Below are 124,267 nucleotides of genomic sequence, written 5' to 3'. Positions count from 1 at the left end.
AAAAGCAGGACAAGAAAACAGTTAACAGGTAGCAGAAAGTGAGAGAATTACTATGTGGATCTTTACGAAGATAATTTGTAGCGTGCAATCCCAGGCAAGCTAGAATAGGTAAGGCATAAGCTACATCCATTTTGCAGTAATTTACTTGACTTCCCCTTCCCAAACGAATGGCGTCGGAAGCGCCAGGGTTGATTGATCGAAGGCGAAGCACATCGTCTCGCGCTCGCGATAGAATACGCCGTCAGTCTTGGTTACTAACGTACGGAAACTGATGACGATCCAGTTCTACGTACGGACGCGTCAGAATGGATTCAGGAAACGCGTACAACGAAGCCTCACGGTGCGATTTAGCTATTCCATCGCCGACTGCCACCTCTCGTCGCGCGGATCCCTCTCCCTTGCGGTCTGGTATCTATATTTCTCCAACTGCACGTTGTAATGAATGGAAGACGTCGGTATGGATGATGACGTACGGGGGTTTCGGGTCTCGGGTGAAACACTCAGGGTTCAACGTGTAGCTATGTATATCAGATATGTCGTTGAGGAATTGTCAACGACATCCCCGGTGATATCTCGTTGCCATATCCACCCATTCGCGTTATAACGATATATACGAACAAGGTCTCTTAGGATTTTCAAGTTTACAACCCTATTCTCACTTCATGAAAGAAAGAGTAGCGTTCACCAACTAATCCATTTCATAGTGTTTTTTCAGATGAGAAAGACCATAAAGGGATAGGCCATCAGCTACGTTTTATTGTCACTACAAGGTGATGCAAATAAATCAGGCGTTAAATCGATGCAAGAAAAATTTTATGTCAATATTAATTATTTTATAAATAAAATATTACATAAATCGATTTTTATTCTCTACCAAAATAAGTATTAAACCATTAATTATTAACGTATATGAACGTTTAAATTTTAGACTTGTGAAAAGATTTCTGAATATTATAATGCAAACTAATGTAATCTGGATATACGATTATTACATTTACACGCTTTATGATATTTGTCGATATATCAATTTTATACCAAAGTAATTTTATATAACTAAATCTGAATAAGTAAGCAATTGGTTAAATTAAATTTAATGAATTTAAATTTAATTTAAATCGATTAATGAACCGAGATCAATATTAATAATAATCCCGATTTTTATCCTTAATAATTTATTATGATGCTAATAAAATTATACAATATATTACTATTATTAATCTACAATCCAATATATTCTCACACACACGTTAACCTAAGAGCAGATTTATGGTTTGGGGCGTATTTTTGTATGCGAATATTCGTGCACCACGCTCGGTTAATACCGCTAGTCAACGGACATGTGCGCTTCTTTCTCACCGTAAGTACTTTCCCGTAGCAACTTCTCTTGTATACTCTTGTTATAATTTACGTCCTATTCAGGCACCTGCGCGCGCCTTCCCCGAAATTCCATCCTCATCCTTCCCCCATAAACTCATGCTACGAGTTCACTGTAAAGATTGCACGATGATATACCCAGATAATTAACATCATTTACGAAACTCTTAAAACCAAACTGTTAAGTAACTGCGTAAATAAACTTATGCTAGTGAAAAGAATATAGTCCTCTTCCCGAAACCGAGGGAAATTGAGCAAATCACTCATCAGACGCAAATTAGAACAAGCAAAGCATTTGTCAAATGTACATTACATTTAATTATTTTAATTTTTTTTCTTTAATGCAATGCTCGAAACGTTGATGAATTACAAATTGTTATTGCTTAAACCAAATACACTTTATAATAATAATACTAATAAAAGCTATATTTGTGATAATTGCTGAATAACTAAATTAATCAACAGAATGGAAAACGCTCATATACTTTTGTTTTACTGTAAATCTAAAGAAAGCCGTTTCGTCCTAAACTGAGGCTAGAAACCATGTCATAAGTTAATTTGATCGTCAAATATAATATTGATGCTGTAAGCATTAAAAAAAAATTGTTAAGAACTTATTGTGAAAAATATTGCCTCAGCCAGGGTACGAACCCGAAACTCCCTCATTCTGTGTCGAGCGCCTTGGGTGCTCCATAAAATATAGACACTCTACATATATATATATATATATATATATATATATATATATATATATATAAAACAATTATCAGAATGTCTCGTTTTAATCATTAATGCACACTTATAATTACAATCAAATACAGACAACGTACACGATACCAATACTCATGTGGGAATACCGTTTGCATAAGAAAATCGACGATGCGGCTTTACCAAAGTGCTCTTGGAGGCTATAGAGAATTTATGTCATACCATATCAGTTAGTCTGAGACATTCCGCGGCTTCGAAGCTCGGTGTAAATGCGTGCTGTTAACCACGTTCTACATCTTTAAGGCACCTCAGATCTGCCTCTAAGGCACCGTATATACGTTGGTGCGACGAAATTTCGCGGTCGTACTGACTTAATGTCCTCGAAAGTGGTTAATGGATAATTTAACGTCATTGCACAACCCACACAGATGTACGCGTTGAGGTAGCTACACGACGAATGACTCATATCTCACGTGTATCACGTCGATGCTTCCAGGATTATTCATGAAAGAGACATCAAATGAGATATAATTTTACCAGAGTATATGAAGTTTGACGATAGATATACATTCGTATATGCCGATGAATAGCAAAGAATTGTGTTACACGGCAACGTATTTATAAACTTTGTGTTTCTTTCATATCGTGAATTCTATCATAAATAATGCAAGTGCATTACAAAAATTATTGCATAGTATCGTATAAGGTATGAAGAAACAAAATCCATCGCGAAAGAAGCATTTTGAAGGAAATGACCCATTAACTGTAATGCCGCGGCAACTAATTCTTTGATGTAAGAGTAAAAGAGGGAAAGAATCACAAAAGCTGTTTGATATCAACTTTGTTGCTTTGTTCTTGTATATGAAGTATAAAATTTACTACCGCGGGGGATTCGTTAGAGAACAGCCTAGACCCTCCGGATATAACTAATTACGCGCACTCAGCGGTGTCGTCACAGTAGCTTTGTCAGGGGCGTTTTATCTCTACGCCGGAATTTTCACTGTCCAGAAAGTTCTTTGCCCACATATATTCTCGTTGATCTTATGAGAGATAGGATAACCACGTTGTGATCGTTTAGTTCGTTTTCGTTACACGTACGGTCCGTAATTAAAGCCAACACGTTGCAACGTGTCAATCGCGAAGTCGTTATTTTGTAAAAACGAGTTTAAGTTTGCCTAAATAAATTCTACAAGACATGCAAAGTATTTTGTCTTATATTGAAAATTACAACATAAAATAAATTTTATTTATTTATTATACTTAGATGTCAGATAATCGAAAGCGTTTATCTGGATTTGAATATCGTAAGAAAAGATTGGAGAACCAATTTTTTTCGAAGGGGTGTTTCACCCCTTCAAAGTGAAAGCAGAAATGAAAAATAGTTCCCTATTAGGAACGAACTGCTCTACTTGTAATACTTGAACTACATATAATTTTTCAGAATTTTCTGAATTTTCGGGTTCGATAACTTCCCTTGTCAGAAAAATTTCAAAAATAGAAATTCAAATTACAAAAAATTAAAAATAAATTACAAATATTTTTATGTAGACAATAGCAATTTTTTCATTATGTACATCATCAGACAGTATTGCTTTATTTTTACTTTTTATCACACATAGTGAATGAAAGTAATGTGATCATCATTTATGCTTTTTAAAAATTTCAACATAAAAAATTTAAACATCTATTATAGCCTCTGTATGAATTACTTAATGCGACGCCCAAAAGTAGATGTGTTTTGAAATATTATGAAGAGAAGAAAGAACTTTTAGAGGAACATACAAAAATAATAATTGACAGTACCGTTAACAATTTTTTACATAATGAAAAACATTATATTAGCCTAAATAAACAAATATGCAGAGGAAATTGCAGAATTGTTTCCGTCAGAAAAAAAGGTATTTAATAATATTATATAGTTAATATATATATATTAATATTTTAATATATATATTTAATATTTTAACATTTATATATTTGTAAGTCAAGGAATTTTTAACATTTTTCATGTTCGCTGAACGATTAGCTTCATTTTGCTTGGGTTGGTTTTGTTTAACGCACATGTACTTTGGAATGATAGAAAATGGAATGAAATTATAAACATCATTAAAACATGATTGGTAAAAGCCAAATTAAAAATTGAATAATTGTTTTTGTTCCTAAGAGGAATATTTTTCTACTTTGTGAATTTACTACTATATTAATATATATTAATATATATTAATATATATTATTATAATATATTAATATTAATAAAAGTTCCTTCAAGTACAGGTATATTTATGATAGCACTCAGCCTGTTGCAAAATGAGTTTTTTTGGGCATGAAACAGACGAAAGCAATTTATTAATAAAATGGAAGCAACTCACTTACCGAGAAGTATTTTAAAAGTGGTAGCAGCATTACCTCTCTATTTGTGTCCTGAACGAGGCAAATTATTTGTCTTGCCTTAAAACCTCTAATAAAGCCCATATTTGTCAATAAAGATGGTAAATCCTCATTAGTGCTGCAAATAAAAATATTATATTATATATTATACAATTCTTTAATAGATATTTTTACTTCACGAAAGAAATATTTAACTTACGGGATAGAATGTTCAGATATGCCATTTTTGATGAACGCTGCCGTCTTTCTGATAAAATTTCTATATCTTCAAAACTCTTTTTATTAACGTTACTTATATCTGTTTTTTTTCTGGTCTTGTCTATGGTCAACAGTACTGAAATGATATAATTCAATATTGAAATAAAAAATATTCAAGAATATTAAAAAAAAAACAGATAAATAAATTTACTCACCAGCCGATGAATCGATGAGGTTTTCCTCGTTCGCACAGACACACTCGCAACACGATTACAGATGCTAACGACGCGAGCCGCAACTACTTTGTACGCCAATTAATGACGTCGGCTCGGTTCGGCGATGCCTTCCGCGAGGAACTTTGCTCTCCGAGGAAAGAACACGAGAAACGCGACGAGATCGAGCGGAGACGGGGACAGACCGCGACACGACGACGCGACGAAAAACTCCGGCGATTTTGGCGTCAATTTCCCACAGACGGAAGACAAGAGGGGAAAGGGGCGCGAGGGACGCGATCACTTTGTACGTCGACTTAATGTCTTCGACTCGGCTCGGCATCCCCGGCGATGCCGTCCGCGGGCAAACTCGCTCTCCACCGACGAGAGGACACGAGGAACGCGACAAGAGGACGCGACGAGATCCTACCTCACGACACTGACGAAACAATGGCGACGACGCGACACTTCGTTGCGTATGCAACACACCGGTCGTCCCGCGACGACACTCCCGACGATTCCTCGCGTGTCGATAAGAAATACGAATAAAGTGCCCGATGGGAGACGAATTACGACACTAATACGTCCCGATGATCAACGTCGATCGCGAACTCGCCACGCCAAAGAACGCGCGACGCGGAAGGATTACTCCGATTACTGCGTATCGACCGGAAATGGGCACGGATCACGACTCGGCGCGAGCGCGGCCGACCACCACCGAGTCAGGGGGGAGTCGGCGCGCTTCGGTGGTGGTCGGCCGCGCTCGCGCCGAGTCATGATCCGTGCACGCTTCCAATCGATGGGCAGTTACCCTTCCGCGTCGCACGTTCCTTGGCGTTAAGGCGAGTCCGCGATTGACGTGATCACTCGCGAACGCCATCGGGACATATCGTGTCGTGATTCGTCACTCGTAAAGTACTTTATTCGTATTTCTTGTCGACACGCGAAGGATCGACGGGAATGTCGTTGCGTGATGACTGGCGTACAGTGGGCAATTTTCGCTCACTTTTTGGACAAAAATCTCGCCAGAGCTTAATTCTTCACGAAACTGAATGCATTTTTTTTTTAATACCAGTAAAGATTTATACTTTAGGCAGGAACTGCGAAAATTTAGTTGTCGTTAAACCTACATTAAAGAAAAATAATTCAATGCGAGTAAACGAATAAATTTGGCTATTCTTAAACGCGAATTTCTAGAGTTTTGAAAATTTATATATATATGTATTCTATATCTAGAACTACAATATGTGTTTTTTTCAGAATTTTCTGCACGCTAGTTTTTTCGAAAAAAATTTTTGAACAACAATACAAACAAATATAAAGGGCTCGTTAATGCTAAGCAAAAATAATACGATAAACAGGTCAATATATCGAGCCAAGACAAATTTTCCTAATGTATTATAATAAACACTGTGTTAAAAAAAACATTTTTTAACACAGTGTTATTAGTCGCGTTTATAATTATATAATGTTTATTTAATAAATTATAATACATTAAGAAAATTTGTCTTGGCTCGATATATTGATCTGTTTATTGTATTATTTTTAAATTTGTGAAATTTCAAAAAATTAAATTTTTTTAAATAAAACTACTTATTATATATTTGAATTTTTATATAATTTTGTAATTTTTACATCAGAATCGTAATCAACGACTTCAAAAATCTACAAATGACCTATGATTTTTATGTTTTATTTAAAAGAAAAATGTGCCTCTCAAAGAGTTAAGTGGTTTAAAGATTTACTCGCATTTGATTAATTTTTTTCAATGTAGGTTTAACGATAACTAAATTTCCGCAGTTCCTGCTTAAAGTATAAGGGCCATTCTACAATAGTCGCAAGTCGCCAGTTGCTTCTTATGACAATCAATGATCATCAAGTAAAGCTCCATACGTAAAGCTCAATGTTCATTGGCGATAGCAAAAGACAACTGACGACTTGCGATTATTGTAGAATGGCCCTTAGTCTTACAAGTATTAAAAAAAAAGAAATGCATTCAGTTCCATGAAAAATTGAGCTTTTGCAAGATTTTGTCCAAAAAGTGAGCGAAATTGCCCAATGTGCGGCGTACGCAACGAAGAGTGTCGCGTCGACTCATCTTTTTAGTGCATTGTGTCGCGGTCCGTCCTCATCTCCGGTCGATCTCGTCACGATTCTCGCGTCCTCTCGTCGGTCGAGAGGACGTGAATCCCTCCGCGGAAGACATCGCCGGGGATGTCGAACCGAGTCGACGACATAAATCCACGGACAAAGTGGTCGCGTCTCTCGCGTTCCCGCGCCCCTCTCCCCTCCCGTCTATGGTAAATTCGCGCCAAAATCGCGTGATATTTTTGTCGCGTCGTGTGGTGCAAGGTGACGGCCATGTTGTGACGTAGTAGTGCACAACAATCGCCCGCCTTCGCGTCGTGTCGCGGTCAGTCTTCGTCCGACGCACAGTTATCCCTCCGTATTACGTGTTTCTTGGCGATACGCCAGGTCGGGATCGACGTGAATGTCCGAATCTTCGGCTCCGAAACGCGTGCGGATTACCGAGATGCTTCGCGCGAGTGCATACGTCCCGTCGTCAGTTCATCCGGACGCATTATAATGAGTGAACGTACGCCGACCATCCTTCTCGCATCCGGCGTCTGGCGAACGCCAATAAAAAGTGATCGCGAGGTGAGATCGCGTCGCGTTCCTCGCGTTCTCGTCGAGAGCAAGTTTTCCCCGCGGAAGGCATCGCCGGGAACATTGAATCGAGCCGATGCCATTAATCGACGCGCAGAGTTCAGGATCGACAACGGGATCACCAGGAACATGAGTGTCGCGACTAGGTTAGGTTCCATTAGGCATACTATTCCCCGGCGATACGCGAATTCGAGATCGACGCTGGTGTTTTCGCGCGAGACCTCCGCTCCGAATCTTATCGGCTCCGAGATCACCGGGTGTGCGCAAGGTGCTTCGCGAGTGTCGAACGAAATCTGTGTTCCGTCGGATTGCTCGTTCGGACGACGCCTCGTAATGCAGCTGCAAGTGTACGCCGGCTGCTGTCGGAGGACTGTCCTTGAAGGATCTTCAACAGATCTTCAATTCAGTCGATGGCCTATCGACTGCGGTGAGTAAAAAATCATTTATGCTTTACTTGTTTATCGAGATTCCATGTGGCGATGTAAAAGATAGTTCAAAGCTGTCATATAAAATCTATATGTATAATGCTTATTTCATCACCAGAAAAATTTATCTATATCGTAGATTTTCTGATTGATGAAGTAAAGCGCAGATAAAAATAGTCTGTGATTTAATGATACAAAATATAAAAATTAATATTCTTACTCACACCTCTTACATCCGTGCTCCGTTGTAGCGGTGGTATAAGGGTTATTTCAATTGTGGCGCGCTTAAACCGCCGGCAATTACCGTTAAAATTACACGATACTTACCGGAGGCACCGAAATTCTGCATTGCGGCGGGGCTCCATTATTTCCAGGCGTTGCCGACTATAGAGTGAGAGTGTTAGTACGCGCTCATTGTGAGCCGAACATAATGCCAGCGACTCTTCAAAACCACCTGCGCGCAACTCGGTAGATTTGCTCAGGTGTGTGCCGGCTACGCCCGTGCATGTATTCATTCACAAAATGAAAAGAAATCGCGTGCGATTATTTATTTCGGTCATTTTTCCGGCTCGTGTTTCGCCGGTGTAAATGAAAATGTCTGTGTGCGTAGATAAAATTATTACCGAAACAAAAAAATTTATTTAAGGATGTATGTGTGACACTTTTTCAAGTGTTACGCAAAAAAAATCATCAGAACGCCTGTGGAATGGAGGGTAATCTATAAATTTGCTATAGCTTGGTCGACGAGACCGCAATTTTGGCCCGGACGACCATAATTAAACGAGCTAGGGAAACCTGGATAATTGATTAGGTATAGGTAGTCTGGAATCGACAATATTGTCGAATACCAGGACATAAATTAAACATACGTAGATATATGTATATAAACATACACTTTATTATGATAATTTATAATTGCTGTATTATTCACAATGAGTATGAGTAATAACGTATCGTAATTAGATATACAAACTGGTCTATCGAGTAGTAACCTAGACTAATCAAATTGCGGCTAATTATACACGGCCCCACGTTCAATTTCTGATACCGAATTTCTGCACTTTAGTGCCGTGAGTTTTTCTAATTTTGAATCTTTTAAATTTCCTTTCGTCTGTATTATGAAAACAGATTGATAATATTAAATATTTCACGAAACATTCCATTTGTTAATTCCATTTGTATGACGATAGACTAATTGGCTGTTGAATTTGTCGATCGGCCAAACGTCCTGACAAGAAAAAGATTGCTCCGATAAAAACAAAATATATCGTAATATATGTCCAATTATGTTCGCTAACATCTACATGGAAAATACGGGGCTCAATTCCTGCAGCTATATGAATTGCAAATTATTTTTAACCGTCGGATTTTCGACGTTTAATTACCGTTACGTAATATCACAAAATTGTCTTCACTAATATAGCAGAATAGACGTATCTGTCACGGGTAATGTAATTTTTATATATGCAACTACGCTATCTCGTGGAATTCATAATAAAATGCAGTGGCGCTAAATACTTATTTCCCGTTAAAATTGGAGAAATGCCTAAGGCTTAAACGTACGAAAAATAGAATACTCACTTCCATACCTTGTATTAAATGTATTAGCCTTCAAGTATTTTATTTCTTATCGTAGCTAATGAGCAACTCTCCTCCTATTTTAATAACTTTATCCGTTTGCTTCCTACCGCGAGGAAAAAGCTTTATCTTTCATCTCTTAATGATAGTATTATGCTTGTGCAACTCTGATTGACGCTGGCCGATTAACGTATAATTTCTATATCACGTTAAATTTTATTAACTAAATTCTTCTCCAATTTAATTGACTGTTAATATAAAGTAATACAATCGAAATTATATTTCTATCTACATAAAATTAAAAAATTTCAAATATGGTCCGTATTATATCTTTTGTGATTGACATTAAATATAAATGAAAACGATGAAATTTATATTAAGATATTATTTCATTTGATGTTTACATTACGTTGAAAATATTAGAATAAAGATATTTGAGCTGCGAATAACAAACAAGAATGTAGACAGAAAAATATAGTAACTGAAAATGTAACTTCATACATATGCATTACCATTTCCATATACCATTATAGTTTAGATCTTATTCTCGTTTCGTTGCATTTTTCCCACTATCCGCAGTGTTTTGCGAAGTACCACAGGCCGTTGTAACCGGATGGCCAAAATTTATTTACTCGAATTCGTTATAACGATATTACATGACAGTAGTTTTATAATAGAGAAGTTTAATAAGCATCGACAAAACTTTCGATGTAACATTTCTTTTCTGTATACAGGTATATACATTGGTCTTCTATTAAGTTTCGGCAAGGTTTTGCAAGTATTCATAAAGTATTCGTAAAATGCAATAAATAATTAAAATTCACATTTTATAATAATGTTAACCGCTTATATTTAATTATATTTGGTTAAACGTTATATGCTAAACTCGAAAAGGAATTGATTTAATTTTATAAACTATTTAATTAAATGTTCCCAGCAATATTTTATTTAACTTGTTGCCAATCTCAATATTATTTTTGATGGAATATTCATTAATTTTGATCTGAATATATAAACATTAATTTGAAATATATTATTTTTTATAATAAATATTTATAATGTTGAAAAAAAAGTAATATTGATTTTCTGACTACGGATATTAAAAGTCTTCTTTATGATATACTTGCAATAGAACATTGCCATACCAAGCTCATCGAAGAATGTATTTCTTTAAAATTATTTGTTTCTTCAATTTTCATACAAAAGCCATACCAAACGCCACAGATTAGCGGCACATTCATTACCCTAGTATTGGCACCGTGTATTTACGTGCGTAAAATTGCGTATCTACGAGAGAGGAACACAAAGTACGATCCGAGATAGAGTCCCGAAAGTATACCCATCGTATTCCCGTCTCTTCCACTGTGCTATTGTCATTATTATGAAAAAGATAAAATTCGACGCCCTGATTTTATTTTTCGTATATAGCTTTTATCTTTGGTATACAAACGATGAGAAAAGGTATATACATATATCTCAATCAATGTGTATACGTGTACATCTGTGTATGTGTGCATAGATTTATCAAAAATGAAAATTGTATGAATGTTTGTGAATTTAAGAGACTCTTTAATAAGACGATCGATTTATTTTTAATACGATATTTACTCATCAAGTATTTTTGAGACGACTAGTTTCGCTAAATTGCCCACCGAAATTTTTTTGTCAAAATATTTTTCACGAATGTGATCTTCAATTTTTATTATGATATTGTTTGTTGAAACACTTTATATTTCTGATATTACATGTACAATGATAGCTTTATCGCTTCATTGAAACGGACATTGTAAAAACGTTGAAAGCACACACGAGTTACACCAAATATTTATAGAACACGTTATACTACGTAACTGTATTATCAATTACAATTATCATTTTTCAAAAGTATAGGTAGATACACGCTTGAACGCACACGGCTTTATGTCATACCTGATTATGCGTTTAATCAATACGCGGGAAACTTGGTATAATTGTTTGCCGCACATAGTTAATCGCTCGAATCTCCCTTGGTCCTCTCTCGTTAAATATTCTTATGATGAATTTAAAAGTGGCAAAATAATTTTCAAGGAGTTTAATTCTAGTATTCAATTCTCACCATTAGCGCACATTGTCATTTGTCCTGACGTGAATGATTTCAGAACGTTTCATCCACGTTCGCGAAGCCAAAGATATATATCTACGGAGCAGGCATCTGTTTCTTTTTGCTTTTTTTTTTTCATTAGCGACTTTATTTTCGAAGAGATCGCGACTTGCATCGTCACTATCCGATCGACAGAATAAACAACAAGATGCCACGAAGAACGCGAGGACACATAAACGATAACGATATATGTATACCTTTTTTTTCCGTTTCGTTATCGTGATTGATTCGCGACAGGTCGGGCTTGCGGTCCCAGATAGCACATAAACACGGCATACGAAAAATATTCAGGCATTCCACTATAATAGGACTCTCTTTTTCGTCGCTGACGATCGTCGGACGAGGCTGCTGCTACGCGGTCGGAGTATCGCGTTCTCTCTTTCTCTCCATCTTTCACGGCCTATTTTCAGCTGGCGAATGAACCAGGAGGTAGACCCGTTCACCCCCGATCGGGGCGGACTAAAGCGTCTCCAGAAAATTCTGCACGAGCAGGGTGGGTGCGGTCACGCGCGCCTTCCCTTTTCTTGGCTGTCTGCAAGCGCGCACGTTACAACGCGGCGTCCGCTGCAGCTGTTCCGACTTGTTGCTGTCTTGTTCGAGTTGTACCGACACGCTGGCCACGCGTGGCCTCGAACATCCGTTCTCCTGCAACAAGACAATTGCCGATGCTCCAGCGAAATTTGCGATCTCCTCGTGATTTACGGTTTATCACGGCGTGGCGTACGAAACGGTAATTTTCCTGCGCGTGCTACCTCTCTCTCTCTCTCTTTCTCTCTCTCTCTCTCTCTCTCTCTCTCTCTACCGTTCGATTGTAACGAATACGAAATGCTCTCCGACGAACGTTATCGGTATACGAAATTAATACGTGATTATTAAACGATTATTACACGTGAGGATATGTAGTTGCAAAAGTTAAATAGTACACAGTAATGATATAGTGCGTTAATTAATACCGTCGCCTTTGAATAGCGCTGAGAATATTAATGCTGAATTAATGCAGTTTAAACCCAGAACTCTCTATAGTTGGGCTAAATGTAACTTCAGAATTATGTAGCTTTGGAAAATTTTACTTAATATGCACGTCATGCTTTCATTCATGGCTGACGTCACTTTTGCTCGTACACCTTACACAAATATTTCAAATTCTATCGTGCCGCTGTATATAGTACGATTTAGAGTTAATTTTGATTTATAATTTATATACGGTTAAATTTTAAAAATGTATACACATGTCCATTTTATGTCTCTTGTGACGTTATTAATTCGTTGAACAAAGAAGGAAAAAGGCTAAATTTTTTCTTTGCATGAAAATTATTTCTGTGAAGCTGATTCATAAATATGCTTCATAAATTTTATACCAAAAGGGTAGCTTTACGATTATTATCAGTGCACATAATATAATCACAAAAGCGACTTGATCCGGACAAAATGGTAAGAGGATAATGTGTGGCTAAATGTGCAAGTACTTAAATCTTTAATGAGTAGAACAAGTCGTGCTTGGAGAAACCAAGTTGAAATGAAACCAGAATGATGAAAGACAGAAGGCAAAGAGACTAAACGGAACTACATTCATTTAATTAGAATTATGGCTACAACGTGACCAAAGAATCTTAGTCCCAATGTAGAAACTAAAGAAACAGTAGAAGGAAAATCAGAATCGCACATCGTATCGTGCCAGTAATAACTTTTAAGATTATCCTTTGATAAACAGACGAAGGCTCACTGGACGAAGATAACAGATGGCAGTAAGAGAAACGGCGAACTAAATTCGCGAAACTTTGCGACTATACATGCGATGCTTGTATAGCTAAAACTACTAACCGATATGCAGAGATTCCGTTGATGTTGATGAGTCCTTTGACGAGATTCGCTTTGTAACTCCCACGCACGAATATACAAATCCCCACGATAGATGAAGCCTCCTCGTTTCGCTCGTAACATTAAATGCCATCTGAAACAAAGAGGAAAATAAAATTCCACATTGTTAGCATGTCATGTAATTTATATTTGTTTGTTTTTCTGGCCTGCATAAAATTATGTTGCATAGCGAGCTGTGCAATACTCTCATAAATAAAGCGTAAATTCTTTGCAAAAATCCGTCTCTTATATGCATGTATTATAGAAAATGATCAATAACTGTTGAAAGGAATAAAAATTTATTCTGTTTTTTAATCTCTTTTCTAAATTAAATCTCTCTCTCTCTCTTTCTCTCTCTCTGTCTCTGCACGTTTTGAATTCTTCAGTATCCGTTTTTGCGTTAATATAGTGCCAATGTCATTATTCAACATCCGTTCATACTCTCTATAAAATAAATTTATAAGTGACATTTTTTACGCGTTACTTGTGCTCTATGTTCCTCCATAATCTTCTCTCTCTCATGTCCGAGTATCGTATTTACGAGGCGTAAAAAAGAGGAAGTTGATAGACGAGAATGATACATATAGCTTTGCAATCTTATATCCAAGTCTATTTTGACTAAATCTATAGAGTTCTATCGTTTAGAGACGTCCTATCAATAGTTCTGATGATTAAATTAATAAAAAAAAAATTTTTTGTTACAAAACATACGTATATATGCGTATACGTCTGCGCACATGGATTTGGTGTAACTGGCATCTCAGATAGACAAAATTAATTAATTTAAAAAATTTAGAAAGTATTTTTCAACAACTATCTTGATGGAAAACTTGTATTTATAGGCCTAGACATGAGATGCTGGTCGAATATCGACAGTTCTATTTATTTTAACGCAGTTCCCATATAGATACGGACGCGTACAATAATTTTCTAAAAAGTTTCGGTGATATAATTAATTAAAACATTTTTTAAACAATTATTTTGCCCGAAAAACTTGAATTTTGAGAGCTAGACGTGAGATGCTGTTCAAATATCGACAGTTCTATTTATTTTAACGCAGTTCTCATAAAGTTCCGGACGCGTACAATAATTTTCTAAAAAGTTCCGGTGATATAAATAATTAAAACATTTTTTAAACATTTATTTTGCTCTCAAAATTTAAATTTTTCGGGTGAGACCGGGAGAGACGGGGAGAGACGGGGAGAGACCGGGAGAGACCAGGAGAGACCGGTAAAGACTGGGAGAGACTGGGAGAGACCGGGAGAGACGGGAAGAGACCGGGAGAGACAGCGTCTAGATTTCACGTCTAGCCCTCAAAATTTAAATTTTTCGGGCAAAATAATTGTTTAAAAAATGTTTTAATTATTTATATCACCGGAACTCTTTAGAAAATTATTGTACGCGTCCGTATCTATATGAGAACTGCGTTAAAAGAAATAGAACTGTCGATATTCGACCAGCATCTCATGTCTAGTTCTCAAAATTTAAGTTTTTCGGGCAAAATAATTGTTTAAAAAATGTTGTAATTGATTATATCACCGGAACTTTTTAGAAAATTATTGTACGCGTCCGGAACTATATGAGAACTGCGTTAAAATAAATAGAACTGTCGATATTTGAACAGCATCTCACGTCTAGACCTGTAAATACAAGTTTTCCATCAAGATAGTTGTTGAAAAATTTTCTAAATTTTTTAAATTAATTAATTTTGTCTATCTGAGATGCCAGTTACACCAAATCTACGTGCGCAGACGTATACGCATATATATGTATGTTTTGTAACAAAAAATTTTTTGTTACAAAACATTAATTAATTTAATTATAAGAACTATTGATAGGACGTCTTTAAACGATAGAACTCTATAAATTTAGTTTTCTCTGTGGTTGTATATTCGAAATACGGAGATGCTATTATGTGATTTGGAAGTTAGCATCTCATTTATAAAAATTTAATTAAAATACGTAATTCAACGGAACTATTGTTGAAACCTATCAAGAACTGTAGAACTATGCTGGATGCAAGTAATTTTGCAGTATTTTTATGAGATGCTAAACTTTGAGATGCTAACTTCACACACGTCTCAAGTTTAATCTTGATTATCTTTGTTTACAGAAAAAGAATAATGCATGAATTAGTTAAACTGCAACTTTTTGTGTTTGGATCGCTATCATCGATCAAAAGATTTTATTTTAAAGAACACATAAAATTTTTCCTTTTTTTTCTTTTTTTTTTAAAGCAAAACGTCCGTATTGTAAAAATTACAATTACGTTGTGAGCAGAAAAATGTAGCTTCAATGCGTCGTGCGTCATAGATATAATATCGCATAATTGTAACTCAATAGCTTTCCCTCGCGAGCGAATGAATCTTGTGATGTCAAAGTGAACGCTGTATTGTCCCGGCTGCACATTCAGTCACCCGAATAATCCTGATCGTTATCAAGGCCGTAACATTTACGCGGACGCAGTTAGAGCAGGTTCGAGGCATTGACAATACCAGCGTTTTCGTACCGGTTAATCGAACGCGTGCCTATGTATATCGAATAGCTTTACCCCTCATCCGGTATCAATGCCGGTATCGACCCGCGCCAGCGACAACGTTGACGTTCGGCTGGTCCGAACCGACTGTAATCGCAACGTGACTTAGCAATCTCACGTGTCTCCGAGCACATCGGGTCAGTTTGAAATCGCTCGTGATCGATCGTACGTCCTGCTGGGAGATAGTCATGTTGCTGCAACATGCAGCTGCGGCAACATGACCAATTCAGTCTAAATAATATCAAAATAGTTAAAAGGGGGTATCGAAAAAAATTCAAAGGACTACGGTATCAGTATTGGTTTTTTTTCAGCATTGAAATTTTTTGGTAAATCCATTTTTCGATGCTACAGATACATAACACTTTATGTTTCTTGATATAAGCAAAAATGAATTCCGCTGCGCAAATATTACTTACGATTTTGCCGAGGGATTTAAGGGATTAAAGTTTCGCAGAATTAAAGTTTTGCGGTGAGTATTGTTAAAGCCAACCGCGAGCCTTCTATCTCGGACGGACATTTGCGTGAAATAAACTCAACTGTGGTTGTAACGAAGTGGTAACGCGCGGCTACCACCGGTCATATCGGCCGTTCGGTGGTTCACCGATAGACCGGATGAAACACGGGGTTCCATGAATTATAAAATCGCTATTTACAGCGGAAGATAGAGTCCGTGTCGGCTGGGAGCGGTCTTTGCGCGAGCGCGAGTCGGGAACGCCGGTGTAATATCGTATCCTGTCTCCCGGAAAACGATAGCGGCGAAGGTGGATCTAAAATTATTGCAGCACATGTGCATTTCTTTCTCGCATCCGAACTGTTGTTACAAGTTGCGTGAAATCGCGCGACCACAAACTATTTGTCACGGCCATAACTACGCATCGTTGCGGTTCGCGACGGAATTGGCGGCACAGACCGTCGCTTTCAATGCGCGTTTTTTTTACCTCATGAGTGTTAGATTTAAATAAAAAGAAAATGGAATATTTGCGCGAATGAACGCGTTGCATTTCACTGGTCAGACGTACGAGAATACAGATAACGCGTCAGTAAATTCTCGATTTATATCAGTTCGTTAAGCACTTAACACGACAGCAACGACATTACCGCATCCGTGGTATTATCCTCCATACAGTGGCTTTCCTCTAAATTTATATATCTGATAGAGAAAAACGAATCCGAGGAAAAGAATAACTCGATGAATTTTTGTGTGCGTTTAGCCATTCGATTAACTTTCACGTGTTAATTTTTATTTTAGATGTTATTCCAGATGATTCGTTTGTGCGCTGGAACAATATCCATTTTGTTTCAGCAGGAGTTACAATTATGAGATAATTTTGTCATGCCCTATGAAAGTTTTACGATCTTTGGACGATAATGAATGGGCTAATAAATATTTATCTCGACGCGCACACCACGCTCTGATTTCCATATTATTTGAATCATAATTTAATTATAGGCAAATAAGTAAATTTAAACAACAAATGAGACTATATTTCAAAATTATTTTCGTACGAACTGTATACTTTCGATGCTCGCTGCACGTGACTCTGCATTTTGCAGTAATTTAGTCAAATGTTTTGGAAATTGGGCATTTGCATAATTCTTTAAATAAAATAGAAACGCATTGAACAAAAAACATTTATACCAAACGATTTCATGCGATGATCAAACGATTTTAGCTTATGGAGAAAATGCACTATGATTCCTAAAATCACAATAATTGGAGATATTTTCAGTAGTTGCTCTCTCCCTCTCCCTCCTCTCTATCTATCTATCTATTTCTCTCTCATTCTTTAGATTGATATGATTTTAATTGCTTTTGCTGCTATTAATTTGATTATAAAAAGCTATTGACTGTACATAAAACAAATGATTAATATATAATTGGGAGGTGTTGAATATATTCATTTTCATACATTTATTTACAAGTTACCGTCAAAATTTTTGCACGCGAACAAAATGCTCATGTCTCATCAAATTAACATAATGCATAGCGTTATAAATTTATTAGTTTTAAGAATAATTATATTTATACATATCGCAATATGCATAAATTTAAATACACATTTTTAGTAAATATACTTAAATATATCTCTTTTGTAAAAATGTTTTGTATCAACAAGTGAATATAAAACATCGAAAAAAATGATTGTAAACATTCGATCGATTCATTCTTCATATTTTCTATAATGTTCATCCTAAGCACGAACCCCATGGAACATAACTCCATTGTTAACGACAATGTAGTGGAAAGACCTTCGTCAATGGCTGAGAAAATTGCGTCCGCAGACTATTAGATTTTATCTCTGTAAGAAACTACGATCCACTTCCATGACTTATCGAACAAAGTAAAATATTTCATAAAAACCGTAATAACAAGTTTTTTCAACTTTAATGTTATTATAAATTATATGAAAATTATATAATTTTCATTACATTTTGTATTTTCTGTATCATACAAAATGAATCAATTTAATTTCTGTAAATATAAAGATATTTCACAGAATAATTATATATGTTTGCGATAATTTTATTAAATTAAAATGTAATAAAATATTGTGTTTTGTGTAAATGAAAAAAGCGTATGCGCGCTATCTCTGAAAATTCTAATATTTTATCATTCTAGAGATAAAATATTCGTGATTGAATATTTTTTATTATATGAATACTTCCATGTGATTATCTTTTTGAATATATTAGATTCCAAAGAGGGAGAGAGGAGGGGAGAGAGAGAGAGAGAGAGAGAGAGAGAGAGAGAGAGAGAGAGAGAGAGAGAGAGAGAGAGAGAGAGAGACAGCAACTTTCCTAAAATAGTATCGTAATATGTCACACGTTCAGTCGGTGGTTTCCTCGACAATGTCAATATCATATTGTACGCCCATAAAAGCAGACATGGACGAGATATTCGATATTGAGCTACGTGCCGATCGCGACACTTAATTACTTCAGATCGGAAACGGCGTGTCCCGGAGCGAGGCACAAATGAAACCGTGACCCAATCAACGAAAACCGCAGGCGATTTATGAGAAATTAATCCGACCATCGCGTACGGAATGGAAAGCGGAAATATTGGGAGTTCGCCTCGGCTTGGCTTTAAATAAATGAAACGTGAAGCACTCTCGCGCTATAAAAAGTTCGCGGCACGTTTCCCGTTTTGACGACAATGCGATTCGAAATAATATAATTAAACAAAGTCGCTACTGCGGTTTGCGGACATCGAATTGAACAATGCCTTTCAAACTCCGTCTCGCACGTTTATTGACGGACAAGAATATTCTGAATGATGTAATTCTCCTATAACCGCAGGTTTATAACAGTCCTGTTGAATGCATAATCGAATAACGAACTTGAATTCCGCGTTTCTTTTAATGCATATTTTATATTATTTATCACGAATAATACGTAAGTTATAACAAATACGAGTTAAAGTGTACGATGAATTGATTAATACGGTGCGATGAAATGTCACAAGTTTATGATAACCATATACGTATTTGCAAACAGAAATATATAGAACAGAGCTATATCGTCGGGGGTTTCTAAAAAACAAAGTAGACAAAAATTGTATAAGTATTAAATATAAATATAAATAATTATTTTATTCTCTTGTATGGAGAAATTGAAGATTTGCGTTTGTTTGATATTTACAAGTCTGTGAGCTAGCTTATTGTATAAAAATTTAAATAAATGTAACAAGTAGCAAAGCAATTATCTATATTATATTTTGTACATCTAGATCTCGTATACGAAATGGACAATCTAAAGTCTCTTTCTATTTCTCTTTAACCATCACAAATATAGTTTACGCCCTTTTCCCCACCAGTCCGTTACGGACTGCGGGGAGATTTATATTTGCATTTAAAATCTGAGCGATGCGCCACATCTGTCAAACGATGCATATTGAAATTTTGCGTGTGGTAGCAACATGGAGAGGGAGAGGGAAACAGAGAGAGAGAAAGAGTGAATGGTTCGCTGCTCAACCGCCTATCTGCCGGCGCCTCTTTCAGCGTTGTTTCTCCAAAATTTAACCCCCTTTCGCCCCCTTGCTTCTACATCCCCCGGGCCACGCCTACGTGCCTATCTCTGGCTCTGCAAAATTCGTATACGTTCGGACGACGATTTGTCGTCGCAGCTCTTCGTTGTTGGCGAGCACATCGACAGAGAGAGGGAGAGAGAGGGAGAGAGGGAGGGGGGAGAGAGAGAGAGAGAGAGAGAGAGAGAGAGAAAGGGGGGGAAACACCAACTACAAAAACAGTGCGAATCGTCGCTGGCAAATTTACCGTACGTGTTTTATAGGCGCTATTTGCACCCAGCGGGACGCGGGAGGATTACAGTGCGAGGGTGGAAAAATGGGCGACGGGGTGACGGCAGTCGCAGCGAAAACATGGTGACCAGCCGCTTGCGCGCCCGTTATCGTATAATCTACGTGTGTACGTAAATGTGCCGGGTACGTAAACGGCCGATAGCGAACTCGCCCGTTGAGACAGTCGATTGCATCAACTCGCGAGACGAATCTGTATCGAATCTGTTTTCATTTTTTTCCCCTTTTAAAAAAAAAAATTTTTTACTTTATTCTTCGATATTTCGCGCGAAGTACAAAAATCGTGTAGAATTTTTAATCTACCTACGCGGAAGGAAGATCGAGTCCGGAGAGATCGACGGAAAAAAATTGAATTCGTTCATTGATTGCGAATTGACGTGCGCGCTAACGTACCGAGTACTTGCCACGCGAATAAGCCCGCCGCTCGATTCGCGCAACGCTGCAAAGCCCATCTGAAATTGAAAGGATTTCCGCACTACGGAGCCACGTTTCGTCGCATGCACGGAATTCGTAACACACGAGAGGGTCCTGTGTTTGTACACGATCTCGGCGCTGGCACCGAGAAAATTACGAATTCGGTCATTACATTGCGCAACCCAAACTGCGGCGGTATTCTCCGGAATGTAGATTTGATGATATTTTAAGTAATCCGGGGAAATGGGTTTGATGCGACTCTTCCGCCCGTTTCAACATTTTTGCACGAATGATTGGACGCGTGGAGGAAAATAACACGTGATGCTATTCTCATAATAACCTATATACGGAATGCTTTTTTCGAGAAAGTTTCGACCATGGTTTCGTTCTGGTTTGTAATGACACCTTTACACGGTAATGTAAAAACACACACACACACAGAATGCAAATGCTCACCTTATGATGAGCTGGTGTACTCTGGACCACTGACCTCGCGACCTCAAAATCCTGAGCGAACCTATAAGCGACGGTTTGTGCGACGGAAAGATCTCCATCGCTTTGAAATAGTACCGGAGCGAGGGCAACCATTTGCCTGAAAGAGACAGAGCAGGTTTGCCGCGAGTGTAAATTTAGGGTTGCGATCATGCGAATCGCTTGGTAACGGGCAACTCCGACGAGATTGTTCTACTTTCACCGACAAGTAATAGTAGTGCTTCTCCTACTCGGGATTTGAAGGTCTTCCTGTACTCTGAGCTTATTTCATTTAGCAACTCACCGTTCTTGTATAACCAGTAAGCATACTCGGCGAGAGCGTCTGGGTTTCGTGGCTGAAGGTGAATTACGTGCCGCAGGAGCTCGCCTGTTGCAGGACCAGTAGCGATTCTCGCTAGGACTCTGAATGCCGGCGCGTATGCAGGATCCAGCAACACGCATTTTCTTAGCATCTCGATACACTGCTCAGTTCGATTCGTTCGTCTAAAAGCAATATTTTACGAATGTGAAGCAATATTTTACACAGACGTGTTCAAACGTTTAAAAAATGGCATACAATAGCACGAACTTTTAATATAGATTATTTGTTTTCCGTATAGAACCAAATGAATATGATATTTAAACAGCGTGTCACAATTACAATTTCTATTAACGTATTATAGATACATAAACGATAATTAGAAGATTTCAATAAACGTTATAAATGGGTAAAGTAACACAACATAATTGGAAGATTGTCGTTTATTATTTTAACTAGTAATGAGCAATTCGAGTATAATTAGCGTCAATTACAAATTCCATGCATATCATTTGAATGACATTACTTAATTACTCAATACCGAGATCGCATGCTCACTAACATCGTGGATATTTTTCTTGCTCGAGTTGCTTTATTGTTCGATGAAAATGCTACATATGTTTCAAAGTAGGATGATAGGCCGGTAAAGGCCTGACGTTGAAAAGACCAACGGACAAGGTACCGCGGTAAATTTGGCATTCCCCTACAAATTGAACAGCAATTTTGCGAACGCGTCCGGTTGAATTATAGTCGTGCGCTTTCATGTAATCGACTTTACGCCCGACAAAAGACTCGGTAATTGTCAGAGAATGGCGAAGCCAATAATGTCGATCGACAATGCCGTTTTTACTGTTTACGACCGTAGCTTGAGTAATGTTTTTTTACCAATATCGCTCTATCGACGTTTTCATCTCACAGAAATATTAATCAACGAAAGAGTATTTATGCAGATACGCATAAATCGTTTACATAGCATATATGACATCAACTGATTATTTCATAAATCAAGTTTCTACAAATTTGTCTTATATTATTACTATATCAGAATTTGCTAATCTCTAACGGTGATAACCCAATTTTGGATAGTGAGAAATATTTTATGCGTCACATGTGTGAATGTTTGAAAATAAAATTGTTGCAAAAAATAGATATGCTTGTGTGTGCAATAAAAATTATTGTAAAATACGTAATATGTATGTCCACACACATATTCCTTAATTACATTTATATTTCTTTTTGTATCTAATTTTTTTCAGTTTTTCTTTTCTAATTGATATGAGATCTATATTGAATATTGCCAGAGAAAATAATTGAAAATTATTCATGTGATGTTACATTAATGATATTTTTTAGAAACAAGAATAAAAAAATTAAATAAAATTCTAAATATTTTCAAAAGTAATAGCAAATTTTTACATATTTTTCATAAATAACATGAATAACATGAATACGGTATTCGTGATGATAACGCGCATCTCTGCAAGCAAAATGGAAACAGAAACAAAGGCGTGTGCCTCACGGTCCACACGCACACACAGTTACCTTATCTCAAAGAGAGTCACCTTATTATAGCGCACGTCGCATGTGCACCAATTTCTCATGTATACATTTGTATGCTATTACATATATTTGACTTTATTATATATTTAATTCAATACACAAATAAATGTATAAATGTATTATGTGAAATCAATTATATAACATATAAATATATAACGTTACACCAAAATTATAATTAAAACAAATTAAAGTAAAACATATCGTTGTTCCTCATTAACAATAGTATTATATTATACAAATACAAATTATACAAATAATATATTACACTAATATGCTTATGTAAGATTGGGGTGAAAAAATTGTTGCATTAAATAGTTGATTACTGAATTACTAAATTAAATGTTATAGAAGACAAATTAAATGTCTTTTTACTAAAAATCTGTTTTTGGTTTGTCTTATACATAACATTTTTTTAAAGGAAAGAGAAACCCTCAAAATAATAACTTTTTACGATTTCTATTATTACGTAAGATAAAGGATAAAGGAAGAGATAATAAAAGAAAGATATTATAAATCAAACATATATAAACATTTATCAAAGCAAATGAGAAATCAAATATTTAATTAATTGTATTGTATAAATATTTTATCGGATATGTGCATGTTTCAAATAAAATTCTTCGACAGAAAGAAGAAGAGAAATAAATGAGATCGCTTGTTTTCACGATTTACGTCCAATGAATTGAAAATTGTTGCATGCACGCATCGACTGGCCGCGTGTGTCCCACTTCTGTCCTTAATTAAATTTTAATTTATCAAGTAGGAAGACGTTAATTAAACTTTAATTTTAACCATGCCGCCGGAATTACACAGCCCATGCTAAATTTACCGTTGAAAACGCGGTCCGCGCTGGGTCGATAACCCGTTGATATAACGAACTAGGAGATAGGGTAATATTTTTATTACACAGGAGCGTATCAATGGTTCCTAATAATTAATAGATGATAATGCAATTCAATGAATTATACTAATGGCTAGGCCAATTGATTAATTATATTAATAATCAATAGCCTGCACTAAGCATAATCTGTTATGTACATCTTTCTCAGTGCAAAGGTATTTATCATTCACTGACCTGTACAATCGTCCGAGATTATAATGAGCATTTACGTGACCAGGATGAGCGTTAATAGCTGCTAGAAAATGATATTCAGCTTGGTCATCTATCGTGAGAGTTCCAAGATTATTGTGTGCACTAGCATACCCTGGCCAAAGCCTGAAACAAACAAAGTTATTCTTTTATATTATTTAATTATTTCTTGTCGATTACGTATTTTTACATATTTTATACATTGCATTTATCATTAATGCATCATATCATTAATGCTCAAAGTGTAATGTGATAAAAAGAATTATTTCTTGAAAATAATTTTATTTTAAAAATCCAACTGTACGGGCTAGATAATAGAACTCGTTTCGAACTTAAAATATAAAATTTTATTTGTCACGACACCAAGTGTTCGTCGGAAATCGCCTGGTACCGACTCCGAATTTGTTTTTCGACCTTCATCGAATATCGATCGTTTCGTTTCTTTCGGTCGACGCAAATATCGACCAGTGTCATCGACACCAACATTTTGTTCTTAATTTATTCAATCACATTATATATAACGATTATAATCATTATAATTGTTATTCACCCAATTTTAATATTACTAAAGATTTTTAAGACTGCCATACAAACCGGTGTGAAATTACTTAAATGAATCATAGATCGCGAACAATTGGAGAATCAAGAGGAAAGAATGGTAGGAAAGAAGAGTGAGTCGGATCAAAAAAAAAATAGAACGTGAAAGAAAACAAAAGGATAAATTGAACAGACCGCGCGGAGGCTCTACAAGCGAGATAATGGATCGGAATTACCCCTGGCCGAATCCATTAACCTTTGATGGCGTTCGTCATTCTAACGGAATAGTATTTCCGGCTACGAATAGTCACCGAATGCATTTTCAAAACGTTTGCTAGAAATGCTACCTAGAGGAATCGCTATTATTAATCAACATTTTTATTTAATAAGTGCAGTCACTTATTAGAGATTTCACTTAATCGATACATTTGGTAGAAATCAAATTTGAATTATAAATAATATTACAGTAACTTTAAGTAAAGTTACTGTGTTTTTAACTCTTTTAGTTATCTAAAATTGATTAAAAAATTAAAACATCTCTGCAGAGAAGTACTGCAGAGAAGCACATTTAAATATAATTTTTACTCTCAGATTTCGTTTTCAATATTTGTCACGAGAACATATAACTTTCGTTTCGAAATATTTTCATATATAAACACACATGTCGCAATCAAATGGTACTTTTGTAAGATATTCTAACAGTTAGACATTAAACGAAATTGGTTGAATCGGCTGTAGAAATTGAATGTGTTACATATTGTGCGACTTTGGCTCAACGTCAAAATGTAACTGTATCGGAAAATATTAGAAGAGGAAGATATCTACCAAGCAGGATCCAAGGCTGTATGTTTCATAGCGGTATAACGGCCCGGCAGGGGTTACTTCCGAGAGCTCAGTAAGGGACCGTCAAGGGCGAAGAAAAATACGGAGATAGGATTCGTGTAAGAGTTACACAGCGGAATGAGAAAAGCGGATAAAAGTCCAAGAGAAAATCCACCAACGTCAGTTCGATAACACGAAAAAAAAAAGATAACTCAGTCAATGTGTTACACACTTTATCCTTGGCAGAAGTCCATTTTCATATGTGCACTCGGATATGTAATTGTTCTAAACGAAACAATATAATTCTTTAAAATACGTGTGAAAAACATCGGGAAATTGCATTAAACATTATTTTATTTTTTTTTTTTTTAATTCATCCAGATGCAACGTCACGGTAAAATGGAAATTTTTCGTCGCGTGCTACGACGTTTTGGTTATAGGTATAGTTATCAAATTCTTTGGAATTCCTTCCACCGTCTCAAGATGCAGACACGCCTTGTACCGTGGCTTCTCTCTGCCTCCAGGAAAGAGGATTGCGTAGAAGGTATGCGTTGCTTCCGTCGAGGATAAGTCACAATCCATGAAAATACTAAGAGTGTGTCTGGGGAGTGAGAATACAAGGCAATGGAAGACGAGAAAGTCTAGCTGAGTAGTAGGAGGCTTGCGTGCCTTCGTCCAAGAAAATTCGGTTGAGGATCGCGACGGATTCAGAAGTTGCTAGAACTCGGTACGGCTCCGGGAAAAGCATTGTCCTGTCGAATACGACGAGAATTCTTTCGTGAAGAATTGACGGAAGTTGCCATTTAGCCAAAGTGAACATCGCGTGAGAAGCGTCGGTGCGTGAAATCTAACTTGTTTGAAAGACGTTTTAATAGGATCAATTAGGAAATGAGAAGAGCGAAGTATCTCTCCCGACGAAGAGATCGTTCCCGAAGAGATGATCTGCATGTCCTTCAAGCGCAGGTCCCCAAAGGATTGTGATTACAAAAGATCGCAGTCATTATTCTACTGCAAAAACTTTTCTTTACGCTCGATAACTTTCTTTTAAATTTCAAATTTTACAAAAATATCTCCATTTTTTCGATTTAATTTCCTATTTTCCAGTTGAAATAATCGTCGAATTTTTCATTATTTCTCTAATTCGATAATTCGATAATAATTCCTACCAAATTAACGATAATGCTCAAAGACTTTTCACATAATTTTGCTTATTTTAGTAAATTGATTTACAAATAAAATAACAATATTTTCTTCACATTTACGTAAAGAATATCTCGTAATTTTATGTGTAACTTATTTTTGAAAATATTATTGACAGCAACAGTTTAATATACATATATTACAGTTATTGGAAAAGGTTGACTATATATCTGATATGTTATATTTCAAATGTTTTCATGTTTCAGATATTCAGACTTGTGTATACATGTGTATACATAACTCTCTTGTGTATACATAACTTTGTCAACAAAACATTTAATGCCAAAAACACTTAATTCCAATTTTCACTTCATTTTGAAAAGATATTAGACATCTGACACACTTTAACCGATTATGTAAAATTTGATTATTTTATAAGTGATTGTTACTGCAAGAATATTTGTCGGGAAAAAATAAATGGTAATAAGATTTAATCAATTTTGCAGTATAATATTTAAAGCATTAAAAATCGTAAGATAGTTAATATCAAATATAATGGAGAACATTATTATAAAAACATTATATTTATTAAGATGAAACTTTAAAAATGAATGGACAAGCTGAAATTTCATAATAAATAATTTTTTATTATGATTTAAAACAAGAAATGTACATAAAATACACATAAAGCAACGTGCTTTTTTCTGTTTTAAATAATTGATACGTTATTCTGTAATTCGGGTTTTTGATTATTAACACATTAAAGCATTTTAACTTTCATAATTAAGTTGTTCTCACGTAAAAAATTAATATTATTTTCATTTCAACATCTGGACATCTGTATTCACCGCGAGAAAAAGAAACGTACTTACCAGAGAGCCAACTGATAATGATGAACCGCAAGATTCGGTTGCGACGTGTCTTTAAGGAAGTTAGCGAAGTTGTAATGCATCTTGGCATTGTAGGGTAGAGACCGCAGTCCCGCTCTGAAACAAGGCGATTTGAGGTCAGACGAGACCATCCTCTCGACCTCGACACGACCCCTACTACCCTCGTCATCCCATATCTACGTTAGTTATGTTTTGCGACCCCATACATAGGCAATTGGCGTCTACACCAAGTTCTTGAACGTATATTACATTGGCATCATGCCAGTCTCCTTGTTTAAGTCAGAACTAGGTACTATCGCCGTAAATATCACGACGTCTTCGCGTGACAAAATCATTTTTGTCGTAATTACAAAACTCCAATACGATTGCGTGCAGTGTAGAAACGATAATTTATGTTTGCTATTAATGCGAGGACTTTATTCAAAGCAAAAAAGTTTCTTTTTTCGAACGATTAATAAAACATGTGACACGTAAATTTGTTATCACGTACTTGATTAAAGTTTCTCTAGATCTCCAATCGTTGTTCCGAAGAACCGTTTTGAAACATCCTAATAAGAACAGGAGAGCTACGCCCGAAGTAAGCCAGCTTTTCCGTCGCGGTACAGCGGTCCAGCTCACCTGCATACCGTAGACGATCAAAATAATCCATCCGACACTGTAAAATTACATGAAGCATTTACGCCGCCCTTTGCAATAATCATTGTGTTATAATATTGTATTATATGTAACACTTTAACAAAATTACCTCGGTGTATATAAAACTCGTTCTGCCACAACAAAACCTACTGTGACAAAAAGATTGGACGCAGGTAGGAACGGCAGCACCAGGAACATCCAACCCAGAACAAGAGGCGGATGCCTTTGTTGCTAAAAAAGAAAAAAATATACAATATATTACCCCAGACATTAATAAATAAATCTTAATTCTTAAATCTTCGTTATATCCAACGCTACTGCATCGAAATCTCTTTGAGCAAACAGTTACGTAAGTTTCGTCATCTTTACCGGATGAGTGTACTCGATTAAAGTTTATGTTATACTTAAGTAAGTTTATGTTGCTTTTGCGCAACTTGTATATTCGTAAAATTATGTTTAAATGCACTCGCAAGTTTTAAATGTATAATGAGTTATGATTTAAAACGATGTTTTATATATATATGATTTTACAACATCGACATTGTAAATCCTGAGGATTCATATATGAAGTTATTGTATACATCGGAATATCAGAAACATGTATCGCGCCTAAACTGCAGATTACCTCGGGAGAGAAGCATGTTTGCGAGACAAATGGAATGCTTCATAAACCTACGGTATCACACGACACGCATGGATCGTTATCCCACGACGATGAAGAGAACATCGGACTGCGACATGCATCTTCACAGGCACATACATGGCATATGCACTTTCGTGTAACAGAAGATGAAGAGACAGGAAACGGTATATCAAAATGGAAACACATAAAATGGACAGACGCGGATTCATCTAAAGCTCGTACATCTCATGCTTGTCACGCCGCAGAATCGCATAAATTCAAGATACTGAATGAAAGAAAAAAATATGACAAAAAGTTTATACTTAAAAAATTATTCGAACCTGAATCCGAAAGAGACAGATGTGAATGGAGCAGTGAAGATAAAATTTTAACAATTTCAACAATTGATTTCTATGACAAAATTAGTTACAATGGTCTAGACGAAAAGAATAGTAGTGCTTAAATAGCTACATAATCAGAACATGAAAAATATCTACACGAAAATAGAGAACATTTTGCATCTAATAAAATACATGCCATCACCTTGATAAAATAAAACGTAGATTTAACGAATTTTTTACTTGAATTCTCTTATCGATTGAAAACATGGAGCAAACAATAAATATATAATCTAGAAGTTCAACAGTTTTCTACCTGTTTTATATCATTTGAATGATGGAAGAAGATGAAAAAAGGATAATGAAGGAATTGTTAATAACAAAAATGTCCACAAGCATGTCTTCGTGGAAAGCAGTGAATATTGATATCGAGCATTATCACTCGAAGGATCAGAGTATGTCGCCAACAATGCATTGTCATTCTCATTGAGTTTATCTGATGAAAAGAGGAGCAAACATACAAATAACATGCTCGCGTCGCCATCAGTCGATGATGGATCGGCTACAGTTAAAATGAAAACTGAGACTATGGCGTTCTAGGAAAGTCTCACTTTGTAATTGATAATGATGCGACGTCAACGGAGATTGAGATGGGATTTCAGTGAAATTAAAAGTCATCCACTGACCGATTTACCATTCATCGCTATCTCATGCACACTCGAAAATGCATCCAGAAAATCAAAAAGTCCATCACGATATTAGCGGATACCCAATGTTCAACTACTGCTTCAGCCGAAAACCAAATATCCGATGAATGTAAAAACGCTGGGATGGAAAGAGTAGAAAGTAAAATCTGAGAGGAAGTTAAGAAGTTACAGTTAATGCTGCAGAAACGATTTCATTTAACAGCAAGCGTTAACATGATTTATTAAAGATTATAAAAGATAGAAAAAAAGTCTGAAGCAAAATCATCAATATAACATTTATAAAGCAGTGATCAATATTGATTGTATAATGCTGAAGTGTTATCAAAAAATTATAATGTCAGAATTATACAATAATTAATTATTAATACAACGATTAGAAATTTATTAATGAGGTTAAAGTATTAGGAAAATTAAAAACGATTATTTTGTATCCCATGACACAATCAACAATATGACAAATAAGAAGAATCATAAGAATCGTCCATCTTATCGCGAGTGTCATAGTTATCATAGCGAATATTGTAGAGATTATAGTATAAAAAAATGATAAAAAAGTTAACGTAAAAATAATACAAAGAAAATGATGTTACAACCGTAACATAATGATTTAAATGTTTGGAAGAAAGATAACTATTTGCATATTACTGTCGACAGAAAAAAAACCAACTCCACGAAATACGCACGCGAAATGCATGTTAAGAGTTATGAAAAAGATAACGTCATTCAACTCATATACAGAACACGAATATATTAGCGATATTATAGAAGAAAGTTAGGAAGTTACTGCAAGTGACATCAGCGCAGACGATGTCTTTCAGAAAAGTTTAGAACAAAATTCAAAATAAGGTAATGCGAGATTTAGTGATATAATTCCTATGCAAAATCACAAACAAAAATATATTTCAAAAAAGAAATTATTGCAAACAAATTTGATTCTTGAAAAAAACTTTATTGTTCGATCTTAATTATGACGCATAAGAGTAGAAGTGTATCGAGAAATATTACAATACTTTGCAAATGTTACAAATATAATCATGTTAGCAAAAGAAACAAACATCGTTACTACAGATTTTAAAGTAGCGTACCAACGGCAGCATCATTATTCAATTCACATGTAGAAGCGAAAGCAGAACACGAATACAATACAAATCTTCAGCACGAATCAATAGAAACGAATCAATAGAAACATTCTTTATAATAAAGACCGTATAAAAAGAAAGTAAAAATAATGTTAACAGCGAAGGAAATTGTCAGAAGTTAAAAGCTGTCATAAATATCGCACAAATAATGATATTCGCATATGCAATGTCTCAAAACAGCTTATTTCAAACATTCCCGTCCAGCTTATTTTAATTCAGGAATTTTAGGAAACACTATATAATAAAAACTTTCATTATTCTTGATTTTTTAACATTCCTGTTGGAATGAGAAATATAAATTTTGAGATATTAAACCTTTTTCTCTCTCTAACTGTGCTAAACAATATATTCTCAGATGTATACACAAGATGACAGAAAGCAATCACACCTGTAGAAAGATATTTTCCCTTTCATAAACGCATATATAAGTATACACGCTGCGCGTGTAAGTGTAAGAATGACCTCATTTGAGAAGAAGACGTATGTTTCCACTTTGCGAAGAGAAGTAATCGCCGGCGGGTAGTCAAGCATGTAAGGTAACATTAATAGCACAGATATGACCTCTTTGAGAAAAAGTGACCATCGACATACAGACAGCGAGTTGTAAAGAGGTCGTTATGCCAAAGATTGAACGATCGTTACGAATGATCTAAAGGACGCGGAAAACAGAAATGGTTTACGAGAACTGTGCTTATAGTTTGACTTAAAGCTTATGTATAATATAGTTATTACGAAACTTCTTTTATGACTTCCGAGCCGAGTACAACTTCATCATTGTCAGATAATAGCCGACAGCGTTTTTTTTTGTGTTACATTAGACGGCCAAATGTTCAACTGCGAGATGACATTTAGCATACGGTAACTGACGGTTATTCCGCTTTATAATCTCGTAAGATGATCAATAACGTCGGTAAATCTATGATAGCGACTACTTGAAAAGAAGAAAATTTTCTTTACGCCGATTTGTTAAATTAAAGTAAAAGAATTCACAATTCCAGTAAATCTCTTATTAAAGCGTGACTTAGCGCTGAAAAGGCGATACTGAAAAGGGAATAATAAGTAATTTTTCCAATAGTTGAAGAAGTATTTCTGCGCTGTTCGCAATTTATACGTAAATATTCCGTCTGATTATAATACAATTTGACCATAATCTGCAATTATTAAATTTTACAGGCTTACCTCGAAATCCGTGAAGGCTTTGTACGTGAGGACTAGACAACCGCCGAAAAATATACAAGTGGCTAGATTTCTGGTATCCGTAAAAGATGTAACCAGAGGAACAGATCCCATTTGCCAATCGTGCGAGAGTATAGCCGGACACAGGAGCAACCAACAATTCAGCGCCGCCAGGTAACAAAAAGTCAACAATCTGAAATTAATAACAACAATAACTCCGATTAGAACATACACATGGTACATACATACGGTTATACCTAAATTAATAATAAATATTCGAAGGTACAATTATCAGTAATATTTGTGTGAGTTTGATCTGACTACTCTAGAGAGTCGTCGCATATTCATTTAACGTTGACAAACAAATTTGTCGCTCTAATACGTTTTTCTGAAGAAAATTGACTGCTCGATTGTCGCGACAAAGGCAAGTGCTCGCGATCGGTATTGTCCTCTTGGCGTGAGATGAAGGGGTCGGTCAATGAGGCCTGGAGTGGCACCCTCCAGTTGCTGACATCGAGGTTCCATTTTCTCACTATCAGCATCTACCAATATAATCACCGATATAATGCCCTCCTCTAGTATCACCACGGTAAGCGTCTGTACGATCTTCGACGTGGATATTCTCCGTGGGTGTATCGTCGCGCTTCTCGGGACGGCTTACTCGGCAAGTCTATTGTCTCGCCAACAAGCGCACGCACACCACGGATCGCGTAACGCGCCAGTAAATATTCACCCGCGCCGTTGTGAGTGTTAATTTCGACGGCTCATGAGAGTCCCTCTAATTGTCCTCGGCGCCAGATGCGGCGACACCCGGCATCGGCTTATTCATCCGATAGTCGAAAAGTGAATAAATTACATAACAGGACGCGAAGTATAGGAAATCTTAAGCCCGTTCTCTTAATAAATTATCCAGGTGATACAAAAAAAAAAACGTGAACTTATCTACGTGTAAAGATAAGAGAGAGACATCACAAATTACGATGGAAATACGATGGAGATTTATAACGGTATGCGTTGTTACATCGCGATCGTTATATATCATCGCAGATTAAATAAATTTTCCCTCTGCCAACCATTTTTGATAACATATATTCCGCTAGTAATATGACTTTCTAATGTATTCTAATGAATCACTGTTTCTCTTAAATGGTACATCAAAACGTACTGAGGGGGCATTAAAATTTAAATATAGAGAGAGAGTCTCCCTAATTGCTCCCTTGACGCGAGAAAAATCTACATTTTGTGCAGCGATTGTTCTAAATGCCCCGCGATTAACGACATTTATCCCTTTGTTATTTCGTGCTTGAGCACGTATATTGTACTGCTACTTGCTAATTAATATCCATCTCTTGGACAGTCGGAAGGTGAAAAACGCAATGTAACGCGGAAAAAAAGCAAATACAATAATATATCTCTGCTCTGGGCGGCCATCCTTTTTCTGCATAATTTTTCTTGCCGCCGGCCATCTATATTTTCATTTCGTTGAAATGATTGATGAAAGCTTTCGCATCACGATTTCGCAAGACATGGGAATTGGGAGCTTCTGATGCAGGAATAAGGGACGATCTGAAATGTCAAAATAATAATTTGTGGCATATGTCAAGCGCGACGCACGTACTGCCATATGAAAGAGCAGGATTTTTCCGAGAAACGGTCGCATAGAGAGTGACATATTCCCGCACGTCCATTCTTTTTGGAAATCGCGGGTATTACAGAGATTGCTATAAATCTAGGAAGGATATTCTCAGATTTGTGGACTTTCATGGACTTGCATAGACTCGGCCAAACAAATATCCGCTTTTCAGAGCTAGACCTTCATCGCCAGTTGGTAATAGATAATAATGGTAGTAATAATAGTCATATATGGACTTTCTATTTTTGTTTACTAAACATTAGAACGAAAAATGAGTAAATATATAAAGAAACAAGTATATAAAGGAGCGAGATGCCATAGAAGGGACTTATTTCTCATATATTGTTTATCTTAATTTATAAATTTTACAATCTTTTTATACCTTTGTATTGTTAACGTTATTATCTTTTACATTACGTCTTATTTGTTAAATGAAAGCATATTAAATTGGAAATTTTAATATTTAACGCACAAAAATTAATCAATTGGTTCAATTAAGACCATTTCATTAAGATGGTTCGCGCCAGACACCGTTTCTTGTTGGTCTTACGATCGTTTGTCAAGCCAACGAACTTCAGAAAAAGCTTTCTTTCCTTTGAAACCGTCATTCGCGTAGAAACGCGATGTCATTAGCTTTTAATCGGAGCGTTCCATCAATTTACCCTCTCTTTCATTCAGCCGTCCCCTTTTTCCTCTATACCTTCATGATATGCGGATATCGACTCCGTCAATGCTTATAAGCGGTAAACTTTTCCGTGCGTATTTTTATATTAAAGTATGACCGGTCACTAAACTACGCGCATTGTGTCAATTATAGCGAAAAGAAAGTCTCACATAAGAAAAGGAAGAGTGATCAAAGCTCAGATTAATATAAAAATTATTCATGAGTCAACAATAATATAAAAGATGTACTTGTCATCCTTTATTAGCATTCGCTTAGAGTGTGTCCGAACGGAGGATGACAATTTCCAAAGCGCTTCGGAACGATCAATCATGGTTGAGAAATTCATGAAACCAGGTGCAAAGTGGAAACTTTAATCGACGCTCGCGTGATAAGTTCTTCGCACCATCGTTCGTTCGTTCGTTTCGTCATCGCCGGCACGTAAGAACTTTGATCTCCCGTACATGCTTTTGAATTCAGATGAAAGCAATTTCCCTCGATTACCAGGCCGAGGTGCAAGATAGGCTACGATCGATTCGCACGTGTTCCTAAGCATTCACTTGGCGATTTCGAAACGAGATTTATTGCATGCATAATCACGCAGCTTCTAAGCACGCAAACTGGCATCATTTTTCTATGTCAAATTTTTCAGATAGTCACCCCATTTGCATAAATACAATTTCCAAGCGCGAAGTCATGCATCATGTAATTAAAAACACGTGCATACCAGTAACAATTTGTTGGTTGTTTCTTTTTCACACTGTATCAATTGAAACGTAAAATGCATGGACTGAAATGCAAATACACATTTTAGGCTGGAAATAAAACTAGATATTTCAACTGATAAAACACTTTGCTAATGGACATTTATTATTTTCTTTTATCGTACAAGTCTTTCTAATACGGTACTCCTGGGACGTAGACTAAATTTAGACGCTTCAGCGGTATAATAAATTATCAATCTTCCCGTGAGACAGCGCATTTTGTTTCGAGACAGCTCGTATTGCGTGAATAATCGCGACGGTCGCTGTGAATCGTTATAACCGAGAGGAATAAATTGCGCGTCTCTGAGTTATGTTACATCGTTTCCATCATAAATTATCTTTTGTGTGATCAATAATTTTTCGTCGCATCTTTTTGCGCGTCCATTTTTTTCTCTTTTGCAAAAGCGTGACACTGAATAATCTAATTTTTGGATTATCTCGTTATTCTCGTCAAAAGGACTCTAAAAAGTAGAGGCAATCGACGTTGCTGCGTACGGTGCGATTGACCGGGAAACGACGCGATATCGTGAGAAGAGTGACGATGCGGGAAGAGGTCTCTGTAATAGAGGTTTATTGGCAATTAATCTTGCGAGCCGGATGTGCCCGCTTCGTCGGGCACGATACACTTCCGTCTCAGCGAGCGACCGGTAAACCGAGGAGAGATGTATTGCGCCGTCCCACACGGAATCAAACGTACGTCCCTCCTCTCCGTCCTTCCTCCCATCGATACCCGAACCACCGGTGTACGCGCCGTGCGTCTTTGTCAGCCGCGCCGGAAGTGTATTGTTCCCCGAGTACCTCCGGTACTCGCAAGGTGCCCATCAATCTGATCGAGTGGGCCAACATACGTAAGTGGCGTTATCTTTTCTGCGTTTTCGTTGTGTAGTATCTAATGTGTTAAGCTTGATTGAAGTGCGTCTATTTCATCGCGATTTAACGTTGACAAAGCGTAGAGTTGATCGTGCGTTACGTTCATGCGTTTATCACAGTTATCGTGCTTTCCACGCCCACATCGAATTATTCGATGCCGGGGGTGGTATCCTGAATTAGTTCTCTCTCTCTCTCTCTCTCTCTCTCTCTCTCTCTCTCTCTCTCTCTCGCTCGCTCGCTCGCTCGCTCGCTCTTTGCGCAAGAGAGTATTGATTTTCTTTAATATTTAATAGTTCGATTCTGTTCTGGCGGTGTCACAAAGAGAACAATAGCACGCATCGATGCACCGTTTCCGTGAATAGTAGTAATTCCGTCATCAAATTTAACCTCAATGAACGGATACGCGAGCTGCGATATTGCGGTTTGATTTTCAATCGACGGTCCACCGATAGAAATGCGCGCCACATAGATTTTGAAAAAAGGTCTCGTTTGCCACTATTCGTTATCGGGGTTATTACTCGATCGCAGGAACTACCAATAAATATAATTTTTTTTACGAAACGGCTCATCAGCGCTGTCATTATTTCCACCAAATCAAATTAATGATTATTTGCGATGACCGCAACCATCAGCTCGGAGCATGTCCTGAGTGTCTTTAATTAAGAATTGTAACGTAGATAAAAAAACAATGAATTGAAGTCAAAAATACATAGATATTGCTTTTAACTCGACTCGCATTTTCCACTCAAATGCACTCACCCCTTCGACTTTTCGTTGTGCTACGATCGTCTAGACATTGCTCTTCGGAAATCGGATTTTCTTTCCTTGTCGTTAATGGTTCGTATTAGTTCGATTCGCGCAAGTTGTTTTAATTGAACGTACACAAGAGCATTGAAACTCTCTTTCAGGCCGTAAAGAAAAGAATAATTACGAACTAGCGATAACATCGGTGTACTACTTAGAGTCGTGTTTCGGGATATAAACGTGAGAAACGTGCCGGCAAGTTCATAAAGGATTCGCGCTAATTAAGAGCAGTCGATCGAACGGCGTGCAAAAGGAATTACATCCATTATATTGCACTTTTGCATGTAAAATAAATTTTCTTCGCACCGTTATTTATTTATTCTACGTATTAATTGCCGCTGTTTAATTGCCGCATTATGACACAATATTTGATTATACTTCATTAAATATACTCAAGAACTGTATATTTCTCGATTATCCTTTGTACATATATTATACTTCATGTAACGTATATATTGCCAAAGTAACATTCATCGACTAACACGCTATGCGCTCAATAGGCTATGATCGGATGGAATTGATGTAACACGAAATTGGATTGAAATGCTATTTGTAGGATAGTATGCAATAGTTACACGTTTCATTGCTCATAAATGATACATCGTGATAATACCTATCGAATCATTTAGTTCATTACATGGTTAATTTTGCAACAAAGTGGAGTTTTCTTTTCAAATTGATAAATATATCACGCATTGACGCTATTACCGTTATTATAATTAGTTCAATCTGCGAGGATAAATTTCGCCGCCATAGTTAAGCTCAATCGCGTATAAACTTTGGCCGCGTATGTCCACACATTATTTCTGATATACTCTCGCAGAGTAGTTTCAAACTTTGTGACGAAGGCCGGGACTAGAGCCATTAATACGGTTTCATGTAATTTACTTGAGAACATTAAGCACTCGTCCACCTATCTGTCTGAAATTATTTTAAGCTTTCCATATTATATTTTACAGTACGTATTTTATATCAATCTAAAGATTATAGATTAAATATAAAGTTAACGTATGGCAAGGCATATGCACATTTTCAAATAAAATTTAGAGAGAAAAAGAAAGAGTATAAGAGAGAATTTTTATCCTGTCAAAAAATGCAGCTTTGTCTCTATGCTTGCACAAGAGAAGTTGCTACGGGAAAGTACTTACGGGGCATGAGAAAGAAGCGCATATGTCCGTTGACTAGCGGTATTAACCAAGCGTGGTGCACGAATATTCGCATACAAAAATACGCCCCAAACCATAAATATGCTCTTAGGTTAACGTGTGTGTGTGAGAAACAGTTTTGCATATTCCCATAATTTTGAAGCCCGTGAACTTTAAATCCAGCATTTTTTCGCCGGTTATTACATGAGCGTTACAACCCCGTGACAACCAGTCATTTAAATACATTAAATATATTATTTATGAGAATAGATTTATATAAATAATATGTATAAGCATAAAATAAGATTATCTCTTTTAACAAAATACATCTTGATCAGTTTTAATTGATAAATAAAGCCACTTTCCTTCATTTCTAACATAAAAAGAAGAGTGATGAGAAAGGCTTGAGCTTAGCACCATTTATCGCAGAAACTTCTGATCATAAGAATTAATCATCCGGCAATGAGACGTCCGCACGAAAACTGATCTGTAGATTTAACGCTTCGATGGATTATCCGGACGGGAAACAATGAGCGTGAGTTTCACTGTTTTTCGCTCTCGATCGATAGGGACATCTTCTTTGTTTGACCGCTCTAACATGAAATCTTCAATAAAATCGGAATTATCATATTTTATGTAACGTAACGCTTTATCTCAAATCACAGTTTTTTATCCATCTGTAAGATTTCTAGATCTATGGAGATAGAGCGAAATAACAAGCGCTGCAAAGTATTTTGACTCTTCGTTGCAAAGGCTGCATGTTTGCAATATACAGCAAAATACTTTATGTGAACAAATTGAGATGCGCGATATTAAAATATAGAGAGTAATACTTCAAAGATGATTGAACAGGACTTGCAGGAAAATGGCCATGAGAGCGCAGATACAAATTTTCTCGTAACAATATTCTCGGTCAAAGGATTACGTCATAAAGACATGCTATTATACATACAGCGATGGAAATATAAGCGAGAGAGCGAGAGGCGTTATATTACGCTCTATCTCTATCACATGCATGAAGTTCCATCGCTCGTGCATGATTGTCAGTGCACCGTAAATGACTGGTGCTGCATACGTTTGCATTTTCGCATAACATACCTCATAAATATGAAAGTGAGTTTCGACATCCTCCTTGGAGAAAATCACGTCAATACTCGACAACATGGTTCGACTAGCTCTCGCTCGATTGTAATGCAGTTCCAATGATTTTTCCGCGATTTAAAATCCTACGAACGTAGTCGATATTCCCCTATTGTTAAGAACACTTTGAATTTCGTCAATTTGCCGTTATTCATTCATATATTGAACAAAGTAGATGTCAAAAAAAAAAAAAGAGAGATTTACTCTGTGCACAAAATACACGACTGAATAGAATTGTGCATGATTATTCTAACGCTTCTCTATTCGCGGATATTGATAAAAATTCAAAGTGCACTCTGTCATGTTGTGGATAACGTCACGTTGATATACACATCAAGAACTCGCCTGTAATTCAAATTCAAATGGGGCGCAGGATTTCCTATAAATTTGTTTTACGCGTATTATCGTAAACGTTGCACAATATACTCTACGCATAAATTTTTTATGCGCGCGCGTTACGGTACCATAAGAAACAAAAGAGATATCGAAATCAAACGGAGAGGAAAGTGGAACAATCTTTTTACGAGGAAACTTACATTAACCATTTATAGCGTATTCCTTCTGTTTTCCGGGATATTCCGCAGTTCCTAAGAGGTAAGCTGTTTTATAAACTTATAAATCTCCCGAGAGTATTCCAAACGTACAAACGTAAAGAAGAAGTTTCAAGTTACTATGCTGCATAAATTCCAATGAACTCTTGCGGCGATTTAAAGAACACAATGAGGTCTTGCAGTAACCTCGGCGAAACTAGTTCCATCGTTATTATAACGACGTTACATATTTTTATTTGATGCACAATTCAATTTCTACCGTAATAATTAAGACTTATTCAATGTCGATGTTTGAAATTCCAGAATATTTGTAATACATAACAGAGTGCATACAGAACACGTATAATTTATATTTGCATTCTGAAATTATTAGTTCAAGCATAATTATAATATAAATTATAATTATAACTAATTTATGATGATACATCTATAGACCTATGATTTTATCATAGACGTAACTAAATATACAGCTGAAGCCACTAAATTTGGCTATCGCCACATGCAATTTAGTCATCAATCGTTATATCTTTAATCTCGTAGCAGACTGTTGTAATCTGCGACAAAGTCGGTGTAGAACGGGAGAAGACTTACGAAGACTTTATTGAGAAAACTTTCGCTCACGTAATAATATTCGTAATGTGTCTTGCCATCTTACGAAGTCTGTCTATTGCGTGTTAATATTTTACGACAAAGCCGACGCAGACCGTGGTGGATATGACACGCGTATGGCGCCCGTAATATCATTGCACACGAGTGCATCGGGTATGTGGGTAGACCGAGACACGACGGGGCGGACCTAACGTAGAATTAATCACTGCGAAGATCGTGCACGTATATACGCGAGTCTGTCGTAACCGGAGGGACCCTTTAACGATTCCATTTACTCTACGTGGAAGCTCTACGTGGAAACCTCTAATACACTCTTTCGCTACTCTCGACAGCGAGTTTCTCCTAAGACTCGTTTGAGGATGTTGCCGTACGTCCTCGTAACACATTTAAATCGAATTACATCGAATCTTTGACCGAGGAAACAGGGAAGAACGTGATTTTCACTCGAAGTAGTAAATTCAATAGTATTAGTGTCCATTTGTATCAGCGATCATTTTGTATCGCAAAATTCGGTCTCACTTCACTTCAGGCAACCCGGTGTAACATGTTGGATATGCGTTGGATTGTTCGTAAAATTGAATAGCGTGTTCGGATAAGGGAGTTGATGTCACAGAGCGACGTGAAATTGCGAATCTTGCGTGGCACAAGATGAGATTGAAACACATGCACATCCCGCGTCGCTGCGAAGTCGTAATTGCGCGTTGTCGGGGAAACGTTGCGAGGCCCTTGTTAATAACGGACGAGCGCGGGATGATTTATATCGTAGCCTATTTAGCGGCAATTAGCGCTTCGCGCAGAGTTACGCGCGCCAGTCGTCCGTTTAACAAGCTTAAACTTAAATTACCGTATTAATCGCGCAGCAGCACCGCAGGGTCTAACCGAGTAACCACCTGAGCGGCCGAACGGTACACGCGATCGCAAATATGTCGTCCGGTATTTCCGGAACACCGTAAACGTATATAACTGCATTAGAGTGGAAACTCCGCGCGCGCGCGCGCGCGCGCGATCTACGACATTCTGCCGGCAAATCTCCTCCTCAAGTTGCAGCGTCACCAAAGGACACGTGCCGCCGCGTGCGCCGCATGTGCGCGTCCGACGACGAGGTTATTTCGAGGACAGGGCACCGGGATAACGGAGAGAGGATAGAATTCTGAACGATGTGGAGCGCTGTACCGAAACGCTGTAGGCTTGCGCGCTCGTAAATTCCACGGAACGACGGTACATCCAACCAAATTATACATCTCGTAAAATATTCCCACCCGGTTTCTAGCAGACAGCGCGAAAGTATTTCGTCTCTAATATCCTCTCTCTCTCCGGACCGTTTCTTCCTTTCTCAGCTGTGAGAAGGCGAAGAGGGTGGCTGGCTGGGATTGTCCCGGAAAAGGAAGATGAATACGGCGGTAGAGTTTGCAAGAGGGAGACAGAACCTCGTTCCAATACGTTTTTACTTGTCACAGAGACGGAAGAGGCACGATGATGGAAGCAAAATAATATTTCTCAATATGCAAAAGTCGAACGTTCTCTCTTTTAAAGCAGTAACTAGCATTTCCATTCTTTGCTCTATTTCCGTTGCCGTCAGTAAGCAAAACGAAGACGTACCTAGAATGCCGTATTTAATTAGCGTTCCTTCATCAAATACGGCAAGAGAAATCTTACTGTCGACTTTTACAACCATGTATGAAAGAAACGCGCAGAAACACAGCTTTTATCATGAAAACGTAATGGTATAACTAATTAAAATTTTCGTAGAGCAGGAAGACTAATTGCATTAGGTTTATTGCTTTGAAAGATACGCTTCAGTAATTAAGATAATTTTTCACGAGCGTGAAAAAAAAAACTTGCTCCGTCCCACGGCGCTTACCAGAAACGAGCTCTACGAAGTGAATGTATTTCGTAGTCTCGTCATGAACGAAAGTTTTGCGGCGACGCGTCGAGAGAATCACATCGCACGACCATTTCCATTTTCCATCTACGTGAAACGTCAGGACACGTCCGTTCCTTGCGAGACGTAATAGATACGGCGGTCATGCGATATCGTTGAACTACGGGATATAGGGGAATCGGATTTACTGGACATGTTCAGCGAGCCGTAAAATCGGATCGTATATTAGAAAATTTTTCGTGAGTGTACACCGCAATCTCGGAACTTTCTTCGAATGCCTATAATGCGCTTCACCGAGGAAACTTCTAAAAATGATAGAAGAAAATGTCTCGAGAGGCTGTCGAGTGGATTAAAACTGCGAATCGTGGTACCGCTATAGAGTACCGTCTTCGACAAGATCAACTGAGAGATTTTTCGAGCATCACCGAAAAGTTGCATCACGTTCGAATTCTTTGAGGGCGATACTCGAACGAATCGGGGCATCGAACGAGCCGCGAATCTGTTGCAAGCAGGCAATTGAAGTGGAAAAGTTGAGCAGACGAGACTTCCTCAGGTTTAACCGGAGCACAAATTGAAAATCTTTCTCTGGTAAAGGAAGGACAGTCTACCAGTACTTTTGAATCTCGGAATGTAGCATTAGAAGACATTTTAATTCAAATATTTGAAATGAATAAAAGATAGAATCTTTATGCCGATGCTCTAATATTGTTACTTTTTAAAGTAATTTCTTTCATTCTCGGAGAATGAATAAATGTAATGTAAAAAAAATTAATGTAAATATAAAAAATAGAGAAGCCTGCAAAACTTTAGACACGAGCTCGATCGTTTTATATTACTTAGAATCGGCATTAGACACATAGTAATAAGAAATAGAAAGAATTAATTCAATACATAATCAATCATGTCATGTTTCTGAGTTATGTATTCGTAATGTTATTGTTTCAAAATTTTGATTTACGAAAGTATTAACTCTTTCGACTGTAATGATTAAGGAAATCCCATAGTCGAATTCTTGATGTAGAGACGTTTCACATGCTTCTAATAGAAAAATATTCTATTTTTCTTCACACGTTCATAACAATCGCAGAATTGGTGAAGTATCCATATACATATATCGGTATAAACGTATCCATTCGCATTCACTTTTATGTTAGCTTTACAAAAGTAAATGCCCGATTGGCTTTAAGAAAACATTCTTCCGCAGAAGTGTGAAAACAAACAATCAAAATAATACAACAGCTTAAATGTTTCCAACTGCTGAAAGCATCGGGCGAGAGGTGAATACAGGCTGAATCAGATCAAAGGATAAAGTCGTCTTGTTTCCATTGTCATCCAACACTTTGATCTCACGTATACGCGATACGTTACTCCTCAACGAGGGACAATGGTATAAAGTTTCCAGTCGTTCTCAATCGCTGCGAGTTTTGAAACGTTGTAATAGGATTCCTCGTCGCGACTCGCGTAACATAAAGGATTTATACAGATACTCACCTAACGTGGAAACAGGGATGAAAAGCAGCTGGATTATCCTGCGCGGAGAAGTTCGGCAAAGTACCATGAAGTAGAGCGAGCCGCACCACAAGAAGTATGCTAAACTGCAAACATTAAATGGTCGATAAATTTTCATATTGTTATAGAAACACATTTTTCTTTCGAGTGCTTATAGAAAACGTTAAAACACTTTATAACAAATGTATATTTAAAAGCTTCCGTTATGTGTTAAACTAATGCTTAATTTAACAAACTCGATATTTTTAGTGTTAATAAACAAAAAAATTTTAATGGTTATATACAGAAAATCTTGTAACCATGTACATGTGAATATCAAACGTGCACATTAAATCAAGTATCTCCTACTTAAATTAAAATGCGCTCATATTGCGCTCATTTACAACCGCAACTCTTCACATTTACGCTCTATCATAATTGAACTACGAACTGCATTACGGTATTCTTTTATTTATATAACAGAAAAATGAAGCAAAGTGACTGAAAGTGTGCTTTCAAGAAGTTTATCAATTGTTTATTCGCTTTATTGATTTACTGCGCGACAGTAGAGATGTAAATACAGAAAGATATAAATTATTACGGTGCAGTAAAGTGAATCAAAGTAGAGTTAATGGTTCAAAACTGAACAGAACGGCAAAGGCAACATTGCGCATTCGTATGCCGTGTCGACGATTTTCTCTCCACCTTAATTATTCATCATCTGCAAGATACGTGGTGAGAAAGCTAGTAATACGTCTCGCAATAATGTTACCAGTCGACGCGACGCACTAGTCACGTTCCGCTAAATGGTTTAATTAAGTAACACGATTCGCGAGTCTGAATAGCAAAGAACGAAAGGTAGTCGTTCCTCTCTCTTGAGCCAAGACGTCGTCACGTTCACGCAGGGGATGACACGGGACCGTCGTCACATTTCCGTCACGTCCTCCGCAGAGCTCGCTAACCCAATAGACGTCCGTACCATCCTCCGATAGACCACTCTCCATCCCTTATTCCGGAGTTATCCGGGAGCATCGTTGGCCCTCTCACTGTCTCTCCGCCTTTGTACCTACGTCGGGGCCTCTCTTGCTCGCATTCTTGTCAGCGGACAGACACGGTGGTGAGTGGTCCTGGAAGGGTTGGAGAGTCGGACAATATCTGCCAATTCGAGGTATTCATATCCTCCAGGATCGAAGTCGATAGACGAGGGTAGCGTCCATCCTAAGCGGTCACACGAACACGTATATACGTAACGCCGTCATTGAGGAGCCCGCGTCCTGTCGAGACGTCCGACACCAATGCTGGCCTTGTTCTTCGATGGGAAGCTCTTGGAATATTGTATTACACCACCACGAGGATCCTAGCTGACCTGCGGAATACGGCGAGCGGGACGGAAATTCAATTCCGATAAATATCCGATGCGCACGAAATGTCGTATCGCATATTGATGCAGCTTTTTTTCGACGTTGCGAACTTTTAACCAGGAATGAATACACGATCGTGCTTTGCGGTATAATGCTCGAGCGCAGTAACGATGAAATAATAAGTTAAAGCTTACAATACATTCTGCAGATTAATGTCCGTAATTCTTTCAAGATTAAGATTTTTCTCTCTGCGAAAATGCAATCTTTTACTTAGTACATTTGATCAGATATCGATTACTAACTAATTCGGTAACGTTATAGTCGCCGCAGAAAGCAATCGCGATAATGCATTTTTTGTCGCTAGTGTAACAGCTTCGATCGTAATTTGTCTTTAATTGCGGTATCTTAAGGGATTGTAAGACAAGCGAGAGTTAAGCGTTAAGCCAATCAGATAACAGGGAACATAGCTATGTACATTCGGTAAACAGCATGTATCCCCGCCTCCCCCCCCTTCTCTCTCTCTCTCTCTCTCTCTCTCTCTCTCTCTCTCTCTCTCTCTCTCTCTCTCTCTCTCTCTCTCTCTCTCTAATAGATTAGCCTATTGATTAGATTTGTCACCTTAGATGTATGCTCCTTTAGCTTTCGTATCTTTCTATAATACTAATAATTCTTTAGTGCAGCCAGTTTCATTAATTTTAAACCATTTAAAATTAATTTATTCACAAATATAAATTATTTAAAATTTTTCTTTAAAAATTGAAAGTGATAACAACTTGATCAATTAATTCTTTAATGTATTCTTTGTTTAATTAATTTTATTAAGATAATTTTTTTCAAATATATAAATATACAGAAAGAGTAGTTTTGTTAAAGTATTTAAAAATTTAGCTGAAAGAATTCAGACTATCGAAATAATTATGTAGTACACTTAAGTTAATTATGCTAAAATGTCAACACTTTTACATTGCTCATTGAATGTTTAAACATAATTAATTTGATAGATCGATAAAAAGTTATTTTGAAATCTGTATCTAACTAAATTTTTACATACTTGACAAAATATAAGTTTTTTGTGCAGATGTATAATAAATGCGTTGTCTCGTTTATAAGCAAGAAACTATTAATTTGAAATAAAATATAATATCTTCAATTTGTTCGAATAAAAAAGTCTGTAAATCTGACAGATTACCTTTAACGTTAGCCAAAGTATAGTATTCTATTCTGGGATATTAGCAGTCTTTCCAAACGATGAAGACTCGAAGCATCGTTGAGAACGACGTACCTGAGGACGTGTAACTGCTGCGGGATGGCGGAAACGACAGGGGTGGAAAGAGATCCGAGAGATATGTAGATAACTGTGTGAGGGTAGGTCGTGTGCAAGCACGCCTCCCTCGTTCGGCGGCATAAATTAGCATAACTCAGAATCGTGTTCGGTTAAAGTACCTTCCATGCGCAACCTTTATTCCCGCATTGGCCCACGTGATGGGCCGTGCTGCTTTGACTTACACAATACGACTTAAAAGGAAAATACATTATTTAACAATTCCTATACAGACGGAAGTTATACAATTGAGTTTACCGCCTAATTATACACTACAGAATTTTAATGCGCGCGCAACTTGAAACTCCGTTACTTCAAAAACTACTTTACCCGTATAGAAATTTAACTTAAAAGGATTAATAGATTAAATTAAGATTGTACAATAATTTTTTGCTAATATATCATTTCACAATTATTAAATATTTGATAACTAATACAGTGGCTGCTTGGTATAACGGACGCATACAATTATTATTGAGAGATATGCTGTCTCTCGAATCTTTATCGAACGCTTTCCCGTGTTGGTAAAGGTACTTAATACGACGCCGTCTAAATTAATTCGCGACAATAAAGATGATGAGCGCCGGCGCCGCAAGAGCCGGCGTTTCTTGGGTATGAACATCAACGATAGTAAAGCACCGAGAATTTAATAGCATCTCATAAACCCCGTTTAAGGGTTACACCCTACGGTGTCGTGATCGACCAGTACGACCTCGATGGATTCGTGCCGAAAATACAAGAAATTCACATCCGTTATTGATAAAATTTGCCACTCAACTTGAGTCTCCTTTGAAGATTCAAGACACTTCACGCCCGTGTGGATTTTACTAGAAAGAGAGAGCCTTCTTAAAAGCTTTACTATTCGCAAAAACTTTAAATCCTGTTTGAAAATCAAGTTTCAAAGAGGATTCCAAATTAAATGCATAAAACGTTCGATCAAAATTAAACTGTGCAAGTTTTCCGCTTCTTTGAAATGCATTCAAGTTAAAATGTGATGTTTAACTTTAATGAATCCTAAAGGAAGATAAATTGATTATTTAATTATTGCCGTCATTTAACAAAATTAATTGTTAGAAAGCTGATTATTATCATGGATACCGATGGTAAGCTCGTGCCATATTTTCGATTGCCGAGCGCTATACAATGCCCATTTATGCGAATCATATATCATTCTGTTGATCTTTTGAAACTGCCGCTATTTCATCCCACGCTTCGTTTGCTGCACAGTTTGTCTTGTGTTGCAGAGTTCGGGGAATGTTATTTATTTTCCGCGACCGTAAAGGGAAATTCTCCACGTCGAGTGTATCTCTATAGTAACGATCGTTAAATTTGCTTAAAGCACGAGTTGCTGTAAACATCGGTGTCTGACTATAGCCTGGCGATAAAAACGAAAGATATCGGTCGTTAAGAATTAATGCGGACACGGAATAGGGGATCCGCGCTAATTCCGCGGATTATAGAAGAGCGACGATCGTGCTTTCTTAACACGTAGGAAAATCCCCCTTAGGTATAACGTCGAGCACTAGCAGCTACATTACAACAGTACGTGAATATACATTCGCAAACAGTCCGCGATCACTTCATCAAGATTTTTATCTTCTTCTTCTTCTTCGATATCTTCGATGAATTTCTTGAATAAAGCAATCAAGGATAAATCAATATTATACAATACACTTTTCTCTCAGTTGCCGTCGAGGCTTACTGAACCTTGATTTTTCCGTTAATCCAGTTACGTGATAAGTTGAGGGTGTGCGGACTAAATGGATAAATATAGTCACGGACATGCCTGCAATTCCCCGGATACCAAAAGTGCAGACATTGTCGTTAATACAATAATAACAAAGCCGCTCTTGCCATTCGTCTGAAAATCCTATGGGACTTCCAAGCACGACCGATTGTACATTGTGCGTTAAGGGGATTCCAATCCTATTTGACCATTACCCATTCATCTATATTTCAGACCAATATGGAGTTAGTCTTTCCACTCGTTCCTTTACGAATGTGATTGATTGCCTTCAACTGTCGATATTAGAGTGACAGTGATGCATTGAGCATGTCGCCAAACTCTGTTTGAGACACAAGATTTTGTCACGATATATTCACATGTATTTTTTTTATCATGTATAGATCGAAGAACTGAACAGTATTAATATAATCACGTGTAATCAATTATCGTGTTTTTTTTTTAATTATAATTTACAGACGCTCCTTTGTATTTAATAAATTATCTAACAAAGTTTTGTCTATAGTATTTGTTATATATTAAAATTATTTTAACTTACTGAAATAAGTAACGCTGCGGCACGTCTGGAAAAATATCTAGAATCGTCGTTCCACCTGGCTTCGGAAATAGACCTGTAACATAAATATAGATGGAATAGTTTAGTGATTTTTTCCGTTTGCAGATTATATTATACGTCTACTATCGCGTGAATAGAAAAAGTATATCGAATACTGTGGTAGTTACATTATTACGATTAATAATGCAGCTAGTCAACGTTTGAAAAGAGTTTGTCTTTCGACACGGAATTTGAACACGCCGAAATATTTCAGCCGTCTTTTCTACCATCACGAGACGTACATTTATCGTTTTCGGACATGCGACGTGGAATTCGTAGTGTTTTCATTGTCGTCGCACGGATGATTTCTGACGAAAAGTTAATAAACCTCTTTCTCGTCTAATATCTTATTTTTCGAATGTGACACACAAAACTTTTAAATTAATCCTATTGACTCTAAGATATTATAAATAACTGAAATCAAGACAGCTATCAATTTAAAGTTTACCTCAAGACATTAAATGACTTATATTTCTGCACCGGAACGCTCCGATACCAAGCACTTAAACACTTACCTCTTGATTGAATGCCAGGAACGACAGAAGTCGTAAAGAAAGTTCAGTACTAGAACAGTAACGCCAGTTTCCTTCGCCAGCATTGATAGGGCACCTAGACAAACGCTAGACCATACGTAAGCCGTCTGTTGGCTGTAAAAAAGTAAAAATATTTGGAAATTAGATAAAAAATATCGTATAGGCACAAATCAGATTATATTTTTTGCGCACTTAGGGTAAGTCGCGTTGAGATAATTAGTGATTACAACTAAATGTTAATTAACTTACGCACATAAGCATCTTGTAATTACATTGATTATAATGCCTTATAATTTTTGTTGTTAGGAAAAAGATAATAAAGTTTTATATTTAAAAATAATATGCAGATATGCAAAATTTGAATTTTTTTGTATAAAAGTTTATTTCAAGAAATAGATAAAAGATTTGTTATGTTCCGAGGTACGGGAAATAATACTTTAAAAATATAACTACATTTTTGTTTGTACAAATGTATTTCACGATATATTTCCAATAAATTTTTCTTTTCTCGGATCGAATAGAAATGTCGGTATCGGGAAACAATTTTCACCAAGAACATTGGTCCAAAGACATGTAGGATTTATTCGTTTACGTCGGTTGGCGTGTATATCAATCTACGTTGAGTGACAGATCCGTTCCAAGATGTCGTTTGGGATTTTAGGAACAACGAAACCAATGTGAGACTGGTCCACCGAGATGAGACTTCTCGAGAACTCGTTCATAAAAACGAAGTAAAAACAATCGCGACAAAATGAAAATTTTTCTTACAATTTACATCTAAGCAGTTTAATAATTTGGTAACTTTTAATAGTACGAAGCAAATAGAAATATATCTTCTTTATAGAAATAAAGCGATCGAAAGTCAAGAGACCGACGAGGGTCTTAAAAACGAGCCCAATATATAATTGGAATTAATCATCGGTCGGCTTAATCGCCGAGAGATTTAAACGCGAGGCGTAAATGGTCGAGAGAGACTGAATTGAAAACGAAGGAACTAAGGGACACTAGTTAAGTGAAAAGAAAAAAAAGAGGTAGCTAAGCATAAACGAACGAGACGATGGAGTAAAGGTGGGAGGAAACGAAGAAGAAAGAGTACTCAAAGACAGCCAAGAGTAATCAATTTCTTAGGTTCGAAGACAAGCATCTTACTCTTCGGCCAGCCATTGGCCGTCCGACACTAGCCCTACAGGCGGAGTTTTACCTTCTTGTCTTCCGTGCAAACGCTCTTTTATGTTGGAGTTCGACTACTACGAAAGCTTTTTACGTTCACTCACAATCGGGTCTCTACAGATTTTTCGTCATGTCAGCACTTTTCCGTGCAGTTTATTAATTTGCATAAAGTTTACAATTAAGCTTCTTTACGACTAATTAAACTTATTTAACTTATACTCAGAAGTAGCGCGATGTATATCTATCGTAAAGTCGTAAAATGAATATTGCGCGCGAGAACAATGTCCCTTTAGAAACATAATTGAAATTGTTTTGTGCGTTGAATCATACTTCTTAGCCCTCGTGCTGAAGATCGATGTGAGAAACCCCAGGCACATTTACGATCCCACGTAACTATAATAGTAGTTTGTAGGGTAAATTAGTTTAGTTTATAATTTTCGGGCTCCATGTTCATGAGAACGAATGGGTCGCTGTTTTGGCGTCAGGCTGGCGTCGTCGTGACGTTAAGTGTCGCCCAACATTCTTGACGTATGCGCAGCCCCTAAGTTCCCTCAGTTTACAGGAGAATATATCAACATTCTAACACTTAGATAATATATAAAAGTGAAGTAGTGTGAGTGCAACATTTTTTCTCAACTTTGCTAAATTCTCTGCCTGCGTAACTTTAAAATTCACACACATTTGTTGTAATATTTTAATGTTGTAAATTTTAAGTAAAATACATATAGATACAAGTTTATAAGACATTTGTGTGTGTGTGTGTGTGTGTGTGTGTATATATATATATATATATATATTCGTTTATGTTAAAAAAGATTAAATGTCGAGAACTTTAATAAGACCAAAAGGCTTAAATTATTAAACTGTATACTCACCCGTGATAGGCAAGAAAAGACAGCAAAAAGAAGATACACGCTAGAACATCCGCTCTGCCTACGATGCCAGTCACCTGTAACATGAAACGATATAAAATATAGTAAAAGAAAAGGGATATGAGCAACGTTGCTACGATAAGCATAAGCGCCAGATACGAATACTTTATCTTTAACGCGTATTACATGGGTACACTTATATATTGTACTCGCTAAAAACTAAAGTGCTCACTTCAGCCTGGCTTCAAAAATTCTCTTCACTCAACAAGTTGCGGTTATACGAAAGCAATTCTTCGCCTGGATCACTTTTGTCTTAGGAGCGGAAGAAAAGAGAAAAGTATAAGCGCAATAGAGACGAGGACTACGTCTAGATCCTCTTGGAAAATAGGAAGCGACAGCCTGATATTGGATTTAGCGGTGTAACACGAGAAGGCTGATCCGGAAGATGTGTGAAGAAGCCAAACCAAAGATCTCCTTCGTGACAAACGAGATGATGGACAAGGCGAGCGAGCACGTGAAAGTGTGAAAGAGAAAAGAAAGTGGGCGAGGTTAAGATTGTCCAAGTTATCGACAGGCCAGCACGAGTGAATAACCGAGATTCTCAAGGATCAACCCCAGCCAGGGAAGCCGACCTGCTACCGGAAGCTGGATTTACCCGTCGTACTCATCTCTCTTCCTTCCTTCCTTCCGCCCTACTGGGCTAGAGTACCAGGTGTACCTCTAAAATTTATGAACCCCGTCTATCACGGTAGGACGACCGACCTCCCACCTCTTAACGAATTAATTCCACGGAATCGCAAGGATACGATCTGTAAGAGGAACAGAAACTACGTAGCAAGGCTAACGAGAAATCAACGAATCTCTAACATAAAGTTCTTTCTAAAGAAACATGTTAGAATCCTGTTTGTTAAGCGGATTATATATGAATTCTAAGGCATTAGACATTATTAAGTTTATGTATTTAGACATTCTAGCTATTAACTATAAGTTATTTGTCTTTAAATTTACTGTGCATTGAAATATTATTAATTTTATTTGAGTTCTTTGACATAAATATTTGAAATAACTTTTACAAATATAACATGAAACTAGACCATATTAAATAAACATATTAAACAAATTATTTATATTTTATAGCAGTATATATTATTTTCCGATGTGCTTGACAAATAATTCAAAGACGAAACAAAGACCATTACCGACGTTAACATTATCATTGAATTGAGAACTGTAATTATAGGTACGAGAGACATTGATGAATATATGCTTTCAACGACACGAGAGAGAATGGAGATGCAATTAATCATTCAATTATAGCAAAACAGCATCAGGGACGAATAACAACTAGCATTTATCTTCCAAATTTGGCGTGAATTGTATGCAAATACGAAATATGTGAAATATCAGTAAAACACGAAATGCACTTTCGATGTTATTTTTTGTCATAAAAATGGCAATATTGAAAATATTAATTAAGCGCGACATTTAAAATGTCTTTTTCGAAAGAGATAGCACATTGTTTTGTATCGCACGGTTGATCGAATACTTAAACAAACATCGAACATTCAAACAAAGCCCATGAAAGATAAACACTCAGTTGACATTTCATTACAATCTCACTCTTTTTTTTTGCCATATCGCTATCTATGCTTTTGCAGCAAGTGGACCCGGAGGAAATCTTGCTCGGGGAAACAATACTCCGTCAACGTCAAGGGGAATGAAAACCAAGTCCGAAGCAGGATCCTGCTAGAAGCAAGGAACCATAACCGAAGGGTCTGCTTAAGATAACAGAGATTACGTTGACCACTTTGCGATAGATTCCTTCACGCCTCTTCGACACCTATCAGATTTATCGCGAGGGATAACGCGAAAAAAGAAAAATGGCATGATGGGAGGCATTTGTCCTAACTACGAATGATGGGCCGTTGAACGATAGAGAAATATACGCGCGAGGCGGCGCGGAGTATAAATTCGTTTATTATGCGTCGATGGTCATAGAGACCGTTTGTTTCAATTCACTTTACATGAATTTTTTACACATTTCATTCTTATTCCCCAAGCTCAATAGGCTTATGGGCTATTTTTTATTCTTAGGAAATACTGAACGCTTTACTTTAAAATTTATATTTAAAGGCAACGATATGTCACGCGAATACATCCTACAGTTACGCAATTACGAGTTAGGGAATTTGCGACGCAAATAGATATGAGCTAGTGAAGGTTGATGCATTCGTTCGACTCGATACTAGTTTGCACTAGTTTATACTTAGCTAAACTCCATTACCATCTCACTCGTTGTGGAGTTGTAATTGATTATATGAAGGGTTACTTTCTTGAAAGTTTGCTCGTCATTTTGAGATAATTCAGTCTTCTTTAAATTCTTTCTCAATTGTTTTTCTGATGTTGTCGATTTTTTCAATTTCTATACAGATTATTATTCAGATATTAATAATAATTGAGACTGACTCTATGCAAGTTTTATAAAATAAAACGTTATAAAACTACCAAATGACACACACATTACTCCTTGTTATATTCTTATTTTAATGCTCTTTTTAGATATTCGAAATATAAAATCTATTATGATAAAAGGCCCAATTATTGACACATTAAAAACATTTTTATGTTTTAATGAAATATTATAACAATACGTGCGTAAATTTCTCAAGAATTCAATCAAATTAAAATTAAATAAATACATAATTCTATATATTATATGTTATAAAATTTAAAAGTATTTAAAAGCTCTAAGATCGGATTATCAATGTTTTGGATATTGTCAGTAATTGGATCTATCCTAGTTATTAAATTGCATATTTATGCATGGCTTACGAGTGCTTTGTAATACAATAGTCTGAGTATTATTGTTGCTTTTGCACTTCACTTTTGTTTAACGAATTGAACACGTCTATGCTTGGGTAATACTAATATTCCCACAATTAATTAATATCATCATACAACGCGGCGAACCGCGGGCAACATAGCAAGGGGAGAGAAAAGTAGTGATGTGTATCAACGATGACGCTGTGCAACACGCGTCAAATTTCCAGTAACACACGAGTCCCCGTATGGTTAACGTCACAATCAATTGTACATTAGCGAAAGATTATTCTGTGATAGAGCGCGTAATGAGTATGACTGTTTTAATTAGCTGATTCGCGAATATACCGTGGACAAGCGAAACAAGCAAGTAAATCAAACCATTATTTTAATATCACGTCCCATTGTTCCGTACGATTCAGTTAACTCACGTTCATACATGCTACATAACACTCGTTAAATTACTCGCGACTACATTTAGCGAACGTGGAGATGAAGATGTAGCTGTCTCTCTTCTGTCGACATTAATATTTCCGTCCTTGCGGTATATATTCATTCTGGTCGTGATATAAAATTAAGCGTTCAGATACCGCACCACGCTACGACGACGCATGCTCGGCTCGATCCACGATCCGCTGGATCTCCTGTACAGGAAACGCTCCACGCGGACCGGAACGATCGCGCAGCTTCATGTTTAATTTGACCTGAAACCGAGCTCTGCGGATAAACCCATCCTCCCGAACGCACCCCCCCCCCCTCACCCGTAGCCACGCTCGCAAAATTCATCCCTTCTGCGAAACCAACGCGAACCGAGGGTTCGGGTCTCTTTCGTTGGCAATATACGCCGATACGGCAACGACGTCGTAACCACGAAACGACAGCTCGGTCACTCGGTTCTCTCGTGCTGCAACTGAAGCGCGGACGAGACGCTTCTCGCGTAAGGGAACATTGCCGTGAAGTATAACGACGTCCGAGAGGGAACATCCCGTTTAAAACGTACACAGCAGCGTGATTACCTTACGCCATAACAACGAGTCAACTGCAATAAACATCCTTGCAAAATAGATAACGTAGATAACAGCGTGGGCTGAATGAAAATGCTTTTCGTTTACAGTCTCACCTGTCCATAGACTAAATTTGATAATCCTGGAAATGCGGCACGTAATGAGAAGCCGTAAGATATCGTACGTAGAGAACAATGAAGAAATTGAATTGTATAATTTTACACCCTGAATTATTATTTCTTACAAAATGTAAATATAATTAAGATACATCCTACATCATATTACACTTTGATATTTTATCCACGTTGTGTTTGATAATGAACACATTTTTTTCTATTCCAAGAGAAAATAATTTTTCTCTGTGAACTTATACGTCTGTATAACAGTGAAATATACACGGCCGTATAATAATGCGGCCATATTTTTATATAATCTCATAGTATAACAAGAACGTACAGTTTCGGTATATTCCAAATGCGTTCTGGAAACCGCGGTTATATTCGCGCAGTATAAGCACGTACGAGACACTGCTAGTCCCTTAGCCTCTTTAATATTATAGGAGGCTTTAATAAAGCCCCAGCTTCTTACGGACTGCCAGCTTCTGTCCTCCGTCATGACGGCGACATCGTTAAACCCCTCCGAACTTGCCCTATAAAAGGCTAACGAAGTGGTTGAATGCCGAAACGATAATGAGAGACCCAGTAATATCGCATCAATATAAATTTATAATATTACAACTCTTATACTATACTCGTTAGTACCATAATTTATAATATTAACGTATCAATTCGTTTGTTACATTGCGATTCGAAACACGATGTTCCGTATTTTTATTTCTATTTGCAACGCTCCGGACGATATTCTGACAACCTTGTTAACTTTGTCTGTATTCCATGTCAGCTGTTGGCAACACGAAGGGGTAACGGAGTGGAAACGGCGAAAAGAGAAAAAGCAGACATTTGACTTCTTCGGAAATTCTTTTTTTTTATGTTTACGAGTAAATATATTTTTTAAAGCAATAATGTAATTACAATCTTTTTTGTCCGCAATTTACTATAAAACAAATGTTAAATACGACTTATGTTAGTTTCTAACAGAAATTAACATGGATAAAAAATTACAAATTACAAATTTTAATTAATTAATTATTATTGCAAATTATTATTATGCGTTCTACATTTCATCATGATTATGAAACGCGTAATAATTTTGTAAACAATAATTTAGGTGTCCATATTATAAAAAGAAGAATTAAAAAGTATTTTATAACGTTTCATATCAATTGATAATGCTTGACGCAATCATCTCGCGAAATCTTCAATTTCAATTAATCTTTGATCTGATTCGACATTTCCGGTTGGAATACTATCCTCGCATCGAGAATCTAATAATCGTTGATGTCGCACCGGAGATTTCTCGAGCAACGACTGTCGGGGGAGGGGGGGGGGACGGTTACTTTCTCGCTCGTTCACTAACCCACTGCCGTCAAACGGCAAGCTGCAACCGGTTCACCCTTAAGAAGTTCGTCCCTCTCTCCTCTTTCCTTCTGAGCAACGGCAATATCCTTTAATGAAACGTCTAACCGCTCGTACGGAACACTGGGATGATCATCGTTGCGGCCACTATCAAAAGTATTTTCTCTATTTGTCCTCAATTACCGTCAGCCTGTGGTTCTCCTTGAGTTGAGTCCGGGAGCGGAGGTCGCCAGGAAGTTACCGGAACAACTTTTGTGGAATGGAACTTCAATTGGCCGCACGTGTCTCTATCCACGCTCTAAAGCCAAATAAGGAACACCTTCGCCCTGTTTTATGGCCTATTCAGGGAAAATGACAGTTTGCGTGCCTGCGTTACATTCATGACGTATTCTTATTGTACATACGTCGCAAAGATATATCGTTGCGCTTGAAGCAATAATTTTGTATTATTCCTTTAGAAGTTTTTATCAATTTTTATGTGAGCACTGTAGGCGAGGTAGACATGAAATATGTATCGTGACAAGTTAAAACATTTACGTTAAAAAAAAAAGTAGCTCACAGAAGGTAGTCCAGAAAATGCCTGTGTGAGAAGGATTCCTATGATCTTGTTTGCAGAACGCTTGTGAAAGTTCAGCATCGCTCTCAAAGGACATATATCTATAGGGATGCATATGTAGATAGCGTGTACATACATCGGATATACGTTCAGCGGGGAGTTTTCTCCGCGTGAAAAGAGAACCTGACAACGCAGAACAAAGACATGAAAATGTAGACAGCTAGCGCAAAAATGAAAGAGAGGGAAGAAAATTAAATTGCAGTACGTTACCCGGTATATTTTAATATACCTATTTTAACAGATTACGAAACATTGCACACTGAAATGAGGACTGGTTCAATTTTTCCCTCAATTTAACCCGTTACATTCGAGCAACCTCGAAAGGATATATAGTACTTCTTACATGGTCGTCGCTTTCGCGTCAGCTCGCGCAAAATTTTTTAAATCGCTGCTCTCGCGACTTCCCATTCAACTAGCTTCCAACTCTTTAAAAAGGGATACGTTTCCAAGATTGCGAAAGAAGGGGACCGGTACCTCGCTAATGCGGAAATGCTGGAAACCATTTTCTTGGATGTCCCGTTGAAATATTTCTGCGGAATAAATGATCCCCACTGTGAAAATGATAAATTACAACGTTGTGACTCGGGCGCTTGCTGTTCGCACGTCGAGAAGCATTTGTTTCTCCACAGGCCCGTTTGATCCGACGTAATCCTCGCGACCGTTCCCTAGTAGTAGTAAGCGGCGCAAATTCAAGTTTCGGCGATCTACCTCGTCCGGAAGTAAAGATCTGTCGTCGTCGTAACACGCAGCTTAGAACAAGGCTGGCGTGGAGAGAATTAAGGGACGGTGGATAGGACGAATTCTGGGCTCGGGTTCTGAGCGTTATGAATCGTGCAATCAAGACTCGGAGCTCTCAGCTCCAGACTTCAGCCAGCTGATACCTTCTTACTTCCGAAAGGAGCGGCGTGATGTGAGACACCGGTGCGCCCGCGATAATATCCTTTTGTTACCTAACGTTGAACCGAGGAAACGAGAAGAATGAAAAGACACACAAGTGCGTACATGCGTAACAAAGCCGTTTTGAGCGCGTTCGCTTCGCGAGCGCGGACAAACCAACTAAACGCGAAATCATTGTTGCTTAATAAACTATTCTGTCTCATTTTATTGTTCGCGTCGGCGAATGTTGTATGCTGTATGGAACTGCACTTTTGCATGCGTCCCTCGAACTACGATCGTAGACAAATGTTTCTGCTCGCGTCACCAACTTACGGATATTTTCTGAACATCGACTACTCGGCGAAACTCCTTTGGGAGCGGAGCGACACGTTTCCTGTAACGTTTCGACGTCAGCTCAAAGAGGGAGGAACACCACTGGAAACGGGGAGAGAAAAGTTTCGTCCGCGCGAAACGAGGTTACCTCTTCTACTTTGAATCGACGTCCCACGAATCGTGCGCGGAATTACGCTGCTGGTAGTCGCGAATACCATCGCCATGAATATTTCACTGCGGGATTTCGCAAACGCACGCGCGGCCAAGAGGAAACTAGCGAGGCGGAATCTTGCCAATAATGTGTAAGTGCTTTTAGATAAATTGCGTTTATACCGCACGTTAAAGCAACAAGAATGTAGGATTTACATTGGCTTCGATACATTTACATCAAGCTCCTTCATTAAGCCTCGGAATACAAAGTACATACGAACTATTATTTGCAAACGTACCGATCTGCGGAGCGCGCGAGAAGGAACGTCTTGAAGCGAAAAATATCAAAGGCTAGCGGAGAACGAACAGCAACATTGCAGAGAGTAGTAAAACGCTTGCCGTAGCGAAAATATTCTGTTGAGAATAACTCTCGTTTCCTTGGCGAATTAAATTTTTCATTACGAACTTCTACCGCCGTGAAAATTCAACTGCATCGTCGCGGCGGACGCTTCCGTTTCTAGCGACTTCGTTCTGAAAATCCGCCAGACTCATAGAAGGCCGCGATATTTTTTCCTTGCCCAAAGGCGAGGAAGGCGGCCGACATTCTTTTTGTCTTCGTGCAGAACGGACGGCCGTGGGATTCGACGTGTAAACGATATCACCGCCTGTCCATTGTGCCCGACCGATAATTCTTTCCGCCTCGTCGCCGAGAAGCCGAGAAACTTTCGGCTTCCGTGCCGTGCTCTTTCCTCCATAAATCAGAGATAAATCACTTTTAAACTCGCGCTGTTAACTCCAGGTCGTCGCCGACTTGGCCGACCGACGCCCGCGGATTCCCTCGGGTGAGAACGTCGAAATCGATGGTCCACGAGATAATGAATATGTCTCCCAAAACCCTTTTGATTTCCGCGAAAGGATGAAGGCGAACGTACTTAATTAACAGACTCGGACGTGATAATTATTCTGCTCTTGAAATTTTTATATTACGGTATTCTCTTTTATCGTTATTCTCGTCAGAACTTTTATCGGATATGTATACGATAATAATGTATGTAATAGTAGGCGATAAAATACTTCCTTCCACAGCATAAAACTATTTGATTTATTTATCACGTAACAGCTTGTATTAATTTCTCATTATATATTATTATATATTGCATATTTTCTTTTATTAATTATTTAAATATTACATTGTTTTCATATAACAATAAAACAAACTAATACGATGTTACAAATGATTATAATAAGAAATATAGGATAAATGTTGGATATGTTTGTGATAACTGCTTAACTGATCTTGTGAAAGTAATTTGACAAATTATTTTCTTGTAAGTTAAAAACAATATGTACATACAAAATACAATTAAAATGATATATGTGTGATATGTATACTAAGTATACAGAAGATGTATATCTACATATCATACATATATCACTCAATTGCAACGGTCGATTGTCGAGGGAATGTATAATCTATAAGAGCTTTGCTAATTCCGAGATACTGGTCATTGATAATCCATAGGGATTCGCGAATTACTTTGTTAATCTAGATCAACCGGTTGAGCTTTCCTTAATTTAGTAACCAAGCTATTATATGTATTAAGTACAATTATCCTAGAATATATGCCAACATGAGTTTGCCATACTGCATAATACATATTCATTGTACTATAACTGACGGACACAATTTCCGGGATTCATATAATTTTCAGTGGTTGTGCTAAGTGATTCAAGAAGACAAGGAGGTCAGTTATATAAATTTACGAATTTAGAAATCGCAGTCGCGTCGTACATCTTCCCATTCGTTTTTAGCTTCATAATCAATTCAACATCAAATGTTAAAAACGTGAAATTTTTTAAAGCATATTTTTTACGTTGAAAAGTTTTATATGATTTTTGCTACATATAGTGGGAAGAATATAGATTTTAGAAGGCATCTTCACTCGGTATCGATCTCTCGGAAGCAGCAGAAATTCTAAAAATATGCTGCTAACTTCGCAACGTCTACGATTTTACGAATGGTTTAACTGCGGCGCAATACTTAGGTAATGCTGCACAAATCCTCACTGTGCTGAGCACATAAAGAGAAAACAAAGGGAATAAGACCGCCATTTATCACAGAGCTCCGTGGGCATCTCGCGATGTCAACTTTTTTTTTATTTTTTATTTTTTGCAAGCAAGTGGTGTCTTTGTGGACAATCTTGTTGAATTTTCGGAATACAAGGACTGTTGCACACGGAGAAATGTTTCCGTTTTCGCGTCGGGAAAATCGCACCGTGCTGTAGAGGCACCTACGATTTTACGAATGATTTAACGGGAATGTATCGCCTCCCGTGCCTCCTGCCCCTTTCTTCGCTTTTCTACAATACCTAGAAAACATTCCGGTATGCACATTGATGCTCTTTAGTTCTTTTGGATGAAAAGAGAAGGTATTCGGGGCGCATCTCGCTCGATCTGTCTTCCCTCTTTATTCCTGCCTTCTCTTCTTTCCACGGATGTTTCGAGCTAGCGGCTTCTCTTCCGTGCATCGTGAAACGGAACACGTATTTTGTTTTAGCCCACCCGTTTGCTTTCGACGATACATGCGCAGAGCGGAAGAACCACGTTCTTCTTTTTCAATTCGAGGGACGCTTTGAGTAAAGACAATACTACTAAACAGTTTTCAAAGGTTCCCCATTCCGAGCAAAAACTCAAGTCTAAAACAAGCTGTTTACAAATATACGCTTTTCTGTAAAAGTATTAGCCCGGCCTCCACAGTGAGATCTATTTATATTTTACAGTATTTATTCATAAAATCGAGAAAAATAGCTCATGTTCTGAATTCCATCTGAATTACAAGACTATTTTAAATATTCTCGGGAAAACGACCATTGTACTGCAAATGACTGAGTTTTGTTATCGTTGTAAATTACCCTTAGCCGTATTTCTCCACGTTTGCAATAAACTAAATAAATATTCGAAGGTATAAACATTTATATTAACTAATTAATCTTATTATCATGGTACGCAAAGAGTCAGCGAATTAATATTCCTCTTTGAGAATCGCGCACGATTCACGGTAGATAATAAAATTAAATTTCGTGATAAAATAGCAATATACTGTTACGATTGTTTTTTTCTTGTAACTTGTAATATTATACGCGATATAGATGATGCACGAAAGTACAAAAAAAAAATAAAAAAGGGAGAACGCGATAAATGAAGAGATTATTATACTCTTACAAACAACGGTACATACAAAAACAAGTATTTGTAATAGCGAAGCTTAATCTTACTCTGGTTTCTTTTGAATGCCGTTTTTCTAATGTACACTTTCCCTTATGGAAATCGTTTCGTTACGCTCACTTAATGGCGAGGAGAAATTGAGCGACTTTCATGTTCCATTGTACGGGAGCAAGCGCGTTTTAATCCGATAAAATAGCTGTAATTCTGAAGGATTGTTCTTCTTCTTGGCAAGCTCTTTTATACGTACGCGAAGTACAAAGAGTGTGTGAGTAAGATAATAAAGTAATATTCAACCAAATCACTTAGTGAACTGAATACATTTTCTAACTCGAATAGATGGGTGGCGATTTTACAAAATGGCCGGTATATACCTTCGCCAGGCACTTCCGAGCGATATCGCACGATCTAAATGTTCCAATTCTAATCTAGACTACTTTTTGTCGTCCGCCCACGGCACTCGTCCCATCGGATAACACGAGTACTGCCGATACCGATGGATGTAGCGTGAAAAATCGATGCATCCAATTTCGTGTGCAAATCGTAATATCGAGCGACTTATAGCCAGAAGCGATATGAGACGATCATGAGCATGAAGAGATTACATAATCATAAGATCTTATTGAATAGAGCTTTGAGCGTTTTTTCTATGCAATATTGAAACAAGTGAATGAAGATAAGATAAAAAGAGTTTTAAAGTACTCATAATCATCTGAAGAAAGGATTTTTTCATCCCAACATTATATTCTATTTGGTTATTTTTTATAGAAAAAAAGAGTGAAAAATAGAAAGAAAAAGAATTCTATTACATTATTTAATTCATAAAAGTCTTTTATTGAAAGAAGATTTTCAACAGCATCTTATCGCTTCAAGATTATGTGGAAATAAAATGAGATTTTTAAAAATGATTTCCGAAGATCGTGTTTAATTCGTGTATTATTGTCACTTCTGACAATCTCGTACGTTTTAATCGCCATTGAAGAGCATACAAGAATCGAGTTTTTTTACAGATTTGAACAAAACAGGAGATTGCTATGAGTAGCATTTGACTCACATTAGATGTGCAACTCGAAGCACAATTATGATTATCTTTGATGTGTTATTCAAACGGTCATGTACAAACGTTCTTTAGATTACTGAAAGCCAGTTCAATCAATATCTAACACGCAATCTTGTTACACATAGAAATATCCATCAATAACATGTTATCTTTAATAAATCTAACATATATTGCGAGAAACATTTTTGATCAACCGTTTTTGAAAACCTGTGTTTCTGTTAATTTTTAGTAAATGTAAACACTAATATTTTTTCCTCGTTTAAAAATCAATCTTTGTAAGCATTTTCATACATAAAATGGATTATCGCTTTTTAAAATAATGCTCGTCGTTATATAATAATAAGTAGGCTTATCATATGCACGTAAAAAAAGATCAATTCGTTATTCGACCAATGCAAATACCCGGTGGATTTCTGCCAATTAATTAGTCGTACGAGTAGAATGCGACCTATGTAATGAACGGCAACACGAGCATGGTAATTGATCGATCGTAGAGATTTCCGCGTTCGGGGACCGAACGACGAAGTCCAGGATGATGGTCGGCGATCTCACTTTATCCGATAACCCTTCTTCCACCCTCGCAAATGCGCCCTTTGTCCCAGGCCAGTTTACATCGGATCAAAAGCCAAACGCTTCAATGGCGTTGTACTTAATTAATGAAAGATTCCTTTCAGCGGCTCAACGAAGAACTTAATTCAGAAACTAGCTTTCACCGGTTGATTATTTCAGTAAATAGAATCAAGCTGCACTAACAGATTTGACTGACAGAGAATCAGCGATTGCCGCCAGAGCAACGCTTATGATAACGGATTGTACATCGTGACAGGCGAAACAGACGTTGCGGATAAACCAGAGGTTAATACTGCGGCGAGTCATTTGGTATCGCGCTTCCTGATTGAGGTGAAAGATTTCCGATATCTGTACATATTTGATACTACACACGGCATGGTATAATTTATTAATATTGAGCTAATGAACGTTTCGTGACAGAAGAGTATAAATCCAAAAAGCATGAGAATTTTTAACGACATCGTGTAAGAGGTTTTGTGCTGATTCTTCGTCACGATAGAGGCAAAATGATGGCTGATTGATGTAAAAATATTTTAATATTTAATGCGGGTAAAAATATTGTGGGGGTAAAGGTGGGGATAACGAGTGGATTGTTAGCATCTCAAAATCTGTTAAATACAAAATACTGTAGCAAGAAAGTTTTCGAAAAATTAAATAAAATGATTATTTGTAAATTTTTATTTCAAAGAACAAGTTTTTTTAAGATATAAAGGTTTAAAGCTGACTAATCACAAATTACACTTAGACAGACGCATGATTGAATTACGCATACGTAGTATTAATAACCGCATGACAGATCTAAACGGTAATTTTTGATTAACTAACTTTATTTTTATTTACGAATTTTGGGACACATTATACATATTATATCTGTCGCATGTGGTTAATGTGATGCTCTTCCAACTGTTTCCAAATCTGGAAATGGCACTGATTATTCTCGGTCAGGAGATATTTATGAAATCAGTCTGATACATTCTATCTAGTACGATAACTAAAAACGATAAAAATTTCACATGCAACAGTAACGTAGGAAAAATTGTTTTCTTGGATGCAGCCGCATTTACGGGAGATTGCAGAATGTTTTCCGCTCCGCGCGAAAAATAATTACGGACGGCAGAGAGTATTTGATCTCTGAGTACACGTTATTATCTGACTTGGCCGTCCGCGTACGACATGAACATGATATCACAATAGTGACACTGGCAACGAGGGTTGGCCGTGCACGCAACGAGTAATACATGCAATACCGCACGCACGTGATGTAACAGGATGCAGTGCGTGACCGGCAAGCAGGTCGAGCTTGTAATGGGCAGACCGGACTTGCGAACCAGTGTCGTGTGCCGCCAGTAATTCCGCTCAAAAGGCACGATCCCGTGCTAATGACGCGGAATTCGCCTTTATCTGCGTATCTATACAATCTGATTCCCATACATTCTTCTCGTGATTGCTTATTCATAATTATAAAAAATTACGACGTATTGATCGTGATGTATCGCTTCACATTTCGTTGAACAGCGAACAAATGTGAGTTTTGTGGTGCAATGTAATAATATTAATTTTAAATAATTAAACGCGTACACTGCAAATTACTTTGAGACAATACATTGAACAAAATTATTGATACGCAACTCTATCGATAGTTAAGTTTATCTTTCAGTGATTGTTTACAGGGTATAGGGAATAGCGAGCTCCTCTCGATTTATGTAAACTTCAACGTGTGCGGCGAACGTATTATAATCACCGATGCATTGTTCTATGCCGTTTCTCAACTTCCTAATCTAACGCTCTATAAACTTCCATTTCCATACATAATAACATAATTTGTGCAATAACGGCGGACAAAGCTTTATAGTTATATGCTTAAGTAAAGCGGGTTAAGTAGGGTAATGTTATTAACGACGAAGTTTATCATTCTCGTTGATGCCGTGCAGAAATACTTGATGAAAGCTCTCGCAGCTCTAATACTATTCCTCCAGTTTATATAGTTCAAAAGAAAACTTACGATTCAGCTGAAGTAACGCGCGCACATCCTAACTAATTGTTTCTCTTATGGCCGATAAGCGCCAACGTTGATTACAGCAAAAACAAGTCTATCTTGAAGCAACAGTCATTCTCTCTCTTCCTCCCTCCTGCCCTTCCTACTCCCTCTTCCCAGGGGCGACATGGGCGAACACTTCAAATTCTGTCCGTCACGATCATAGCCATAATAAGATTAGGCTAATTACGTTTATGCACTTAGGAAAAGCGGATCAGCCAGACTCTATTCGCGCACGCAGAGCAGTTACGTGGTGAGTGGACTCTACTAATCTTGTTGTTTTGTTTGGTTTGGAATGAATTTGCCATTGTGCTGTGAATCGTGCAACGCGTAAGTGCATGTTCGCGAATATGCTATTGAATATTAGCTGACGATAAACAAGATTACAGAATAACGAGTGATCGATCAAAGCGTTTGCGGATTACAGTCCCTATCTCGCTTCAAGCTTGCAGATTTTTAAATTAGAATTACATTCAACGAAATATTCTCATTTCCTCGCGAGACATTTCGTCATTTGTCACTTACCGCTTCCGTGTGCACGGGATGTGTGGCGAATAGTAGTCCGGCGAGCGCTGCAAATCCCGGTCGTAGCGCGGCTACTACGAGGCTCACTCTGGTGACTAAGATGCACGCAGCGGCATGTAAGGCGACGTTCGTGGCGTGATACCACATGGGACTTAGACCCGCCATCAAGTAGTTTAACCTAAAATTAATCAAAATGGAATCGATATTAGATGCGATATTGGCAAACCACTCTAAATGAATGTATTCAAAAATAGTTTGGATCAATATAGAAAAATTATGCAATTAAATTGGGACTATGGATGAGTGACAGATCTGGGATAATAGATTCTATTATTCAATTAATTAAGACTAAAGCTTGTTTATTCCAAAAATAATTGGCATTTACTTAGAAGACAAGCAAATATGAAATATAAATAATAATTGACGTTCTTATTAAAAAATTTTATTAAAATATATATGTCAATTATTATTATATTTAAGTATATTTCTCTACGAAAATAATTCATACGATACGTTTCTGCAGAATTGAATAAATAAACGGACTGGTTGTTGTTATACCGTTATATTAACTTGTATAGGACACTATTATTATTCATTAACAAAGCAAAAATTAAAGCGCCTCTGTCTTACAAAGCGTAGTTTCTGCATCAAAGGACTATTCTGCGACACGTACACAGAATTATCTTTACTTGTGAGAAAGAGAAGAAAGAAATTTCATTGTTACCGGATACAAAGAAATGTCGGAAGATAAATCCTGTCATCTTTTTGTTTATAAGCACAACGGATTTCAAACGCGGACGTGACGTAGTTTCCACGAAAATCCGCTTAAGTCAGCCGAAGTAATCGGATTTTAGAAAACCATTCCGACCGTTTCCTTTTCGCCGCAACTAACTGAGGGACGTCGTTTTCTTTGAGCAGATTAAAGTACTCGATGTTATATATTCGTCCATTAGCGAAAATAATATCGAATCTTGATACGATATGCGCGCGCGAATATCGAGTCGACATTCCTTCGTTGAGAAAGTAGGCGAGACAACAGGCGAGACAGAAAAAAATCGACTGAAGAACGTAGAAAAGTATAAGGATCGTCGTGCCGACATCGAGATGAAAACAAACAACGTAGTTGCTGACGCAGTTGAGCTATAATTTTGGAAGCCTGCCGGCGGCATAAGTTCGACGCCCTCGGAGGGATCCGCACTTGGCTCGTTTCCAGGTGTCAAGGATCATAGGTAGTCGGAGGCGTATCCTGTCTCTTCCTTGGCTCTAGATCAAGCAAAAAGCGCGCATACGTCGATCGCAGGATAGAAATCGCATATATCACCGCGAAGCTGGTGATATTACAAGCTGTTGTTCGCGTACACGCTTGTTCTTTGTTGTACAGCGAGCCGAAACGACGAAAGCTCACTTTTTGTTTAACGAAACGTTCGACTCGATAAGAATTTTATTAGCAGCGCGTTCAAGTTCTACTTAAAAATCAACATAGACTTTCGCATTTATATCTACTTACTAACAAAGTTTATTGTTTCTCTGCCGCATCCACCGTTTGCAAGTTTCTGATATACGCAACAGCTCGAAGTACAGAGTATGAGGGTTGTATGCTTAGGAGCTTCTTGTTTGTTCTAACCGGTTTCTCCAAGCACAACGGCGTGTGCCTGCATTCCTGCTACGGAATGAAGTACATCGTATTGCAGCGGTGATATTACGTTATCACACTTGGATATTAAACAGATATTGACACGGTTTCTCGCTATCAATTAAATTAACCAGTCCAATTAAATTAACAAAAATAATTTTATAATACAATTCTTTGAGCTAGGTATGTAAGCCGACACATTATTTGATAAACAACAAGTGAGTATTTTAACGCAGCTGGTAGCTGTCTTCGATCTGAAAAACACAGAGATTAATCGCCGTGCATTACAAACGTCTCTATTTCCAGCCTCATTCTTCTTCGCTCTTTGCGTATAATCATTTATATTTTTCCCCTGAAGAATTCCGTAACGCAATTTGTCTTCGTCGGCGCAACTTTCTACTCTACGCGAATTTCTCCTCTCATATCTTTTATTCATGTCATCATTGAAGCTCGCTCAGACACATAGAAGAAAGCTCTGAAAATAATTACAGACTCTCTTTGTCTGTGTGCAAACAATGAAAATTATTAACTTCGATGTCTGCTTTTAGAATATCTTGCTTTATGCAAAGAGATATGTATACATCTGTTGTGTAAAGTACAAATAATTGTGCGCACACACAACTCTATTAACAATAAAATCATAATAATCAATGTTAATATTAAAATGACAATGTATATAAAACTTTTATTGTAATATTTTTATTAACTATTGATTTGAAAATAATAAGATAATCGACATTTTTGCCTGAAGCGCGATTAAGGAAAACTGTTTTCGAAAAACTGTTCTAAAAAATGAATTTATTTATTTAAGGATGATTGACAATTTTTTTTTAAATGAGAAATTTACTTGTGTAACTTTCAGATTGTAATTACGCATTTAATCAATTCGGCCTTAAGTTTAATCGGCTTTATTTCTACGACATCCTCTTGAAAAGGTACTAGAAGCAAATTAATTTTCGTAGTTTCTGTAATCCCAAATCAATTATTGTTATCAAATTATCATTACGGATATTGTATTTATTTCGTTGTTATAATAATAACAATTAATATGTTATTTGATATTCTAGTATTTTATATTAGATGCGTGATAAAATATACAGATATACAGATCACAATTTGTGATGTTATTCTTATAATATTAAAAGCGTGAAAAATACGAACATTGTGTATAAGAAAACAATATGTGGAATTTGCTCCGTGGATAAAAGAAAAGTTATTCTGTAGAAAAAAATATTTTATAATTGGATTATATATATAAAATATTTGGATTTTCGTGTTGAAATAACACTGGCGATACAACCATCAAAAGTTTCAAAACAGAAGCACAGTATGACGAAGTAGAACAGTTGCTCGTATCAGACCGCAGCGGGACCTGATACTAACTGTCTGACCGCAGGTACGCTCTTACTACTGGCTAACCACGACCGGTTCTATTACGACTGTTTGACCACACCGGCCCGTAACTACTGGCCAGCCGCAGAGCGCGATCAATACTTATCCCCGCCGTTCCGTCATTATCACTTTTGCGTTTGTGTTTCGGAACGAAATGAACGGCTTTCGCGCCAACTAAATGAAGAGCTTTAATCACGGGAAGACTTCTGAAATCGGACACTCGTTTCCCTAGAATAACGCGATCTCCACGCTCGTGAAAACGTCACCTCGCGTACAGAAATTCGTATTGCATGAGTCGCGCGGCAAAGATCAGCATCCTGAAAAGAAAATCTTGGCAAAGTTCCGGCACGTAATTAACTAATGAAGTTTACCTCGTCGCTGTAAAGATGAATCACTCGACGAGCTTTTCGAGGAAACGTTGGGCCTCAAAAGACTCCCCTAAAGACGTCGCATCACACAAAAAGTCGAAAAATCGGACTCTTCGTAATGAGGTATTAAAATCTTGTATGTCATTAAATCACGTTTGCTTAGTTTACCTCTTATTACGTCACTGTAGAGAAACATCGTTTCATCTTTTCATCTCGTTAGTATCTTCTTCCGCTTTCACGCAAGAGAGGTACGCGAAAGCCGCCGGTATATCACGAAAAATTCTATCATTATTATATATACATAGAAATAAATCAGACGTATAGAAAAGGTTAAAAGAAGACTTGCTAATTAACAATTTTCATTATTTTTATACAGCACAAAATATATTTTAATACTCCACTTTCCTGTGTTCCTTAGAACAAACAAAATTCCGTTAACCTTTTATAGAATGTCGAAGTAATGTACAAGAGGAAACATTTTCGCGCGATTTTCTCTGACAGTCACGCACGTATTTCGAGTCTCGTTTCCTTTTCGATGGCGATATTGGGTTCCAACTTTGTGAAGACTATCGTTCGCAGTACCACAAGACAAAGGCACGATGATAGAGCATCGTACGCCGCCATTCGAGCTCAATCGTGCGCGGAATATAGCAGCCAAGATACCGATTTCGAGTCTCCAGCGCTGCTTCAGTGATTTAAGAGACTGGCTAACCCGTACTTCCAGTCACGTTCTTCCTAGGAAAGTGTCCAACGAAATAAATCACAAGCACGTCGGGACCCCGATCTTTGTTGTGCGCGCGAAGAAATTTGGACACGTTAGACGGCTTTGATCAATACTTACGAGATACTGCCCACCTTAATATGAACTTTTGTGTTCAAAGAATTCTCGTTTATGATATGCAATTTTTATAAGTGTGTGAGTTTCAACGTTCGCTGTTTTTTTTTCCGTTTTCTAGTCTAAAGTTCGAAGATAAACTTATGACTGTCGCGCGAATGTAATTACATGATGATCTGAAAAAATATCTAAAATATTATGATCAAAGATTGTGGTAAGAGATCGTCGATCAATTATGTCCTGTTGATTTCCTTCGACCCTCGGTTTCTGGACCCCTGTAGCTTTTTCATCTTTATGTAAGCGATCCGCTTACACAGAGTCACGCAGTCAGATCTGATAATGGTATGAATTACGAGCACTTATACACACCTTAAGTGGCGCCATATATCAGCGGACAGGCCTCATTCCTTTTCCAGATTGTATATTGGAAAATATGGTGTGTTCACGTCGAACATGATGAAGGACTTTCTGAGAAAGGCCATGCAGCAGGTACCTAGCTAATATCTTGTAATCATTAAGCTGCACATCCCCATCCAGATTGCGTCTCAAAATTACACTATCGATCGTGACTCTATAAGTGACATCTTCTATTCCTTGGATGTATGTGTATATAATTATATAATAATTAAATTATTTTATATATAATGTTTGATCGGGATTTTTACTTACTTAAACATTATAATAAATTAATATTATATTAAATTTACAAAAGAAAAGAAAAACAGTACGCTATAACTCTCATGCGTTGGCGCAAAAAAATTTGGCTGAGAGAATCCTTTGTGTGTTCACTAAATAACGTGTGCCTAAAAAAACAAGGCAGCAAAAAGATACCGTTGAATGACAGTGTGGACAATTCTGGACGGCAATGGAACAGTTTTAAAGGGCACTTTGGAATCGTGCCACCAATCAATGGTGTGCGACGTAGCTGATATCGCTAAGCGAAAATCCGACTTACGGCTCGTTCCAAATCCCTTGTATTGGGATCCGCTGGGAAATGGCCGGGGCTGGTTTCATTGCGGCCAAATTAGCCTGCCGATCGAGCGTGTCCCCATAGCCGAGGTCGTTAAGGAACAGATTAAGCCATGTTCAAACGAAGGGAAAAAGCTCTTCTTGGGGGAAAAAGGAACAAGGCGCAAAAAGTGTATTACAACAATTTATTACGCTTCTATTTTATATTTCGTAAATTTATTTTTTAATCTTCTTTAAAAACAGTGAGTTAAATTATAAATGCTTTATACAGAAGTTCACAAAATATAATAACTAGAATTCTATGACCAGGAAAATTCAAGCGCTCTTCAATTAAACCCAACATGATAAGCGGCGGATGAAATAGCATGGCAATTGATGATGTTTCGGCGAAGTAAGCCCCCACTGATTTGTTGTAATCCGATTTGCTCCTAATCCGTCACGAAGGTCGTCCGCGTCATATTGCGTTCAAGGGTTTTAACAGCGCAAACCGTCCGTGTAAAACCGTCGCAATCACAAATGGAAAACTCGATATTGTTGCAATTGCACAAAACAAGTGGCGCCGGTTGCATCGATAGGAAATCAATGATCATCAATGACTGGTCGTTTTGTACGTGTAAGTTTGCAACGAGATAATAAAAGCAGGTCAGCTACAATCTTCTAATCAGAAATTGGAGCATATAGACTACGGATGCATTCATAGCCAGATCGACGTATCCATGACGACGGGCAAAATATCGTAACCCGCGTATAAAAATTTTATTTCTATGGTCTCTTTATATGTATGTTATATACGGGTGAAGCACGCGCGCTCTGTGAACGTGAAAATGGCAAAGCCGTGTCGCATCGCGACGTAATCTTCACACGCTAATCATTTTTTATCGCACCCGATAACCAGACCGGCCAGAACGTATAGCGTTATTCGCGCGTACGGGGTGTCATCGTAATTGTCAGGCGGGCCGCGAAACGCGACTATTAAATTTGTCATTGTCGCTGAATGTAAACGACGTGCATTTGTGGAATCATCCCCACCCTTGGCCAACCTCCCCTCGTCCAACCCATAAAAATTTCACTGAAATTCATGGATGATATCGCGCGCGCACGCACACACACACACACACACTCACCCTGATGGCCGATCATTGGATCGCAGCCGCCTTTATAGTCGCCTTTAATTGTCGCTCTTTTTATCGCCGGTACACAATCAGCTCGCTGGGAGCTTTACGACCGGGTGATTCGCTTTTTCGCGTACAAGTAACGCGAAGGATGGGACGCGGCCACAACACAGGTAAAGAGAGCGAGAGAGAGAGAGAAGGAGGGAGGAAGACGTGGAGAGATGAGTTGCCACAATTTCGCGCGGCGCGAGGCGCGGCATCGGATGCGTTCGTTCTGCCGCGATCGTTACAACCGTACGCTGCAGTGCAAGGAACTGCACCGGACGAGTTCTCGTACCTTGAGATTAATCGCGTTCCAGGTTTCTCCTGCCCCGAGCATTAAACACGACGTCTGAACGATCTCGCGTTTTGTGCACCGGCGGATAGGCGAGCGGGCGGGCGAGGTGAGCACGATGATAACGTACGGCGAAACTGCGAGCGGAATTAAGGCCCCCGCGCCGCCGCCGTCACCGTAGCGCCGTAATAGAATCTCGGCGTTTATATGTGAAGTAGTTGGTGTGCGGGCTGTAAAGGAAGGGAGTATGGAGTTTATCATCAAATTCGGTATAGTCGAAATTACACGACTGTACAATGAAATATGCAGTCGATATTACCCAAGATAAGAAGAAATAGTCGATGATAAAATGTATATTCAACTTAAGCTTGAATCACACGAAGCATGCTTGTTTTCAAGTATGTTCTATGTTGCTTAATTCGCTATTAGTCATTGGTGATGATATTTTCCATCATTGAATCAGATCATCCCTTATGCCGAATAATTTTTTAATAAGATTTATACTTTATACTACTGACTGCCTTTTTGAATCACGCGTCGATTATTATTGCATCTTTTAAAACGCAGTTTTGTGAAAGATGCAAGATGAAAATATATTAAATTGATAAACAATTTATTATCACAGATGCTGATAAGTGAAATTGTAAGAAATTTATTAAGATATCAGATTCGTAATGTTTTAACTAAACGCTTAAATTAAATAAATATGTGATTATGTATTACTGAAATACATTTTAAATTCATTTACTTATCTCGTTCTGAATCAAATAAGTGTCTCATATTCTATTCCATTTTCTTTTTTAATGAGAAAGTTGAAATAAGAAAACATTCTAAAATGCATAAGTAATCTAATGAAGAGTTAAAAACAAAATTGATTTTACTTAGATAAGATCTCATCTATACATATAGAGATAAAGTCAACGCAAATTAAATTTTTAATCTAATTGCTGAAAGCACTGAGGTACGTACGATTCCGTTCTATTCGTAATACTTTGAACGAAACGAGTATTTTTTTATATAAAGTCAGCTTTACAATCGAGTCTCGAATCATAAACTCCAAGAGTATACGATGCCGTATAAGGATTTATGGATGTATGCATATAGAATGCGCATCGAATTTTTTTAAGTTTATGGTGCCAGGTTTATCGAGTCGGACTATAAAATTACAATCAGTTGTACTGACAAAATAGCGTAACTGTACACACACACACACACACGGATCAATGTACGAAATTAATCTTTAATACAAAAAAATATAAGGTTTTATGTAATTATATCTAAAATATTAATAACCTAATAAATATTTGTAAAATTATATCTAAGAAAATAGACATTTGCAGACTTAGCGTTTTGAGAATGTCGCAATGTAGGAAAAAGTCTAGCAGTTACCATAACTTTGTCGCTCGAGATGTACATTAGATTTCGCGGTGTGTCATTACGCTATTTTGCTTGCGTGTCTCTAAATAGTACCGAGAAGGAAAGTACATGATAAGAGCAGAAATGTGTGGGAGAAGCGATGAAAGTGGAGATTCAGCAAGATGTGTACTACGAAGGAGAGATTTTTCAATTGCACGTTAATACGGTTCTCCTTCTTATCGGGAAAACCGACGACTCACGCAAGTAGCGTTAATATCATTTAATCCACGCGATTATAGAACGTCAAGCTGATTTAATCGGCCAAAGCGATCGCAAAGCGTCGGAGATTTATATAAATGATGACGACCAATAAGTGTTTCTTAGTTGTCCCTTATGATTCTTAATTCGTGGACAATGCGTATTCTCGGAAATCCGCGACTGCGCATGCAAGATCGGACGCGTTTGCAGAGCTCAAGAAGCTTATCGTCGTCGAGTAATGGACGGCTGTTTGCAAGACGGAGGCGCGTATAAATTACTTCGGGAGCAGAAACAGAGAAAAAAGACATGAGATCGAGGAAGACAAAGAAGAGCGAGAGAGAGAGAGAGAGAGAGAGAGAGAGAGAGAGAGAGAGAGAGAGAGAGAGCATGGAGGTAACTTCTCTATCCTCTCAGGATATCCAGGACCATTCAGCGAGTTGAGGAAAGAAGGAGACCTACAATTCCGTGGGAAGAATACCTCTGGGTATTTAAGGGATAAAGTGCCGCACCGAACTAAACGCCTCCGTGCCTCGCGTATACTACTTCTTCCTCCTCATCCCCTGTACGGCCCACGCACAATCCTTCGTGGCATCCACGTCTCCCAGGAGAAAGCTGGAAGAAGACAAGGAAAAGAAGAAAGGGAACGGAGGGAGACGGGAGAGTAGGAAGGAGATCCATATGAAATAGCAGAGACAGTATCTTCGACTGAATTGAAATACATCTGTGGGCAAGATATAACTAGGCTCACAAGAAGAGCAGACTGCACGGTTTCCCGTCTACAGATAACTTCGCCCTACGAGAAAATAAGCTCGCTCCTGACATTCCCCCCCGTATTCCGTATAAGTTTAGCGTGCGCTCGAACGCCGCTAAAAATACAGTGGACAATGCTGAAGCTCAGTCGGAATAATGGATCGCGCAATCTATAAAAGGGTGAACGCGAATTCTTCCTTTTCATAGAAAAGTCCTATTGTCATTCATCATCAAGAGCAGACTGTCGTAAATCCATCGAATAACACAACGAACCACAATATATCGGACGGTAAATGTTTCGTATTTTACCGTGCTTACTGTATTTGTGCAACAGTAACGGCTTTGTCAGCGCATCGGATTATTATTGAATTTATTACTGCAACCGTTCGATAGTCACAATTGCGGCCATATTTGGCTGGATATCAGCTGTGATGACCGATGGTGATATTTTGCTAGGAAAAGCATTGTTTAAATAACTGCATATATTTTTTGTCATAAGTGTCATGGAGTTACAATATAAAATATTATCTCGAAAAATTAAGTTTATGAATTTTATTATACAGAAGAATTTAGAGGATATCAGCGAATTGTTAAAAATAAGGTATGTGTCACACGGAATTTTATAATATTAGAAAATAAAATACATCAAAGGGAAAAATGTATATGTGAAATTAAGAAAAGAAAAAACGAGAGATGAAAAGTTTATTGGTTAGTCTAGTGGCCAAATTCCAGAGGTCGTAGTGAGAATGTACCCTCGTTTGAACATACAAAATGGCAATGGCACCATCAAGTTTTTTTTTAGCAATAACAAAAACTTTGATAAAATTTGCCGAATCTTCTGAAAAAGTGGCTTCAATACAATTCTTTGAACTATAGAAATACTTTATCTTCCGGATTATTTATCCTCGAGAAATGCATTTTCATCTTTCTCCGTTAACGATACTTCAACGTTGCAAGCTTGAATCATTTTAATTTATAAAGAATACAAAGAAAAACAAATTAGAAACACGGACTGTATGAGAGGCTCGTAACGAGTTAAATAAGAGTCTTACTTTTGTATAGAACATAGCATTGTTATAAAAAGCTTCTTGCGGTTTCAAGATTCACGGTATAAATACAAACAAGTACCTCTTTTAACCCTAGAACGGTAAACTTATTTTTTTCACCTCAAATGTCACACTGGGTCATGAATATATGCCATTTCTTTCTAAACGTTTTGCATTAAACAGATAGACTGAAATCAATATTTTGCTATGTAATTCTCTTCGTTTTTTCACGATGAAGATGATGATATAATCCACAATAATATTAATTGGCATTGAATACGTTAAAAATTATTTTAAACAAAATAAAGTTTAAAAAATCACAAAAATAAGTTTTTTTTTAAATTTATTGTATTTTCGTCAATTTTTAACGAATTGAAGGAATAGTTTTAGAAAGGTAAAAAATAGATCTAAAACCAGGATGAAATGGATAAATGGATAGGTATTGTTGAAAAAGTATAATTATTTTGATAAATAAAATCATTAAGAAAAAGGAATATAGTCATAAATTATATAACACTCCTGTTGTTGACCATTATATAAGTAAAAGTTCCGCAAGATTGATATATTTCATTTAACAAATAATACCGAAAATTAGAACTAATGCTTTTACGAGATTTATAGTTGAAAGTGATTCAAATACTTTTTTTGTATAACATTTCTCTCTCTCTTCTTAATTATTACCATGAATTGAACTTCTCTGAAGACATATATTGTTCACGAGCTTACATGACAGCTCTCTCTTCCTCTTCTACTCATTGTAAGGACTTTCGTCCAGTTGGACACCTAGAGACGTCCTTATCAAAGCTCTTCAGAGTGGAGAGATGAAACAAGGCCGCCCTCATTATGCGAGAACCAACGGAGAACTCTCGTCTTGAGTACCTTGTATTGTTTCGAAATGGATGTTCTATGAAAATACCGAGAATACCACTATACTATTATCAAAACGTTACGAGATATATTAATACATTATTTATATTAAACGAACATGTTATTAGTGGTGGTATAAGTTTATTATTGAATATAACACAAGAAATATCACAGATTTGAACTAAAAATCTTTTGACAATAATATTACTAATTTGAGATAGTAAGATAGAAGTAAAGATAGACTGCGCTATTATTGGAAAAACAATTTATCAACCTTTATATTTTATGCTAACGTGAAACTTCTATTTATCTTTGTGTTTTTGAAAAAGTAGGAAGAAACATTTCTCTTGAATGTGAGTGACGGACACACGATGTTCGTTTAACGTAGCACATAGTCGTTACACGCGATTTAATGGGCCTATGAAAAATTACCTATAAATTTACGGCGTGTCTAAGTCTATATGCACCTTGTATTACTGCCTCGTGATAAAATACGTTCGTGTAACATCAAGGGCATTTATCGGTCGATTTACGTTCAAAGTATACTCCACGATGAAAAATTACCGGATACAAACAACTAAAGATACCGTTTAATGATGTTGGTTTCACACTCGATACCGAAGAGAGTAAAAATCATTTCTTATATCTTGTTAAAATATACCAATGTATCTTTTCTAATTAGAATAATCATTATACACATATATGATTTCTTTACATTTCCCAATGACAGTACATTTTTAATAGCGGACATCTAAAAAAAAAACTTATTTATCTGCGTAATTGTTATCTGCGACTTTAAAACGCGAGACTCAATGTTTATCTTACGGTTTATTTTACACTCCTTGGAAATGTGCGAGCTCTCACATCTTTTAGCACTCCCCATCCAAATGTCCCATGCAAGTCGTTGCATTTCTCGTTACATTTCGTCCAGCGTGTCAGTTGGGGCTTTTAAGCTCACAGAAATTCGCCATGCGATTTACCGCCGCGAAAAGCCGCCACGCTGCACCGTCGCGTCGGAGGTGTACCGCAATATAGCAAACTTTTTTCTAATACCCCAACTCGTTGCAGCGAGTTTGCACGTAGTAAACCCTCACGACGCCGTCATTACGCCGTGCAGCACGACTAAAACGACGGACACATCGTTCCTACGTGTCTAGGAAGTTTTCGCATCGCCCGACTCGACATCCGTCCGAGCTCACCTTTCTCCCCCCCTCCCCTCGCGCTCTCTCTCTCTCTCTCTCTCTCTCTCTCTCTACTTTCGCCACTACGGGCACGAAATAAAGGAATTTGCCCAGTACCTTTTCACATAAGTAAAGACGTACACCTGACCTGACCGCTGCAGCCGCATAGTATATAGTCCGACGAAGACGTAATTAGCGATTAAAACTTTCCGCGGTAATTTCTTTCCTCACGGACGGTTGACCGCGTTTCACGGACGAGCTGGCCGGAATTTTCATTTCTGCGGTCTCCGATTTATCAAACTCGCAGTTTCCTCGAAGATTCTTACTTTTTCTTATGATTCTCCTCCTTTCTCGTCTTCTACGGATTTTTTATACCTTTTTCTTAACGAAATCGTCTGCGTTCTTGTCGTTATAGCTCGTCGTTTTTCTCAGCAGCTCTTCTTCTTACTTGTTGCCTTATTGCTATATAATTCAACAATTTTGAAAAATCGTAAAAATTTTATATTGTGTCATTGTATATAAATGTTATACTTGCGTTATTTTACATATAGATTTCTCAATCCAAGAAAAATGCAATCTCGTGTTAAAATTATATAATATCCGGATAAATATCAAGATTGAAAATCTGTTTGTAAAATGTCCGAGCATTTAATTTGTTTTATGATAATTTTTGCCCGTTAAATTTACCATACATCTACCATATTAAATATAATTGGCATTCAAGTGCGGATTTGTTAGCTTTACTACAATATCGTTTGTCGTGTATAGGGGTTTGAATAAAGTTTTTATATTTACATCTCAGCTGGTACAACGCGTTTCCCTTTGTAAATTGTCCCTCTAAATGTCATATAACTTACCACTGCTACATTATTCTGCATCTCGCGTGTACGCAGATTTAATGCATGCATTAAATCTACCTTCACAAAGCAGCGGTAAATATCACTTCCCGCACTACACACGCTACATTGTTAGCAAACAAAAAACACAGTTATTTTACATAGCTATGAATTGCGTGAAGCCTGTAATAATATATATTAATTATATTACCAAACCCTAATTCACGTAATAGTTATTATTGCTTTCAAAAGGACATTAATAGCACTAGAATGTCATTAATCATCGATTCTCTTTATTGCAAGCTCGCGTTAATTAGCGTGAGGTAATTTCCTCCGTATATTTACGGTATTTCATCTAAAATTCAGCGAAATCATACCAATGTTATATTAACAGCTAATTTATTCCACCCTCTATTAACAGACGATTTAATTTTTTAAGAATATTATCGAAGGATATTCAACGCGTGTTGATTGTATCGATTGATTGTATTATAAATGCACGGTGAGTAACTTGGGAAAACTGTGTTTACACCATCTTGTCGCGTGAAGGTGGCATCATCTTTTTTAACTGAGGCGGCAGCATTGCGCACTCGGGAAAACAACGAACCAAGGGAAATTGCGAATCTTTGTTCGTGTCAACGAATTGTTCTTAAGAAATGCGTGCGACTCAATTCGTGTTCAACCGTGCGGATTAGCGAGCATTATTATTATGCGCGTCCTTTGTTTTCTCACCGTGTGCGATTGCTGCACTTTTTCGAATATAGCTCTTCCTCCACGCAGGTAATCAGCAGTTCTTTGTGTCGAGTTTATCGTACTTACGAGGTTTCCGCGTCTAATTTACGACAATTCCCTTTTTACGACGTAATCTCTGAGACCAGTTTGCTGCTCCGGTCTCGCTGGATTCGCACTTCCTCGCACGGAGGAATCGAGACGTGCTCATCCGGCAAAGGTAACGCGATATGAACTGGGTCACGTCCGTAAATCGATCCTAACCCCCGACAGACGGATCGCGATCATCTTCCATCTGTGTAGATTGGACGAACAGATAGACTTTCGATGTCAAACGTGTCGACAATCTCACCAAGTTTGAGGAAGTCTGATATGTTATCGTTACGACTCAATTCCGGCGATATTCCCACAGGAATGACACCGAATTCTCTCGATATTGTTTCACATGGTCCTGATTGAGATCTAAGTATATAGAATTCTGATCGACATAACTTCAATACTTCTTGACTTTTTACTGATTACAAATATTTCGAGTATGTTTGTTTTTAGCAAAACTATATTTTATATGATTTTATTGACGAAGGCGATTGTGCGAGAGTATCGGAAGAGATTTTACGAATTTATCGATAAAGATTTAAGATCTAAGAAGTCTTTTAGAACTCCTGTAGACTTCAAAGAGCTCTGCTATTGCCGAGAGTTCTAAAACTCCGAAGGTTTAAAACAAGATCATTAATATATGTGTAATTTCATAAAGATACAAATGACAATGTTTAAACAAACAATTCAATTTTGTTATGCTGATTATATAAAAAAAGCTATATAAGATTTTAATGCTTCTGATAAGAGACTGTTAAATATTGTTTTGCTTAGGATTTGTGAGGCTCTAAATTCATCTCTATTATATGGAGGTCAATTCGAGATAAGTTCGAAATCGGAAATCGACTCGTAGAACAAATCGACGCGACAGTCATGCTTTTCTATAAGCGAGCAGGAAATCCATCTCCTCTCCTCTCCTCCCCTCTCTTTTGATGTGATTGCGGAAGGGGAAACCGAGAAATCACGCGACGTAGCCGGGGCTCGAGGTACGCCACGTCGATTTCGTTGGCAAAGTCATGGTTCATTGCGAGTTTCTCAGTCCTTGCGACCCTTTGCGAGTTGCAACCCTTCGCTAGGCGGAGGTGAGGGAGGTTAAGGGTATGGAAAATTACGGTGGCATTTCCAGGAACGAGCAATTTTTCTCTTCAGCGAAGGGAAGTCCTTTCGCTTCCTGCTCGTGCTCTCGATTGTGGATAGAGAACGGCGTACACAAACGGGACCGCAGAGCGATTATGAGGGTCTGCCGATGTCACCATTCTTCTGAAGAGACCATCGTGCTGTTAATTATTGATGGTTTGCTTCCTTCCACCATCATCCTTCTTACGAGACATAAAAGATAAATAGCGACGCTTAATTGCGATACATTACGTCACTCGGTCTCGATCCCTCGGTGTTTCGAGGTAACACGAAATAAGCCGAACATTTGACGCCAGAAGCCATCTTTTGTTGCACAACCGAAACTAAAGTAATTGACTTTTCATCGTCCCAGACTGCTGTAAATTATTTGTTAGAGCTATTTGTTAACTAATAGAAATTCAATTGTTTTGTTGCCAATGGGCAGTCAATTCAATTTGTAAATTACTCTACAATTATCGACGACACAGCCTAAGGGTAATCGAGTTGCCATCGATTTTAATCACGAGTTTCATTTTGCTGCGAGCGTGAGAATTATTAGACCACAGAAATCTCATCGATCTCGTTAAATATTTCAACTGAATTCTCTCTCAAATATTTCTCGCTTATCTCTCACTCGACAATTTTTCCTCAATATTCATGAAAAATAACGTGTATAAATATACATATTTTTTTAAAAGCGATGGGTACGATAAACGGTAATATAAACAAAACGAAGATATACTTAACAGAAATAAATTTACTTTCTGATTCTCGAATTAAGAAGCGAAATTTAAATTGCTCGTTAATTTACTTTTAGTGTATTATCGATACTACGAATTCGATTACGGACGTGATTCTTCTTAATTCTTAGGCTCGTCCGAGGGAGCAAAGTGAGAAGATTGAGAAAGTTTTTAAGCATGGGTTTATCCAGTGTCAAAGAATATTTCTTAAGGGTTTACTTGAAAAAGGGACGGTAAGAAGAAGAACGCTTAGAAGGAGGTCAGCGACGAGAGTGGGCGTGACGCGATCAATCATTCCCGGCAGTCATTCTGCTCGTCTTTCACTTAAGGCCGGACCCGCTAAGAACCTCGCAGCTACTAATCCTCTTTAATAAAACGAGCCGATAGTACGTTATCCGTGGTCCGATTCCGGTCTTGGTTACAGCGCGATTTACTCTCTTAATCCGCCGTTCGTGAGAAAATTGTCAGTTTTCGGGGCCTCGAGCGCGGGAACATTACCGTCTACTTGACTCTACAAATACAAATTCAGTTGACAGAACTATTACCCAGCGGCGCAAACGACCCACTAGAAGGAAACTTACTTCGCACGAATCAGGAACCCCGTGTGACCCTTTTAGGCACGACAAGTTTACCGCACGAGGCAGTGATTTACGGACTAATTTTTCACGAGCCGTTGGACATCAAGTGGAAACTTCTACTCTTCGGATAAGTAAATAGCTCAGGTAGCTCTGATAACTAAATTAACCTGAAATAAAAGTTATGCCTACAATTTCCGCTCTACGCTGGACCGACATTGTTAATGGTTCTTCTATTTAAATAACGATATTTTACGTAAGCGACACGATTCAAGATTACATGGAACCTCTAAAAGTTGTGTCAAACTGTTGACGAGATATTATCGCTTAAAGCTGAATTTAGATGAATTCGTGGATTCTATTCTCGTCGATATATCCACCACTTTCCTACTGCAATTTAGAATGCGCGCACTCGACTGCAATAACCATTCAAACACTCATAACGTATCGATCAGCGCTAATGTTGGTTATCTAGGTCTATCAAACAATGCATCCCAACCACGTTCTCGATTACCTTCCATCATATTTAAACTACCAAGAATGTAATCGAGCATCTATGTAAAAGCACATACATAATAGCATAGCACCATTTATATACAATGGCATATTTGCCATCGACTGATATGCAAAAGAAATAAATTATGTAACAGCTATTTATTATTCGATATACTATTGCTATTATTGCCATGCTCTGTATGCATTATACTCGTTGATCACATTTGGAACGAAGAAACATTCTGTCGCCTTCAGTAAAGTGCAAAATTATTCGTAAAGCACCAATTGCCTTCTAAAGTAAAATAGAAAAGTGCATTATACTCTGTATAGTTCTAGAACGACTATTGAAAATTTGATTACCGATTCGATCAGAATTGTGTCAATAATTTCCAAAATCGGCGTGAAAAATGTTCAAAGGGACGTAGATAATATTGATGTGCGATCAACTCTATTTCGGCGAATACTTGAAATAATTTTGGACGCAGTGACAATTTTGCGAGCGTGAAGCTCGGCATTTCTGTCAATCTCTTTTTCCGAATGTCTGACTTTCATTTCGATTTTTCGTCGAGCGCACTAAGGTATTAGCCTGTCGAACGAGACACGAGGCAACTTTATCGGTCGACAGTAATCGATCAAGCAGTCCAACGAAATAACTCTCACTGTTCTCTAACGCTGCGCAACGAAGGTAAAAGCCCGGAGGTCCTATTGCATTAGCGAAGCGCCACTTACCGCTCCGTCTTCCGCGCGCGCGTCTTTTCTTCTTTCTCTTCTCCGCGGCCAAGAAGAATCATCGGCTTACCTGGTATTTCTGTCTTCGTATCGGTGTGTTGCAACAGCGGCAAAGCCTTATGCGACGACGGAGGCGTTGGTTTTCCTCCCGGACGGAAAAAGCTGACGTACGATCGATCATATCTATGATTGAACGGTTCTAATGGAGCCGGAAAGCTACGAGGGATTATGAACTGCCGTCTGTGAATAAGCAAGCAAGTCGCTCGAAGTGGCGGCTTTGTAAAAAATGGCATCGGGCTTATTCCGAGTCGCCGGAAGAATTCTCGACGAGCTATGATTTATTAACTGCACCCGTGAAAACGGTTTTCTTTTTGTTAACGGTCAAGAAGAAACTTGGCGCGCGGGCGTGCCGCCGTGATGCGACATCGTTCGCAATCAATTTCGATCTTCGCAATGCCGACCCATTCGTCGCTCAAATTCACTTCGGCCTCCTGGATGTTGACCTTAAAATGCTCGAGCGATTTCGCTTTGTGCACAAACGCAAAAGTTTGGAAATCACGCAAACGTGCTTGATAACTACGACGCGAAGTGATACAGCGTGAACGACGAATCGCTGCGACGAGAAAAACTTGCAATAAATCTTGCACGTTCCAGGGGCAAGACCGAGTAGCAAGGACCTGGTTTCATCTTTCCCCCCCGCGCGAAAGAAGACGCGCAAGAACCGCTGTAGGGGATGGTCGAATGGAAACGGAGAGAGCGACGATTTGTATTCGTCAGAGACGCGCAGCCTTGGCGTGCTACGTGGAATAATACCGGGCAGTACGCCGCCCCCATAGAAACTTCACCCTGGTTACCATTCATCATATTAATAAACCAGATTTCCCTTTTACATAGCGGCACCGCCTTCCTTTCTTCGCTGTCAAGACTTAATCGCTCGTCGCTACGGAGGCACAAAAAGAGGCACCGCTGTCAGACATTTATGATCGTAATTTCTTTCTCGCACTATCCGACGTACCGACAAGTGCATATTAATATCTTGAATCTGACGTTAACGTGACCGCCGAATTCTACATCCTGAGAATGTTGATTTTTTTGTATACATATATTAATTCAGAGATATGTGAATTTATATATGTATATGTAAATATTAGTAAATGAGAGTTAGATCTCAAAAATATATTGTTGTACGATCTTTCAGCGAAAGAATAGGCGACAAATAGAGAGAACAGATGAAGACATTGAGAGAACTCTTGACGGTGTCGACAAGGGCGAGAATCGTCGAGTAAAATAAAGAATGCACAAGTGCATTTCGATTTATTTCCGCGGCATCAAAGAGACGGAAGAGCGTTGCCTTTCATAAAGTTGAGAAACGCGAACTTGTGTATCCGCAGTTGTACAGGACAAAGTATATTGATAAAATATTCATGAGGCGAGAGAATACATGCATTACAGCAGGGTGAATAGCACCGATAAAAAGGGTTCATAATGAATATGAAAATGCAATAATTTCATATCTGGGAATACAACAAAAAAGGATTCAAAGGAGCTGTTGTAAAACTCCGTGCTTACATCGAAACATCTCATTCGTTTATACAGACTGTTTTGAGAATAAATCTCTGCTACAGAATATATTTTATAATCATAAACTAAAAAAGTACAGTTATATTCACTGCACAAAAGATGCAAACGCACAAAAAATTCATCTTTAAGCAATTGTGCAATATTACAAAAAAATTAAATTTAATATAAAAAAGATAGGAAATGATTCAAAACGTAAAATATAATACAACTTCGTTTGCGTAATATAATCTACTCTATTTGTTATAATTTAAACTCTAAATATTTTTATTACAAGCACACACAAACATAAAATCATTAAGTTGTGGTTTTTCTTCGATTCTTGTCATCAATATCAGCGGAAAGACTTAAACCCCTCTGGAACTAGAGGGAAAGGTCTCTATAACAAACTTTACATGAACTTCCTCCTTCTTCTTTTCAACTGCCTAACCTGAATCATCGCGCCCGGCATCGTAAACGTCGAGATAGGTTTAGTGCATGCAAATGTAGGCGAAAGCAGAAGTAGAATTCGTGCCGTATCTTCGAGAAAAGTCGCAACGTTCTTCCTCTATCTTACCTGGCCGTTACCATCATGAGTGAGAAGCGCGACGAGCAATTTACCGATTACCCTTAATTGAAGACGATGACTTAACGCGCTCGTATAACCACCCTGGGTGTTGAGAATCGCAATAAACGATCTGTTCTACAGCGTCGGTGAGCTACGTGACTTCGACGACGGCTCGATTAAACTCCACAAACATTTAATGGATGAGATGGGCAATATATACAACCACGATATCTATGTACAAGATATTTCAAAAGTGGAGATTAATCGCTCGAGAGAATTTGGCGATCCAAAAAGTTGATATGTACATCAGTCAAGAAATGCATTGTTTTCAAATTAGCACCATTTGTATGTTGAAATTTGAAGCTATTTTGCTTTCGAATTTTTTTGTCAAAATTGAGAGAAAAAAATGGTTTCTATAAAATATTTAAAGTGAAGTAAAGTTGCAGGCTGCTTCAGCACTACCCAGGATGCATCACGTAGAGATACAGTTTAATCATTTCTAGAAAAGAGATGCAGTCTGACTAGTGCTAAAGCAGTCCACTTTTACGTCAATTATTTAAAAAACTCTTCTTTCAATTTTGATAAAAAAAACCTGAAAGAAAAGCAATTTCAAATTTTAACATAAAAATAGCAATAACAGAAATAACGTATTTTCGAATCTATGTTTATTTAGGCATATTTTACAATATGCGGCACTCAGCGAATGTAAAACATTTAATATCGCGGATATTGTTTATCGAGAAAATTTCGCGTGGCAAACGATACTTTCGCTAAAACTTTCGAAATACGATCGAAGGGCCGGACTGTTCGGCCCATCGATCAGTCGGCCGTTGTACTGACAGTCATTAATCTTCATTATAAAAAAAAGCGAGTTTCAATTAAGCGAATTGCTCGCCCCACTCGAGCTGTAGAACCGTTAAACGATGAGAGGAACCTTTCCTACGTCTTCCATCATACGTTGAATGAGAGAAGAAATGTACGGGGTTTGATAAATGATTCGACATGCGCGTAGACACGTGCGTACTGCGCAACCTTGAGCAGTATTAGGTATTGACTGTGCATCTCCTCGTCATTCTCGTGCTTATTTAGGAATTCCGAACGATGATATCGACTATGTGACTCGGTTGATTTTTAGCGGACGCGTATAGCACTATCGAAAAAATATTATAATGCCTTACCGGGCAAAGTTTTCAGGCTTGTGGAATAAGCCTGCTCATAGATTTTCGCGAAATCTGTGTTTCCAGTCTTGTAGACGTCGAGGCCCGGTCTGATAAATCGCCAGCACCAGACAGACGAATGGCCCGTAAAACGCATCTCTGACAAATGGATGGCCATTGCCGAAGAAAAAGGCGCGCGGACTTCTCGCCGCCTTTATGGTAAACGCTAGGGGAAGACTGCTAGGCCTTGCAAACTGATCTCCGGCGAAAACCGACGTGATTTTCTCGTGTCTGATATTTTCACATTGCAAATAAGACCCTGGAGCTTACATTCCAAATGCCCAAAATCTTATAGTCGACACAAACCTATCGACGAGGGGAAAAGTTATTATGATATATCGTACGTATGTCAGTCTATGTAAATATTGTATTTGGCCACATATTAAAAAAAAAAAAAACATGAACGTAGTTCTAAACGCCCGCGGGAACAACAGCGAAAATCATTTACAAAGTTTTTGAAATATCTGTAAAACGTTTTTTTTTTATAACGTACTCGGGAATTATACCATACTCTGCGTTTATTTTTTAACCAGATGAAGAAAGGGCTTTTATTTTATTTCATCTTTTTGGGGGAAGGGGTTTGTTTCGCGATGTGACACACCGCTCTCAAATGGATCTCGCTGCAAGCAGTATCAAGGTATATATCGTCGCGCTCGCTCGGAGGCTCGTGATTGTGCAAAGGCGATTGTGCACTTTATCGAAGATCGATTCGTTAAGTCTAACGTCTGTATCGAGCGCAGCGTCGTGTCGCTGCAGCACAGCTATTACTGCATAAAAATGCGGATACCGTGAATGTCGATACGGCCAACGGCTAAATTCGATACGTTAACGTGATTGCATATACGGGTTAATTCACGGAGAGAAAAAAAGCCAGAGGAAAAAGGGAAGATTGCAAAGAGCACCAAGGGCGATGCCTGTGTGCATGAACCGGCGTAAAAATCAAAGGCTTGCTCTCGATGTCACCAACACATGCAGACACAATTTTCCTCTTAGGCCATCGGATCTATCAGCCGTCAATAACGCGTGTTACATCGAGATGCATGTAAAATAGCTTCTTTAACACGGTATCTTTGAAACCATGAGCAATTGTAATGAATCGTTTCATAAAGTATTATTATATTTTTCTACTTTATATTTTTACTAAGTAATATATGTTATAAGATACGGGGAAAAAATGAATTTTAAGTTTGTTAAAATGATATTTCCATAACATTTCATACATTACAGTACGCACATATTTTTGATAATACTACAATGACAAAAATATTATAGTATGCAAAAAAAAAATTCAATGCACATTTCTTGAATTTGCGAATCCGTTAAAATTGGTATAATTAGTACATAATTGCTTTATCATATTATATTTGATGCACAGCCGGTAAAATTCGCACGCGTGATAATTAACTGGAAGTTTCTCGGAAGGCCAAAAGTAAGAAAAAGTATAATGAAACTCGGGCCATTTCGTATACGAAACTTTACAACCAACTCTAAATTTCAATTAAAAAGAGTTAAAACATTTAATTACATGCAACGAGGGAATGAGCTCTACCGTTATCATAAATTTGGACTAACTATTGCCAGCTCCCCGTCGCGTCGCGTATATTAGGCAAATCTTTTGAGACGTATTCGTGTGTTACAGAATAGATACGTATCTCTCTCCGTTCACAGCGCGAATGGTGTTTTAACAAATAATTTTCACGCTTAGCTGCCGCGCAAAATTAATGTCTCGCGAAATACGGGGGAACGTTTTAATTAGTGAACACCTTCGCCGAAGCGTTAACGACTTGTGATGCTGGTTTGACGTGGTATTTGGATCACGGCTATGGCCACGTATACACACGGTGCGCCGAGGGGGCGCGTGAATATTTGTCAGAACTTATCGCAACGTGTCATCGCGCCAAGTTTGACGTCGTGTAATGAACGTGGTCGCGCGTGTGTACGTGTCGAGTGAGGTAAAACATGTGCCGAACTACACCACGCGATGCGAAAGTCACAATAATCGTTATCATATTCACCGCAAAATCTTTCGATAAAAACGATTATTCATTCGCCGTTACATTCCGAAAACTTTTTAAATTTCACGAGAAAAAGACTTTATATTGATAAAATAAGGGAAAAAATAAAAAATCGTCTGTATAAAAAATTCTTTTATTAGGAATAAACAAAAGTTATTTTCTGAAGTTATTATATTGTACAAATAGAAGTAGAGATATCTGTACGCAACATGTTCTCATTCAATAGCCAAGAATGCGATGTAAAATAATCACAATTAAAAGAAAAATAAAGATGCGAAGTTTGATATATTAAGATGTCAGTGCTGCTTTAAAGCACCATATTTTTTGCTTCTTCACAAAAATAATTTAATATTAATGAGATTTTACCCTTTTATTTTCCAATGATTCTTCCGCTTGAGGCAAAGTATTCTCAAAGACCTTAATCGATAAATTAAGAAATAAAATTGGATTTTACTTTGTACTCTTTTTGTGCAATTTACGTTGCACAAAAAAGTTACGTTATGAAAAATTGTGATTACATCGCTGCGATTATTACATATGTAATAATTATATAACGCTAACGTATTATAATATAATAGACTATAATATAATAGATAGAATGCATAATTATTATGTAATCCATGCGTTACTCATTAATACTCTATTTGTTAATGCTATATTCGATATTCAGCAATAAAGAATTTTGGCTGAATTAGGGAGCAGTTATTTCCAACGAGACTCGAATAATGCACCAAGGTAATGGGTTTCGTTACTGGTATCTTCTATCGCGTTGATTTGTGCGCCAAATAATTCGTTCTCGCGGTATTTCCTCGTGTTTCACACAGCGAGCGCTCGCGCGAGGAGGCAAATAATCTACGAACTGGCATTATATATACGATACGAGAATACGAGAGACCAGATATTACTCGGATCAGCATTACGCCGTTATTTACAAGGACGCATGCGCTGTCGCGTATCGACAGAAGTTAATTAAAGTGTCGCTTCCTGAAATGCAATGCTAAACAAAAAACGAGAGATTGCATCTAAATACACCGGTTGTACGCGATTAAGATGTAATAACGGATGACGATATATTAAAATTCGCTTCGACGATTTGCACGTTACATGTTAAACTGAAATTTACACGACAAACAAATAAAACAATTTTCAGTTTCTTAATATAAACTGCCTTCAACAAGAAAGGATTTTGTATTCTCTCCTCTTCAGTATGTCGACCGTGTGCGCCGTGACGTATCACGTAAATCGCCTAAAGATCTCATCGCGGATTTACCGCTGAGCGTCTTTGTGCATCCCGACGCATTAGCACTGTAAAGGATTAAGCTCGACCAACACCCGTTTCAACCCCTTTAGGAGTTTATCCCCACGCGGATACCCAAGCTCGTTTGTCGCATTAGGATCCAGCGCGGGGTGCGGGGAAGCTTTGCCGCGCTTTGGTGGTCGCGACTGCGGTAAAAAGAATCGAGAGATATCGTGGAAAACAATTAGAAAAGGGAGAGGGGGCAGAGTTTGGGTTGAAGGTCCGGACCGGCGAGAGAGAGAGAGAGAGAGAGAGAGAGACGCGGCGAGAGAAGCTGCGGACATTCCCGGAAGAGTTATAATGGTGAGAGAAGAATAGATATAATAGCGACGGTCCCTCTGAAAGGGAAAGAAAGAGAATGAGAGAGGGATGGACAAGGACGGCAGGATGAAGAGGGGTTTTGAGGAGGGATCGCTGGTGGGGGATTGGGAAACCGGAGATGGGTGGGCGAAGGGAAGCCTGAAGGGGAGGACATGGGGCACCAGGGTCTGCGCAGCGCCAATTCATCAACCGCACGACTCCATACTACGACCGGAGACCGCCAGACCACGGCGAGCCATTTCATCGTTCATTCTCATCAACAATGCTTGCCAAGAATCGCGATGGGCGGAGCGGGCTCGCTGCGGACCGTGGAAACAATTCCCGCCAAGGTATACGATTCCTCGGAGTCGCATTATTCGCCCGAGTCGCTATAACCCCTCAGAAAAATCCTCCTTGTCGACCGCCCGAAGATGATCAACGTCCCGGCGACGATATAGACGGCTAATTATACCCGCCGGGATGATTCTACGCTTGGCGCGGAAATAGATCGGCCGTAAATCGTGTCCAGGAAGGGGCGCAGTAAAAATACGGTCCGGTTGTTTTCGCGCGAGCGTTATTTAAGTGTTTTTAGACAACGCGCTATTTCTCACGTAACTGTTTTCTCGCGATACAAATTTACCCGGTGTATTTACCTGACGCGCGTATATAAAAGCGGGCTTTTAAATACATTATTATTTCGAATGTAAATATGGAGAAAGCTTTTGAAATTTGTTTCAACTTGATTAAAATGCAGAATAGCACTGTTGTGGTACCATATTGACGAGCGGGAGAATAATATTCGAAGTAACATTCGCCTCGCAGCATTTACGCTTTATAATTGATGCAGAAGTAATAGAAATACAGGCCGTAATAGAAATAGAATTATCAAGGTAAACATTTCTTACAGCAACCGTCGAATACTTTGCATACAATGGAACGGTTTAAAGCTCCTCATTTGTCCCGCTTCCATCATTTGTCCCGAACGAACTGCTATTTCCGTTGGTACAAAAAACCGAAATCTTCTCGCTTTTTCGTGCTCCCGACAACGGACCGGGCTTCACCGGAATGACAGATGTACGAGTCGTCGAGATCTCCTTTTTTTTCGCGTCGCTTTCCCATTCGCGTCTTTCTCACCTTCTTCAACGCCGTAACGACCCGCGCGATGTCCGCGTTTCGCGTTAACCGCGAAGAACCACGCTATCCGCCTTTCGTTTTCGCCCGACGACCACTCGCAGCGCACTTTTCACGTCTAGGCTTGATTGAAACGGGTGACTTGCCGAAATAGCGAACGTGTAGTATTGTGTGCGACACTGCGGTCGGCCCACATGGCGACAGTCTATTTTCCGTTGGACGTCCGCGTGAAAAATGAGCCGGGAAAACCAATTCGCGTCTTACTCCTCCCGGTGCTCCATTCTCATTTCATCGGGCGAAACCCCACACTACGGATGAAAACACACGAAACTCGTGTCGGATGTCACCGCAAAAACCGCTCGACTTCGCTGTCGACGGCTTCGACCCGGGCGCGTTTCTTTCGATCGTACGTGTCAGACACGACCCGGGGAGAGAGGAGAAACTGTTTCGGAAATAATTCGTTCAACAGCGACGCGTTGTTTTCGCGACGCTCCGAGCGAGAAGCACCGTGAAAATATTTTTCATTACCGCGCCAAGATTCCAAAAGAATTCACAGTGCAGCGATACGCGCGAGGCGCGTAAACGTGGCGCATGGGGGCCGCGCGTAACGCTCGCGAAATTACGAATTGATTGAGGCGGCGGGCGTCGAATCAATATCGGACTAAACATCGGTACGCACTGAAGCATCTCATAATTGTGTTTCGCTCGAGCGATAGTGCAGCGCGCGGAATTTTCGGCTGTAAAATAAAACGACCGAGCGCGCCCCGGTTACGTGCATGCGCAACGATACGGTGCCGGCACGGACCGGCTTTATACGACGGCGTGAAAAAATCGACAAATTTCTCAACTGGCTCGACTGACTATATATATATATATACATATACATACGTGTTTTTCGGAATATATTTGCGCCGTCTACATGCTGAGTTATGCCAGACCTATGCGATAACGGATCGATGCAAGTAGTGATGATGCAAATTGAACAAATAACCGAAATACCGTTACACGCGATACAATACAATTGTTATTACAGGGCACGATTATCGCACGTCGTACGATCGCCTGGGATAAACGTGGTACGAGGGTGCGCGAGTGTGCATTCGTGCAGGTGAAATAAATTCTTTCGAACGATTTCACCTGCGCAGCGTTACGTCCCGCCCTCCCGTTTTGCGAACGTTATCGCACAGCACCGGCGCGTAATCAAAAATCACGGACGCGGCGTGAATTTTCGCTAGATGGAAATTCACGGCAAATTTAATCCTGTAATTAGACCGGCCAGCGTGCCGTTTGACACAAGGCGCGGATATCGCAATTTGACTATCACCACGCCGATCGCGAAATGGAGCGAAAATTAAATTCTTTTATTACGTGTTTATTATATTAGCGGTAACAGCTGATATCGCGATTATAAACAGAATATAGATCCCACGATCCTATTTACAATATCTCATTTTATCAAAGAGCCGCATTTACTACGTTAAATGTATAATGAGCGTATACGGCTATTTCGCGTCGTATTTGTTAATAATTGTAACAACATACTACTCTATTTGATAATTATATTTAGATTGTAATAGTTTATGCTGTTTAATAATTTGCATTACAAAAACAGCGATGACTGATTAATAGATATCTAAAGATAAAAACAATATGCGATGTCGCAATATATATGTGTAATTTATTCAATATACATTGCAAATCATAATCATAAATATCATGCGATCCATTCTAATTTTGCATTAAACGCTATTAATTCTAGTTTTGCATATTATTGATCAATTTATATTTATTGTTTTAGATATTGTTGATCGAGAAAACACAATATATACTAGGGAATAGATAAAATAATGTCAACATTTGAGAAATTTATTTTATTGATAAAAAGCTGACCCATCGTTTGTCTTTAATAAAGACTTTATCTTTATTTGGAATAAGAGGTCACACAATGCTGAAGTAATCACAGTGCGGTTATATCATTTTTCTAGCAAAATATCTTTTAGAAGATATTGAAGGAGAAAATCTTTTTCACTCTGCTTTTCAAAATTGTTTACAATAACTTGAGGATATTTAAGTCAGGTAATTACGTTGGTCGAAAAATGTTGAATTCTTAAGAACAGAAAGCAGTTTAAAGAATAATGTGAGAAACGAATTTCTTCCATCACTTATATAATCACTTGAAAGATGTTCTGTTAAAAGAAGAATAGTGCAATATTCTATTGTCGACTATTCAAGCATAGTATGACTTTATTCTAAACAGGGATAAAATCTTTATTAAAGAAAAATAATAGATTAATCCATATATGTATATTATATTTCGTCGATGTTTTATTCGATCTCTAATTCTTGTTTTTTTAAAAAGCCACGTTATGACGGATAGTTAGCGTTGACTTATAATCGTATCTTAGAGAATTTCGTTTTGCACTAGACGTCGTACACGGTACTCGAGCGTCGTTGAAAAAGTCTGGAACGAGGAATATCCGTTGCGCATGCTCTCCCGTAGGGAAAAGTATACGTGTACACGAACGAATCGAATGGGATTCCACGCGAAGACGGCAGGAACGCAATGCGGACGTACGTGCGCGCGAGTGTGTGCGAAGGAACGAATGCATTTTTCAGGAGGGATGCTGCATTCGTCTTTTAGCGGGCCGGAAGGTGGAGGTGGAAGGAAGGAGAAAGCAGCCGGCTCTCCGGGAACCCTTTTAGCCGGCACGTCCATTTTAATGGGCATGGGTTTTAGTACCTTCGGTAGACACATGTTGCCACGATGATGCATATAAACGCGAACGCGTTACGCCGTGCTGTATAAAGAGAGAAAAGTGCGCTGATATAATTTATGAAACCTCACTCGTTGCATGTAAACGAGAATGAAATTATTCATGATGCAAGTACTGTGATCGTGCATACGTGATCCCGGAATGGTCGAGCTTATACCCTTCCCCGCTTCCCCCCGGTACGTATTGTATAATCGCCAACTTCGCGCCGCATTGACGATTATTAATTATATAGAATAATACAAAGCGAGGCGAGATGTTTCCAAATCAGTGTTTTATTCGCAGCACAATTTCGGTACAATACTTGCTTTACAATCGGGGTCTCGCGGATCGTAAAAAAAGCATTCAGTGAATATTTTTACTCTTTCACACATTATTCAAAAAGCGGTGCTCTCTAAACGTACGAAAATAACCTTATACGTTTATTCGTCGTAAGCATCGCAAATTATTACATATTCTCGAAAATTATAGCAGTTTCAATCCCCCTCTCTAAATACCGTGTTTCTCCACGAGAAATTACTATTTATCCTCAAAATAATATAACATAATAATATAACGCGGCTATGTATAACGAACTCCTGTGTAGCTGGATATACAAGAGCGCAAACTTATCCTGGAAAGGAAAACATAAAAGCACGTCGTGCATAAACCTTCGGTTCGCGTACCTTTAATAGGATAGAGAACCCGCGCGTAGACAAGAAATCACGAGATAGCACTCTGCTCACGTAACACTTGAAGCTCATCCACGATACTGTTGCCGGTCTCCCGAACTCCGGGATAATGGCCGGACCAGGTTTTTGTCGCCGTTTTGTGGAACGGGCCTGAAAGTGGCGGTCACTTCCTTCTTCCTTTCGCCCATTACCGCGTGTAACACGTCGCTGATTACGCCTTTGTGACGGTGTCCGAGGATGGACCGACGTCGGAGGTAAAAGCATAATCTTTCGACGCGCCGCGGATCGGGGGAGGAAAAGGGTGATGCGCGGCAGCGGCCGCGCGCGGAGATGGGAAATGCCGGGAAATGGATGCACAGGAAGGGCATGGCGAGGAGAGGGCGCGGAAGGGCGCTGCGCGAGTGGAGGAAGAGTGACGAGAGAGGCAGCGCGACATGATTACTCGACGTCCCGCACCGACGCAAAACACGTACGCGCAACCCCTTTATCTTCCACCGTAAAGCACCGCGGCGCCTAAGCCGGTTTCACAGCTTTAAACGACACGTCGAGATAAACGGCCAAAATGCGGTCCTCCTCACGCGAGATCGCGGGTGGCTTTAATCACGCGCGTATCGCCCGCACGCCGGGCGTGACGAGCGCGATTTACGTCCAGTCTCGAAAACTCGCACATCGCCGAGTTCATTTCGCTAAAAGATCTAAAAGTGAGACGGAATCGTGTCCGCAGCGTGCAGATCAATCTCCCCCAAAAATTTCTTACATTAATTTTTGATTTTTTGAGGTCAAAAAGATTTGCCACACATCCTACCTTGTTTCAAAGTTGAAACTATTTCTTGCAAATGAGCGACGATTAAATATTTTTAACATGAATAAAGAATTTTTATTATACTTGAAGAATTTCATAAACATCCTAAAGACATATAAATTACCGATTGCAATCGCATTAATACAGATAATATTACAGATCAAATGTTTGAAGAACTATTTGTAGGCTACTTCAAACGATGTAAAGTCCAACTCAATATAAAAAGTCGACCGCAAAAAGTTAAAAAAGAAGAAATTATCCATGAGAAGAATATAAACTGCTAATCGAGCTGTAAGCTTTAAGTAATAACCATTCTACAGAATTTATGTATACAAAAAGAGATAAAAAAGAATGTTCCTTAAAGAAAATGTGGTGTATTCTCAATAGCGTAAACGTAGTTGGTGGTTGTAAAATATTGTAAGGCGCAGTTGTATTTGTCATTTTTCTGTCAACGTAATTTACCTTGCGTGGTGCTCGATTTTTTTTATTCTCAAAATTTAAAAAAATAATAAAAAGGAAGTTAAGAAGTGATTAAAGCTAATCTGTATTAGTAGAAATATACATGTAACCACCTACAACTCTATTTACGTTATTGTAAAGTGACTTCAAGATATACCTTAGTTTTTTTTTGTCTTTTTTCATACGTTTGGAATATGTAAAAAATATGTAAAATTACATGAATATAATATGTGTAAAAATTACATTATAAAATTGTTTCATAACTATATTTATATAATTTAGAAAAATGTAAAAATTAGAAAACTTAACATACTTCCAATTGTGTAATTTCACATATTTTTTACAGTGCATATAAATTTTTTTTTTTTTTTTTAGATCGAATATCTCTTTCAAGTCTCTAAAAATTATCAAACTTTGTAAGCTTCGTACGGCGCGGTGCTACAATTTAGAAAATCGTAATGTTAGGAACACGGATCCATATACTGGCGCCTGCCGCGAGATCGGGGATGATTCTTCGTTCGAGGGCTGTATTAATGCCAGGAAATGTTTTGCGGCGGGCTACCGTAGATAAAACCCGAGCGGTAAAACGATTCAGCGTAATATATCAATTCGCAGGACGATGCGCTTTGCAAGTACCTAAAAACGCCTCTGAACGCATTATTCCTCGAGTACGTCGGGATGGCGCTGTCGGGTATAAATAATTTCCACCTCGCCATTTCTCAACGGGATTACGTAATATTTCGAACTAAGGCGAAAGGACAACCTTCGTAAATACCGGTGGTGTAAAGCGTGCGTTAATAAAGAGCAGTACGGGCACGGTTAACGAGAGGCAGCAAGCAGTTCCCGCTAATGCGCTCAACGTATCACACCCCACGCTTGCATAATAATATTCCACCCGCCAGAGCATTCTTCGAACCACCCGCGCTCGTTTTGATTAAAAGCTAACACATCACAGGTGAAAATTTTCTGCTCTTGACGAAATATTAAAACCACAGCGTGGAAATACCCTTTGCGTCTCTCTCTCTCTCTCTCAGTCGCGCTATCGCTGCACGAAAGATTATTAGTTGTCAGAAAAGCGAGCCATAATATTCTGTCGAAAGTGAGTCGAGTGCGCTTTTTAATAGTCGCTAATTAATATCTCTGTTTATTTAAGCGACTGTATATGCAGCAACCTGCCGCCATCTTTATTTCGCCTAACATGAGCTTGCGTCGAGGCGCGTAAAGTGAAACGCAAAGTCACGCGATAAAGCGTGCTTTAATAAATAGAATCAAGTGTTTGATAAAGCGCGAAGACAGCCGCGCCCGTTAATGTACTCGATCCGAAATAGGATTAAATCCTTTACGCGGCAATTCCAGCGCCCCAGCACTTACTGGTGCAATACACAACGCGGCAGACATAACTCTTAAACCCAACTCCCGGCCCCACAAATTACAAAACCGTCGAAGCGTTTATGCGCAAGTTATAACTGTATAAGCGGTATATTACGCGCTAAGAAGAGATACAATGTTTACCCTTCTCGTCCCGCTCGGATTCTCCGTGGTTATTTATACGCGATGCAGTTATGCTTTATCGCCGAACTACGTGCATTACGTCGAGATATCTGCAATGTTATTCGTATTGTGCATGTATGTATCGATTTCAGCATACACACACACACACACACATACGGAAGGAAAATTTTGTTATCGCAGTAACGTTTTCATTAATTTCCTACGCGCACTTGCAATCAATCAAATTTAGTTGCACTAAATTAACATCTACGTATGCAACATCAATACATTGCGACTAATTATAAAGAATCAATTGAAATATTTGCTTATCGATATCTCTATATAAAACACTCCTCAATACTCAGATTTATTAATACAGCAACGTTGATAAATTACGAATTGCAGCCCCTATTGTGCTTCCAATCAGAGGAGATTACACGTACGATTTTGCGTCAGAAGGCTGATAAATTCATGAACGCTCCAAATTCATTCGACCGAGATTTAATCGCAACTTGATCGTGCTTGATTCTACATCTTACGCAAAGGCACCTGTATATTTTGAATTTGACAGCCGGATAATGTGAACCCGTACATCGTCTATCAACGCGAACAGCAGAATATCATAGTTAATAATCGCGACAATTAGTATTGCAAGTGACAGTTGGGGGCAGACTGCGTGGAAAGGGCACGAGCAGCACAATGTAGGTAATTCTCGGCTAATTAGAGGTGCCGCCGGCGCCATGGAAGCGCTCGTAAGCGTGATGGTAAGTGCGGCGGTCCAGCAGGAGGCACCGTCAGGACGCTGACCCAGCGGTTACGATTCGGTCGATTTACTTGGGACCACGAACGTCGCTCGTTGCCTGCGCCTTGCAGCCACCTACGCCGCGATTATGCTTTCCAACCCCGATCTCGGTATAATCACCCTGCCGTTTCGTCGACGGTCAAGTACCCATTAGCCTCCGAAATGTCTATTTTATGATTTTCACGCCGTGAATCTCATGTACAAAATTAGCATAAAAATTCAAGGTAGATTCATCCGTATGCAAACATTGGACTGAAGTGTTTTATTTCCCAGCTTCGGAAAAAGCTCGCAGTAAATTTTTTACCGATCCAAAATTTGTTTTTTTATTTTTCTTGAGTTGTTTTTGAGAAAATACATAATGTAGATATTAATAAATTATATAACAATCCATGTTATATACAATATGCAATTAGTAACGTTGACTTTTAAGTAGGATGTAAAAGTTATCCTAGGTGATTTAAGCCCAAAAAAAAAAGAATGGGATTATTCTCGGGTTAGGAAAAGATAAACTAGTCAATTTTTTGTTCTGAGACTTTAATAACTGTACAACCGGTAAACTCGAACACACACGAACGGATAAACGCATTACTGGCTATGTGTGAAACATTTTCTAATGAGAACGCGATACGAGCCGAGGCGCTTCTTCATCATAAAACCGGATGAAAGTGCTCGGTGCGGATGCGACGTCTGGAAATCTTCCGCCGTGAAAAATAGCGATCTCGCGCAGCTGGTGTGGCCGAAAAAAATGATCATTCCTCTAGTCGAATAGAAATTGCTGTTGCGTACACATGTGATCAACACGTCCATAACGTATGTGGCACATATACGCAACGCGTACGCCACTGGTCTTCATAAATGAAATCAAAATATTGATTAATTTCGTATCTTATTTGTCGAGATAGAGAAATTGATTTTAAACGTGCTTGTTGAAATCATATCTCGAATAAATATGATACTTCTTTTGTTACAATGTTATATTTTTTTATCCGTTGTAATTGCTACACTTTGGCGACGGTCATTGAAAACGACAACTAAATGCTTGTTATTACCATTTGTTACGGCAGTTATGCAATAATGCAGTGTTTATCTGCTTCAAAGTTTTGTTTTGAAAGCCATTATATAAATCAAAAAGGATAAATCCAAGTTATTTCTATCGAGATATCATAAAGGAATATTCAAAATCGTTGATATATGAATATTATTGTTATAACAATATACATATGTATGTGTGTGTGTGTGTGTGCGTGTGTGTATAAGCGCGTAATTTCATTTATTAATCAAATTCATGACGCATAATCGAAGCATAGCTGGCATGTACCGATGCAGTAGGAATTTTCTGAAACCTTCCAAAAATGCACCAGCTATGTGAAGCCAAAATTGTTGCATCGCAAGAATTCATTGTCGACGCAATATCGACGATACAATTTTCTAACGTTGGAAAATTATTCTCTAACAGAGCACGTCTCTCTGCGAAAAATCTGAAAAAAAAAAGGGCGGGTTTCGGGAGTGCGGTCAGCGAAACGAAAAGAGAATTGCGTCCGTACGATCCGGGTTTATTGAGTGCGGAGTTTCGGGAACGCGCGCGAGAAAGAACGAAAGAAAGGGGGGGTGTGAGAGCTTTTTTTCGAGACTCCACTTTTCGAATTGCCGGCAGGGAAAATCTTGCCGCGCGCGCGCCGAGATTTGTTGGATGCATGCCGGGCAGCCCTGCGAGATTTATTGCCGACCCTCGCTCGCTTTAAGAGCCGAAGTCGGGCTGTCTTCGCGAAATTCATTACTTCGCACTGGGACTTCTCGACAGCTGTTGACGCCGCGAAAAGTTTACTTTGAAAAGTGCACAGCAAACGCCGGTTCACTCGCGGCGAGGCGGAAAATCTTTCACGCCAGCACATAGCGCATAGCGCAGCTTATGTAACGTCGTTTATTACACGAGTGATAAATACAACAGGAGGGCTAGATACGTAATCATAAATCGATCAATGCTATATGCGAAGGTTTCAGTATCGCTAGATAATTCGCGTCTGCTTACGTACGACGAGGAACAATAGGAATCTCTTTGTCGTGACGACGCTAGGTAAGCACACGATTGCCAGGAAATCGCACGTTGCACGGAAATACGGAAAATTTAAAGAGCTAGCTCGACACCGAGAGACTCGATCTACTGGAATCTGTAGTTTCGAGGTCTTCTCTTCGTCCCGATCTTATCCGTAACATATCCACATATGAGAATCTCTCCTACATTTTTGCTTCTATCTTTGCAGATCGAAGCACATCGTCGGCGTTCCAGTGTCTTCCGACCGGCCTGAATGGCATGTTATGCGGCACGACAAGGATCTTTACAGTGCCCGAGTTCGAATCGACCTGTTTAACGGCGGAAAAGTTTTGAGGCGAGCAGATATAACGATACTCGTGGCAGTGGATGGCGCGATAACGTCGGAATAATGTCTCTTAATGGCGCGACGACGGGAACACCGGTAAGTGTGACGTTTCCAGCAAAACGGTCTCGGCTTCTAAACGAAGTCCGAACTTTTCCCCGGAACTTATAATGCGGCGGGGCTCGTTAAGATGCCATGGACATCGGAACAGAAGCTCGTTAGCATAATCTACGAAGTTCGGTAGTCTAAATCCTCCTATATACATAAATACACGATCGTAAAAAGTCCGCGGCGGTGGACTTACATCCTACGATCGCGTTCGACGCTCTCTTCCGAAAAGTACATAAATCGACTCTCCGTGTACCTTCGAGTTAATGAATTAATCGCGCCGCGCCTGTAGACATTGGAACTAATTCTTACAGCTTTAATCAGTCGCTGAATGAATATGTTAAATGTTGAAATCTTGCCAAATTCGAAATACCTTTTGTGTCTGTTGAAATAATGAAAATTCAGAAAGCACGTTAGATCGATATCTAACGTGGGTCTGTATCGATGTTACGTCATAGTCGAAAACGCAACAACGGATACAGATAGTCGTTTTCCCTCCATTTCGGCCAATTACGCGCATCCAATTATCGAGGCAACGGTCGCGGGTCGGAGCCGAGGCCGGATCGTTATTCTCGCGTACATGCGAAACACGTTTCAGATATCGCCGCCGCGTGCTTTTCATTCTCCGCCTCCCCCCCCCCACCCCTTCCCCCTGGAAACGATGTCATACGTCATTGCCGGTTTCATTGTGATTCGCGGATAGCCGTACAGTACCTGGAGAGCGCGAATTCCGCCGTACTCGATTGCGCTTCGGCTCCACGGCATTCCAATTCCACCGTACTTTTACTGGCATTGATTAGTGAGCTCGGCATCCATAAATTTCAGAGTGGGAGTGGAGGGAGGATCTATTGGAGGAAAATGCAGGAAGAGGCGCATGATCAAGGGATCGATGCAGAAACAACACTGGGTGACACGTGTTTTCGGGCGGAACGCTGGGCGCGTTCGGAATGACGCTCGTTAATTGTCCCGTTTCTATCCAAACCGAAATTCCACGTGAATCGAATTTAATTATAATGACGCGACTACCGCAAAGAACATACTTTCGCTTTGTAAACTACGTTGACGCGTCGTTAAATCCCCTGACGGCCGACGGCGGTTGACAAAGCTCTAGAAAAGTAACGAAAGACCGCGCGCCGGTGATGTCCATATTTTTAACATTTCTAAAGTTGCGGCGAGAAGTTACACGGATATGGAAAGGGAAGTTAACTGCTACTTTGTAACGCGGAGAGTTCGAAATCCCCTCTGGGATGACGGAGTCCTTTGAATTTGCATGAAAAAGGAACGGGCCTTCCAGCAACTGGTATATAAGCTACTTCCAAATGAATGCAAATTCTTCTTCGAAAGCTCTCTCGATGAGAGTCGAGGAATTTGCTTACGTAAATACGATGTTATTGTGCGACGAAATATTGCATCGTCGCCACCTTTGGCGGAAGCTACGCGAAACGCATTAAACATTTAAGATATTCATTCGCTATCCTCATTTTCTGTGACGCGTTGTTTTAAATTCGAAACATTTCACAAATGCCACGGTGAAGAATCGTATTCTTATTTGCACGCGGCGTCGTAAAGCTTTTCTAATTATTACATTACTAATATCGCAAACTTTTTGATGCAAACAAACGTAAAATGTCACACGGTTGTATGTAACTACTACATATAAATACGACACGTTTGATAGGTTGCTATTGTGAAGCGGGTGTAAGATAATTGATTACGCGTGCTTCTCTGGATCAGCCGATAATTGCCTGACACAGAGGGTACAAAAACAATTACCGGTTCGGATTAGGTATTGGCACAGTGTCCATGTATGTGCGTGTACAAGATCTGCAGCGCGCAATGATATGGTAGCGTGTTGAGAGATAGTAAGCACGCCAGGCTATCGCGCGATGTATTTGGTATTAGTTGATCGGATCGATCCCAGATTTCTACGGAAACAACGAATTGAAATTCGATCTTATGATTTGCCGCATGGCAGCATTTTGGACCTACTAAAGATAATTGCATAATGTGCTTACCGCGTATTGTGCGAAATACAAACGACGTAACATTTCGATTGTGTGCATATCGTAGCACGAGTTTAAATATAATATTGGATATACTTTTGCGAAAATAGAGTTGTGAGATACATTTAAAATTTAATTTATCTGAGATTTAATTCACAGATTAACAAAGTTTGCTTTGCAAAAATTACTACATGACCCGAAACGGTCAGAGACCTCGATAAGCGTCAACATCCGACCGATATAAATTGACCTAAATACTGATTTCCTCATGCGAATGAGCTGCAACGAGGAGCTTGAACGTGGTTAAATTTCTCCGCGCTTATATCATTTTACTATCAATTCAAGGAATCGGAATTCTAAAGAGAGGCACGCTCGGTGATATTCCTGGCCCTTTTCCATTTCTTACGAGTGAAGTAGTCGCCGACGATATTGGCCCAATTCGCGAATGGTTGAGTCCCACGAAGGAAATGGATTTTGGCATGTGGCTACGCCAGAATCGAATCAGACCTAATCCAGCTGACCACGTCGATTTCATCCTTTAACCACCGTAGTACGATGCCACGAAATCTAAAGTATTTAGTTTAGCATTTATAACCCTCACAATTGCTTGTTGTTAAGTCACTCAAATTTTGTCTCTCACCAATTTAATGAAATATTTCAATCATTGATATAATTGTAATTTTATATGTATAAAGGATTTTTTTATTTTTAATTAATTTTTATAATACGATAAAATAAAAAATGCTGCACATTTATAAGTATTTTCAGTTTAAAATAATTAATAAAACATTAAAAGTTATTTCACTTTGACATTTGATGTTATTCAGAATATTAGATTGAAATAACTTTAATTACTTAAAATATTACAATTATAATTTCTATTATTAACAAATGGAATCGAAAAACAATAAAGTGACGTTTTTGTAAATCAAAAATACTGACAGTGCAAATTTTCTTTCGAGAGATTTCTAGAAATCTTATATAATGATATTTGACTATAAACGTAGGTCTATCTAAAAGACTAGTGACTAGTGACTATGCTGGTCAAACAATTCCCTACTCGAATTTCACGTGACAATGGAACAATCGGAATAACCGGATAGGCGAGATGTAAGCTGCGATGCCGGCAACGCCGTCGTCGTCACCAACCTCCTGTCCACTCGTGTTTTACTGTTTGCGAGAGTGTTGAGCCTCGCTAAGCTCCGTAGATAACGTTTTGCCCTTCGTACATTGTTCTGGGAGTTTAAACAGATTACGCCCCGGCGCTGGTTAAACGTAAATTGCGACCCCAACTCTATCCCTATTTTCACCGAAAACCAGGCAGCCTCGCGATATTTTTAACGTACCTATCGCAGTTAGTAGGAAGACGAAAACATATAAATTATGCTGCACTCATAGATTTAGGAAATATTAAAACATTTCACATTACATTAATTTTATTTACAATGTCTATAACACTCAGATTCATGAGTAACAAAGAATTTTCTTGTTGACATATAATGAGAAATAAGCGATTAAGAAACGCGAAAAGTTATGAAAAAATGTTCTTGCTTCTTACAAAATCTTATAAAAAGTATTTAAGTAAAAAATTGCTTAGAAAAGAGAAATGTGTATTCAAAAAAATCTATTCTCTATAATTTATATAATAAAAAGCTTTTTTTGCCCCTTTATGAGGCAATCGATAATCAAATCGAATTCTGGACGTAGCACGCAATCATAGATGCGAAATTCAAGTATCAAACGTTACCTAATCTATTGCAATTTCGGTGTAATGGAAAGCATTGATGAGGAAGCGCGCTTGTCGATGGATACGGTAGCTAGGCACGTTCGTATCCGTCACGTCTCGATGATTTCCATAACGGAAGATCCTTGGATCTCTCGATAGCGCGCGCGATCTCCCTACCGTGGTCATATCCTCCCCAAGGGACGAAGCGATGTTTGCGGATTGGAAAGGCCACCGAGGGGGCCATGTTTTTGGCGGTCTCTTTGCGGTAAAGCGGAGGCAATCTGTACTTCCCCAAGTGTACGAAACTACGAAGTGGTCGGTGGTAAACATCGACAGCCAATAAGCTATTCCGCGGGGGAAATATCCCTATTAGGGTGCCCACATCTATTACGAGAGAAGCGCCTCTTATTGCTTTATTCTCTCCGAATAAATTATCTCTCCCGCTATCTCTGTTTCTATCGACGTCAAAATGTCGAAGCGGATGCATTGATGAATTCATCGAAGAGCATAATTCATTCAATACGCGATTATCTCAGTATTCATAGTCTCGCATGAAAAACGCCAAATTCCCGTGGGGTTTTACAGCGCATAATTCGAGTTTGCGTCGGATGATTGAACGAATAATGGATGAGTTATTCATTAATCGCCGTCCGCATTTTACGTGAGTTATCGTTGAAAGAAATTAACATTTATTTACGAGTTTGTTTGCTATTATATCGCAAGCCGATTATATACGTATTGATCTAACGAGTAACAAAGATCGATAATTTTATTTACAATCATATATTTGAAACGGATTACGTACACACAAAATGCATACTAAATCATTCATACGAAATGTAACGGCAATCATTATTTCACGAAGGAAAACACATTATTTCTTCCTTGCTTGGGACCAAAATTGGATGCAAAGTTATTTTCAATATTTAAAAATCACTCCCGATAAAATTGTAGAGGTGGAACATAAAATAAAACTTCGAAGAGCGATATAGGTCTTTAATCTCCTTGACGTCTTTCTATGCCACGGTCATGATTACGCCCGCTATTATAAACATCGTATCGTTCCAACCCTAAGAAAGCTGCTCCCGGTGCCTGCAGTTACGCTGTCTGTTTAATAACCCTGTTATCCCGCCACGCGCGCAACAACAGTCAACGCGAGAAGCAGAGAAAGAGACGGGGGATGACGCTAGAAAATGCGGTGCAATAACGGGAGATGAGTCGTTACTATATTGTAATACTTAATGAAGCTCGTCCCGAGCTCGACTCGATATTGCGCGGAAACGGGAACGCCAGGCGGAAGTTGGACCGACGCGCGACCAGGATTACAACGACAAGAGGCCATATATTTTAACGTTACCCGGTTTACGATTGTCCGAGATTAATGACATTCCACTTCTCCTGGGCTTTACCATGACATACAAGTAATATCGCGAGACAACGCTGGCGCGCACATCTGCGGCAGAAAAAAATAACACAAATGCCAGAGGGATCTGACCGTAGGATACACGTTAAATCCAATTTCCTATTACGCGTGCATCTTGCGAATATTGGCCGCGTTACGATTATTGATATATTATGTCATTTTTGAGGCACTGGTATAAATTTCACACAAATTCTCAGCGATTCTTTCCCGCCTTGTGAATTATATATACTATTGCTTTTGCATTCCATTTTTCTGCCCATTGTCTGCTTTTCCTCGTGGTTGTTACTAGTTCTTTCAAGTACTGGTTCATTGTACTGAGAGTTATCACGGTTTTCAATTTTATATGCAAAAATAGAAGACTAAAGAAGCGGTGAGAAACTGAAAAATTCAATGTGCATCGCGCCGAGGACGTTGTAAATTCCCAGACATTTATTGATCTCGTACAAACCATATAAATAATAATCAGACTGATTAATGTTAATATTAATATGCAGTCTAATGATGTTACCGGAAACTTTGTCCGCAATGTAAATTATACCCGTTAGCAAACATCGTTACAGGTAACAACTGACGTTGAGCAATTGCTCGCGAAAATACAATGTAAAAAATGATAAATATGAGACATTATATAGAGAAAATTGTTATATGAATCTGGAATTATAATGAGTTATGTTTTTACAACTACTATTGAGATATAATAATTTAGGGAAAACATAATAAATATAAGCAATAAAATATCTTATCAAAATTCCTATTTCGAGACAAATTCAATTATTGTAAAAATAAATAAAGACTTCATAACAGCATTAAGAGATACGATAGCAAGCGAGTAATTCGCTGGATTATAGTAATGGACTTAACGGCCCCATTTAAATTACATTAGACCGATAAGTCAGACAAAAGTCTCTACTTATCAAGGTTGTACCATATATTCCACACACAAGAATACGATATAAATTATTTATGTATCATTTACATTACGTATTGTTTGCACAAAATTGTATGTCGAAAAGTTTAATTATTTTAAAACAATACTTTCACATATTTAAAAAATTTATGTAGCTAATTTTACATAGCAATGTATAGTTAAACAATTTTCAATTATCTTTTACGTTTCATTACAACAATAATTTTATTCGAAGAATTGTAAGGCATGTTTATTATTATTATTTAACATTTCAGTAATATTATGAATGAATAAAGATAATTAAAAATCTCGAAAGTCTATTATTTTATTACAGTAGAACAAAGAAAAAATAATAAATAATAAAAAAGATTATTAATTTAATAACTTTTATATTATAACTTTTATATTATAAACTTTTATATTATAACTATAGTTTACAATGATTTGTATAAAATTAATTGTTACAATCCTGCTAGCTTGCGATCATATCTATTCAATGTTTTAATAACATTTAATGAGATTTATCTCATTATTACTATAGAAACGCATTAATAATTATATCCAACTCTTTTTAATGTTTCTGACATTCTCGATATTAATATGGATATTACGAACAATACAAGCTTTGTGCCATCGAGATAGAAAAAGGAGAATAAAGAAATATTCTGACACCTTTGTGTGTGATGAGAAATTCAAACGAAAGCTCGAATTTCCTATGAGATGTGATGAGAAAAAATCTCTCTACTTTGATATGTACGTACAGCTGAGCATCGTACTTTTAAATAAAAGTAATGCATACAAATGTAAGAATAAGAGATGAAAACACGAAAGTGTATGTGTGCGTAACCTTCGAGAGAGTCTCTAATTATAATGTTATACTGACTAAACATCACATAGCATTAACTAGGTTAATTGATCCTTCAAGTAGACGTTACTTAAAATAATTATCATGATAATTATTTGTGCACGTTGAAAGAGAAGACATGGGCAAGCAAATGTAATTCTTATGCATTAAAAATATAATTAAAACACAATAAATTTGTTTGTGAATTTGTGTGAATTTTAACTTCTTTTTGTTATTTCTCAAAATGCCTATTTCGGGTAATTTGATGCTCGAATTTACTTTGAAAATTACGTCATTCTTTTTAATATCATGTCTGGATGTGCAAGTTCTGGAAGAATAGTTTACAAAAAGTATAAGGCTCACTTTACGTCTTCTTTTCTTAGATGTCATTCTGGTACTATACAAAAGGAAGTAATTGACGTCTTTGCATTAACTTAGGAAGTTAAAAGCCTCAGGGTGTTGCATGAAATTGAATTGAGTCAAGTAATGCAAGTTTGGCCTTGTCCATTGATAAAGTTAGTTATGTGTTGTAAATTAAATCCTTTGCGGTTTATCAATTTTTTATTGACAAGTTCTATATATATAAATACAATTATACAATAATATTTTATGAGATTTCCATACTTTATATAACAGCTGAAATAATTATCGACCAAGTTTGTATAATTTCAAAAATTATAGAAACTACTATACTAAATAAAAAATTAAAGTGAAGTAATGATTGTATTTATATGTATACAAGTAAAAATTAATTTCTATGAACGATGTTACGATGTGTTGTAATATTACACATACACATTCATCAAATTTCCTCATCTTTGTACATATAAGGAAGCGATTTATTGTTATGGTGATACGTCAATCAGGTAACTGTGGCACGCCCGACTTTGGAACTGTGAACTAATTACGACGACGTAATTAAGTAATTAACTATCTAACGGAGGAGGCTGCAAAGCACCCTGTTCCATAACTCTGTCAGACTATGTGTGCACACGCACATTTAAAGCCGGCACAGTTTGTAAGAGTTATTCTGAAGTCATGTAATTAACTACCACACTATTCATCATATTTAAAATTGATACTTTTTACATTATAATTCCGATGAGTAAATTTCGTTGGTACGTACTAATTTAAGATAATAGCAGAGTTTATAATTTACATTCAAAGGTAATTTATATCTATTCTGCAAAAAAGCGACTTGCTAACAGTATAATACGTTTCTACGAATTCCAGATCTTAAGTTTAATATATATTTTTAAGTACACTGTTTAACAATCATATTACGTTCCCGTATAATTAATTAAAGAAAGAAGATTAAAGCATGATTAGCGCGTAATAATTCAATGATAATGAGAGTTTCAGCAAAGAGACAAATAATCATTAATTAATTCTCTCAAGCTCGGCGAGAACGTTTGTCGTTTTCGCGCTGTCTATCGGGGTCAATGAAAATCATCCGTGTCTATATAGCAGCGCAATAAAGTGTTCAAACCACGAAGTACCATGCTCTCCTGTGCATACTCGGGCGCGCGCACCGGGAAAAGTGTTCTTTAATATACGTGCACCATCGAGTGGACGAGTTTACAGCGCTTGCTCACGGCACGCTTCTGGTACGAGTCACGAAATGCTCTAGATGAATCACTGCGCAGCACGAAGTACAGTGATATAGGGGCAGCCAACGCGCGCCACGAGAACCCAATGACGCGTCCATGCGGAAGCGAATTATCTTTTCTACCACCTGTACCTTGCACCTGATTAATCCGCCGTTTCTCGATCACGGGGCTACGCTTTATCAAATGACGAAAATTTAATGGCGCGCGTCCATTTGATTGTACGATTAATCGAAGGGAAATATTACAATCCTCGCTACGTCGGAAATGAGCTTCACAGCCAAATGAGCGCGTTATATAGAACGTCGAGACGTCGGAATGGATATCCGTAGCATTAAAAGCCTTTTCACAAAAACCGTAAAAAATTAGATAATTTTTAACGATTCTTTTTAGCTTACGTAATTTTCTCTTATAATTATAAATTTTCTACAATGCAAAAATATTTCTGATCCCGTGCGGAGAATAGACAAAGTAATATTAGATAAGTTAAAATCTATATTAAAGACAAACAATGGGCCAAGCCTCTTATTAATTAAGTAAGCAGCGTTTTTCTCAGTTCACATTTATCAGTCCCTTATGTGAATCTGACCTGCTTGATAACATGATTTACAGTACAAGAATATACTATTACAGTACGTTTGCTGAAAAGATGTAGATCTGCTTTCTTCTTTTCGGATTTACGAAATCTCATTCTTTCCTTATATGTAACGTAGCCTGTAACAGCTCAAAGTTCGCCAATCCAATAAACGGAAATGGTACATCTCGAAGAAGACAAATGCGCGCTCCGGGTTTCTCGCCACGATCGAATTGAAAGAACTATTCATAGATATGTAAAATAGCATATTCTTGTCGCGTTTGAAACTAGAGTGCCCCGTTCTCACATCGACGATGCAAGGACGGCCTTAGAATACACTTGAAGTGAAGAGTTCGTTCATGAAACTATGTCCTGCCTGAATAACTCAAATAAAACGGGAAGAACTTTTATTCGTCATGAATGAGGAACACCAAGAAGGAAACGCGAAACACTTGAATGTGGAAATGCCCACTTTTGAAGTGCACTCGGATGAGATATCTCTCCCTTGAACTCGTGCCGAAATACAAGCGTATCATCGCGTGCATCAAGCCACGAATGCACACATTGATATCTACGTGGTTTTGTGTTGATAAATGCGTTAGCAGTATAACCAGATTAGACGGTAATATTAATGTGATACGAAATCAAGCTCTTCTTGACGAGAAATACGGCTGTTTATTTAAAAAAGAAAAGTACAACATTCCAAGCTTATACCAGAACAAACAAATTATATTTATCTTTATTATAAATATAAATTTTTAACTTTTCGCAAAATCCATATCTTTTTGTATATTTATATCTTTATTATAATATAATTTCGAACAAAATACAATTAGATAAGTTTACATAAAACCGGTAACATAAAATCATATTTACATATTCATATTTTTAGCAAAATAATGGCATTATCTTAACAACGTTACCATTTTAAGACACGTTTTTGCCTTGACGGAAAGATATGCGCTGCCACTTTGTCGCATTGTTGATAAATCAAATACTGATAATGATAACGTGACATTTCAATATTTATCTCGATAATTAGAGTTAATCGCAAGACTAAATGAAATATCATAGTCGGCGGATCGTGGCGTAATCGAATACGAGGCGTACGTGCCGCGCAATGCAAAGTTATATCACACGTCTAAATTAGAGCTTGCAGCGCAATCATTCATGCGTGTCAGTAGCGCCGCGGAACGAGATTCCACCACGTTGCGTCCTGGTCAAGTAATTTAATAATAATTATTCCCTCACAGGAGACGGCCGCAAAGCGTGGCCCATTGCCACTGTCGGCCGACTCATAAATCACTGGTTAACGCCTAACGGACTTAGTCGCTGATCGTGATTTAATGCCAGTAAAATGCTAACAACCGCGTGAACGAGCCAATAAGAGACATCGTTTATGAGGAAATCTTAAATGATCCGTTAGTCAACATTATTTCCGAATTAGCTTTTCGATACGATTTTGATACCACTTAATATCCGAGAATAAATAGCGAGATATAAAAAAATCTGGTGTTAAAAAGAGAGAAAGAGAGAGAGAGAGGAAGCTTTTAGCAGACAGATAGTAGGACTCGCGGTTCGTGTTCCAATACGGACAAACCAAATGGAGATGATCAAATTCAGATGACGCTTTGTGACCGTTGGCTATCGCGGAAAAATCAGTGGATATTCACCGTCACGGTTTTTTGGCCACGAGCTGTCGCCGCAAAGCGCGACCAGTACTACTCGTGGTCACGAGTGACGAGACAAAGAAGAATCTCCGGGGAAACGATATAAGTTCCAACTTGCGCCGAACGCGATTATATCGATCGTCATTGTACAGGTACAAAGGCTCTGGTGAGCGAGAGCACGTGTGGGTGTACAATGTGTGTATTATCAAAGTACACAGGATGCGTTGATAAATCCGCTAGAGAAGAACGTAATAGAGGAGCGCGAATATTCCGCCGCGCGCATCGAGGACAGGAGCGAGATTTCTCTTAATTGAACTGCACGTAAATAACGTAATATCGCGTGAACGAGTGTGCCGCGTTAATTGGATAGGTAAATTTAATGTTTGCGGAGCTTCAATAATCGCTCTCTCGCGCTTTCACCGGACTTGCTAACGCGGTAGCAGGCACGCCACAATTTTACATCAGACCACCCTAATTTTCTTAGCTTTAAGCAAGGCGATAGTAACCTCGCGCGCGCGTATCCCGCAGCTAATCGCGTTTCATAAATATCGGCGCCTGCATTAGAGATACCCAATTTTGACACGGTCACGATAAGCGTGAGCGTTGCGTATTATTAGACACCTGTATGCTCTCTCGGCTAGCTAATAAGGCGTCATCTGATTTTATCCAGCCTTTCTCCCTTATCGGACTATCTGGAGCGTATTCCGCAGTCTATTTGCGGACGTAATAATCTAACGTGATCGTCAACCCGTGAAAAGTTCGCCCTCTCGCATACGTGGAAACGAATCGTTCTACGAGCGATATCTCTTCCCCCTCCCCCCCCCCTCTCTCTCTCTCTCTCTCTCTCTCTCTCTCTCTCTCTCTCTCTCTTTCTCTCTCTCAGCATTATTCATTCGATGCCGGGGCAAAGACTCACGCTCGACCGCACCCGTAAATTATTTCCGATCGAAACGAAGTAGTTGAAATATACGTATAGCCTGCATGAAATCCCATTTTTCCTATCAAATACGTGAGCGCGCCGTAGCAAATAACCCGGTAGAGTAAACTGCTTTCCAAATATCCCTTCGCGATAAGGGCGTATGCCTCACGCGCGCGCGCGCGCAGCTGATATCATCTCAATTAGCACCCGTCGCGTCAAAAACGTCGGCGGAGCGATCAAACATGCGAATTAAACGCAGGGAGAACGTTGATCGTTGATGCGATCTACGAAGCGATATGCCACACACGTTGAGTACAAGATTGCCCACGTCTATCAGTCTGCGGGTCAGGCGTAGTCGCCCCGTGTCTGCGCCGCGAACGATGATATGGACGAGATAAAACGATATAAAAGTGTACGTGCGCCGGCAAAAACAGAATACGACGACTACTGTGCTTCGAGGAAACGCCGGGAAAATCTCTCGGAAACTTTAGCACGGTGGCCGGTGCGGAAGGCGTTGGGTCAACTGCCACGAATATTACTCTCTGGACTTTTGGCGTCGCCGCGGCGCATTTTCATCCGGGAACTCGAATTCTCAAAGCGGCATACCGTGAACGCCGTCGGAGTTTCGTGGCAATAAAGAGAACGGACGATGAAAAGAGACGCGTGAAGGACGAAGGACTGGAGCGTATGCATGAGCTTGGAAAAGGCGAGCGTGCGGCGGAATTGTCCGAAGCTTTCTACCTGCTTGCCAGCGGATGTAAAGCGCGATTGCCAGCACAGGGGGAATTATCGGCGCGGGCTGTCAACGATCAGAGAAAATTCAGCGCGCTCGCGCGTTCGATTTCTTTCTCCGGCGGCTACTCGTTGGAATAAAATGCTCTGGAATAGATTATTAAATGAGATAGAGGCTCGTCATCTGCTCATACGTACACGGCCCTCGTGTCGAACGAACGACGAAGGTAACGATATATCAACCGTCCAATATTGTAGACAACTCTCGCCTTAAACGGCTGACACATAAATCTTCGCTTATCCTTTCAACCGCGTGTCAGCGTAAGCGGCGCATTTTCCGCGCGCGCATAAACCACTCTCCTCGCTCGAATCGAGTGGCGGCAACAATGAGAGATATCGGAGGAATCGCCTCCTCATCTTCTTCCCCCTCCCCCCCCCCCGCGCGCGCGATATAAAAGCAGCCCCGTGTGCGTCAGTGGCGATCCGGATCGTTAAAGTCTCGTCTTCTCGACGAGACGAATGCGGTTCGCGGCGCGCCGCGGTGCCGGCGTCTCCGCGCCCGGGGATTATGGATGCGTTCCACTTCCGATAACGCGCGAAACGTGCAGGCGTTTATGCCCTCGCCCTTACGCCCAGCTGCTCCCTTTTCCCGGCGCAGTTCCGCCCGCGCGCGCCGCGTTTCGCGCCCGCACACACCTCGTCGAAGTTGGCAACAGCATCTGGAGCGTTAAGGGTGGATGAGCGATGTGCCGGTGTCTTGCGGCGTGATGGATCGTCCAATACCAGCCAATATGCAGTATTGCACGTGGAGTGGCAAACTGGTATCCATGCATCAAATCGGCGGGCAGGGAAGAGAGCGGGGAGGGAAGAGAGAGGGAGGGAGAGGGGAAGTTTCGTGTGCTCTACACGACACGTTACTGCACACATTGCCGCATGCTCGGTCGTTTCCGTCGTGGTCAGAGAACGGTTCTTGCCGATCCGTCCTTAGTGGTACGACCATAAGGTGCATCTCCGATTGCACGAGATACCTATATACGTCTATGTATCTACACACATACGTGTATATAAAGGTATATATGTGTATATATATACACATATATTCTCGGGTGTGTATATATATATATATATGTGTGTGTGTGTGTGTGTGTGTATACATGTATACGTAAACGGGATGCAGGATATCCTGGTAAGAACGGCAAGGATGCCGGTACTGCGAGCTACGTGGTCGTGCCATGTGTTTGGAACGTCAGGCAACCAGACACGTTTCTCGAGACAATTTCTTGCCGTCTTATTTCATCCGGACGTATACGACCGTGCACCGAATCGTATTCACTTTTCTGTTTAACGGATTGTCCTAAAGGACCAGTTTGACAAACGAGCCGCAGAAAGAAAACAGAGAGACAGATCAAATCAAAGCGTGACAATATACCTAAAACAGCAGAACGAGTGTATCTAGTCCTCTCATTAAAAATACTACAAAAATAATATCTGATAATGGCGCACCTAAGTATACAATTGACAGTAATTCGATTTCCCGTCGCGATACCTTCAGACATTGTCTTAAAGCCTTCCATTTCGAAAGTAGGTCAGCCCTCTATCTAACTCTCAAGCAGTCCAACAAAGAGCTCGATAAACGTGAGAGAAATATTGGCTCACCGAAACGTCAGAGTGGTGAAAGGTCGATAGCTCTTGTGACTATTGATGCTCTCCATCGGCGTACCCCAGAAATCGTCGTTGAGCACGCTGCTCCATGACGCCTCGCCGGTCACGTCCCTGTTCCTCACCACCGCCGGTATGTCATCGTGCACGAAGTCGCAATCGAGCGCATTGAGATAACAGCCGACCGCGACGAGCGCGACCGCCACGTAGATGCACCATCCCGGTGGCTCGTTCGCCTCGTTCGTCTCGCTGCAACCACCGCGACCGTTTCGCTTGATATTCGACGACGCCTGGCAAAAATAAGTGGAACCGCCGTTGTTCCGTCGCCTCATGTTGCTCGGCGCTGCTCAACGCTACCACGCACGAGATAAGCCCTCACGTTCGTTCGTCCGCGAGCCCGAAGCGCGAACACTGTCATGAAGTCGCAAGCTGTGTTTTCGGGCGCCGTTATCTCCCGCCGCGCGATTGATCGCACTGCCCTGAGGTGTGACTGCACTGATCGCGATCGGAATCAGCTGACTCTCGCATTTCTAGGGCGAACGCTCTGAGGTGGGAGTTGATCGTAAAGCGTATCCCACACGTCCTTTCAACGCTTAAGGATCGCTATTGAGTACCATTTCAATCACGAACCTCGACGTTTCACCTCCGTCGTTTGTTTCATCGATAACGAGCAGACAAATCGTAAAGGCCGATCGCTCGCTTGTATGTGCCGTTGGCTTTTCGTCTCGCAGTCGAGTCAAAGGGACATGATTCTCCTCGTGCAACGTTGACGGCAAAGCGGCGAGAAATGTCGCGGTGGTGCTAGCCGGTGCCTCGCGTTGATCTCTCCCATTTAGGCCGCCGACGACTGCGCTACCCCGACGAGCATTCGTTTGTCCCGCGGTGAGCTTGACAAATAACTGCGGGAGTTCATTATTTATCGGGTCGGCCGGTCGGCTTGAGCCGGTGTTCCAGATGAAGGGTGGCACTGGGTTCCGCTCAGCGGCACGAACCGCTCACGACGCTCGGATAATAGCCCTCGCGTGGACTCTCCTCGTGAATGGCTCCCGCGGGGGATCCAAGTAAGATCCTTTTTACGTAACCGCGTAACGACGTAACAGCTCGTTACCGCGGCCAGGGTATCGGGTCGATCCCGCTCTCCAGCCGCAAATCACTGATCCGCGCGGATCATTACGGATTCTCCCGGCGGAATAAAACGCTATATGTCTATAGCTCACTTACCGCGCTCCTCGGACGTAAGTGACATTAACGCGACGACTCTATAAGCAGCGACTACGTTCCAGGTCGCGCATTCAATACCCTATGTACTCTACAAACGGATTTTCAATTACGGCACGGAACACAGCATTATGCATTTCTCTCAACGCTCGATATTCCGTGTGCCCTTATCTAACATTTAACATAACGTTCGCGTGAAACGTTACGGCAAATACAACATGACGTATCGTGATTACGCGATGGCAACCGGCGATTTCGCTGTTATTTTTATCGCCTCGATATCGGCCTCTTGTATCTCTCGTGCGCTTCAAGAGCTGAAAACGCCTATGGTCTCCTGCGCGGTCAACGATCGAGTCTCTATTTTTTTTTTCTTTGCCGCGTCGAGGAAATTTCGTAGAATTACGGAGGGTAGGCTGCAACGCCGAGAGGACGGCTGTACGACCCAGATACTCGCAGCCAGGGCACCCTCCGTCGCCGCCGTACAATTTTACTGTGCATATAGATCTATACAAGCGGCTCGTATCTCGCCGGGGGCACGGCTTGGAATCCTCCGCAGCAGCGCCTTCACCTTCCACCGTCACCTCCCGCTCTTCTCTCGCTACCACTTCTCTCTTTCCCCTAGCGGCGCTGCCACTTGGCCGCTGCTTTTTTGTCCCTCGGCTTTCTTCAGCTTCCCCTCCCGCGCCGTCGAATTCGATCGTTGGACAACTGTCACGACCGATTTTTTTTCTCCGATTCCGCCTGGCATGCGGGAACTCGGGACGAACTTTCGGCTATCCGACGATCTCTCACTGGTGTGGTTCCCGCTGCTCGCCTCTGGCGAGATGTCACTCGAGACGAAAGTCAGGCATACTTGGCGTTCAAGCGGTAGCTAGTTCCCCAACGTTCGTCTTGCTCGTTCGCGTTAACTCGAGTGTCGGGTGAGAGAACGAGAGAATTCCATCCGATAGGAAATCGTGGGCGATTTTTAGTTGGAGATGTTTGAGCTTCGATCCGAAATACCGTCCTTGGCAAATGCAGTACTTTGGTACCGTTTATTTTTTCCGATTGCTCTTGTTACTTTTCCGACTTTTAGTTAAATCGCGCAGCAGCCTACGATTCATATCAAAGACGCCAAAATGCGATCGCAGAGATAAAAATGCAATTTCTCCGCTGATCGGTATCATCGGAGGTGGTAGCTTCGCGTTTCTTTGGTTATTCAGGCGCAAGCAGGCTCCCGAGAGCCTGTAATCTGATATCGGGCACTTTGCCGATTGGCACGGCGTGTTAATCGGTACGCACCGCACATCGGGAACGTCACAGGTCACGGTAACGACATTCGGCGTCGTGCTCGAGCGGGTCGCCGCGACAACGATAAGCGCGAGACTAAGGGACGACGGCATCCGCCCGGTTATATACCCGACGCACTCTGACCCGCAAAGCCGCGCCCGCGCACGAGCCACCCCCGGGGGTTTCCCTCCTGCCTGCATCCTCACCGCGTCCCTTCCCTTCCTTCTTCTTTCCCGTTTGCCGGCACCTGCTCAACCTTGGACTGACATCATGTTGTTTACCCATAGTTTACCTGCCAAAACAGGTCTCCCCCTCGAAGGCACGATAACTTCAAACGGTCAAAGCTGGGGCATTGGCCGTGAGCTAAATAGTGTAATGATTTTTTTACGCTAAAGTAGACAATTCTTATAAATAGCCTCAAAATGTATTGAGTATTTTTTTTTATATTTAATTTTCTCGATTTGATATTTTTTTATTTATTTGAATAAGTATTTATTAAAAAATGGACATTTTTTAATGTTACAGTTGCATATAACCTAGTCTCGCTTGCACTATTGAAAATTCGTGCTTAATAATTATCATAATAAATTGTAAAAATCAATAATTGGTAATTTTATCGAAGAAATATTATTTTATGAAACAGTTTCAGTTGTTCCATTTTACATTTCTATTTCCGTACTTATAGCTCATTTTAATTAAATTGAATTCGTTAACGAGGTTTCTACGCGTGATGTTGTTAAGAGCATTCGTATCGAATCTTACGAACGAGATAACAAAGACGGCACTCTGAGCAATTATTTATTACCTGCACCTCTCCCGCCGGGAATATCTCGCATCTAACAATACAATGGATCACGGCTTGCAAATCAGTGAACGTAATGACGATACGAGCTCGTTATTGACGATGATGATACGGTAACGAGCCTGTAGTGGTGAAGTGATGCTGCATTGTATGATTGAATTTGACTATTGCCATTACAACTCTGAACATGTATCAAAGTGAAATTAAATCGCATCAAGACATCGTTATCACATAATTTTAATTGTTGTTTCAAATCATTATCACAAGTAATCAATTAAAGAGTAAACAACAATTTACAGTATAATAATAATAATTGATACATGAGTGTACAATTGGAATTCCTATATAAACTTATATATGAAGGTATGGTTTTATTATATATATAGAAAAGTTTTTATATATTAAAAAATGAAAAAATAATCTTTGAGATTCTCGAAAAATAACAATACGACGCAGGAGCAGAGAAGCAAGATTAATATGAAGACGGATTGGATTCTGCTTTATTTTACTTTCTATTTCTATATTCTTTTAACTTTTAACAAAAAAAAATTCTAATGGAACTAAATTATTTTGAGACTATCAAATAACAGATATATCAACATAAAGTGGCAAAGATAGATCTGAATTTTTCATGTCACTAATAAGCAAGTTTCGCGGAAAGTTATAATTGAGCGAGATACCGGCATTCTTCTACCAAGGAACTTAATATTAGCGACATGGCTGTCGCTCAAGTAATTCGCATAATGTACCCCGGCGTTCGCAATTAATGATCATTTAGTTCGATGGCGCCGAGTAGCCGTCAGTGCCACGATTTGCAGGCGAGCGCGGAACTTTGGACCGCCAGCGCGCTGAACTTCCGTATGAATCCACTTTCAAACTACGCAAGAATTTTTAATTACGGCCCTATAGAACGAAAAACGCCACTTATATGTCACGTTAATGGTCGTCCGCATTCAGCGCGGCGGAAGAATGCGGAGGGAAGGACCGACAATTTCCACACCGACAAGGAACGAATTTTTATTGCCGCAAAAGGGAACAATGACAATTTGCGATAATTATTTTATTCGCACTTATGGTCTTTATTCACCTCGGCTTGGAATATTTGTGATATCTCGCGGGTTTTAAGCTACCCATTTGTCCATGGATTTGATGTCTCAGTCCTTTTGCGGATTACACGATACTTATCATGCAACTTCGAGGAACGTGTAAAGAATTGATCTGATTGTTCCGCCAACGTGATTTCGCTGCGGCGCGCTCAAGCTATTTCTTTGTGGACTTCTCGTTGAAGTATAAATTGGTTTTATGCTCTGCCGGGGAAGTTTCTAACTGGCAACTTATAGTCGCGGAACAAACGTCTGTAGTCGGCACTGAAATATAGTGTTCGGACGCTCGTTGCGTCTGAATATTCAGCGACTTCGCTCGCTGTCTATGTCTCGCGCCCGCGCTGCCTACTTCGTTACACCCGGTTAACGCTTGCCATCGTCTGACCGTATTTAATAATGCACCTAACCGACGACGGCGCCGCCAACGCCCCAGGAGAGCAAGGTCTGCCAGCGGCCGTGAAAAGGTGTCGGTATCTTGTAAGTAAGAGCAACCGCAATACGTGCGAGGCGAGCCTCGCATCCCTTCGTGAACTTGCTCACGGGGGTAAGGAGGGAAAGGGCACGCGAAACGACTTCATCTGAAATAAAGATAAAGACTGTGTTTTTCGTCCGCGTCCGCTTTGCTCTCTCCTCGTGCGTTTTCATTTATTAAACGCAGTGGCATATCGAGCAATTGTCTGCCTTCTCCTTCTCTCTTTCTCTCTTTCTCTTTTGTGTATATAAGGATCAACCAATGTCGAGCGACGAACAAACGTTTCGTATTCTCGCGCAGAAGTCCCAACAGCTCAGACACAATCTGATTGTCCCCGTCGGTTTCTTATTTAAATTTTCATTGCTCCTCGCGTTTTGTTAGCTCGTTATATGTCTCGCTATTTGCCTATTTTATCGTCGAATCGTGAAATCGCCTCGGTTATCTTCATCCTGAAATATTTTGACTCTCTCGCTCCCGCGAGATAGCATCTCGGACTCGAAAGCGCAATGTTGCTGCGAGAAATCACATGTTAGCCGCGCGGATACCTCGCGCTAGGCCCGTCGTATCGATCGGCGGGAAATCTTAAACGCGAACCGACGCGAGAAATAATGCCTATAATTCGTACGTAATGCGGGACACGCGAACACGAAAGGGACGCATACGCGAGAACCGCTCGGGCGTAGCTCGCGTACGAGCTCGAATGCGAGGGTTCGATTCCGTTGCGATTGCAAATAGTGTCGCCCGAAAACCGCGTTGTTGATACATTAGCGAAAATTGGCAGCCGGTCACTTGCAACAGAACCGCGAGTGGTACGAAACCTGTTAACGCTGCTAATGAACTTGGACGGCGCAGCTTCATCAAAACAATTCTCGCCATGCGGGCGGACGGCCACGAGATTTCACACGACAGAGCGCGCGAGAGAGAGAGAGAGAAGAGGAAAGGAGGGAGCTAGACAGTTTCAGTCGCCACAATAGGTACTCCGCGGACAATCAAAGGTAGACATTCGGTCGGAGGATGACGCGCACGAAACGCCGCAGGAGAGGAATGTATTTAATTAATGCACTCGGACAACGGCTATGTAGAATACGCACCGCACAAAACCCGGAGAATCGGGGGGCGTAGGGTTGTGCGGGCACGCGAGCACGCATGCGGCGACGAACTATCAAATGGCGCCGCGAAACTTGACGCGCTCGCGGGTGACCGACGTCCGGTCGTCGCTCCGCGACGAGGAAGGATAAGCGTTCGCAATCTCCGGTAACGACAACGTTCGCGCTCGCGCGGGGATCTCTTGGCGAAACGAGCGGTCGAAATCCGAGCGAATTTCGCATACTTCTCGAGGAAGTACACCTCTTTACGGTCTCTACGCGCTACGTTTCCCTCCTTCCCTCCCTCTCCCCTCTCGTCGTCTTTACGCGGTCCACCGTAGGCGGGCTCGCGGGCTTACGAGAGAAGGGCGTAGACGTTCCCGAGGCTACAAATGTCGGAGGAATCTCGTCGACTGAGCAAGGTAGAACGTAATCGGGATCTTACCCCGCGCCACCCGACACCCTTCAAGGTACACGGGAAACTTGGAATGATTTCGAGCGTAGAGAGTTTCGGGTTTCGCCTTACCCCTCGGGCCTTGCCCCTTAGATGCGGCCCGAATGACAAGGAGAAGAGAGAGAGAGAGAGAGAACTCTTGCGCACAATACCTGGAAATATTACCTAACATTTCGAGTTATCGCACTACGAACTCACTAATTGCATGCTTTCATAGGATACCGCGGAAGCTATCACGTATACTTTGTCTTTTAATAAGAGTTTTTTTTCCAAGTATCGTTTTATTAATAATAAAGGTGGACACATTATATGTGTAAGAATTGTGCTGATTAAGTTATTCTATTTTATTTTCTTCCATATTCTCTTGCGAAATTAATATTGCTTGTGGTAAACAGGTGTGTATGCGCGCAGAGAGGGAAGATAGTATAATAAAGATTTAATATATATCCATGTTATTCGTCAAACGAGGTAATTCACTAAAGGACAATCTGCGCTGCGACGCGACTTACAGATGAAAGGCCGATAAGAGGATCCGGGAAGATGGCCAGGTAGATGTAACGAGAAGAGATATCTCCGCGTCAGCTGAAAATCTCGTAGAACGTGTTCGTGTCCGACCGGTGAAGAAACACACGCGAACGACCGAGTACGATTTTAATTACGAGCTTATTCGCGCGCGCGCGCGCTCGCGCGCTCACGCAAGCGCGACTTGATTCGGAGAAGAGGACACTGGAAAGGAGTTACACGGGATTAGCTCTAAATTCGAAAAAGCGCGCTCTACTTTTCGTGCCGGACTAATGCCGTCGCTATAAGTCCCTCGCGCGAGATCACATTTTCGTTTCGAGACGAGAGCAGATCTGCGTGTGCATTTTTTTGCTCCCCCCGATCCGTCCGGATGGACACGACGCGACGGCAACGTTCGATCAATATAATCGCATCGGTAAACGGATCGGGCGCTTGAAGGACCGATCGCGTTCGGACGGCGCTTTCGACGGCGGAGCTACTACGAGGCAGCTTACGCGCGTGCAAACGACGCTCCCGATGCAAGTGATTTCGGCTTCTCGAGAGCTGACCAAACAAGGATACCGGCTTCGAATTCGGTGTAATAAATTCCACGGTTTCGTCGCGATTGGCCTCGCGAGCTGCGGGCGACGGCGACGTGCGTCGTGCAATCTCCGATCAGCGGCTTAGCAGCGACGCGAGAAGATTTGGCGGCGAGCTGTATCACGGGCTACACGATAACACGAGCGTAAGAGAGGTAGAGTGGATTATGCGAGGGCGAGACTTCTCTACGAGGCTGAACGAGAGGGCTAGACTGGACCAACCGGATTAAGGGCTAGCCTTACAGCAAACTTGTCGAATTATCTTCGGCTAAGTTTGTTCTGAAATTTCGGACGCGACGTCGAATCGGGGTATAATGGCCGTTACTGCCGGCGATAATAACTCGAACGGAATGCGGGGCGCGGAATTCGGACGCAGTCGTAAATCAATTATGCAGGAGTCAGGAAGGCTCGTACGTTAATGAGTCTGTAACGAGTTTGACGTCAGTGGGGACGCGACGGCGACGACGGCTGACGGCCAGAGCGGATTCGATTATCAATTTATCGTCAATTAATGAAATCTGTTTGGCAAATATATTTTAATGATCCGCAAAGGGAGGGAGAATCATCCGTGTCACGAGTACGAGATAGATGCGGCTCGCGCGTAAAGGCGAGCATTACTACCTCACAACAGAGGGACCGTACGTTTTCAATCCTGGGATTTTACGACGATCGGCATCAACATTTCATAAAGGATCGAACAGAATGGAGCCGGGCACGGCTTGCAAAAACGGTTTACGAGATGCGTTTCGTCCGCCATATTTTCGTCCGATCGAAACATTTTGCTCGTTTTACATTATTTACACGGGCGAGCGGGCAGATACAAATGGGCGGCACAAAAATACGGGATCGACACGTAATATTTTAAAGCGTCGCTTAAAGTAACGATAAATCAAACGGCAAAATGAGAATGGTTGACGTGTATAGAACAATGTAATTCGATATACACGTGCGGTCTTATCTGTCTTCTCGCGTCAGATTATTTTCCCAGGTTAAATATCTACATGGAAAGAATATTTTACTAAAATATCTAAAAATGTAACACAATAGTACAAATCTGAGAATTTTGTTAGTGACAAAATAATTTAGACCAGTTCTCAAACTGGTTCTTTCTAGTACGTTAAAACTTTTTGCAGCAGCATTGTCTATTATACTTGAATACATCTCTTTTATATAGTTATTTTTAAATTTACATAAAAAAATTACATTTTTAGATACTGTAACAAAATAATTCTTTCCATGTAAAATACATTCGTGATTTATGTAACCCATTTGCCGTTATTTTTGTGTATATTTAGGGGAATTCAATGTTTTCTCAAATTAGAGTAAGTTTCGAAATTTTATTTATATAATTTTTATCTTACAATTAGATAATAAATAGTACATAAACTTTTTGGCGACACTGCTCTTTGGATACGATAAATAACGAATTCGCATAGTAGATTTCTTTATATAACTCATAGAAATCTATAAAATATGTAGGGAAATTAGGCAACTTAAATCGCACAAATATATTAGTGGCCGGCCGCATAAACGTATGGCTTTTGCAGCCGTCTGGAAATAATGGGAACTGGGACACCGCGATAACCGATGGAAATTTTTCTTCCCGCGATAACGCCGTCCAGTTATCGCTT

At 39.1% G+C, this 124,267-nt stretch overlaps 1 protein-coding gene and 1 long non-coding RNA gene across 3 annotated transcripts; both read right to left on the bottom strand.

Moving 5' to 3' along the window:
* Positions 1-4,394: 4,394 nt before the first annotated feature.
* Positions 4,395-5,609, bottom strand: LOC118646323. Its single transcript, XR_004963880.1, has 2 exons — positions 4,670-5,609; positions 4,395-4,588 (listed from the first exon to the last, which is right to left on the bottom strand). It is a non-coding gene; the product is annotated as an uncharacterized LOC118646323 (long non-coding RNA).
* Positions 5,610-8,848: 3,239 nt separating this feature from the next.
* Positions 8,849-115,497, bottom strand: LOC105836443 (protein O-mannosyl-transferase TMTC1). Of its 2 annotated transcripts, XM_028191722.2 has the most exons (15): positions 115,131-115,497; positions 66,089-66,266; positions 51,406-51,479; positions 49,343-49,474; positions 48,771-48,843; positions 43,810-43,913; positions 32,263-32,452; positions 28,387-28,508; positions 28,132-28,296; positions 27,624-27,737; positions 24,238-24,378; positions 21,588-21,787; positions 21,269-21,404; positions 13,512-13,641; positions 8,849-12,335 (listed from the first exon to the last, which is right to left on the bottom strand). In XM_028191722.2, exons 1-15 carry the CDS (start codon positions 115,463-115,465, stop codon positions 12,150-12,152), a joined length of 2,280 nt encoding a protein of 759 aa, XP_028047523.1. In that variant the 5' UTR covers positions 115,466-115,497; the 3' UTR covers positions 8,849-12,149. The 2 variants fall into 2 exon arrangements, 1 of the variants encoding a protein (XP_028047523.1); XR_003626045.2 differs by lacking the exon at positions 21,269-21,404 and having other exon boundaries at positions 12,317-12,335.
* Between the last annotated feature and the right edge of the window lie 8,770 nt (positions 115,498-124,267).

The sequence above is a fragment of the Monomorium pharaonis genome, chromosome 1 (genome assembly GCF_013373865.1).
Source record: "Monomorium pharaonis isolate MP-MQ-018 chromosome 1, ASM1337386v2, whole genome shotgun sequence".
NCBI lineage: Eukaryota > Metazoa > Arthropoda > Insecta > Hymenoptera > Formicidae > Monomorium > Monomorium pharaonis.
Note: the sequence above shows the minus strand (reverse complement) of the source record. Positions and strands in the feature narration are given on the sequence as shown.

What these genes read in the sequence shown, in the direction of transcription:
- LOC105836443 (XM_028191722.2), bottom strand. Translation starts at nt 115,465, where the DNA reads ATGAGGCGACGGAACAACGGCGGTTCCACTTATTTTTGCCAGGCGTCG. An exon ending in AAGCCTTCACGGATTTCGAG is followed by an intron (nt 28,509 to 32,262) that starts GTAAGCCTGTAA and finishes TTTCTTTTTTAG; the next exon opens with CAACAAAGGCATCCGCCTCT. An exon ending in AATCTCGGACGATTGTACAG is followed by an intron (nt 21,788 to 24,237) that starts GTCAGTGAATGA and finishes TATTGCTTTTAG; the next exon opens with ACGAACGAATCGAACTGAGC.